The sequence below is a fragment of the Nycticebus coucang genome, chromosome 15 (genome assembly GCF_027406575.1).
Source record: "Nycticebus coucang isolate mNycCou1 chromosome 15, mNycCou1.pri, whole genome shotgun sequence".
In the NCBI taxonomy this organism is placed as follows: domain Eukaryota; kingdom Metazoa; phylum Chordata; class Mammalia; order Primates; family Lorisidae; genus Nycticebus; species Nycticebus coucang.
In genome coordinates this window covers 90,134,219-90,278,397 of record NC_069794.1, presented here as the reverse complement: position 1 = coordinate 90,278,397, position 144,179 = coordinate 90,134,219, and the positions used below count along the sequence as shown (strand labels likewise).

Sequence of the window (144,179 nt, the reverse complement as noted above, 5' to 3'; positions counted from 1 at the left end):
GTGTTGAAGAGTAGCCTTACGTGCTGCACGGTCGGCTCGGTTATTACTCTTTGATATAGGTGAGTGGTTAGATTGATGTGAACGGTAATGAACAATGCTTATAGTCTTAGGTAATTTAGAAGCTTTTAGTAGTTTGATAATAAAGTGAGAATTAAGAGGTCTTTCTTGTATGTTGGAGAGGTAAGGGGGAAGAGTGTCTAGTGTTTGAAGGTAATCGTGAGTGGGTGATGAGTCAGAGGAAGTAGGTAAGAGGGATGTAGGATTTAGTGTGGATATGTGTGAAAAGATAATGATGGGTCAGATAAGAGAGGTTTGAAGGTTAAGAATGCGGTATGGTGGGAGGGTTTGAAGATTTTTATATGTTAAAAGATCAGATAGAGGGTGGCGCCTGTGGCTCAGACGGTGGGGCGCCGGCCCCATATACCAAGGGTGGCGGGTTCAAGCCCAGCCCCCGCTGAACTGCAACCAAAAAATAGCCAGGCGTTGTGGCGGGCGCCTGTAGTCCCAGCTACTCGGGAGGCTGAGGCAAGAGAATCGCTTAAGCCCAGGAGTTGGAGGTTGCTGTGAGCCGTGTGAGGCCACGGCACTCTACTAAGGGCCATAAAGTGAGACTCTGTCTCTAAAAAAAAAAACGATCAGATAGAGAATAAGGGGATAAGACAGTAGTAAGGGAATTAAAAGTGAGTTTTTGGATTTTTGTATTAGAGTAATTGTGGCTGCCAATGTCTTGAGATAAGGGGTTTAACTTTGAACAGTGTGATTGTTTTGAGAGATAAGTGTTGGAGTAAAGGTGGGGCCTAGTTGATGGTTAAGTACATTGAGAGAAAATATATGTTTTGTTGTAATATATAGGAGGAAGTGGTGAGAAAGATTAGGAAGGTGGAGGGCTGGAGTTTTTAATAAAGCACACTGTAGAGCTTAAAAGAAGTGGAAATGGAAGTTAGGAGAGGCTTATGAGGGTTATTTCTAGTAGTATTATATAAAGGAGTAGTTAGGAGAGAAAAGTTGGGCATCCATGCTCTGAGATATTCAGTTAATCCTAAAAAGGAGAGGAGTTCTTGTTTTGTGGTGGGTAGAGGAAAGTTATGAAGAAGGCTTTTTTTTGGTCTATGGTAATAGTTTTGAAGTTTGGAGATAAAAGGATATTAAGGTACGTGATTTTCTGTTGCAATAATTGAACTTTTGAGGGAGTGATCTGATATCTCCTATTTGCAAGGAAATTAAGGAGGGAATAGGTGTTTTGCTTAGAGTCATGTAAGGTGGGATTATAGAGTAGGAGGTTATCAACATACTGAATTAAGGTTGAAGGAGAGGGATTATAGGATTGGAGGTCTCGTGCTAATGTTTGGCCAAATAAGTGGGGGCTGTTATGAAATCCCTGGGGGAGTATAGTTTAAGTAAGTTGGGAAGAAGTTCAACTTACTTTTGGAGATTTTATATAATAGGTTGGAGTTCCAGTAGACTAGATTGGGAAGTAGATAATGATGTTGAGAAGGAACAATAGAGAGGTCTTTTAGTTTAATAAGAATTGGAGGGCGGTGCCTGTGGCTCAGTCAGTAAAGCGCCAGCCCCATATACCGAGGGTGGTGGATTCAAACCCGGCCCCGGCCAAACTGCAACCAAAAAAATAGCCGGGCGTTGTGGCGGGCGCCTGTAGTCCCAGCTACTCGGGAGGCTGAGGCAAGAGAATCGCTTAAGCCCAGGAGTCGGAGGTTGCTGTGAGCTGTGTGAGGCCATGGCACTCTACCAAGGGCCATAAAGTGAGACTCTGTCTCTACAAAAAAAAAAAAAAGAATTGGAGAGTAGGAGGCAACTGAGGGGCTTTTAGTATCCTAAATTTTAGGATTTACTTGCTCTGGTGGAATAGGCTAGGGTGACGAGTCTTTTATAGCTTGGGAAAGGATGAGGCAGAGTGAGGCAGAGGGAGATGGATCAGCATTTATCAATTTAAGATCAAAAGTTAGGGTGGTATGTAATTTGGAAAGTATGTTACATTCCAGAAGGGGAACTGGAAGGTAATATTAAAAGGAATGTATAAATGAGAAATTGTCAATTACGCAGCGTAAAAAGGAGTTTGATGTAGACAAGGGGAAAAAACCTTTACTCCCGACAATAGAGGTGGGTGATAGGGAGGTAGGATCACTGAACTCTTTAAGAACTGAGATGCTAGTTTCTGTGTTTAATAGAAAGGCGATCATCCTACCTGCCACCATCAGGGTTCCTCTTGGCTCCATAGAGGTAATCTTCGTGGAGTGAGAGAAGCCAGGGTCCCTTTAGTCTTCAGAGGAGGCAACTCCCAAGTCTGCTTGTAGGTGCTGTAGGTTGGCTGGCCCCATGTCCTCTCTGAGCCAAGGGGCATTCAGCCTTCCAGTGACCCTTTTTTTGCAGAGAGGGAATGGCCATAGCAGAGGTTTGGGATTGGGCAACGTATTACCCAGTGGCCTTCTCCATTGCATTTGTAGTATGATTCAGGTGGTTGAGTCATGAAGCCGTCTTTTGCCCCTGATTACTTAGGTAGGTTAGGAATGATGGCTTTAGAGATACTGTAATGTTTTGAGCTAGTATTTGATAATTTTGGGTTTGAGAGTTTTTATTTTCCCTTTGGGAAATATCATCTCGTCCCGTGTAAACTTTAAAGGCCGTGTTTAAAATTACAATCTGGGGTGTCAAGGGTCCATGCTCCAAGCGCTTTAGCTTAAGTTTGATGTCAGGGTAACTTTGGTTAAAGGAATAAGTTATGAGCACGTTTTTCTCATCTATTGTTTCAGGATTTAAGTTAGTATATTTAATAAAAGCCTTGGCAAGGCATTGGAGGAAAGCTGAAGGATTTTTAGACTTATCTTGTATGATTTTCTGTAATTTATTATAATTGATAATCTTTTGGCAGAAGCTTTAAGTTCATAAAGAATGTAGGTAATAAAAATGTTTCTATTTTTTCTTAGTATTATTATTATAATTTTAACTTGGCTGGAAGTTAGGGACTGCAGTGTCACCTGTTAGATATATGAAAATATGCTTATTGTTAGATATATGAAATTGATTTGCTGCCTCTTCTGCCCTCTCCCACACTTGTTTGCACTCATTAGAGGTTAGGGTATTGGTTAAAATAATAAAAACATTATGCTAGGTAAGTTGATAGGATATAGTAATACATGGTTATACAGTGGTACTGTAGGATTATTATATGGAAGAGCTGAAGGGAGGAAGGAGTAAAGAAGTCCGGACGAGTTTTTTGGAGCAGTAGGAAGTGGACTGAGAGACTATATGAAGAACTGAGTGCTAGTTGGAGGGGAGGAGTTAGAAGACGAGCTCAGATTGGTTGACGGGGAAGTAGGAGGGACAGAGGGTGGAAGTAACTGTGTGGTTGAGGGAGCAGTCCAATATGACAGGCCGGAACAAAAATTACTCTTGTTTAGGAATCAGTGGCTGCTCGTCTGCATGGCGAAGGTTTATTTGCCAGGTCCAATAGGTTTGGTTTAGGGAGATAGAGTAGGAGAGCCCTTTGTTATGAGAATTTTGGAATTATCTGAACATAAATTTGGCTTGGTTTTAAGATATAAGAAGTTCTGAATGTAGAGGACCTCGCTCCATTTGCCAAGGAGCTTACAATAGTTATATAAATTTTGAATTAAAGAAAAATTAAATAGGGAGGCGCCTGTGGCTCAGTCCATAGGGCGCCAGCCCCATATACCGAGGGTGGCGGATTCAAACCCGGCCCCGGCCAAACTGCAACCAAAAAAAAAAAAAAAAATAGCGGGGCGTTGTGGCGGGCGCCTGTAGTCCCAGCTACTCGGGAGGCTGAGGCAAGAGAATCGCTTAAGCCCAGGAGTTGGAGGTTGCTGTGAGCTGTGTGAGGCCACGGCACTCTACCGAGGGCCATAAAGTGAGACTCTGTCTCTACAAAAAAAAAAAAAAGAAAAATTAAATAAAGTGGTTAAACCTGGGTAGAGAGTTTCTTAATTCTACCAGGTGGCGTAAGGAGCAGCCCAGGGGGAGTTAGGTGGGCTAGAATGGCTTGCACTCATGGCGATTCGTCACAGAAATAAAGCATGAGTAGAATCACACGAGGACCAGGACAAAGGACGAACGTCTTCATTACTTTGTTGCTGGCCGAGAACACAGTCTAGGCCGGTCATCACTGTACTCTAGAGCAGTGTCAGGCCCTTGAGGCCATGGAGTATTTGAGACCTGGTGCCAGGTATTTTTGTGTGAAGGCGTGGAAGCTCTGCGCTAAACCATGCAAGGTCAAGGGGAATAGGGGAACGCAGGCCTCGAGAAACCGTTGAATCACCAGGAATGTAAGCAACCCAGCCCACAATTAGGGAAAATTTACTCCCATAGGGGTACTTACCAAGTCTGGTTGGGGCCGGTGGTGGGTGCTGGTTAGAGCACTTTGGCGAATGGACACAAGCCGATGTGGTGAGCACCGGGAGTGTGAGAGGAGGATAGGGAGCTCCCAGGAGCTAAAATCCCATGGAAGAGGTGGAAGGTGGGAGTGTTCTCTAATTACATCCTGCTTCTGACACCAGATGAAAGCGGGGGCACTTGACTGGCAGAGATCTTATAGACCACCAAGGCTTGTACGAAAGGTCTTTATTGGTGAGGGGGGGATGTTGCAGGACAACACCAAGGAGGAGTGAGGAAAGAGAGAGAGGGGAAAAAAGAGAGCGAGGAAAAGGGGGCGGGGGAGATGGAGACCAAGACAGACAGAGAGAGAGGAGAGAGAGAGTTATAGGTTCAGTTAGGGGAAGTCTTAGAATGGTGATGGGAGGGTAGAATAGCCAATAAGGAGTTACTGCCCTGGCCGGAAGAGGCGTTAGGGGCAGGCCATAAGTTGGGAGGGGCTTTTCTGGGGCAATTACCTAACAACACCTTTAAATAACTTTTGGTAACATTACAATACAAATTCTTACCATGTCTGTGTAATTTTAGCAACTTCTTTTGTTTTTTAGTCTCAGGTCCTCCTGGGTTCTAATTTAAGACGTTTCCATGGTTACCATCAGTTTTTGTTTATTAGAGACTGCATTTGTTGTGTATTTTGATTGTGCTATGAAAATAAGGTGGCATTTACACTATCTTTTAATAGAATCATGGTGTGTACACACTCACACACATGTTGACATGTGGTTTTACAGTACAACTGCCAAGAATAACTAATCTAGGAATAACTGATATCTGATAATACAGGTTGTGTGCCTTGAATAATTTGTCTACATATAGAGACATGAATCTCTTTTAATTATTTAGTATTTATTTTATTTTTTTATTAAATCATAACTTTGTACATTAATGCTTTTATGGGTTTTAGGGTACTGCTTCAATATGCAATGTGAAATGCTTTCATTGAACTAAGTAACACATCCATCACAATCATACTTATTTTTTAATAGTTTTAAAATGTACTATTGCATCATGCACATTAGGTCCCCCCAAATACCCTCCATCCTCCCATATCTCCCCTCCCCTTCCATCTCTCTCCTCTTCCCTTCTACCTTCTGGACTATAGTAATGCTTTGCCATTCATATGAGTGTATAGGTGATTATATATTGATTTCATTGAGTAGTATTGAGTACATTGGATAATTTTTTTCCATTCTTGAGATACTTTACTAAGAAGAATGTGTTCCAGATCCATCCATGTAAACATGAAAGATGTGAAGTCTCTATCTTTTTTATGGCCGCATAGTATTCCACAGTGTACATATACCACAATTTGTTAATTCATTCATGGGTCAATGACCCATTGGGCTGTTTCTGTGTCTTGGCTTTTATGAATTGGGCTACAATAAACATTCTGGTGCAAATGTCTTTTTTGTAAAATAATTTTGATCATCTGAGTATATACCTAGTAGAGGAATTGCAGGATCGAATGGTAGGTCTACGTTTAGTTCCTTCAGTGTTCTCCAAACTTCTTTCCAAAAAGGTCGAATAGCTTGCATTTCCACCAGAAGTGTAGAAGTGTTCCCTTCTCTCCACATCCACACCAACATCTGTAGTTTTGGGACTTTATGATGTGGGTTAATCTTAACAGAGTTAGATGATATCTCAAAGTGGTTTTGATTTGCATTTCTCTGATGATTAAGGATGATGAGCATTTCTTCATGTGTTTGTAGGCCATGTATCTGTCTTCATCAGAGAAGTTTCTGTTCAAGTCTCATGCTCATATAGAAATGGGGTTATTTATTCTTTTCTAATTGATTAGTTTGAGTTCTCTGTAGATTTTGGTTATCAGACCTTTGTCAGAAACATAATCTGCAAAAATCTTCTCCCATTCTGAACATTGTCTCTTTCCTCTACTTACTGTGCTCTTGGCTGTGCAAAACCTTTTAGTTTGATCAGATCCCAGTAACGTATTTTTGGTGTTGCTTCAATTGCCTCAGGAGTCTTCCTCACAAAATATTCTCCCAGGATGATTTCTTCTCCCTGCACGCTCTTCTAGTATTTTTATAGTTTCATGTCTTAAGTTTAAATCTTTTATCCAGTGAGAATGAATTTTTGTTAATGGTGAAAGGTGTGGGTCCAGTTTCAGTCCTCTACAGGTCTCCAGCCAGGTCACCCAGCACCATTTGTCAAATAGGGAGTCTTTCCCCCACTGAATATTTTTGGTAGGCTTGTCAAAGATCAAATGGCAATAGGTAGCTGAGTTCATCTCTTGGTTCTCTATTCCATTCCATAAATCTACCACTCTGTTTTTCTGTCAGTACCGTGCTGTTTTGATCACCATAGATTTATAGTATAGCCTAAAGTCTGGTAACGTGATATCTCCTGATTTGTTCTTATTTCTGAGTAATGTATTTGCAATTAGAGTTTTGTTCTGATTCCATATAAAACAAAGTACTATTTTTTCAAGGTCTTTAAAGTATGACAATAGTCATCCCTTTAATAAGGATTGCATTAAATCTGTAGAATGCTTTGGGTAGTATGGACATTTTAACAATGTTGATTCTTCCCAGCCATGAACATGGTATGTTTTTCCATTTGTTAACATCTTCAGCTATTTCTTTTCCATTTGTTAACATCTTCAGCTATCTCTTTTCTGTTCTAGTTCTCTTTATAGAGATCCTTCACATCCTTGTTAGGTAAATTCCCAGATATTTCATCTTCTTTGGCACTACTGTAAAAGGAATATTGTCCTTGACTATATTTTCAGCTTGACTATTGTTGGCATATATAAAAGCTACTGACTTGTAAGTATTGATTTTGTGTCCTGAGACACTGCTGTATTCCTTGATCACTTCTGAGAGTTTTGAAGTTGAGTCCCTGGGATTTTCCAGATATAGGATCATATCATCAGTTAAGAGCAAGAGTTTGATCTTCTCTGATCCTATTTGGGTACCCTTGATCGCCTTCTCTTGCCTGATTGTGATGGCTAAGACTTCCATTACTATGTTGAATAGCAGTGGAGACAATGAGTATCCTTGCCTCATTCCTGAGGAAATGTTTTCAATTTTACACCATTCAGTATGATATTGGCTGTGGGTTTGCTATAGATGTCCTCTATCAGTTTAAGACATGTCCCTTCTTTCCCTGTTTTCTTTTCCTTTTACATATATATATATTTTTTTAATTGTTAAATCATAGCTGTGTACATTTGTGCAATCAAGGGGTATGATATGCTGGTTTCATATACAATCTGAAATATTCTCATCAAACTCTTCAATGTAGCCTTCATGGCATTTTCTTAGTTATTGTATGTAGACATTTGTATTCTGTCCTTAGTAAGTTTCACCTGTACCCATTCTAAGATGCACCCTAGGTGTGGCCCCACCCATTATCCTCCCTTCACCGTAACCTCCCCCCTCCCTTCCCCTCCCTTGGCTCTTTCCCCATATTCTTGTGCTATAGTTGAGTTATAGCCTTCATGTGAAAGCTATAAATTAGCTTCATAGTAGGGCTGAGTCCATTCTTGAGGTACTTTGCTAAGAAGAATATGTTCCAGCTCCATCCATGTAAACATGAAAGAGGTAAGGTCTCCATCTTTCTTTAAGGCTGCATAATATTCCATGGTATACATGTAACACAATTTCCTAGTCCATTTGTGGGTTGATGAGCACTTGGGCTTCTTCCATGACTTAACAATTATGAATTGGGCTGCAATAAACATTCTGGTACAGCTGTCTTTGTTATGTTGTGATTTTTGGTCTTCTGGGTATAAACCTAGTAAAGGAATTATAGGATCGGGCGGTGCCTGTGGCTCAGTCGGTAGGGCGCCGGCCCCATATACCGAGGGTGGCGGGTTCAAGCCCGGCCCCGGCTGAACTGCAACCAAAAAATAGCTGGGTGTTGTGGCGGGCGCCTGTGGTCCCAGCTACTCGGGAGGCTGAGGCAAGGGAATCGCTTAAGCCCAGGAGTTGGAGGTTGCTGTGAGCTGTGTGATACCACGGCACTCTACCAAGGGCCATAAAGTGAGACTCTGTCTCTACAAAAAAGAAAAAAAAAAAAAGGAATTATAGGATCGAATGGTAGGTCTAATTTTAGGTCTCTAAGTATTCTCCAAACATCCTTCCAAAAGGAACATATTAGCGTGAATTCCTACCAGCAGTGTAGAAGTGTGCCCTTTTCTCCACATCCATGCCAACATCTCTGGTTTTGGGATTTTGTTATGTGGGCTATTCTTACTGGGGTTAGGTGATATCTCAAAGTAGTTTTGATTTGCTTTTCTCTGATGATTAAGGATGATGAGCTTTTTTTCATGTGTCTATAGATCGTGCATCTGTCTTCTTTAAAGAAGTTTCCTTTCAAGTCTTTTGCCCACCCTGAGATGGGATCACTTGTTCTTTTCTTGCTAATACGTTTGAGTTCTCTGTGGATTCTGGTTATTAGACCTTTATCGGAGGTATAACCTGCAAATATTTTCTCCCATTCTGAGGGCTGTCTGCTTGCTTTACTTACTATGTTCTTGGCTGTGCAGAAGCTTTTTAGTTTGATCAGGTCCCAGTAGTATATTTTTGATACAGCTTTAATTGCCTGGGGCGTCCTCCTCATAAAATATTCACCCAGGCCAATTCCTTCAAGAGTTTTCCCTACACTTTCTTCAAGTATTTTTATAGTTTCATGTCTTAAGTTTAAATCTTTTATCTAGTGAGAGTCTATCTTAGTTAATAGTGAAAGGTGTGTGTCCACTTTCAGTCATTTACAGATCGCCAGCCAGTTCACCCAGCACCATTTGTTAAATAGGGAATCTTTTCCCCACTCAATGTTTTTAATTGGCTTGTCAAAGATCAAATAATGGTAAGTAGCTGGATCCATCTCTTGGTTCTCTATTCTCTTCCAGACATCTACTTCTCTGTTTTTGTGCCAGTACCATGCTGTTTTGATCACTTTCGATTTATAGTACAGTCTCAGGTCTGGTAACGTGATTTCTCCTGCTTTGTTTTTATTTCTGAGTAATGTTTTGGCTATTTGAGTTTTTTTCTGATTCCATATAGAACTAAGTATTATTTTTTCAAGATCTTTAAAATGTGACAATGGAGCTTTGATAGGAATTGCATTAAAATAATATATTGCTTTGGTAGTATAGACATTTTAACAATGTTGATTCTTCCCAGCCATGAGCATGGTATGTTTTTCCATTTGTTAACATCTTCAGCTATTTCTTTTCTTAAAGTTTCATAGTTCTCTTTATAGAGATATTTCACATCCTTTGTTAGATAAACTCCCAAATATTTCATCTTCTTTGGCAGTACTGTGAAAGGAATAGAGTCCTTGACTGTTTTTTTGGCTTGGCTATTGTTGGTATATATAAAGATTTATGGGTGTTGATTTGTAGCCTGAGACATTGCTGTATTCCTTGATCACTTCTAAAAGTTTTGTAGTAGAATCCCTAGTGTTTTCCAGATTTACGATCATGTCATCTGCGAAGAGTGAAAGTTTGATCTCTTCGGACCCTACGTGTATACCCTTGATAGCCTTTTCTTCCCTAATTGCAATGGCTAAAACTTCCATTACAATGTTAAAGAGCAATGGAGACAATGGGCAAACTTGCCTGGTTCCTGATCTAAGTGGAAATGATTTCAATTTAACTCCATGCAATACGATATTGGCTGTGGGTTTGCTGTAGATGGCCTCTATTAGTTTAATAAATGTCCCTTCTGAGAGAGGGAAGAAGGAAGAGGGGTGGGGCCTTGGTGTGTGCCACACCTTCCAGGGGCAAGACGTGATTGCAAGAGGGACTTTACCTAACAAATGCAATCAGTGTAACCTGGCTTATTGTACCCTCAATGAATCCCCAACAATAAAAAAAAAAAAAAGTTCTTTCTATGCCAATTTTGTTAAGTGTTCTGATCATGAAAGGATGCTGGATATTATCAAAAGCTTATTCTGCATCAATTGAGAGAATCATATGGTCTTTATTTTTTAGTTTGTTTATGTGCTGAATTATATTTATAGATTTACGTATATTGAACGAGACTTGAGAGCCTGTGATAAATCCCACTTGGTCATGGTGAACAATTTTTTTGTGTGTTCTTGGATTCTGTTTGTTAGGGTCTTATTGAGTATTTTAACATCAATATTCATTAATGATATTGGTCTATAATTCCCTTTTCTTGTTGGGTCTTTCCCTGGATTAGGGATCAAGGTGATGTTTGCTTCGTAGAATGTGCTGGGTAGTATTTCCTTTTTGTCTATATTTTGGAAGAGGTTTAGGAATATAGGTACTAGTGCTTCTTTAAAGGTTTGGTAGAATTCTGATGTAAAGCCATCTGGTCCTGGACTTTTCTTTTTAGGGAGATTTTGTATAGTTGATGTTATTTCAGAACTTGATATAGGCCTGTTCAACATTTCCACTTCATTCTGGCTAAGTCTTGGTACTTCCAGGTATTGGTCGATTTCTTTCAGATTTTTGTATTTCTGAAAGTAAAATTTCTTGTAATATTCGTTAAGGATTTTTTGAATTTCAGAGGGGTCTGTTGTTATTTCATCTTTACCATTTCTGATTGATGAAATTAGGGATTTTACTCTTTTTTTCCTGGTTAAGTTGGCCAAAGGTTTATCTATTTTATTGATCTTTTCAAAAAAACAACTTTTGGATTTATTGATCTGTTGCATAATTCTTTTGTTTTCAATTTCATTTAATTTTGCTCTGATTTTGGTTATTTCTTTTCTTCTGCTGGCTTTGGGGTTGGAATGTTCTTCCTTCTCCAGTTCCTTGAGATGTCCCATTAAGTTATTAACTTCCTCTCCTTCCGTTTGCTTGAGGAAGGCTTGCAGTGCTATAAATTTCCCTCTTAGGACTGCCTTTGCAGTATCCCAGAGGTTCTGATAATGTGTGTCTTCATTGTTGTTTTGTTCCAAAAATTTGGTGATTTCCTTCTTAATCTCGTCTATAATCCATCTATCCTTCAGTATAAGGTTAGTTAGCTTCCATGCTCTTGTATGGGTATGCAGGTTCCTGTTGTTATTGAGTTCAACTTTTATTCCATGATGGTCTGAGAAGATGCAAAGAATAATTTCTACTTTTTAAAATTTGCTGAGGTTATATTTGTGTCCCAGGATGTGGCCATCTTTGGAGTGTGTTCCGTGGGCTGATGAGAAGAATGTGTATTCAGTTTTATTGGGATGAAATGTTCTGTAGATGTCTGTTAAGTCCAGATGTTGAATGGTTGAGTTTAAATCTAAGATTTCTTTGCTTAGCTTCTTTTTGGAGGATCTATCCAGCACTGCTAAAAGGTGTTAAAATCTCCAACTACTATGGAACTGGAGGAAATCAACTTGCTTATGTCTGTTAGAGTTTCTCTTATAAATTGAGGTGCGTTCTGGTTGGGTGCATAAATATTAATAATTGAAATCTCATCATATTGAGTATTACCTTTAACAAATATGAAGTGTCCATCCTTATCCTTCCTTATTTTGGTTAGTTTAAAGCCTATTGCATCTGCGAATAGGATTGCAACGCCTGCTTTTTTCTGCTTTCCATTTGCCTGGATTATAGACGACCATCCTTTCACCTTGAGTCTATATTTGTTTTTTAATGTAAGATGAGATTCTTGTATGCAGCAGATATCTGGCTTGAGTTTTTGTATCCAGTCAGCCAACCTGTGCCTTTTTAGAGGACAATTTAAACCATTCACATTAATTGAGAGTATTGATAAGCCTTTCAAGAGACTGGTGGACATTTTTAATCCTTTTGCAACTATGGAAGTTGGAATTTGATCAAAATTTTCTGGGTGGGTTTACTTCTGTGGTGGAGGATTATGCTGGTCTTTATGGAGGATAGGTCTGAGAATATCCTGGAGAGCTGCTTTAGTTTTGGCAAATTTCTTCAACATGCTAATGTCATTAAGTATTTAATTTCTCCATCATAAATGAAACTCAGTTTAGCTGGGTACAGGATCCTGGGTTGAAAGTTATTTTGTTTTAGGAGATGAAACGTCAATGACCATCCTCTTCTAGCTTGAAAGTTTTCAGCAGAGAGATCTGCAGTTATTCTAATATTCTTCCCCTTGTAAGTAATGTTTTCTTTTGTCTGGATGTTTTCAGAATTTTCTCTTTCATATTAACTTTAGTGAAATTGATTATGATGTGTCTGTGGGATGTCTTGTTCAGGTTGAGTCATGATGGAGTTCTTTTTTTTTTTTTTTTGGCCAGGGCTGGGCTTGAACCCGCCACCTCCGGCATATGGGACCGGCGCCCTACACGTTGAGCCACAGGCGCCGCCCATGATGGAGTTCTTAAACTGTCAGCTATCTGAAATTCCAAATCTCTTGGCATGTCTGGAAAGTTCGCTTTCATAATCTCATGGAGAAGAGACTCTGTGACTTGTGAACCCACTTCATCACTTTTGGGGATCCATATAATATGAATATTGGTTTTCTCCAAATTATCCCAGAGCTCTCTGAGAGAGTGATCTGTTTTTTGCCCTCCATTTCTCTTCCTCTGTGAGAGTTTGGGAGCATTTGAAAGCTTTGTCTTCAATGTCAGAAATCCTTTCTTCTGCTTGCTCCATTCTTTTACTGAGGGATTCTACTGTGTTTCTCAGATCTTTGAGGGCTACAACTTCTTGTCTCAATGTGTCAAATTCTTTGGTCATTTGGTCTTTGAATTCGTTGAATTTTTGTGACATATTTTGGGTTTCTGCTTGGAATTCTAATTCGATCTTCTTTGCTATCCAGATTCTGAATTCGATTTCTGACATCTCAGCTATTAGTTTGTGCATGGGATCTTGTGCTGTGTCTGCCCCATTGTTCCTTGGGGGAGTTGATCTACTCTGATTATTCGTGTTGCCAGAGGTTTTCCTTTGATTTTGTCTTATGATTGTTTTTCACCGTTGCCTCTGGCCGTCCTCAGAGTTGAGGTGGTGTGTCTTGGAGATTATACCCTAGGGGATCACTCTGTTGTTGCTGGATCTTTGTAGGGAGTGACCCTGTGTAGCTCTTCTGGGGCTGCCCCAGCCAGGGAGTTCTCGTTGTGGGAGAAGCTCTAGAATGTTATACCCCGGTATCCAGCAACAGGGTGGGAGGTGGTGCACACGGTTCTTGGAGGTGCCTGGTGCCCAGTGACTTTGGCACAGAGTGTCCAAGGCTCTAGCAGTCTCTGGCCAGGAGAAGGGCTCCGTGCAGAGGCAGGGAAGGCTCTGGAGGGTACAGGGCTATCAGAGTCCCTGGCCAGACGAGCAGGCGGTGTGGAGGCGAGGAGGGTACAGGAGGGAGGACGCAGGGTTGTGTTGCTCCCAGAGTTCCTGGTCAGGGCATCCTGAGGTCCAGCAGGCGGGGTAGCGTTTCCCAGTGCAGCTCTTGCTGGGGTCCAGGCAGGTGCAGCTCTTATAGAGGTCCATGAGGGTGCCCATTGCGGGTCCCGGCACAGCTCTTCCGGAGGCCTGGGAGCATCCCAGAGCAGCTCTTACCAGGGTCCAGGAGGGTGCCGATCATGGGTCGCGGCGCAGCTCTTCCAGAGGTCCACTAGGGTGCCAATTGTGGAGTGTGCAGCAGCTCTTCCAGAGGTCTGGGAGGGTCCTGGCGCAGCTCTTACTGGGGTCCAGTAGGGTGCCCATAATGGGTCCCCGTGCAGCTCTTCTGGAGGTGGGCGGGTGCCAATCACAGGTCCCAATGCAGCTCTTCTGGAGGTCCGGGAGGGTGTCGATCACTTTCTCAGCGCAGGTCTTCCGGAGGTCTGGGAGGGTGCCTATCGCAGGTCCTGGCGCAGCTCTTTTGGAGGTGGAAAGGTGCCAATCACAGGTCCCGGTGCAGCTCTTCTGGAGGTCCGGGAGGGTGCCGATCACATTCTCAGCGCAGGTCTTCTGGAGATCTGGGAGGTGTCTATTGCGGGTCCCAGTGAGCTCTTCTAGATGTCTTAATACATCTTTTTATGTTTAACACCTGTGAACTGTTTTGCTGTTTTTGGACTTGGCACTCAGTTGAACTGCCTTGGGGAGAGCTTGAGCAGGAGTGCGGAGAACTTTGGGCTTTGTTTAGAGACCCAGACTGAGCTGCTGAGCCAGCCCTGTGGGCCGCAGGGAGCCATTGTCTCTTGTCTTTTTTTTTTTTTTTTAATTACTTTATCACCCTTAGTAGAGTGCTGTGGTGTCACAGCTCACAACAACCTCCAATTCCTAGCCTTAGGCAATTCTCTTGCCTCAGCCTTCCAAGTAGCTGGGACTATAGTTTCCTGCCACAAAACCCAGCTATTTTTTTGTTGCAGTTTCTATGCCTATTTTCTTAAGTCTTCTGATCACCAAAGGATGCTGGATATTATCAAATGCTTATACAGCATCAATTGAGAGAATCATATGGTCTTTGTTTTTTATTTTATTAATGTGATGTATTATATTTATAGATTTGCATATGTTGAACAAACCCTGTAACCCTGGAATAAAACTAATTTGATCATGGTGTATAATTTTTTTTTTGATGTGTTGTTGAATTCTATTTCCTAAGATCTTACTGAATATTTTTGCATCGCTATTCATTTATGATATTGGTCTATAATTTTCTTTCCTTGTTGGATCCTTTCTTGGCTTGGGTATCAGGGTGATATCTGCTTCACAGAATGTGTTGGGAAGTATTCCTTCTTTTTGTATGCTTTGGAAAAGGTTATATAATATAGATATTAGTTCCTCTTGAAAGGTTTGATAGAATTCGGATGTGAAGCCATCTGGTCCTGGACTTTTCTCTTTTGGGAGATTTCATATTGTTGATGCTATTTCATGATTGATAGGTCTATTCAAGATTTCTAATTCTTTCTGGTTGAGTCTAGGAAGGTGGTGTGCTTCTAGATATTGGCCCATTTCCTTCAGATTTTCATTTTTCTGAGAATAGAGATTTTTGTAGTAATCATTGAGGATTTTTTTGAATTTCTGATGTGTCTGTGGTTATTTCTCCTTTATCATTTCTGACAGATGATATTAGAGATTTTATTTTTCTATTTTTTGTTAGGTTGGCCAAAGGTTTATCAATTTTGTTCATCTTTTCAAAAAACCAACTTTTTGTTCCATTGATCTTCTGAATGATTCTTTTGTTTTCAATTTCATTTAATTCTGCTCTAATTTTTGTTATTTTTTTTCTTCTGCTGGGTTTGGGGTTGAAATGTTCTTCCTTTCCCAGTTGCTTAAGATGATCCATTAAGTTGTTGGCTTCCTCTCTTTCTGTTTTCTTTTTTTTTTTTTTTTTTGTAGAGACAGAGTCTCACTGTACCACCCTCGGGTAGAGTGCCGTGGCGTCACACGGCTCACAGCAACCTCTAACTCTTGGGCTTACGCGATTCTCCTGCCTCAGCCTCCCAAGCAGCTGGGACTACAGGCGCCCGCCACAACGCCCGGCTATTTTTTGTTGCAGTTTGGCCGCGGCTGGGTCCGAACCCGCCACCTTCGGCATATGGGGCCAGCGCCCTACTCACTGAGCCACAGGCGCCGCCCCTCTTTCTGTTTTCTTAATGAAGGCTTCCAATGTTATAAATTTTCCTCTTAGGACTGCCTTTACAGGTTTTGATACTTTGTGTCTTCATTATCATGCTGTTCCAAAAATTTGATGATTTCCTTTTTAATCTCATCTTTGACCCAGCTACATTCTGCCTAAGATTAGTTTCCAAGACTTCGTTAGAGTATGAGGTTTCCTGTTGCTGTTGAGTCCAACTTTTATTCCATGGTAGTCTGACAAGATAAAGAATAATTTCTACAATTTTAAATTTTCTGAGGTTAGACTTGTGTCCTAGGATATGATCTATTTTGGAGGATTACCCATGGGCTAATGAGAAGAATGTATATTCAGTTTTATTAGGGTGAAATATTCTGTAGTGGTCTATAAAGTCCATTTGTTCTAGGATCAGGTTTAAGTCTAATATTACTTTGTTTAGTTTCTTCTTGGAGGATCTATCCAAAATTGTCAAAGGGGTGTTAAAATCTCCAACAAGTATAGTGCAGGAAGATATTGAGTTGTTCATATCCATTAGGGTCTGCTTTATGAATTGAGGAGCATTCTGGTAGGGTACATAAATGTTAATTATTGGAATCTCTTCATGTTGGGTGTTTCCCTTGACAAATATGTAGTGACCTTCCTTACCTTTATCTTCGTTGGTTTAAAGGCAATTGTATCTGCTCCTAAAATTGCAACTACTGCTCTTTTCTGGTTTCCATTTGCCTGTATTATACAAGACCATCCCTTCACCCTGAGTCTATTTTTATCCTTTAAGGTAAGGTGAGTGTCTTGTATATAGCAGGTATCCGATCGGAGTTTATGTATCTTGTCAGCCAACCTGTGCCTCTTTAGAGGACAATTTAAACCATTCACATGGAGGTAGAGCATTGCACCGGTTGTTATGGAGGATGGGTCTGAGAATATGCTGGAGAGCTGGTTTAGTTATGGCAAATTTCTTTAACATGTCTATGTCATTAAAGTATTTGATTTCTCCACCATAAATGAAACTCAGTTTAGCTGGATACAGGATCCTGAGCTGGACGTTGTTTTTATTTCAGGAGACTGAAGGTTGATGACCATCTTCTACTTGCTTAAAATGTTTCGGCTGAGAGATGTGCAGTCAATCTGATATTTCTCCCTTTGTAGGTGATGCTTTTCTTACATCTGGCTGCTTGCAGAATTTTTTCCTTTATCTTAACTTTGGCAAAGTTCATCACAATGTGTCTAGGAGATGCTTTATTTGGATTGAATCTTGCTGGGGTTCTAAAACTGTCTACTATCTGAAGTTCTGTATCTCTTGCAATGCTAGAGAAATTCTCCTCCAAAATCTCTTGGAGTAGAGCATCTGTACCTTTAGGACCATCCTCTTCTACTTTGGGAATTCCTATAACATAAATGTTTGATCTTTTGGCGTGATCCCAGTACTGTCTCAGGGAATGATCAGTTTTTGCTGTCCATTTATCTGCCTCTTCGAGTGTTTGGGAATGTTTGAAAACTTTGTCTTCAGTTTCAGAGATCCTATCTTCTGCCTGGTCAACTCTATTTCTGAGGGAGTCTACTGTATTTTGAAGCTCCACCACTATTTTTCTTTGAGCTCTGCTATCTCTTTTCTCATTATGTCCATATCTTTGGTGACTTGGGCTTTGAATTCATTAATTTCCTGAGACAACTTTAGAAGTACTCTTTGGAATTCAATTTCTATCTTTCCTTCCATTCCATTTATCTCATTTGCAATTCATATTCTGAATTTGATTTCTGACATTGCTGCCATTTGTCTATGCCTGGTATCTTTAGTTGTATCTCCTTTGTCATTCCTGGGGGTGGGTGGGTGGGGAATTCATCTACTCTGGTTATTCATGTTTCCAAAGTTCTTCTGTTGGGTTTGCACCATGTTTATTTTCCACCATTTGGTTATTAGAACTGGTACGGTGAGATTGAACTGGGGTTCCCAGGTAGTTGAGATACCCCCTTACCAAAGCACTAGGCTTTGTAATTGTATCTTATCTCCTACAACCTTACAAAAGCCCCTTTCAGAGTTTTTTATTTCTTTTTTTTTTTTTGCCAGGGCTAGGTTTGAACCCGCCACCTCCGGCATATGGGACCGGCGCCCTACTCCTTGAGCCACAGGTGCCGCCCCCCTTTCAGAGTTTTGGCCAGAGACTCTGAGGACCTACTTGGCGAGATAGTGCAAGCTAGCTCTTTTTTGATACCAATCAACCTCTACCCTATCCTAAGAAGCCACAGTATTAGGTTTAAATCTCAACTGTGAAGAGATACAAATAGCTGTGTGACCCACCCCCCACCCTTCAGTTCTTTTCTGCTATAGAACTTCAAAGGTCAACCTCAGAATGTTCCCAAGTAGACAGCCCCATTTACGGGTTCCAATTAAATTGTCTCAGGCAATGCAAACCCTGCTCAACAGAGAGGGGTTCAAGGATCTCTAACAAGACAATTGGAGCCAGGGATACACACTCCCACTTGCCAGACTCAGTCCACACAGTTCTCTGCTCACAGGCCCAGTTGGATCCAGGGGCCACACCCTCACCCACTGGTCTCAGTTCACATACAGCTAGCCTCTGCTTGCCAGACCAGTTGGAGTCAGGAGACCATGCCCCCAACTGCCTATCTCAGTCCACTGCCAGGTAAGCCTCTGTTTGCAGGCTCTGTTAGAGTCAGGGCACCACACTCTAACTGCAGGTCCCAGTCCTCACCTAGTAAGCCTCTGCTCACCAGCCCCGCTGGAGACAGGGGACCATGCCCCAGCCCTCAGGTCTTAGTTCACACCCAGCAAACCACTGCTCAAAGGTTCTGTTGGAATCAGGGGACCATACCTTTGCTCTCAGGTCTCAGTCCACACCTAGCAAGACTGTGCTCGCAGGCCCAGCAGGGGCTGGGGACCAGCCCTGCCTGCTGAACTGAGTCCACACTGGGCAACCACTCTCCTGCTGTGGCTGCCATCAGAGCTGGGGGTTCTGCACCCCCACCTGGCAGACACAGCCCAAAATGGGGGTCAACACTACCACTGACTGGGCATAGTCATAACCAGGGGACTTGTCCTTTTCCCTCCGAGTGTCCCTTTTTTCCCATCCCCTCTTTCTTCCCTGTTAATCACAGATTCCGTCCTGATGGTTGGTGGTCCACAGTATGCCAAGATCTCTCAGGACAAGACCAAACACTCTGTGCTCTGCAGGGGGCAGAACTTCAGACCGCCATGTGAGGGGTAAGGGTGGACTGGGAGTTTGGACTTGTGGGGAAAAATATCTGTTCAATTTTATTCCTGGCAGGGTGGCATCTAGGTTCATAAGTGGGACCTCCCTGGAGAAAGAGACCTGGAGTTTAGTGGCTCTCTCCAGTGAGGTAAAATGAGAAGTCTTTTGTTCCCTGCTCCTTTGCAGATACCCTGCAGCAGGCCTCCTGCTTGGGGGAGGGGTTTCACATCCTCTAGTTGATAGGCTTTGTACCTGAAATTTGTTTTCTTGAATGCTCTTCCTTGGAGTTACAGCTTGCTGAACTTCCTTCTTGGCTCAGCTCCCCACTTTTGGCTTCATAGAGTCCAATTCCCTCTAGTTTTTTTTCTTCTGCTCAGGAGCCTCTGCCAAGGATTGCTATGAGGCAGCCATCTTCCAAGAATTCTCCCTTAATTTTTTTTTTTTTTTTTGAAACAGAGTCTCACTTTGTCACCCTTGGTAGAGTGCCGTGGTGTCACAGCTCACAGCAACCTCCAACTCTTGGGCTCAAGTGATTCTCTTGCCTCAGCTTCTCAAGTAGATGAGACTACAGGCACCCACCACAACCCCAGGCTATTTGTAGAGATGGGGTCTTGCTCTTCCTTAGGCTGGTCTCAAACTCATGAGCTCTGGCAATCTACCTCTGTGAGCCACCACGCCTGGTGAGAGAGCTGATTTTGTATAATTTTTTTATTTTCTCTTCAGGAGACAGTCTCCAATTTGTATATTCTTAGAGACAACATCTAACTCCTACAAAATACATTGGAGTGTCTGAGTAGGTTTAGTTTTTAAGGATTTTATCCAAAAAAGAGCCATAGAAAACCAAAGAGTACACTCTATCAATTCTCTTTTGCAATTATTTTTGAGAAAGTTATAGGATTGTTAAAGTTGTCATGCTGCTTTCCATGATAACATTATCTATTCAGTAAAAGTCACCAGTACAATCATCAGCTCAACTCCTGAAATGAGTCTGCTAACTTTATTTTTAACAGCCTTTTAATTGCCCACCGAGACTATCAAGAATAATATGAAGAGTTTTAACGCTCTTGTGGTAAAGTTTTGGTATGTCTGTTCATACAAAAAGGTGGATCAAAGATTCAGAATTCTTAATTTACTTCCATGTATTTTTTTCTTATTTTATAACTCAAGCTGTAGGGCATGAACTCTCCCGTAGCAAGAGCCTCTGAGATTAGAGTGCTTCCTAAACTCTTGTTATGATATTCCACAATTGTACACATTTTCTCTAAGTTCACCAAGGACCAGTTGGATTTTGCGACTAGTGTACATAAACACATGAATGTGAGGGAGCTGTACCACAAAGCAGAACAAACATCAGAGATTTAGAAATCATGTATTTACCAGAGTTAAAGTAATTTGTATAGTAACGAAAACCTACCCACGAGGTTGTACCAATGTCAGAGAACAAACATTTCATGCCTGTTTCAGAGTACTTTAAGACATTATTCTAAGCCTCACAACACCTCTTGGAGGCATGTAGGTGGCAAGTCAATACCAAGACAGAAATTCAAAATGCAGGATAAATGGAACACCGCTTAGGGAATAAAAGAGCTTCTCTCGTTGATCACGTGTTGTTGATTTTCTGCCTTGGAGGTCTATTTGTGATTTCACTTTATCATGTTTTACATATAGGATCACCATCATGGCACACTTCCCTGTAAAGAACCTCTGTGTTCCTGCTGCTTTCTGCCCACACCAGCTGTGGTGGAGATGACTGATAGCCCCCGTGAGGTGAGCGTCACATCCAAAGCCCAGCAGTGAGGTGGAGGCACGCCCTTCCTCCTCCATGCTGCTTCCTCTTGGCCTTCGTCTGGCTGCTGACACAGCTGTGGCTATGATGATGAATTGAATCAAGTGTCAAGTAGACAGCTACTTAAAAAGATTAATACATTTGAATGATTAATTGGTTTTGTTTTACTTGGTTATCATACAAAAATTGGCATGCATCTTTAGCATCTGCTGATGTCTAACATTGCTCTTGGCCAATGTCTAATGGACCATTAAAACCAGGCCATCCAGGACTGGGCGCTCATAGCCCAGTGGTTAGAGCACCAGCCCTGTGCACCCGGGGTGGCAGGTTCTAACCCAGCCAGGGCCTGCTAAACAAACAAACAAACCCCCTCGCCCCCAGCAAAACAAACAAACAAACAAATAAAACAAAAACAAAAAAACTAGTTTATCTAGGTTTGGCCTGGTACTCAGGCTTGTAATCCTAGTACTGTGGGAGGTCAAGGTGGGAGGATCCCTTGAGCTCAGGAGTTTGAGAGAGACCAGCCTGAGCAAAAAGGGAGATCTTGTCTCTGCTAAAAATAGAAAAACTATCTGGGCATTGTAATGGGTGCCTATAGTCTCAGAAACTTGGGAGCCTGAGGCAAGAGGATCTCTTGAACCCAGGAGTTTGGAGTTGCTGTGAGCTATGATGCCACTGTACTCTACCCAGGTGACAAAGTGAGACTCTGTCTCCAAAACAAAACAAAACTAGCCCATTTATCCTCATGGATAAATGTATACAGTGCACACTTTTTGGTTAATGAGCACACTTAGAACTTTGACTCAAACTGTACAAAAGCAGTTCATATAACCAAACGCAATCGTACCCCCATAACATTGATATAAAAAACAAACAAAGCACTAGTCCATCTCCTGAAGATGAAAACACCCAGGAGTAATTTTCCTTTTGTGATTTATTGAGAATTTGGACCATTCCCAGCTGAGAGGAGAGTAAGCACGGACAAACCCTTCTGACTGGTACTGGCTTTTGGTCTGTGTTTGATAGAGCCAACGTATGCTTCTGTGTGATGTGAGACCAAAGGAAAGAAAGCACCGTCTCAACTCTTAGTTGAGGGATGTTTTAGTCATGCTTTTATTTTCCTTTTTTGAGTCTTTTTTTTTTTTTGAGACAGAGTCTCACTTTGTCACCCTTAGCAGAGTGCCATGGCATCATAGTTCACAAACAACCTCCAACTCTTGGGCTCAAGCGATTCGTTTGCCTCAGCCTCCCAAGTAGCTGGGATCACAGGTGCCTGCCACAATGCCTGGCTATTTTAGAGATGGGGTCTCGCTCTGGCTCGGGCTGTTCTAGAACTGGTGAGCTCAGGCAATCCACCCACCTCAGCCTCCTAGAGTGCTAGGATTATAGGAGCGAGCCACCATACCCGGCTTTGAGCCTTTTTTTTTGAAGCATGGTCTTGCTCTGTCACCCAGGCTGGAGTGCTGTGGCACAATCATAACTCACTGTAACCTCAAATTCCTGGGTTCTTCCTGCCTCAGTCTCCTAAGTAACTGGGACTATAGGTGTCTGCCACCAACCAAGCTGTTTTCTATTTTTTTGTAGAGGCTTAGAAAAGTTTAAGATTGAGCTGGTCTTAAATTTCTGGCCTCGTGTGATCTTCCTGCCTTAACTTCTTGCTTAGATTACAGGTGTTAGCCACCAGGTATAGCCTCTTTTCTTTTTCTGGGAGCCCAAAGTCTAGCTATTTTGCCTAAGCTGGACTCAAACTCCAGGGCTCAAATGATTCTTCTGCCTTAGCCTCCAATGTTGCTGGGACTACAGGTGAACACCACCACCACCCCTGATGTAGTGATGTAGTAAGTTTTTCTAAACGTGCATTAAAAATACTTCTGATAGGCCAGGTGTGGTGGCTCACACCTGTAATCCTAGCACTCTGGGAGGCCGAGGTGGGCAGGTCATTTGTTCAAGTCCAGCCTGAGCAAAATCAAGACATTGCCTCTACTAAAAACAGAAAAATTGAGGCAAGAGGATCGCTTGAGCCCAAGCGTTGAAGGTTGCTGTGAGCTGTGATGCACTCTACCCAGGGCAACAGCTTGAGACTGTCAAAAAAAAAAAAAAAACAAAAACTTTTGGGGCAGCACCTTTGGCTCAAGGAATAGGGCACCAGCCCCATATACCAGGGGTGGCGGGTTCAAGCCTGGCCCCGGCCAAAACTGCAAAAAATAAAAATAAAAATAAATGAAAAGGTACTTTTGATGTTTTATGCTTACTTAATGGGAGAAGGGGACAATCTCTAATTCACTTTCAGGCCAAACTCAAAATAGAAAACACAAGTGTTTGTTTTGCATTAAGTTTGTTTAATCCCTCATGACAGTAAACCTTATGGCTCTGACGAATTCCGCAGTAGGTCTAGCAAAAGAGGAAGATTAAATATTGGAGTAAAGCCTGTGATTGAACTGTAAAATATATGTTCATTTGTTCTCATCTAACTCCAACTCTCTGAGGCTCCTCTGAGGAAAGACTTTTTTGATAAAAATCAATGCTAATCACTTTCTTTGGTGGGGATAGAGTTCAACGTGGCTGTAGACCTTGATGTGCCTTTATTCAGGGCAGGGACAGTTTTGGAAAGGGTTCCAGATAAATTAACCCCTCTGAAGGGCTAGCTGCTCTTATTGCATATGTTGTGACTATCAGTTTAAATAAGCAAGTGCTAACGACTTGAAATCCCCAACACAGACTGTCATACACATGCAAACATCCGCATTATTATTGTTATTTACATTCTGTCTTTAGGCGTCTTTCATTAACATAAACTGAATTGGTTTCAGACAGAGCTGATTGCTAACAGTGATTCCCAGCACCCTCCCCCTCAAAAGTCCAACTGTCAATTTTCTGGGGAAAAAATTTTTTTTAAACATCAAATAAACTTCCAGAAAAATTCTGACATTTTATGAAGGCAGAAAGTATACTGTTAAACAGAAGAAGCGTTTTGGATTTGGATAATGGTAGGTTCAAGTCTAATTATAAGCAAATAAACTTCTAAGATAAACCCTTAGGTAAATTTCTTAGTTCTTTGTACTTTTATTTCAATTTTTGTAAAATGTGAATCATGATAACTCTTACACTGTGGGGTGGTTTAGAAGATTGATTCCAGTGAACAGTAATAAAGTACATGGTCCATAGTTACTGCTGGAAAAATAGCAGGTTTTATTGACAGTGGAGCATAAGGAAACTGTATTATGTGTATATTCTGATTCTGGGTAAAAAATTATTTACAGTATAGAACTGAAAACATTTTATTCATACATATTTGCTGATTTCTAGGTTATCTCGTTCATCTACAAATATGCAAAACAGGAGGGAGAGCTCTCACACAGCCTAGTCTTGGTATGTGGAAAGAGTTTTCCAGGTTGGAATCTTGTAGAGCTCAGGCAAGCAACATAGCCATCAAATGTTCTGTTTTCATTTTATTGTTGAAACACAAAACTATTTAAAGTACACATAGCATCATATTAGACTAGTCAAGTTTTCCTCCAGCACTGTATCAGTGATCAGCTAATTAGAAATTCTGGTTTTAAAAGTTAAATTTTAGAATATAGATTATTCCAAAGTGTTTTAAAGGCTGTATTTACCACAAAACAGAAACCTGATATTCTGAAAAAATACTTCATATCCATCTATGTTGACTTTCTGGCACAGTAGGCTTTGCGTATGGTTGGGCCCAGTGAGCCAGCCAAATCTAAAGGTTGATAAGCTCTTTCCTCCTGCTTTTACACCCTAACTGACACAGTTGGTGACAGCATGTATCACATTAAAAGCAAATGTACTCTACACAGTCATTACCTCTGGTTATTGATTTTTATCAACAAATGGCAAGCAACACGGTTAGTTACTATAAAATGCTAACAGTTTCTCCTTCCTTCCTTCTATTATTACTGTTCTAGACTCTCTTAGTCAGTAGTTTGTTTGCAATCACACTTGACTACCTTTCCCTACTATAATGTTATGGAAATAGAGTGATTAGATTTGAAAAAAAATAAAAAACAAAAAACAACCGAATTGATAATTGTAAAACAGCGATTAATTTCTTCTTTTTTTTGGGGGGGGCGATTAATTTCTTACTGCTTAACGTGAACATTCATGCATATTAGCTTTCCAAGTAAATAAGTAAAATGCCTTGTCAAACTTCCTTTCTGCCAGAAATGTACTACCATCTGTGTTCTCCATGGCAGCATTTTCTTCTTCAATACATATGTCCCCCCTTTTCTGGAAGCATAAGAGCTTTAATATGACAAGAAACAGAAATAAAATAGTGAAAACACATTGTGTTTTAAACAGGAATGCAAGATTCAGATTTGTGACATTCAGAGAATTTGGAATTTCACGTGCCATCCGTTAATTTTATGGCAATTCCATGAGTCCTCAATGTTAGAAAAAAATTTAACTCTGATGTGTATGCAGTTTGGGGCTTGGGGGAGTTCATTTTCTTGTCTCAAAGACAGGTAAAGACCTAGTGTTTAAAATAGGTTTAATTGGCGGCACCTGTGGCTCAGTGAGTAGGGCGCCGGCCCCATATGCCGAGGGTGGCGGGTTCAAACAAAAAAAAAAAAAAAATAGCCGGGCATTGTGGCAGGCGCCTGTAGTCCCAGCTGCTCGGGAGGCTGAGGCAAGAGAATCGGTAAGCCCAAGAGTTAGAGGTTGCTGTGAGCCGTGTGACGCCACGGCACTCTATCCGAGGGCGGTACAGGGAGACTCTGTCTCTACAAAAAAAAAAAAAATAAAATAGGTTGAATTTCATGAAATAGTCTTTAAACTTTTGCTTGCAAAAGGCAATGTCATGGAAAACAATGCAACAGAATGCAGAATTTTTGTGTGAATGCTTAAGGAGATCTGAATTCTGGTCCCACCGCTTCACTAACTGTACAGTATTTGGGCAAATCACTTAAATTCTCAGTGTCTCTATTTACTTGCCTGTACAATGAGGGGTCTGTTTTAGACCAGTAACAATTACCTATAAATCCATCACCCATATACAGTCATGACTAACGTTTTTAGCCGATGGTAGTACTATCCAACCCTTCAAACACCATATCACTGGCATTATCAGAATGTCACTCAAACTCTTTGTCTGAGAATTTATTTTAAGTGGCTGTATGAGAGTCTACCTTACAGATTTGTCGTTATTTATTTAACCCATTCCCTATTGTTGGTCATTTAGATTATCTACAAATACGTGTTAGCATTCCTACAGCAGAGACCCACAAGTAGTTTCTCACTAATACTGCAAAGTGAAGGAAAGTTTGTGGAAGCTGACAAACATGGGCTCTTCACTGAAGAGTTGAAAATGAATCTCTGATTCATTGCCCAGTGCCTCCCTTCTGTTACAGGTTAGTAGGCATCATCTTTATTTGTGATAGATAAATAATTGTAGGTTACCTCTGTCTTTTGTACATTTGGAATAAGATCATTCCAGCCCTGAGGCCTAGTAGCCAGAGCTCACACTCCCCTGGCCTGTGGATGGTATATTTATTAAACTTTTCCACTTCATCTCAGTATTTCACTCCAAAACGGTGATGGTGACTATGATAATATTTATTTTTTTCCTACCTTAGCATTCCTACATCTATCAAATATTATTCTGTGTAATTCCTCCAAATAAATATTGTCAACATGCATCGCTGGTTATTCATGAGTGGCATTCTTAATTCTGATATCCAGTATCAGATCAATTTACCATTTTTGACTTCAAGCGATTTACCATCAAAACAATGGACTCTAAGATGTACCTGGCATGTATGCAGTAGGCACTCTGTATTGTATATATTTGTGTAATGAATGACAAAACCCAAAGGGAGTGATCCCTTAAAAAAAATGATTACTGGCTTGGTGCCTGTGGCACAAGCAGCTAAGGTGCCAGCCACATCGCCTGAGCTGGTGGGTTCAAATCCAGCCTGGCTGGCCAAACAATAATGATGGCTGCAACCAAAAAATAGCTGGGCTTTGTGGCAGGAGCCTGTGGTCTCAGCTACTTGGGAGGTGGAGGCAGGAGACTTGCTTGGGCCCAGGAGTTGTAGGTTGCTGTGAGCTGTGATGCCAGTGCACTCTACCCAGGGGGACAGCTTGAGGCTCTGTCTCAAAAAAAAAAAAAAAGATTACTTCTAAGGCCAGGCACGGTCCTGTAATCCTAGCACTCTGGTCCGGGAGGCTGAGATGGGTGGATTGCCTGAGCTTACGGGTTCTAGACCAGCCTGAGCCAGAGTGAGACCCCGTCTGTAAAAATAGCCGGGTGTTGTGGGGGGTGCCTATAGTCCCAGCTACTGGGGAGGCTGAGGCAAGAGAATCGCTTAAGCCCAAGAGTTTGAGGTTGCTGTGAGCTGTGACACCATGGCAGTCTACCCAGGGGGACAGAATTAGACTCTATCTCAAAAAAAAAAAAAAAAAAAAGATTACTTCTGACCTTACTATAGGTACTAGTTAATATGCCAGCTTTCAGAACTTCAGAACCCTGGTTTAAAGGCTCGAGGCTGTGTTTTTTCACATTGTTACTTTCTATAGGCAAACTGAAAGAAGGCTATTTCAGGCTGATAGTGGGACCCTCTAATAATTCAGATAAAAAAATTGGAAATGGATAATTGTTGGGAAAAAGAACGTGAAGTATGAAGTGAAATGTCACGATTAAAAAATAAGCATCCAGGGCGATGCCTGTGGCTCAGTTGGTAAGGCGCCGGCCCCATATACCGAGGGTGGCGGGTTCAAGCCCGGCCCCGGCTGAACTGCAACCAAAAAATAGCCGGGCGTTGTGGCAAGTGCCTGTAGTCCCAGCTACTCGGGAGGCTGAGGCAAGAGAATCGCTTAAGCCCAGGAGTTGGAGGTTGCTGTGAGCCGTGTGAGGCCACGGCACTCTACCAAGGGCGGTACAGTGAGACTCTGTCTCTACAAAAAAATAAAAATAAATAAAATAAAAAATAAGCATCCAAGTTTTTCACGTATTTGTTAAATTGAACTTATCTGTTTTGACAAACAAGAATTTAAACTAGAGATCCACTGAGTGCTGGTGATGGGTAAATGTGTAAGTTTCTGCCTGGGAATTCATCAAAAGGAACCATCCCTCAGTCTTCCTGTTAAGGATGAGGCAATAGTTACTCTGAAAACTGCGCAGAGAAGAACGTCACGTTGGTCTGTGAGATGGGCTTTGTAAGGATAAATCTCCTCTTTCATTTTTTTTTTTTTTTATCTCCTCTTTCATTTTAATTGTCCCTACCTGACATAAAACATTTTTCTTCCCTGTTTTTGTTCTTCCCAGTTCGGCCACATGTAGCAACTAGTAAGTGATAATCATTAGAAAAAAGGCTTCAAAGCAAGCAGCAACCGCAAAACACACTGAGGAGAAAATAACTTTTTCCTCTTAAGCAGAACCAGTGCTGACCTAAATATTTTGGCACCCTTCAGAGAGAGAAAACCTTTACATTTTTCATACAAAAAAAGCAAAACCACTTCTTTTGCAATCTTTTTTCTTTCATTATCTTACTATCACTATCATCTTTTTGTGTTTGCTTTCTTAATCTTTTAAACCATAGCCTCATTCAGTTCAGGGGAGTTCATCTAACCAAAATTATTAAGATCTGTAGGTTGACTGTAAGAAAATACCCCACAAATTTACAGTGGTTATCACTATATTGGGATTACAGGATATTTATACTTTTCTGTGTATCGATTGAGGTTATTGATGGGAAAGCAAGAAATTGGAGCTCTAGCCTTAGCATGACCACTCTTAGTGACCTTGGACAAATCAGTATCCCCCTCTGCACCTTTGCTTTTCTACGTTAAAGGAGAATACCAAGGGGATCTGCAAGTTTAGTTTCAACTATAACATTCTGTGGGTCTACCTGAAAAGACAGTTTGGCTTGATACAATCCTGATGGGGGGTAATCTGGCTGTCTTTCAAAATTACAAATCCATATACTTCCTGACCCAGTGACTTCCATTTCTGGAAATTCTTCCTATAGACAGATATACTTGTATAGACATAAAGTGACAGTTACACATGCTTATTCTTTACAGAATAGTCTGTTATTTATTTATTTATTTTTGTAGAGACAGTCTCACTTTATTGCCCTCATTAGAATACTGCGGCGTCACAGATCACAGTAACCTCCAACTCCTGGGCTTAGGCGATTCTCTAGCCTCAGTGTCCCAAGTAGCTGGGACTATAGGTGCCCACCACAACAGCCAGCTATTTTTTTTGTTGCATTTTGGCAGAGGCTGGGTTTGAACCCGCCACCCTTGGTATATGGGGCAGGTGCCCTATTCACTGAGCCACAGGCTCCACCCAGAATAGTCTGTCATGGCTAAAAGCTGGAAAAAATCCAAATATTCACCAATACTTTATTAGTAGACTGATATTTATTTTAGAGAGAGTCTGAAGCTGTTGCTCTGGGTAGAGTGCCATGGCATCATCATACCTCACGGCAACCTCCAACTCTTGGGTTCAAGTGATCCTCTTGTTTCGGTTTTTCTATTTATGGTAGAGATGAGGTCTCGCTCTTGCTTAGGCTGGTCTGGAACTCCTGAACTCAAGCAATCCACCTGTCTTGGCCTCCCAGAGTGCTAGGATTACAGGCCTGAGCCACTGCACTGGGCCTTCAGTAGACTGATATTTAGACACAACAGTAGGGTAGTTAGCTATAAAACCCTTCTAATATGAATTTTTAATTTTGGGGCCTATATGTCGGGGACTTTAGTGGTACAGGTTCTAGGTGGCTGCTTCTAGTCAAAAGTTTTTTTAAAAGGGTAAACAAAAGCAAAATACGACATCTAAATAAACAATTACACAGAACAGCTTCAAAGATTTCAAGGATTTGGGAGGTCTGTAGGAAAACTCCCTTTACCAAATAAATACTCTTCTCTGAGGCCCTGAAAAACCGGAATAGAGGCAAGGCCAAATTTGCAGCTGGCTTCCTTTACCAAGAATGATCCATTAGGGCACCGCCTATTTTTAGGGTGCGGCTGTTAGAATGGGGGCTGCTTAGGCAGAGTGTAATTGGAAAGGTCGAGGGTAGCAACACTTGTGCATTGGGCCCTTGCTTTGAGCTCACTGTCTGGATTACTGAGGTCCCCTAGTGGCTGGCAGAGGAGGCCCAAACTTTCCAAATTTCCAAATACTGAGGTAAATGCGAAGAGACCACCAGAGGAAGAGGGTGGGAACCAACTTTGTCCCCAATCCATCTGGCTCACCAGCCCCATCCCACCCATCCCTAATATCAGTAGGAAGTTGCTGTCATAAATGGATTATGAAGAGATAGGGGCCTGGACTAGAGAGATGACAGTAAGAATGTAAAGGAAAAAATAACTCTAAATCTTTTTAACTTTTGTCAAAGAGGCCTAATTTTCTCCAGATGCCACTTTTTCAATTGAGGAATTATATGCAAAAAAGAATGGGGATTATTTTAGAACTGGGGACTATCCTTTTGACAAGATACTTATAACCCTCCTGCGCATATTCTATCCTAAGTGATCCCATCTCTCTAAAAAAACGAAATGCCTTCCATATTCTTCCTAAAAAAAAGCAAAACAAGACTTGAAAACTGTATCTTCTGCTCCCTGAGACACAAGGGCTATTGTCTTCCTACCTTTGGCCCCACTGATCCCAGACAGAACCACAGGACGTCCTTAACCTGCACCGAGATCAGGAAAGGTTGGGGTGGGGGTGGGCAGTAAATAGCCAAAGGAACTTGGGGGTGGAGCAAGGCTGCACACCAAGGTTTTGGTCCTGTGTTCTCTTTTTATTCAAAATCTCATCACTTCCATTCTAAATAAAAAAGAAATAACAAGCAAATAGTTAAATTTAATTAGGAGTAATAAAGAGATAAGGTTGTCGTTAAATGCTCTCCTCTGACCCCTTCGCCCTGGACTCAGCGGACAGGGTATTAGATTCCCGCTTGGAGCAAGAGGTTCTCACAGTAGGGCAAGAGGTTTAGAAAGCCTTTGGATCTGCGTGTGCAGTGAAATAGAAGTATCTTCCTCATTTCTAGCCTCATAGGCCAAGAACGTAGTGAATCCGGCCATTGGCTGCCGGGCTGGGAGGCTGGCCCACGGGTATGTCAAAAAGCAGGGGCTCATCTCCGGGTGCAGAAAGGTGGGTGTCGGGCGGCTGTGAGGGCTCTCTCGGCGCGTACTTGACTGCGGGGCCGCAGCCCTGGGGTTGGGGCTTGGGCCGCCCGTGCGGGGACTGGAAGACTTGACAGATCGCAGCGAAAAAACCATTAAAAACAAACCCCACCGATTCCACACTTTGCTCTTCGGCAAAGATATCGCGGGTGGATCCGGGAGGGGGCGATTGAGTAGAATTCCACGAGGCCGCCTACGCCCGCCACTCGGAGCACGGAGCGCGAAGCCGCCCCCGGCCCTCGGCTTCGGGCTCTGAGCCCGGGTCTGGGCAGAGCGAGCGCTTCGTTCCGCTTGGGCTTCCCGAGTACTCCGCTTCGCTCCTCCGTAGTAAACAAAGTGTCGCCACCGCCTCCACGCTGGTTTGCCTCCTAGCAATCAAAACACTGAGAGGGGGAGAGACTCACAGAAACACTCGAGAATTTCCAGAAAATAATAACAGAGATTAAAAAAAAAAAAGTGTGTGAAAGAGAAAAACACCCTTCTACCCCCCACCAACACACAGCCGCCTCCCGGTGGAAAACCGGGCCCGCCCAGGCCGGCGCCCACTGGCTGCTGGGGCGGCGTTGCCGCGCGCCCATTGGCTGTGCGGGCCGTTCGTCAGGGGCGGGCCGGCGCGCGCGCCGCCGCGGGCGGGGGCAGCGGCAGATCCCGTAAGTCGGGCGGCAGCGTAGTCTACAGCCGCCGGTGGCGCCGCCACATTCAACAGGCAGCAGCTCAGCGGGCACGCCGCGGGGGAGAGCCAGCGGCCCGCGGCGTCTGTCCTACCGTCCTTTAGTTCGTGGCTCTGTCAGCAGGAGTGCGGCACCACCTCTGCCAGGACCAGGCGGCTCTGGCCAGTCGTCCACTACGTGCAGCGGACCCGGAGAAGCCTCGATGTGGATGCACCCACGAAGTTAAGTTCTGGGCTCGCGCTTCCACTCCGCCACTCCGCCGCGCCTTCCTTCTAGTTTCAGTCCGCTCGCCGCGCCGACCTCGCTCCCCCAAATCTCGGACGGGCTCTTCGCGCCCCCTCCCCCTCCGCCCCCAGTGCTGCGCTCTCCTCCTTTTTGGCTCTCCCGCGGCTGGGGGAGGGGCGGGGGTCACCATGGCTGAAGCGCCCCAGGTGGTGGAGATCGACCCGGACTTCGAGCCGCTGCCCCGGCCGCGCTCATGTACCTGGCCGCTGCCCAGGCCGGAGTTCAGCCAGTCCAACTCGGCCACCTCCAGCCCGGCGCCGTCGGGCGGCGCGGCTGCGAACCCTGAAGCTGCGGCGGGCATGCCCTCGGCCTCGGCAGCTGCTGTCAGCGCCGACTTCATGAGCAACCTGAGCCTTCTGGAGGAGAGTGAGGACTTCCCGCAGGCGGCCGGCTCCGTGGCGGTGGCGGTGGCGGCCGTAGTTGCTGCCACCGGGGGGCTGTGCGGGGACTTCCAGGGCCCGGAGGCGGGCTGCTTGCATTCAGCGCCGCCGCAGCCCCCGCCGCCCGGGCCTCTGCCACAGCATCCGCCAGTGCCCCCCGCCGCTGCTGCCGCGGGGCCGCTCGCGGGGCAGCCGCGCAAGAGCAGCTCGTCTCGCCGCAACGCGTGGGGCAACCTGTCCTACGCCGACCTCATCACCAAGGCCATCGAGAGCTCGGCGGAAAAGCGCCTCACGTTGTCGCAGATCTACGAGTGGATGGTCAAGAGCGTGCCCTACTTCAAGGATAAGGGCGACAGCAACAGCTCGGCCGGCTGGAAGGTGAGCGGCCTTGGGGGCCCCCAGACCTTGGGGCGCAGTGGGGCAGGTGAGGGGGCGGCTGTGCAGGTTTGTCCGGCCTGAAAGTGCAGGAAACGAGGGCAGCGCCTGCGGGGAAGAGGGCGAGAAGGGGCGGCTGCAGTGGTGGGCTTGGCCGAGACGGGTCCGGGACGGCAGTGCATATGTGCGCCGGTGCAACTGAGAGTTCGACTGGGACGGGGAAAGAGGCTCGTTTGGGAACTAAGGAGTGAAAAAATATGCCAAGAAGTGGACGTCAGAGCGAGCCGAAAAGTTTGCCATTGAAAGGAGAAGGGAGTTCACTCGGAGCTGCTCCCCCGCGGCCCGTGCGGACTCTCAGGGCTGTACCTTTACCTCCGGGACCTCCGCGGGGAGAGGCAGCTTCTCTGCCCCCGCAGCGCGTGTTCCCCTGGCCTTGCGCCACGGAACTGTTTCAGCCGTGCGGGCGTGGGAGGGAAGGCTGGGGGCCTCGAAGCCCCACTGCCCTGAGACCAGGCTGCAGGTGGAGGGGGTTAGGCAGCGCGCGGCCGGCCAGGGACTGTGCACCATTTCTGGAGGGCAGTGCACATTTTGCTTTGTTTTGATTTTATTCAGAGTGTCCTCGGGTGCGCGGAGCTGGGCGTCCTGAACCAGAGGTAGCGCCTCCGACACGTGCGAAGGGGCGGCCACCGCCAGCGGAGCGCCGGCACCCGGCAGCGCTGGGAGAGCTAAAGTTCAAGTGTGACCCTCGGCGGGGGCGGGAGCTGGAGCTGGTGGCGAGGGAGGGGCCGCGGGCGCAGGAAGCGAGCGTCTTTAAAGGGCCAGAGTGTCCGGGCCGCGCGCGGCGGGGCCAGCACTTCCACTCAGGGAAGTGTCCCCAAACTTGGTCTTGTTCGGGGTGCGAGGCTTTCAATTAGAGACCCAGAAGCTGCCCTAGGTGATCAGGGGCTGGGGGATGTAAAAGTGCTTTCTCTTAGCTCGGTACTTAAGTGTTGTCGAGCACAGAGTACAGATACGGGGTAAGGCTGGGGGCTTTGTGACTGGTGTTTTGGGGCGTCGAAGTGGAGGTGTGCGTCAAGGGAACGGTCGGGGACTTCCTGCTTGGATGGAGAATTGTAGAAGAGACTGCCCTTCCTGAACGAGGCAAGGGAGAGATTCAGGGTGAGGACAGGCACTTCCCGACCTCAGAGAAGGGCCCGGGGCTCTCCGGAGATCGGGCTCTGGGAAAGCTCAGGAGGGCAGGGTCCAGCCTGCGGCCTCCCAAGCTGTTTCTTACTACGCACGGGTGTAGGGATTGCTGTAAAGGCTGTCAGGTTGAGCCAAACACCTTTCCCACCTCTCAACTCCTCATCCTGAGTGTGCAGCATAATAAAGATTGGTTTTTGCTGCGCATTTGTTGTACCAAGTTTATTTTGCATACACTGTCCTTGCCATTGTCAATGAGTGTCAAAACGGCCAAGTTTCTCACTTAGAGAAGTTCCTGGAGAAGGAGCTAGGATTAATTTTCCAAAGTGTATTTTATAGTAAAGGTATCACTTATAACCTCATTAGTCGGCATTACGTGCTATTTTACCAAGGATTTCAAAAAGGCAAGTGCCCCCTTAAGGCATAGATAAGCTGGCATATATCTTTTTAAGCCAGAAAATCGGGATAGTCTGCCAAATCTTACTTTAAGTAACGTTTGAATTTAAGTACTTGACTGATTTGCTCATCTGTCAATCCTACTTCAGTTATCATAAAGCATTTACTAGGAGAAAAAAAATCTTTTTTTTTGGTATTCAAAGTACAGTGTGTACTTATACCGTTCTTTTATGTCCTTGGAAGTGGATACAACATACTTCAACTTGTTGGAGTGCCTTTCTTTAAAGAGAGAAAGGGATATTTTTAGTTTTGCCTCTCAAATGTCAGGGAATTATTCTTAAACTAGGAATATTACTTAAAGATTTTTTTTTAAATAGTCAAATCACCTTCCCAACCATTTTAGTAGTAGTTTTTAAAAATGCAGGTACACTATAGTTAAAAAAATTTTTTTTTTTTTTTTTTTTGCTTACCAGAGGTCAGAGCTATTGAGTGTTAAGTAAAGATTATCTGGAACTGGAGGCCCAGTGGCAGTTCCTGTTGGGAACATAGTTGGGCTTTGGAAGGAGCAGGCTGCCTTTCTCAAATGAGTAAATGTTTCAGGTGTAATGAGAGACAGTTGGTGCAAGTCAGATTACAGCAAGTGCATTTTCAGTTTGAGTAAAAGGGTATTTTAAGAAGGAAAGAAACAACCTGAACTGTTTCAAGTCATAACTAGTCTTCTGGTTATATTTTTCATAAAAATAAGTTACTTGTTAAAACCAAGTTTCACTCTCAGATCTGAAAGTCTTTCCTGTTGTAAAGATTCATAAGAGAAATTTTACTATGACTTTTAACTTTAAAAATTCTAATTCTTAAATGCAAATCAAAACTTAACTGTTTTAGTACTAAGGAAACATTGCTTTGGAACAAAATATTTCCTGTGATTTACTACTGGGAATTAGACTGAATATTTAAATATACAATTTCTTGTGCTTTACTTCCTGGGGCCTGCTTGAAAATTTGAAAGTGATTTGCATAGGACAAACTAGTTGGAAAGCTGTTAGAGAGTTCAAAAACACTTCAGTGTCCTTCTTTAGGCCTTTAAGCACTGGGTATGTTTGAGAGATGGCCATCTCCTAATCTGTTTTACACTTGTTTTAATCTTGGCTAGAACTGTCAGAAGGTCACATATAAAGTGGAACCTAAGACTTTTGGAAAATCCAGGATCTTTTGAACCTAGTGCAGTATTTATAAATAGTGAAACTTCGTTTCCATGACCTATTTTCTCACATAGAAAGCATTCTAACCTTGGGAAGTAGTATTGTGAGTTCTGATTTTTTTTTTTTTTTAAATGGAAGTTTTGAATTGACTATTGTGTTTTGTGTTGATGTTATTTGGAACATTTTATTTAGTTTAAAAGAATGATTTTAACTTTTGACACCTAACACTTACCAAAGACATTTTCAGATTGTTTTATGAGATACCTCAAATACTCTTAATTTGAAGTGAAGATTCTTTAATTTGGCCTGTGAACTGATAATGGATTTTCTTATATGTTAAAATTCATATTTTTCAGTTTGGGCTCTTAATTTGTAGGTGAGTAATTTAACTCGCCACAGAGATCCCATTACCAAGATGGCTGCTTTCTTCCTGCACAAAAATATTTGACTTAAAGAATCCTGGTGAATCTGAGTAGAGAACCTGAGGCCTCTTTCTACTTCTGGTTTGTCACTGAAATTACCTTAAAATCATTTTTATAAAAAGTTGGGTAAAAATGTGGATACTATTTATGTACGTGGGGAAGCAAGAATGAGGAAAGAGAATTAAAAATGGGTGAGATTACGCAGCTAAATGATATTTTATTTGTTAAAGTCTGAAAGTTACTTGAACAAGTCTGGCTAAACATTTTGTTAAGAAATTCCAAAATAGGTGGTAAGTCAGAATACCTTTTTTGAGACTCATAAGAACTTCATTTTTGCTTTTTGCCTATGGTTTTGTGGCACATCTTTGGTTTGGGAGATGGTGGAAAGGGTAGCTTTTAATAAAAAAATTTTAGAGATAGGGTTTTCCCCTTGTCACTCAGGATGGAGTGTAGTAGTGGCAAGATCAATCACTGCTCACTGCAGCCTCAAACACCTAGCTCAGGCAATTCTCCTGCCTCAGCCTCTTGGGTAGCTAGCACTTAGGCCTATGCCACTAATTAAAAAAAAAATTTATTTTTGGAGAGGTGGGGCCATTTGACACCTAAAAAGAAGGCATTTTAATCTAATGTAAACTTTTGAAAAGTTAAAGTTCTTTGAGACCCCTGAATTGCCAAAAAGGTGTCATCTTGACAGCAGGTAATAATAGCAACAGGATTTCATGCTCTGCACAGGGTCCTATAAATGGGTTTGAGGGGAAAAAATACTCAGTGGTATGTTAGAATCTGTGTAGACTTGGCCTGGCATGGTGGCTTATGCCTGTAATCCTAGCCCTCTGGGAGGCTCAGGCGGGTGGATTGCCTGACCTCAGGAGTTTGAGACCAGCCTGAGCCAAAGCAAGACCTCGTCTTTAAAAATAGTTGGATGTTGTGGAGGGCGCCTGTAGTGGGAGGCTGAGGGAAGAGGATCACTTGAGCCCAAGAGTTGGAGGTTGCTATGAGCTGTGATGCTATGGCACTCTATTGAGGGTGACAAAATGAGACTGTGTCTCAAAAGAATCTCTGTAGATTATAAACATTTTGCCTGTCTTTGTGCTTTTAACTCCTTTGTCCAAGCTCCTAAAGTGCAGTTTTGTACTAGACGTTGTAAGAGAGCAGCTATCTGTATTTGTCTGGAATTTCTGGGTGTGTGTGCATGCATGCGTGCACCTGAACTGTTCCCGTTTTTCTGAAACACTGCTCTTGCAAACTACCTAGTACCCTGGCATAATGGGAATTGACTGTGTGCTATAGCTTTGGGGCTCCTGGGATTCTCTTGGAAAGTGTAAACTCCATAGTCATTGGGGAAAGCAACTGTTCAGTTCTGTGGAAGACAGAATGAGTTTGTTCTTGCTTCCCAGCAATTCCAAATTTGCCTTGGCCTTTTTTTTTTTTTGAGACAGAGCCTCAAGCTGTCTCATCATAGCTCATCATAGCATCATAGCTCACAGCAACCTCCAAATCCTGGGCCCAAGCAATTCTCTTGCCTCAGCCTCCCAAGTAGCTGGGACTACAGGCGCCTGCCACAACGCCTGGCTATTTTTTTTTTTTTTTTGCAATTGTCATTGTTGTTTGGCAGGCCCCAGGCTGGATTCGAACCCGCCAGCTCAGGTGTATGTGGCTGGTGCCTTAGCTGCTTGAGCCACAGAGGACCAGATAAACTTGAAAAAATGTTTATTTTGGTATCTAAGGGATGAAGGCTTTTATTTCAGTGGATATATATACATATATTCTCAAGTGTGGGAAAATTTTTTCTCTTTACTGATTGCTGATAAAGACTAACAAAAATCAAGTCAGTGGCTCAGAAATTCTTGGTAGAGATTACTACTTGTTATTTTGTGTCTTTCTTTTTTTTTTTATTTTTAATTTCAGCTTGCTTGTTCATTCTTCTTCGTTTGAAGTTTTTTTTTTTTCTTTTTCTATTCTTCCTTTGGCGATTCTCTTTCCCTTTGCCTCCCCAGTAGCTGGGATTACAGACGCCTGCCACAGTGTCTGGCTTATTTTTGATGTTAGTAGAGACGGGATTTCACTCTGGCTCATTCCTGCTCATACTGGTCTCGAACCTCTGAGCTCAGGCAGTCCACCACCTCGGCCTTCCACAGTGCTGGAACTATAGGTGTGAGCCACCACGCCCAGCCATTATTTGTGTATTTCTAAGGAACATATGAAACATGAAAGAAAGTACATTTTTTTATATCTGTTTTCTTATGGGTCATCCTTTTACATTATTTTATTTTATTTTATTTTTGAGACAGAGTTTCACCTTGTTGCCCTCGGTAGAGTGCCTTGGTGTCACAGCTCACAGCCATCTCAAACTCTGGGGCTTAAGCGATTCTCTTTGCCTCAGCCTCCCAAGTAGCTGGGACTACAGGCGCCCACCATAACGCCTGGCTATTTTTTTTTTTTTTTGCAATTGTCATTGTTGTTTAGCTGGCCCAGGCAGGGTTCGAACCCGCCAGCCTCAGTGCATGTGGCTGGCACTGTAACCACTGTGCTATGGGCACCAAGCCAGGTTCATCCTTTTAAAACACTTTTTCTCCCTGTGGCTTTTTAGTTTGTCCCACTCAGTTTGCCTCCACTTTACAACTTAGGGGTTAAGCCCTGCAGATACTGAGTCTTGAGTTGACTTGGCAAGGTGTTTGTGCCATCTTTCTTTTTTATTTCATCCACCCTCTTAACAGCTTTTATAAAAGTAAAAGGAAGAAAAAGTAAATTTACAGTAGTTTTGGTATTAAGCCTCATATCGTTGGAAAGCTAAATTTGCAACCCTTTTTCAGCATATCGGATAGTGAATTTTTTTTTTTTTTTTTTTTCTGTAGAGACAGAGTCTCACTTTATGGCCCTCGGTAGAGTGCCGTGGCCTCACACAGCTCACAGCAACCTCCAACTCCTGGGCTTAAGCAATTCTCTTGCCTCAGCCTCCCGAGTAGCTGGGACTACAGGCGCCCGCCACAACGCCCGGCTATTTTTTGGTTGCAGTTTGGCCGGGGCTGGGTTTGAACCCACCACCCTCGGTATATGGGGCCGGCGCCTTACCGACGGATAGTGAATTTTTACCATAACACGTTACTTAAATAAGGGCCTAAATTCAATATGTGTCCTTTATTTCATGCCATAATATTTCATTATTAATATTCATTACAGGAAAAAAAATTCATGCAAGAGCTGTGAGTTTGATTAGATTTGGAGTCCTTGTTTCCTGGTTTTGCTCTGATTACTGAAGCTTCACTCTGATGGTCAGCTAAGGCTGGGGTGGGGTAGAGTTGGGGGGCATGTTTCTTAAGTCTTCCTGTTTTCAACTTTGCTTTGAGAAATCCTCTCTTATCTTGGAGTCTTGTTCCACTCTACTATCCTGGTCCTTCCCCCAGCTGGCTTTTCCAGTTGGTTCATGCATTGTTTTTCTTCCTTCTGTCTTCAGTCCTAAGTATACCTCAGGACTTTTTTCTTGGTGTTTTTCTAGATAAGTTTTCTTTTCTTTTTTTTTTTTTGTAGAGACAGAGTCTCACTTTATGGCCCTCGGTAGAGTGCCATGGCATCACACAGCTCACAGCAACCTCCAACTCCTGGGCTTAAGAGATTCTCTTGCCTCAGCCTCTCAAGTAGCTGGGACTACAGGCGCCCGCCACAATGCCCAGCTATTTTTTGGTTGCAGTTCAGCCAGGGCCGGGTTTGAACCTGCCACCCTCGGTATATGGGGCCGGCGCCTTACCGACTGAGCCACAGGCGCCGCCCTCTAGATAAGTTTTCTAATTGCCCTGTCTTTTCAGATACTTAAAGGCTGTAAATGTCCCCCTTTTACCTCAAGTTCAACATGTCTAACCAAACACACTATATTTCCCTCCCCTGTCAGGATTAGCTTCTTGTCTTTAGGTCTCTAGTTGGGTTAATGGTCTAGTGAGCCCTTTCCCTACTTTTCAGCCCTGATGTCTTCTTCAGCCATGTCCTAGCACGGTGTTTGGCAACTCAAGTTTGTTAACACTTCTTTCTCAGGTCTCTTGAGACTTTCAGCTCCCAGCCCTTAACCATTACCTTAGCTTAGCTTTTCATGACTTTAGGCCTGGCCTAGACCATCCCATCCCAAGGACTTGGATCATCTTGTGTCTGTGCTGGAAATTCTGCAAATCTTGCTTCGTCTGCAAGACTCAAGCCAGTTCATTTGCTACCAATCTTGGTTCCTACCCAGAGGAATTTTTGCCTTCTCTGAGCAAACACCTGGTAATCTCGTAATTTATGCTGCTGTATATTATAATTTAACTTAATGTTTACAGGTGTCAGAGCCTCAGTTATATCATAAATATATTGGTAGAAGGTGGCGCCTGTAGCTCAAGCGACTAAGGCACCAGCCACATACACTAGAGATGGCGGGTTTGAATACAGCCTGGACCTGCCAAACAATGACAACTACAACCAAAAAATAGCCAGGCGTTGTGGCGGGCGCCTGTAGTCCCAGCTACTTGGGAGGCTGAGGCAAGAGAATCACTTAAGCCCAGGAGTTGGAGGTTGCTGTGAGCTGCGATGCCACGGCACTCTACCCAGGGTGATAGCTTGAGGCTTTGTCTCAAAAAAAAAAAAATATATATATATATATATATACATATGTATATATATATATATATGTTAGTAGGGAAAAAACTCTTCCTTGAACATGACTCTTTTATATTCATCTTCCTTTGTGTTAAGAGTATAACAATCTGCATCGTGAGAATAATTTAAGTAGTCTAACAGTGATTATTGTATTTTCAGTAGTTTATTGGAGTATTTTTTTTCCGTTTATTTGTGAAATGATTGCTCTGTGTGAGATGTGTATTAGATAGATGCTTTTTAATAGTAGAAATAACTTAAAACTGAGGATGCAGTGGGGAGACCAGAAGTGACACATGAATACAACATATGGTAGGAGGGGTTTAGCGAAGTTATTGGCCACTGAGCTGAGCCTTGAAGGGGAGATTCTCTTAAGATTCTCTATGGAAGTTTTCAAATGGTCAGCAAAATTGAATTCTACTTCAAACATTTATATGTTTATCACCTAGTTACTGCTACTACCATTTCATTACACTTGCTTTATCTAAATGCACATTCCATGCCTGTAATCCTAGTTCGGTGGGAGGTTCCCTTGCGCTTAGGAGTTTGAGACCAGCCTGAGCAAGAGTGAGACCTCCTCTCTATTTTTTTTTTTTTTTTGGCCGGGGCTGGGTTTGAACCCACCACCTCTGGCATATGGGACCGGCGCCCTACTCCTTGAGCCACAGGCGCCGCCCGAGACCTCCTCTCTATTAAAAATGGAAAGATTAACCAGATGTTATGGCAGGCAACTTTAGTCCCAGCTATTTGGGAGGCCAGAAGTTTGAGGTTGCTGTAAGTTAGGCTGACATCAAGGCACTCTAGCCTGGTGCAAATGCACATCTGTCTTCCTACCTATCAATCTTTTTTTTTTTTTTTTTTTGAGACAAAGTCTCACCTTGTCACCCTCCATAGAGTGCTGTGACTTCATAGCTCACAGCAACTTCAAAGTCTTGGGCTCAAGTGATTCTCTTGCCTCAGCCTCCCAAGTAGTTGGGACTACAGGAGTTCACCACTGTGCCCAGCTAATTTTAGAGATAGGGTCTTGCTTTGGCTCAGTCTGGTCTTGAACTCCTGAGCTCAAACGATCTACCTACGTCAGCCTCCCTGAGTGTTGTTTTTTTTTTGAGACAGTCTCAGTATGTCCTTGGTAGAGTGCTGTGGCGTCACAGAAACCTCCAGCACCTGGGCTCAGGTGATCCTCTTCTCTCAGCCTCCTGAGTAACTGGGAATATAGGTGCCCACCACAATTCTGGGCTAGTTTTTAGAGACAGGGTCTCTCACTTGCTCAGGTGAGCAATCGAACTCCTGACCTCCAGCAATCCACCCATCTCTCAGCGTCCCAGAGTGCTAGGATTACCCATGAGCCACTGTGCTGCCCCCTCCCCAGACATAGTCTTACTTGGCCCCAGACTAGAGTACCCTGGCATCAGTCTAGCTCACAACAACCTCACACTCCTTTCGTAGCCTCCCAAGTAGCTGAGGCTATAGGTGTCTGCCATGACGCCTGGCTAATTTTTCTTTTCTTTTTCCTTATTTTTTTTTTTTTTTGAAACAGGGTCTCACTTTGTTGCCCTCAGTAGAGTGTCATGGTGTAAATATATTAGTAGGGAAAAAACTCTTCCTTGAAACATGGATCTTTTACATTTCATCTTCCTTTGTGTTAAGAGTATATTTCTTAATCTTCTCATCTTCCTTTGTTGTCCTCAGTAGAGTGCCACGGAGCTCATAGCAACCTCAAACTCCTAGGCTCAAGCGATTCTCTTGCCTCAGTCTCCCACGTAGCTGGGACTACAGCACCTGCCACAGTGCCCATCTATTTTTAGAGATGGGGTCTTGCTGTTGCTCAGACTGGTCTCAAACCGTGAGCTCAGGCAATCCACCTGCTTCGGTTTTCCCGAGTGCTGGGATTATAGGCATGAGCCACCGTGCTGGCCTAAAGGGAAATATTTTATTTATTTATCTTTGAGACAGAGTCTTACTTTTTTGCCCCCAGGTAGAGTGTTGTCATGTCATAGCTCACAGCAATCTCAGACTCCTGGGTTCAAGCGATTCTCTTGCCTCAGCCTCCTCAGTAGCTGGGACTATAGGCACCTGCCACAACACCCAGCTATTTTTAGAGGTGAGGTCTCACTCTAGCTCAGGCTGGTTTAGAACTTGTGATCTCAGGCGATCCGCCTGCCTTGGCCTCTCAGAGTGCTGGGATTACAGGCGTGAGTCACTGAGCCGGGCCCACTAATTTTTCTATTTTTAGTAGAGTTGGGTTTTCCCTCTTTTTCAGGCTGGTCTTGAACTTCTGCGCTCAAGTGATCTTCCAGCCTTGGCCTCCCAGAGTATGAGCCACGGCGCCCGGCCAGTCCATTTTATTTTCTAAATTTAATTTTGGGATGATGGACTGGCATTCATAAAGCCAAGAAGGTAGGGGAAGCATCAGTTTCTGCAAGTGATAGATGTATGAAATTCAGTTTGCAATGTATAGGTAGGAGGATCTCTATTGTCAGATTAAACTTGGCCTTTAGTTATACTGTATTATGAACATTTGATTTCAAAACTGACACAGAGTTTGGTAAAATGTGGAACAGATTACATAATTGAGTTAATGTGAATAGTTGGCATTTATAAAATATTTAGCTCTTTGCTTGATTTGTTTTCTAAAATTAACTTTCATGCCCAGCATCTTGGTAGAATGATTCAAGGAAAGAAAGATTACTATTAAACATAATTTTTTTTTTGTTTTTTTGAGACAGAGTTTCAATCTGTCATTCTGAGCGCCATGGTGTGGCATCATAGCTCACAGCAACCTCATACTCCTGGGCTGAAGCGATCCTCTTGCCTCAACCTCCCAAGTAGCTGGGACTACAGGTGCCCACCACAATACTCGGCTATTTTGGCTATTTCTTTAGAGATGAGGTCTTGTTCTTGCTCAGCCTGGTCTTGAACTCTTGAGCTCAAGCAGTTCACCCTCCTCAGCCTCCTAGAGACCTGAGATTACAGGCATTGAGCCACTTCTGCTGACCTCAGGGTACACCAGGAGCTCACACTTGCATGTTTGTTAATGAGGTCAGGTGAATCTAGTCAAAACCCAACTAGAAAACAGCCTGGAATTGGCCAGTTGGATTTTTTAAAACCACAATTAATGTTTGTAGAGTCAGTGAAGTTCAAAATTACAACTAATGTTTCTTCTTTTCATTTGTAAGTAGAGACATTATGTAAAACATCTTTATCCTTCAAATCATCTTAGCTCTAATTTTGGAGGGAAAACGTATAGGGTCTCACCTCCCTCTGGGAGGAGAGGTGGAAGTCACTTTGTAGATCTGTGGGGAGAGAGATCTTTTCTTCCGGGATAGCCCATCCCCACTGATGCTATGTGAGGTGAGTCCTTTAATTCTCGAGGACCCCTGCCTTCTCAGAGGAGAGTACTATCTCAAAAGCATTGTGGCCCATTGGTCTGCACTGCAGCACCCTGATGTGGGAAGTGCAGTGTCTCCACCAAGCCCACTTCTCTTGAACAGCCTTGGCCTACCACACTCGGAAATTTTGAGGCTACTACCTTTTTCATTGTGTCTTGGTTCCAGCATCTCTTTGTATTATCTTTAAGATCAAAATGAAAATCTCTTTCTACCTTGATTTATTCCCCCCCTTCATGATACTTGTCTCAATTAAAGTGTTCTTTAATTGTGTACCCCATGACTGTTTCCATTTGTTCTCTTTTGTTTGGTTAAAGACATTTCTTGGGTAAATAGGTTTTCGCAATTGCTGTTCCTCACAAATCTGGAAAATGGGTCATAGTTTTGGTAATCTCTACTTTTATTGTGTTAGAGATTCGATAAGCAGCTGGGTTGAGAAAACATGTTTTTCTGTTTATAACCCTGGTTCCTCCACCTTGAAGTTTACAATACTGCCGTGGCTTTGCTGCCATTGCGGCTCCTTGCTTTTGGTTTACTCAGTTAAAAATTTGAAAGTAGCTAAATTAACCTGCCATCAGGGAGACAATCTCAGTGGTTGCATTTTGTAACTGCAGTAGAAAAGCCAAGGAACACTATTAACACGGTCTTATTTGGGTCTTTGGCAAAAGGGAAGCCTGATGAAGGAAGGAGGTAGAGGGAAGATAAAAATCTCTTCATTGCTCTGGTGTCTGACGCCTTAGCAGAGGCCTAGAGGGGGACTGGGCTTGGCTTCCTCCCCATTTCTCCCCTCTCCTTTTATATCACTTTTCCTTTTTAAATCTAGAAAATTAGTGCTTTTCCTCACCAGTACTGTGCCCTAGAGGCCTTAGGCAGGTGGCTGAGAAAGACCCTTCTGGTCGTTGGACTGAGGAGTTCCGCACACAGAGTTGAAGGTTTCATCCTTGCCGGGTGGCGAGGGTGATAGTGAAAAGGGACCCTGCCTTCTGTGTCTGAAAAGACATGCATTGAAACTTCAAATCCAACTTGGAGAAAGACATGATGATGGAATCACCTACTTCCCAGGTTTGTAAATATTGTGTCCTCCCAAGCTTAGAAACAAGTTAACCACATAAATATTTGAAAATGGTCTATACAAGTAAATGTCAAATATTTGAGACAGTTTGGTTGCTTGGAAGCAAGGTCAAAGGAAATGGTTTGCATATGGTTTAGCTAGAGGCTCTTATTTTGGTAGATCCTTGAGGTAGTGATAGTCAGAATGTGGATTTCATTCTATTTTGACATGAACAAGTTTTTCAGTTATTCTCATATAATCTTATGCATAGGGTTGTATTTAACATTAATATAGATATGTTCAGTCACCATAATTTTGTCTCAGAGATGATGTACCTTCATCAGATGTGAGGCTTAACTTGCGGAATCATCCCTTTGGCATACCAGTGAGGGTCCATTGTCAGGTTTCAGCCCTTAGTGCTGTGATTGGACTCCTGGAGAAACAGGGCTACCTTAAGGCAAGAATTACTGACCCTTTTGTCAGAGGAACTCCCTCTCTGCAGGGCTGGTGGAAGGGGTGGGTGGAGAAGGGAGCTTGCAGAACCAGTAAATATCTACAGGGGTTGTTTGTGTACTTGGTACCAAGCTGGTGGCATTGGAAACCTTTTCTCTGGTTGGGTAGGTATGCAGACCATCATGAAATTTACATGAGGTGAATGGGAGAGCTTCCTGTGGACCATTCCACCCACAGAGTTCCATGATCTGTGTGACTGAATTGGTCTCTCTCCTTCAACCTTTTAGAATTTAATTTTCACTTTAGTGGCCCGTTAGGATATGATACATAGAATTTGAAAGATTCCTATAGTTTTAATGTCTTCTGTTACCTGCGTGCTTGGAGTAGTTTCTTGAACTTGTGAATTAGAATGAATTACAAATTATGCCTAGGTTTATATTTGCCATGTGCATTTGTAGTAACATGAAGGTTTTCTGATTATAACACTAATTTTTTTTTTTTTTTTTTTAGAGACAGAGTCTCTCACTTTGTCGCCTTTGGTAAAGTGCATGGCATCACAGCTCACAGCAACCTCCACCCCTTGGATTTAGGCGAGTCTCCTGGCTCAGCCTCCCGAGTAGCTGGGACTATAGGCGCCCGCCACAACACTCGGCTATTTTTTGTTGCAGTTTGGCCGGGGCCGGGTTTGAACCCGCCACCCTCGGTATATGGGGCCAGCGCCCTACTCCCTGAGCCACAGGCACCGCCCTATAACACTAATTTTAAATACTTAGTATTTTGCTTTACATTTTAAAGGAGATCATAAATGATTTTTATTGCATTTTTTCTCTTGAAATATTTGGTATAACTAAAAAACTGATGCTAAGGAAATTTATCAGGGTTAAAAATTTATTGTAATTAAGGGTGTTTGATGTTATCCTCTTTCTTAGTTTTGTAATTGACACTTTCCTGCAGTGACCACTCTGTTCTGTACTAATCCTCCTATAGTGTTATGTCCCAGTAATCCTGGATGTTTCTTTCATGTGCTTTATATTTCTTGCATTGCTGTTTTGACATCTTAACGTGTTATACAGAGAATATACTTGCAAAATATAGCCCAGCCAGTGTGGTAGGGAGTCTGTAGTCCCGCTACTTGAGAGTCCAAGGTGGGAGGATCATTTTAGCCCCTTGATTCCACGCCAGCCTGGCAACATAGATAGTGTTTTTTTGTTTTTTTTTTCCTTTAAAAGCACAATCCAGGTTATTTTATTTTATGTTTTTATTTTTAGTAGAGCTAGAGTCTCATTTTATCCCCCTCAGTAGAGTGCTCTATGGTGTTACACAGCTCACAACAACCTCCAACTCCGGGGCTAAGGCGATTTTCTTGCCTCAGCCTCTCAAGTAGCTGAGACTATAGGCACAGTCACAATGCCTGGCTATTGTTTTTTTTGTTGTTGTTGCAGTTTGGCCAGGGCTGGGCTTGAACCCATCATCCTCAGTATATGGGGCCAGTGCCCCACCCTACTGAGCCACAGGCGCCGACCTCACAATCCAGATTATTAAAATAAATTTAAAAAGTGTGATATCCCAAGCTTCAAAGATTATCCTTGAGTATTTAGGTAGTCCCTTGGAATTGGCCCTATCCTCGTACTTAAGGAGGGGTCCCCTAGACACTGTCACTGTTCTGTCTGGGGCTGTCCTTCTTCATGATCGTTTTAGCCTGAAATTCTCCCTTGGTGCCTAACTAGAAAAAAATATTCTGAAGTAATCCATTCAGCTTAGCGGCATTTTAGCCTTTTTATTTATTTTATTATTATTATTTTTTGCAGTTTTTGGCCGGGGCTGGGTTTGAACCCACCACCTCCAGCATATGGGGCTGGCACCCTACTCCTTTGAGCCACAGGCGCCGCCCCCATTTTAGGCTTTTTAATAAGTAGTTTAAGTTTGTGCCATTGCCTTCTTTGATGTGATTGGTTTATTTTGAACTTAAGGTAGAGGGTGTGGGAGATGTGGTATAAAATGGAGAGAATATTACATTGATATAGATGTAGCCCATATTTACGTTGAATTCCTCCCCAACACACAAACTATTGGGAGATGTATGTTTAAAGTCCATCAACTTCTGTATTTGTAACCATTTGATTGCATGCCTCTTACACATTTCTGAGAAAAAAATCGCCGTGCCATGTTATTCCACCGAACTATGTAAATGATCCTAGGTCATATGAATGTTGAACATATTCATAGGAGGACTCTAATGTCCTTTGTGATGAGAGTAATGGAGACATTTTAATTAAAGACAAGCTGTTGATGGTTATGGTTCTTAGACTAACCGTGATTTCTGCCTGTATATATATATGAAAGAGGCAAGAAGGGGAAAAGGAAAACACTTTCAACCTCAGAAGTCATCTATTATGATTGACAACTTGGGGGCCTCCAATTAAGCCTCATTTATACTCCCCAACCCTAGTTCTGTTTCAAAGAACTCATTTTAAAGAGTACTTGGAAGAAAAAGTAACTAAGTCATACGGATAAAACTAGAACTTAAAACACTTTAGGTTATAAGGTAATGCATGGGAGGAATTCTTTCTGATCCTTAACTGTGTAAATATTCCCCTGGGATTTGAAATGAAGACGCCCTCCCCTCCCCCTTAGTCATGTGGCCTGTTAAGCTTGTTTCTGTGTGGCTTGCTGGGACTCATTAAAAAGAATGACTTTTGTTAAACTTTCAAGTTTGTGATGGGCCTTTTGCAGGAAAGCTCACTTCCGGGGAGGGGGTGTGTCCCTGCTCCCTGAGGTTGCTATCTTGTTACTCTGGCCTGAAACAAGTTAGCAGCCACCTTCTTACAGACCTGGATAGGTCACGTCACATCCTGGGCCCCCTGATCAGACTCTTAGACCTAGAACCCTGTTTATCATGGAAATTAATTTGAATGTTACTAGGACAGCATACTCATGTAGGTTTAGAAAACTTAATTTTTAATTTTAATGCCCCTACATCTTTCATAAGGCTAGAGCTTTTGGACTTAACAGTACTCATTTTGGCTATAAAAATATTAATAGTATTTTGTTCTGGTCGAACATAGGGCACGACCTTTGACATCCTACTTGGATATGCCTGGGAATTCGACATCCTTCAATTTAGATGGAATGCCCTTGTTTTGTTTCCTGTGGTGTAGGGAAATACACATTTTGGCTTTTCAGCAGAGGAAGACAGGAAAAAAGTAAAATTGGAATGCACAAAGAAGGTGTTAATGACTTTATTTCTGCAGGGTGTAAGGTGAATAGGTATGCTTTTTTTTTTTTTTTTTTTTTTTGTAGGGCCACTTTATGGCCCTCGGTAGAGTGCCGTGGCCTCACACAGCTCACGGCAACCTCCAACTCCTGGGCTTAAGCGATTCTCTTGCCTCAGCTTCCCGAGTAGCTGGGACTACAGGCACCCGCCACAACGCCCGGCTATTTTTTGGTTGCAGTTCAGCCGGGGCTGGGTTTGAACCCGCCGCCCTCGGTATATGGGGCCGGCGCCTTACCCACTGAGCCACAGGCGCCGCCCTAGGCATGCTTTTTGTAGAAGTCTGAGTTTAGGAAAGTATTAGTGCACATTATGAAGAAAATGCTCTAATCATTATTAGTTTTTGCTCTCTTTGATCTGGATTTACTTCGTGACTAACTAGTTTGACATTTTAGGGTTTTTGAACTGTTTTGCATTGACTTTTTGTAATGTCTTCCCCAGTATTATTTGTACTAAGGATCCCCTGTTGAGAAGAGCTGTGGAAGGAACCTCAGGTGACTGTTTCTCCCTGAGGGAGGAGAGTGTTTTGCTGCTACCAACTACAAGTTTACAGTCTGTTTCCTGAATATAATCGGATCTGCCCTCGATGATTCCTTCTGTACAGGAGGACAAAACGGCTTTCTTCTGTCCTTCTAGGTGTTTTTCTTTTGGTGGGCGTGCTGGGCTGTTTAAATTTACATAGGTTAGATTAACAGGAGAAAGAAAATTTAATTATGCACATACAGGAGTCACACAGAATTATGAGACTCGAAGAAGGGTCAGATGATTGAAGATGGTGTAACATCTTCTGCTCCAAGTGATGGGATTATGCAGATGAAGGGAAAAAGACAACAACTTGTACCACTCTCATTTTGGACCAGACTCTGCAGGCAGAGATCTGGGAGCCTTGATGTGGTAAGAAATCTTAATTGCAACCCACGTTTTGCCAGTGGTGTCTCAGCCAGTGAAGGAGGCCCCGCACTGAGCCTCAGAAGCTGCAGAGGAGTGAAGAATGGCTTCCATCCACCCTCCTAAATTCTTTGGCTAGTCTATGGATTAAATTGACACAAGGCAGAATTTTAACCAAAGGAAAAAAATCGTTTAATACCTGTATGCGCAAGGGACTCCCACAAAATGTGTGATGAGTCAGATGATTAAAGCTTATAGCATCCCGAGCTACAGAAAAGAACAGGGATTTGGGGCTTGGAGGGTGCAGGAGGTCTTCACACAAGTTGTGGGAGGGTGAAGGAGGAAGGAATTGTGTGGTAAAGTTTGTCTTGTAGATAAAGAAAGTTTCAGGTAATAGCCTGGGTGTCTAGTAGCTCACGCCTGTAATCTTAGCACTTGGGGGGTGGGGAGGCCAAGGGAGGTGGTTTCCTTGAGCCCAGGAGTTTGAGAGCAGCCTTAGCAGGAGCAAGACCTGGTCTGTACTAAAAATAGAAAACAAATAGCAGGGTGTTGTAGCAAGCTGCTGTAGTCTCAAGCTGCTGGGGAGGCTGAGGCAGGAGGGTTGCTTGAATCCAGGAGTTCTGAGGTTGCTGTGAGCTGTGATGCCACGGCACTCTACCCAGGGGAACAGAGTGAGACTCTGTCTCAAAAAAAATGACAAAAATAAAAAAACTCAGGTAATAAACATTTTAAGCAGCCCTTTTCCCCCTTATCCATACTTTACTAATGTACATTTCTTGCATAAATGTGATTTTCTTTTACAAAAGGATATCTTTTCAGAGCTCTACTCCTGTGTCTGCACTTCCTTAAAATAACCAGCTGGTATATTTTGGGGTGACATAGTCAACATAGTCTGTTCATATTTTAGGGTGATGTGTCCTGAGCCCCAACATCACCTTTCAATCAAATATCCAAATTTTTGATTCAAGTGGAAAGAAATTTTTGAAGATATAACATTTCTCTTTTAAAAGTGCTGTAATTGCTTTGAGCAAAAAGCTGTGATCCCCCCATTACCCTGAATAACCCATTAATAATAACAAAAAGCTTGCTTTATGCTCTTTAATTTTTTTGTTTTATTTCCTGTCTGAGGCTGGCCTAGTTGAAAGGTGGATTGGTGTAATGCTGGACGAGTTGAAAGTGTTGGTTGTAGAGTCTGGTCATTTTTCACACATTCTCTCAGTGAAGAGCGCTTTTGAAAGTGCAAATCTGAATGGCTCATCTTAAGAGAATAGTTCTGTTTGGTCACCTCCTTACTCCCCTTTTCCGCTGCTTCATCTCCCTTTTGTTTTCCTTCTCTTTTGCAGCCTTTTCACTTAAAATACTTGATTCCAATACATTTCTGTAATCTTTATTAATGTGAATTAGGCAAAAAGTTTCTTTACAGGTCATTACTGAAATCATAGGTTGTCACCCCTCTCTGGCAGGCCCAGTGGGTGGATTGCCTGAACTCAGGAGTTCAATACCAGCCTGAGCAAGAGCGAGACTCCATCTCTACAAATAGCCAGGGGTGGTGGCGGGTGCCTGTGAGCTCAGCTACTTGAGAGGCTGAGGCAAGAGAATGCTTGAGCCCAAAAGCTTGAGGTTGTTGTGAGAGCTGTGACACGCTACCGAGGGTGACATAGTGAGACTCTGTCTCAAAAAAAAGGTTACTCCTGGTTTCAGGTGTGACTTCCACATTCACTATAGTAATCCCATTGTATTTATTACTGCCTTTGGAAATGGCCACTAAGTTATTAATAGAGCTCATTCCATTTAGAAGTATTCAAAGGAGAAGATGGAATTTGATGACAAGCTGTGTGTGTAGGAGTCCCTAGTGTTGGCATTCCTGTTTGTTTTTGAGCTTTGTTTGGCTAAAGGGCTTTCATGTTTATTGAACTATAATAGAAGGTCTGAAGTTATGGAGTTACTTAGTTTGAATAAGATTTTAAAACTACCACTGGATGCAGGAGCCTTTGCTTTGCCACTTGGAGATTTGAAGAATCTGCTACCTCTCACATTACTAAAAAGCTCATTTGTGTATTGAGCCTATGATTTAACCTAAAACATCCCCCTTTTCCAACTCCTTATTCTGGACTTGGGAACTCCAGGTATGTGAAATAAGCTTAGTGGATTGTTCCTTCAGACGAGTGAAGCCCGTCACCGTATGTCTTCTTCCTCTTTACTAGTCCTGACTCTCAGGAAGCTCCTCAGAAGACTTAGATTTTTGTACTTCTTTTCTCTTTTTCTTTTTCTTTTTCTGAGACAGAGTCTCACTCTGTCCACCCTTGGTTGAGTGCTATGGCATCGTTGCTCACAGCAACCTCAAACTCCTGGGTTCCAGTGATCTTCTGTTCTCAGCCTCTCAGGGACTATAGGTACCTGCCACAGCTTCTGGGTTAGAGTCCTGTACTTGGGTACCATTTGTTCAAATGCAGAATCCCGAACTGAGTCTTCTCTTTTGGATAGGGAATGATTAAAAAAGTACACAGCGGGGTTGGTGGTGCCCTAGTCTAGGGACACTCTTCTGGTAGGGTAACCTGAGGAAGCTTGCGCTGGCTTTCGGATCCTGTGCACGCTGTTACGTAGAACAGAGGTGCAGGTTCACAGTGTGCAGAGGCCTGTGTTTATTCTCACCGGTGTTGGGAGGATGGTGGCGATGTTCTTCACCTGGTGTGCACAGGCGACAAGCCACGTTGAACAAGGCCTGTAGGGAGAAATCCGCAGGGGAATGAGCTAAACGGAAGCTATCCTGTTTGCCGTATTTTAGACTTTTAAGCTAAAAATCTATAAGTATGTGTTTGTCTTACCATCTTTTTGTTAACCTCAGTTTGTTCTGGGGGACCTTTGAAATGGGCAGAGGAAGGGAAGGAAGCAGTGTTCCAGCATCTGACAGACTGGATGTGTGGATGTGAGTGTCCACTGAGTCTCCACACACCAAGGCCACCCCTTTTGTGATATGTAGTTAAATTAACCCATACTTGACTTTTGGGAAGAGAGAACTGCAAACTTGTGCAGAAATACCAAGGTGTGAGTTAAGTAATCCTAACCGTTTCAGTGCGATTCTGGTTATGTTTGGTCATCAACTGTTCTCATTGACCTGAAAATGCTTTTGTGCTTTTCAGCAGTGAATCTATTTTTTTTTTTTTTTTTTTTTCTGGTATTGAATCTTAAACTCTTGTCTCCTGCAGTAGGCTGGTTTAGCAAATTCTTCAATCTTTCTGCTTCATCTGCGCTAAATGCTAAAATTAGTAACTGAGACGCTGGTGGTGGTGGCTGCCTTTACATTTGGAAGTTCTTGATTTTAATTTCTGGCTTAGAGGGACTGAGACCATGAGCTGGAGAAATTTCTTAATGTCAAGGTGGTTTGGTTTTTGTGCTTGGATGAATACGAGAGAGACAGCTATCCCTGTGTTTTGAGCGAATGATTCCATACATAGACGTATGTTGTGAGATAAGACCCAGTCAAACAGCCAGGCTTTGTGTAATTAGGATCTGCAGTGCCAAGGACTCTAAGCTCCTGTAAAATTACTTTAGAAGTGCCTGAGCCACCACTGTGTGACCAGTCTCAGAGACTCGCATGGTCTTGCATCATGCAGTTTTCTGGCTGCACTTGGATTTGGCATTTACCCTGTCTACCCTATCTCTGGCTTCTGATCGGTTGTTTCATTCCCCTATCCATTTTCCCCTGGTAACATTTTCCTTTCCATTAGAGCCAACAAAAGTCCTCTTTCCTAGTTATGTTGGTCCACGTGGAAGCTTTGCCTGCTTGGCTCTGCTTGGGAGGGGGCGAGGCGGCAGAGGAAGCATCTAGTCTTTCCTTGATCACAGATTTCCCCACCTGTAATTTTGGACAGTGATAATTAGCCAGCTAGTTACCATGCTTATACAATCCACTGGTAACATTGGGGTGTACTTCCTCCCAGGTATTATAGAGTCAGATACGTCACACACAACTAGAATCAGTTTACGGACAATTTTCTTTTTCTTTTTTTTTGGAGACAGAGTCTGACTCTGTCATCCTGGGTAGAGTGCTGTGGTGTATAGCTGACAGCAACCTCAAACTCCTAAATAATCTTCTTGCCTTAGCCTCTCAAGTAGCTGGGAGTACAAGTGCTCACCACAACACCTGGCTAGTTTTTCTATTTTTAGTAGAGACGGGGTCTCGCTTTTGCTCAGGCTGGTCTCAAACTCCTGAGCTCAAGCAATCACCCGTCTCGGCCCCCCAGAGTGCTGGGATTACTGGTGTGAGCCACCAGGTCTGCCTTTACGTACGGTTTTCTCTTCTGTTTTTTCTTGTTGCCCTGTTGTATCAGAAGTTCTTCCAAAACACAAAAATAGCACAGGTCTCTCAGTGCTCTTATCAAACTTGCCACAATTACTAGAAAAGTTAGGATAGATAGATGAAGGTTTTGGTTCTGTCTTTAGTTCTGATCTGTGTTTTTGATCTAAACATACTCTACATAATCCTGAAGCCCATAAATAGAAACCAGAAGCCTCAAACTCTCAGGTCCTCTGAATTTTAAGTCCAGAGTTTTGGGGAAGGCTACTGCATGAGATACGGCATAATCACACAGCTCCTTGCTCTGAGCACCTCAGCTTGTCCTCTGAGTACTTCCCAGCAGTATCATTAAACCACTGTACAGATGAAGCTAGTTAAATCAGTGCTATGACGTATCTAAATACTAGTTATCTAGTTGTGAATCTAAAATAGAACTGAAGACTCCTAATATTTACTACAAAATTATATATCTGGGTTAGGCACATGCGGCCATTATAAAAAACAAATGCCAGAGGGAATGCTGATAGTTCTGAAGTGACCCCAGTATCAGTTTTCGAACCACCCCGCTGACCTAAGGCATCCTCCCAGGGCAAGCTAGAAAATATGTCTAATCAGCACCTTTTGTCCAAAGATCTCCCAACATGCAGTCCTCCTTCCTTGGCCTCCCAAAGTGCTGGGATTATAGGCGTGAGCCACCACACCCAGCTAGTTATGTTTTTCTTTCTTTTTTTGAGAGTCTCACTTTGTTGCCCTCAATAGAGTGCCTTGGCATTACAGCTCACAACAACCTTAAACTCTTAGGCTCAAGCAATTCTCTTGTCTTAGCCTCCCAAGTAGCTGGGACTACAGGTGCCTGCCACAACGCCCAGCTATTTTTTTTTTTTTTCTGCAGTTTTTGGCCAGGGCTGGATTCGAACCCGCCACTTGTGGCATATGGGGCCAGCGCCCTACTCCTTTGGGCCACAGACGCCACCCCCACCCAGCTGTTTTTTAGAGACAGAGTCTTGCACTTGCTCAGGCTGGTCTTGAACCTGTAAACCCAGCCAGTCCACCTGCCTCGGCCTCCCCTGTTCTGGGATTACAGGCCATGAGCTACTGTGCCCGGCCTTAGATTGGGTTTTGGTTGCATTTGTTACATATCCTAGTAATTAGAAGGAATATGACAAAAAAAACCCACAACCCTATAGAATTGAACCTATTTTTCAAAGTAGTGAAGTTATACATGTTGTGGCTATAAAAAATAGCTAATAGTTATTGTGTACTTAATCATCCCAGGCTCTGCAATAAATGCTTTTTTTTTTTTTTCCCCAAAGCCGGGGCTGGGTTTGAACCCACCACCTCTGTCATATGGGATCGGCCCCCTATCCCTTTGAGCTACAGGTGCCACCCGAATAAATGCTTTTTATGTATTATTTTATTGCATAAACATAAAGAAGATATTATTATATGCCCAACATGTAGAATGAGGTAGCTTAGATACCAAGTGATTTGTCAACATCACAATAAGTGATGGAACCAAGATGCCAGAGGGTTTTTTAATCCAGGACTCTTGACTCCTGCCTACTTCATTTTGCTTTCTTGAAGAGAATGATTGTCTCTGGAATCTTAGAGAAAAAACAATGACTTGAATTTGAAATTGGAAATACTAAGGTAAAATAAAATCAATTGACAATCAATTAACAGAATCCAAAGAGTATACATCCTGATAATTCTAGATTGAAGTCTTACTGGGTTGTCTAGCTGGTTAACTAGACTCTCAAAGATGTCATGAGCCTTTAGATTAGTGAACTTTCTTGTCTCCAAGAAGAAAAATTGGGGTGCATTTGTGGTGATAATTGATAAATGAATAGTTGAGAGGAGTTGACCAAGTGACATGGTTGTGGCTCAGACGTGGCAAAGAAGTGCTGCCCCCTGATTTCCTTACCAAGAAGTGCTGCCCCCGGATTTCCTTACCAGATAGACTGTAGACATGTAGTTAGCTCCACTACCAGTTGTCACCCTTACAGTACTTTCTGTACCAGGGTGTGGACATACCCCTTTGACGCTGCATTGTTGGCAAATAGAAATAACATACGCTGACCCATTTGGACAGAAAACTGTTTTGGGGGTGAGCTTAAGCTTCAGGAAGGCTACTGAGCTCTCATTTAATGGACAAAGATAAAATGAATGAATTTTGTTTTTGAGGCCGAGTCTCGCCAGCCTAAGCTAGAGTGCAACCTCAAACTCCAGGGTTCAAGTGATCCTCTGCCTCATGCTCCCCAGTAGCTGGGACTACAGGTGCCTGCTACTATGCCTGGCTAATTTTTCTTTTTTCTATTTTTATTAGAGATGGTGTCTCGCTCTTGCCCAGGCTAGTCTCAAGCAATTCTCCTACCTCAGCCTCCCAGAATATTAGCAAAATGAAATTCTTTTTTTTTTTTGTAGAGACAGAGTCTCACTGTACCGCCCTTGGTAGAGTGCCGTGGCGTTACACGGCTCACAGCAACCTCTAACTCTTGGGCTTACGCGATTCTCTTGCCTCAGCCTCCCGAGTAGCTGGGACTACAGGCGCCCGCCACAACGCCCTGCTATTTTTATGTTGCAGTTTGGCCGGGGCTGGGTTTGAACCCGCCACCCTCAGCATATGGGGCCGGCGCCCTACTCACTGAGCCACAGGCGCCGCCACAAAATGAAATTCTTAAGCTGTCATCCACATTTGACTAAGTGCTGGTCATTGTTTGGGACAGTCTACATTGGATGGGCAGAAAACTAGGCCACAAGAGTCTTGCTTCAAACCACCCTCCTGGAGTTGTAGCCTCTGAGACTCAGGGCTTGGGGACCCTAATGCTGCCCTCCTTACTAGAACTGGCTTGTGTGACACCTTGAGTCCCTTATTGGGAAAGTCTTTTTTTTTTTTTTTTCCTTCTTTTTCTGTTCTGGACATTGCATGGAGGGAGAGTATAGTGTGGTTCAGAGACAAGTGTAATCTGGCCTTCAGAGTTAGACACTGTGTGGCTTAGGACCCACTTACAAATAATATTCTTCCTCCCTCTGTTTCCTGTATTTTTTTTTTTCTTTCTTTTGTTTTTTTTTTTTTTTTTTAGAGACAGAGTCTCACTTTATCACCTTCGGTAGAGTGCCGGGGTGTCACAGCTCATAGCAACCTCCAACTCTGGGCTTAGGTAATTCTCTTGCCTTAGCCTCCCCGAGTAGCTGGACAGGCACCTGCCACAACAGCTGGCTATTTTTTTGTTGCAGTTTGGCCAGGGCGAGTTTGAACCCACCACCCTCGGTACATAGGACTGGCGCTCCAAAATCACACCGGACTATAGAAATTTTTTGGTTTATTTCCTTTTAGAAACATAGCTTGTGTGAAATTGTGGTCCATTAGCTTTTGTTTGCACAAATGGTTCCTCGTAGATGGGCAGGATTTGTGCCATTTTAGTGTAGGATTTTCTAGAGGGCTATAACTATTTGACTGAAATAGTAGAATTTCTATTAAGTAAAAGGGCTCCTTGGGGCAGAGGTCATATAGTATTCAAAACCTTGAGTATTGTCACTGAATCCATTCAAGCTTGTTGAACTTAAACAGGAGAAGTTAACATCTAAGTGTAGGTTTTCTCATCTGTAAAACGAGAATAGTACGTCCTGGGGTTGTAAGGGTTAAGAGATTGGGGTCATATCATATAAGACAAAGGGTACTGTTTCCCTTGTCCTCCCTCATTGTGTTTTCAGAGATTTTTTTTCAGATAGAAAGGAGAAAAAAAGAGATTCTAAGTATTTCTTCATTTCTTCCTGTACTGAAGACGGGCTACTGGTTCTCAACTGTGTTTTTTTTTTTTGTTCGTTTGTTTTATTTGTTTTTTGCTCGTTTGTTTTATTTGTTTTTTGCCTCCTCCTTGCCCTGCAGTTCTGGAAACATTTCTTTCTTTCTCTCTCTTTCTTTCTTTCGTATCACTCTTTCACCCTGGCTAGAGTGCCATGGCCTCAGCCTAGCTCGTAGCACCCACAAACTCCTGGGCTCCAGCAATCCTCCTGCTTCAGCCTCCCGAGTAGCTAGGATTACAAGCTCCTGCCGCAATGTCTGGCTAATGTTTCTGTTTTTAGTAGAGTCAGGGTCTCCTTCTTCCTCAGGCTGGTCTCAAACTCCTGAGCTCAAGGGATCCTCCCACCTTGGCCGCCCAGAGTGCTAGGATTATAGGCCTGAGCCACCTTGTCTGGCCTCATTTTTTCTTGGTCCCTGGAACCAAGAATGTAATTTCTCCCACTTAATGGGCATGAACCAGACATTGAAAAAACTAAAAATTAAAGCTTATTTGTTTATTTTTGAGACAGAGTCTCACTTTGACGTCCTTGGGTAGAGTGCTGTGGCATCATAGCTCACAGCAACCACAAATTTTTGGGCTTAAGCAATTCTCTTGCCTCAGCCTCTCAAGTAGCGGGGACTACAGGTGCCCACTATAATGTCCAGCTATTTTTAGAGACAGGGTCTCGCTCTTGCTCAGAGCTAGTCTCAAAATCCTGAGCTCAAGCAATCCACCTGCCTCAGCTTCCCAGAGTGTTAGGATTACAGGCGTGAGCTACCACACCTGGCCAAAATTAAAGCTTTTCAATGAAGAACAAAAATTATTTTCTTTCATATTATTTATCTTCCTTACGTCACTGTAATATTCCTCTATAAGTTACCTGATGATAATGATAATGATGGCAGAAGTTCTTATCTGGCTTGACATGTTTTTCTAATGCAACCTTTTAAATTACCAGGTCTTTAAATGAAATTATCTGGTTCACTGCAGTCATTGTACTAAACTGACCCTAAACCAATCCTTGCTGTTCCTAAATTTAGAAAGAGAAAGAACTCTCCACAGTATTCCAGTCTTCCCTGTCCCTGAACTCTGCAGGCACAAAAACGCATTTTAAGAATTTTTTGAAATACAAGAAGTTTCAAGTGGGCAGACACATCATTGTTAACTAAATAGTGAGCTGTAGATGGTAACATATTTAGTGCAATTTCAAAGTGATCCTAAGTGTGATGCTTCCAAGATTTTATTCTTCATCTGTGATTAATCTGCAGTGTTGGTTATCTGAGGAACGGGTTACTCCCATAAAGTTACTAAGGAAGAGTACTAGAGTGGTCAGGAGCTTGGGTTCTGCCAGGCACACTGCCTGGCTGGAATCCTGCCTTCAGTACTTACCAACTTTGTCACTTGGGACAGTGACCCCACTGTGGTGCAGTTTTCTTATCCGAAAAATGTGAATAGTAAGTCTTATAGGTTGTGGGAATTGAGTAAAATATGAAATGTGTTTTAGAGCAGGGTTTGGCAGGTCGGGAGTGTTTAATAAATGGTAGGTATTATTATCATTACTTTAACATAGTACAGAGTATATATAGAAAATAGGAGGCTGGCTCGGCACCTGTAGCTCAAGCAGCTAAGGTGCCGGCCACATACATCAGAGCTGGTGGGTTTGAATCCAGCCCGGGCCTGCCAAACAGCAGTGACAACTACAACTCCTCCACCCCCCAAAAAATAGCCGAGCGTTGTGGCGGATGCCTATAGTCCCAACTACTTGGGAGGCTGAGGCAAGAGAATTGCTTAAGCCCAGGAGTTGGAGATTGCTGTGAGCAGTGATGTTATAGCACTCTACCTAAGGCGACAGCTTGAGGCTCTTGTCTCAAAAAAAAAAAAGAAAGAGAAGAAAATAGGAGGCTGACATTTTTTGAGGTGGTTAAAATTTGATAGATAGGAAGATGTAAGGTCAAAGCCGAAATCTTAGGAGGAACAGCGGTTCTTAACCTGTGGGTCGCGACCCACAGGAACTGAATTAAAGGGCTGCGGTATTAGGAAGGTTGAGAACCATGGTGTTGGAAGCTTTTACACACTAGGATCTACAGCAGCTGTGTACTACCTCTGTGTACTACCTCTGGGTCACCTGTGTTGTGCTGGGGCTCATTCTGATTTTGAGTACAGTCCTCCAGGTGAAGATGCTAACCGTCATGCCTCAGTTTCCTTACTTCTAAGGTGGGGTAATGATGATGAGGGTTGTTTTGAGGAACTATACATGGGTAAATGTTTGTAATCATTTATTCAGCTTGTATTTGGACCAATTATTGTGTTAGGCTTATTGTAGATGTTATTTCATTCTAATAGCAACTTTGTTTTCTTTTCTTTTTTGGAGGCAGTGTCACTTTATTGCCCTTGGTAGAGTGCTGTGACGTCACAGCTCACAGCAACCTCAAACTTTTGGGTTTAAGCCATTCTCTTGCCTCAGCCTCTCAAGTAGCTGGGACTACAGGCTCCTGCCCATCGCCCGGCTATTTTTTTTGTTGCAGTTGTCAATGTTGTTTATCAGGCCCGGGCTGGGCTCAAACCCACCAGCCCCAGTGCATGTGGCTGGTGCTGTAACTACTGAGCTACGGGCGACTAGCCTACAGCAACTTTTCAAGGTAAATACCCTCATCACCATTTTACAGGTCAGGAAATGGAGACCCAGAGAGGTTCAGGAACTTGCCCAAGGTTGTGGAGCTTGTTATGGCAAAGGTTTAATGGACTAATGGATGTCACTACTTTTTCTACAGACGTGTGTCACAGGCATGTATCGGGTCCTCAGGGAGGAGCCAGCTCACCCCATGACTGGGACCCTGTCAGGCCCTCAGGCCTGGGCAGGGTACAGGATTGAGCCTGGTCAGTGTGTGTGCAAGAGCCCTTCTTGCACAAGGGACCAGCCCTTACCAATTGTCGAGGACTGTGAAGAGAGGGGAGAAATTTAGTTTGGGGGATTGCCCTGACGTGACATCCTCTAAATTTTTCATCTGTAGAATCATGGTAAGATACTTTTATTGTCATCTCAGCGAGGTATTTGTTTCAGTACTGTTTGACAAGCAGATTATGAAGCTGAGTAAAAGCAAAACTGACTAGTTTTTTAAAAAACTGCCTCAACAATATAAATAATGTCTCCTGGTCCTCATGGATTGGCAGTATTAACTGTAAATTAAGTCTTTACAAGTTGCCTTTCTTGGGTTGAAAGGGTTCTTTATTAGAAACACTTGAATTCTTTTCTAAACACTAAAAGAAACTTAAAATGTAGTAGTTCTGTAAAGCTGCAGATAGTTAGTAGCCGGCAGGAAAACTTTGTAATCCTAAATTCATTCCTCCTGCCTTTTCTTCCTAGGAGGAACTGAAGAAATAGCGATTGGAAACCAGTATTTTTCTTTTTTTTTTTGGAAACCAGTATTTTTCTAAACTATTTTTTTTGGTTAATGGGAAATTATGCTTTTCTTAAAAAAAGAAAGGTTCTTCTGTAAGCAATTCTGATGTCTGACGTAACACTGCCTCTCAGTCAGTATTGAACAGTTCCAGCTGCTCTCCCAGATAGACGTTTTATATATTTAACTGCTTATTAATCATTAACAATACAGGTTAGGTTTAAAGGTTGATTTTAGTGAATGATGCTAATTGATGTTGAATTTGTAGAGGTTTTTTGTTTTTGTTGAGAAATTGAGACCAAAGCTTTTTTAAAAAAATAATACACTTAGAGCAACTTATAAATCACATATATTCTCCAGCTTCTTAGGTTTGTGTTCAGTTTATTGAATGTGGCACTGTCAATTTGTTAATGTCTAAGTGACATGTGTTATTTTCCATACAGCCTGGTGATCATGCACATTATTAATTCTTGTATGTAGACACGAAACAGTTAAATTGTTGAGTTCTCTGTTGCAGATTTACCCTAACACAAAGCAAGGCTTTGTGGTGTTATGGGGAAAGATCTAAAGGGACTTTGTCATGGGCAGTTTTATTAGAAAAGTGAAACTTATTTAAATTTCACTGAAAAAAATCACAGAGCTATGGATTATCAAGCCTTGGTACCCTGAAAAATCACAGAGCTATGGACTATCAAGCCTTGGTACCCTGTCACATGCCTATGGGCTTACAAGTTGATGTTCAAGAGCTATCGTCAAGTAATAGATTGTAAAATAGCTTGTTAAGAGAGCAGGCATGAAACTTCGCTTAATTAGGTTTCCAAACCTGATTGTGTTTTACATAGGTGTGAGCCACTGTGCTTGGCCTGTAACTTTATTTTTATGACCCTGAAGGCTTGGCAGTGAAGAATGCATTTCTGTTGATGTGTGCCTCTGCTAAGGAAAGTTGTGGTTCCTATAATTGATAATAAGGAGCCTTGTAAATTCCTTTGCCATTTAGAAACTTACAGTGGCTAGGTATCTTTTAGATACGGAATGGGAGTAACTTTTAAAGTAACTTTATTGAGATATAATTCACAGCTCCATTTCCTCACCCAGATCTCAAAGATCATCACTAATCCCACTGAGGAAAGACAACTACATGTGTATTTTAAAAAGTAACTTTATTGAGATATAATTCACATACCATACCGTTCATCCATTTAAAGAGTACAGTTCAGTGGGTTTTAGTGTATTCACAGAGTTAGTGCAGCCATCACCACATTTGACTTTTGAACATTTTTATTATTTCCAAAGAAACTCGTACGCATTACCAGTCACTCCTCAGCCCTCATCCCCCATCCTCCCTCCCAGCCTCGGCAGCTATTGGTTTACTGTTGGTGTTTATGGATTTGCCTATTCTAGTCATTTTATATAAATGGCATCATACAGTATGTGATCTTTTCTGATTGGCTTCACTCATTCAGCATTTCCAAGGTTCGTCTGTGTGGTAGAATGTGTTAGTACTCCACTCCCATTTATTGCCAAATAATGTTCCATCGTGTGGAAAAGCTTACATTTAATTTATCCATTTATCGGGTGATAGACATTTGAGTTGTCCCCACTTTTTGAATTACTGCTATTATGAATAATGTGACTGTGATTATTCGTGTACAGTTTTTACGTGTATATATATTTTCATTTTTCTTGGCTTAGGTATGTACCTAGGAGTGAAATTGCTGGGTCATGTGTTACTATATGTCTTTAACCTTTCGAGGAACTGCCAAACTGGTTTTGAAAATGGCAGCACCATTTTTCATTTCTACCATGCAGGGTATGAGGATTCTAATTTCTCCACGTCATTGACAACACTTTTTATTTTAGCTCTCCTAGTGGATATAAAGGGATACCTTATCATGGTTTTGTGTTCCATTTTTCTGATGGCTGATGGTGTTAATTATATTTTTATGTGCTTTTCAGCTGTTTGTACATCTTCTTTGGAGAAATATCTGTTTAGATCCTTTGACCATTTTTAAATTGTGTTGTATGTTCTTTTATTACTGAATTTTAAAATTCTTTATGTATTCTAGGTTCAAGTCCCTTATTATATATACAATTTGCAAATAATCCCTCCTTCCTATTCTGTGGGTTGTCTTTACATATTTTTGGTGGTATTGGTGTCCCATCCCCCCCCCCCCCCGGCTTTGTTTAAAGTTTGTGGTGAAACACAAATAACATAAACTGGAGCTGTGGCTTGGGCCTGTTATTCCAATGAACTACTCAGGAGGCCGAGGTGGGAGGACTGGGTGAAGCTAGGATTTGTAGAACAGCCTGGGCAAGGTAGTGCGACCCCACCTCTTACAAAATGTACATAATACAGAATATAATATCAAAACTTTTCTTTCTTTCTTTCTTTATTTTTTTTTTTTGGTGGTTTTTGGCCGGGGCTGGGTTTGAAGCCACCGTCTCCAGCATATGGGGCCGGTGCCCTAGTCCTTTGAGCCATACGCACTGCCCGAAACTTTTATTTATTTCTTATTCTTATTTTTTAACCATTTAAAATTTACTGTTGCATGACATTAGGTACTTTCACATTGTTGTGCAGCCCGTCACCCCCATCCATCTGCACAACTCTCTTCATCTTGTAGAACTAGAACTCTGTGCCCATTAAATAACAACTCTCTCTTCCCTCTCTCAGTCCCTGGCAACCACTGTTCTCCTCCCTGTCTCTGTGAATCTGACTACTTTAGGTGTTCTCTGTGAGTGGAATTACACAGAGTTGTCCGTTTGCGAGTGGCTCATTCCCCTTAATAAAGTGTCCTCCAGGCTAATTCATGTTGTAACATTTTTTATTCTGTTCTACACACATTTCACATTTTGTTTGTCCCTTCGCCCCTAGATGGACACTTGGGTTGCTTCCACCTTTTGGTTCCTGTGAATAATACTGCTATGAACGTGGGTGTGCAAACGGTGGTGTTGTCCTTTGAAGCACCAAAGTTTAATTTTAAGAAGTTCAATTTATTTTTTCTTTTGTTGATTGTGCCTCTGGTGTCATGTGTAAGAAGTCATTTCCTAATCCAAGATCACAAAGATTTATGCTTATGTTTTCTTTTAAGAGTTTAATAGTACTAGTTCTTACATTTAGGTCTTTGATCTTTTGGGGCTAATTCTGGTATGTGTCGTCGTGAGACCACAGTCAAAATACACGGAATGGTGGCTCTAAACTTATGCCCTAGTTGTTAGGTCTGCTTTGGTTAGGCTGAAAAGTTGGAGCATAAAAACTTGGCAGGGATCCCTTATTCACAGCACTGCTCCCCCCACCCCACCGCCCCACCCCCGAGACCAGCCTCTTTTGGCCCAGCATGATTGAGAACTCTGGGGCAAAGACTTTGGCAACAGTGACTTTATATCCATTTTTCTTCTTTCACCATAATGGCTTCATTCTTTTTCTCCCTTACCTACCGCACAACATAAATTCCCACCCCCTACCCACAACAAGTTTCTTTGGGATGTGGAAGTCACACCTGTGTGAGGAGGGGTTGTCCCTTTAGTCCAGCTGTGGACCCCATTTTGGCGTTGTACCTCAAGGCAATTTCCCTCCCACTTAAGAAGTTAAAAAAGATTTAAACAAAGAAAATGACAGAGTGGTGTTGTCAAAGTGTGTGGCCTTCACAATACTTCAAGGGAAAAAAATAGCTCTTTTGCTGTTTGCCAGACCATTGACAAGCCTTTCTCTGGTCATTCCATTGTTGACAAATAATTTTTGCTCTTCAGCAGGACCAAAAACCAAAACAAACAGCTCCAGACAATTTGGAAGGGTTCCCCCTGGCTTGCCTGTGTATAAACTACACCCAGATTTTCTGTATAATCAGAGATTCTCAGGGTTTCGGTTCCCTTAGCTGTTTAAATTAGCAGGACTTGAATTCCTAGAAGAAAATGCCTAGCATTGTGGCAAGACCGGGTTCCTTGTTTAGCTACTTAAATTTCTTTTTTCTTTCTTTCTTTTTTTTTTTTTTACTTAAATTTTAAATCTCTTTCCCTTATTTTTTGGATGTAGAAGGGTAGACGATAACTATGAATTTTAAGCGGTGGGTATTATTTTGTTACTTAAAAATAGGATATGTTATGTAATTAAAGGTTCTTATCACACAGGGTCTATAGGGGTGCTCCCTTGTGGGGAACAGAAGGAAAGCGTGAGCTCCGCTACAGCGCCTTCCTGCCCACCAGTTCCCATCTGCATTCTAGGTCTTCTGGTTTCAGAATGATTTATGCTTGTTCCACTGGCACATATTTAATCACCCTGAACCTGCTCATTTGTAACTTCCTCTTAGAGAACCCTAGTGCCCCACAGGGAACCTTTGGAAGTGTGTGATCTCCTCCCAGGTTCAAGCCAAGGCTCACAACCAAGACTGCGAAGGGAGCCACAGCTGGGTGGCCCCATGTCCTCATGCAGGTTGAATATTCCTCCTCTAAAAATCTGCAATTAGAAATGCTCCAAAATCCAAAACTTTCTGAATGCCAACATCACAATTAAAGGAAATGCTCCTGAGAGAATTTTGGATTCTCAAATTAGGGATGCTTTATCTGTAAGAACCATGGAAATATTCCATATCCGCCCTACCCCCCAAAATAATCTGAAATGTGAAACACTTGTGGTTCCAAGCATTTCTGATTATGAGATAGTCTGTGGAGATAGTCTGTGCTTCATATTAGGCCATTAAATATTAAATGTCAGATTTTTGATTCAAAGGTTTAGTTTATTATATCTCAAACATGAAGCAGTACAATTAATCAAAGTATGTGCTTAAACTGTTGACATAGTTTTGCCATCTTAACAGTATCGTGTGTATGCCAGCAGCAGAGAAGCCTGGAGAGCAAGTGGTGATGAAATTGTGAAAGATACTCTCCACAGCTTGTTGAGAATTGAATATTTTTTCTCGTGAGAAGTGTTCCAAAGCCTGGAAGAAGTGGTCGCCAGTTGGTGCAAGGAATGGTGAATATGGTGGATGACAGTTTCCAAGTCCAGTTTTTGTAGCTGGAGCAGAGTTTGTGCAACAGAGTTGTCTTACAAGACGATTAGCTGGTCTCTCTTGACCAATTTTGGCTGCTTATTCATGGTTTTGTGAAGCTATACTGGACAGTACTAACACTGGACCACCAAGCAGACACCATTAACTTTTTTTATGAATATTTGGTTTTGGGCTGAATTTTGGCACTTCATCTTTACCCGAGCATTGTGCCAAATGCTTGTTGCAATTGAAGCCATTTTTTCATCACATGTAGCAATGGGTTATAGAAATGGTTCACCTTTATTTTAGGATAGCAAAGAGAGGTGAGCCTTGAGACCATGTCTCTTCTGGCTTCACGCAGAAGCCACCTATCCAGCTTCTTTTTACCTTTGTGGATTTGTTTCAAATGGGCCAATATTGTTGGAGTAGTTGAAATAGATTTGCTTCCACTACAGCTTGTTCTTAAAAAATTCTATTTATTTATTTATTTATTTATTTATTCCACTATAGCTTTTAGCTCATCATTTTCTACCTTGGTCTCAGGTCATCCACATGGCTCATGTTATTATTATTATTATTTTTTTACATACTCTGTCGCCCCCGAGTAGAATGCCATGGCACCAGCAAGCTCAAACTCTTGGGCTCAAGTGATCCTCTTGCCTCAGCCTCCCATAGGCACCTGCCACAATGCCTGGCCAGTTTTTCTGTTTTTAGTAGAGATGGGCTCTTACTCTTGTTCTTGTGCAGGCTGGTCTGGAACTCCTGAGCTCAAGGGATCTTCTCAGAGTACTAGGATTATAGGCTTCAGCCACCAAGCCTGGCCCATATGGCTCATTTCCAAGATTAAAATCACCAGAAAAGAACTTCTCAAACCATACACGTTCTATGCGTTCATTAGCCACAGCCTTCCCAAACACTTTGTTGGTATTGCCAGCACTTTAATTGGTTCTACAGTGGAACTTACATTCAGAAATAGTACAGAGTTTTGACTTATTCAGGGTTTCACAAAAATGGTTCTAAAAAAAACTTAGATAATTAAAACCAATTATGTATGTTTGAAAAAATGAGGATGTACCAGTAATAATTAAAAAAAAATTAAGTGTCAAAGTGAAAATGTTAGGTATGTCAAATATTATTAAACTTAGTACTTAAGGAAATTGGACATTTCATTCTTAACATATTTCTACACACGGTGACGTTTTTGGCAGTTCAGAACCCATTGTTTAACTGTACATTTGCTGTGTGGACTTCCCATGTGGCCTAGTCACTGTAGTTCCATGCGTTGTTGAATTTGAATTTGCTAAACTTTTATGATGAACAAGGCTTTGACCTAAAGGTGAGGCATAAGCAGGTTCTGCTCTTGGGGAGTTTGTGCAAGCATATCTTATCCAGAAGATACACTTGTGAATAAACACGGTAGACCTCCAGTGGTCTCACAGAGTGTCTGTGGTAACGTAGGTACTGTGTGAAGTTAGGGGAGTGGGATGTGGGTCTGTTTTGGGAAGATACCTGGGGGACAGCTGAGGGGCTTTAGATGTGTGGAAGCAGTGACTCTTGGTGGTATTTTGTATTATTTCAAAGAACTTTCCGCATCTTCTTAGATAGGTGGCTATCTTTCCTTTTTCACTCATGGAGAAACTGGGCTTCTGAATATGTGATGTGGGACAACTGAGATTTGGGCCTAGATTGCGAGGGTCCAAATTCCACATTACCTTTTCCAGGACGTGCTGGTAGCATGAACAAGAAAGCAGAAGGGGGTCTGGTGCAGTGGCACACGCCTTAAGCCCAGCACTTTTGGAGGCCAAGGCAGACCAGAAATTTGAGACCAGCCTGCGCAACATAGGGAGACCTTGGTTATACAAAATAAAATTAGCCAGGCATGGTGGAGCACACCCATCGTCCCAGATAATTGGGAAGATCCTTTGAGCCCAAGGAGTTCGGAGGTGCACAGTGAGCCATGATGTTCCACTCCACACAGCCTGGGCAACAGAGTGAGGCCCCATTTCATTAAAAAACAAAAAACAACCAACCAAAAAAAAAAAACACCCAAGGGCAAGCTCAGATAGTGCAGTGAGCTCTTCAGGTTCAAGGGACAACTTGGAAGAAACTAGACCAACTATTTTACAGTGTCTGAGGGTTTTGAGCAGGAACACGAACAGCTTAGAGTGAGGTGGGAAGGGGCGTGGAAGCCACAGCCGGGAGAACTGTCGGGTGTGGATGGAATTGGAGAAGCAGCAGAGGTGACGGCAGTGTTCTAGATAAAAATGGGAAAGGGCTGTTTCATGTACAGGAGTCACCTGTGTACGTTTTTCTGACCGACACCACGATACCCCTGGTAGTAACTATTTAGAAAAGAGGTGGGAAGTTTTGGGATTTTTGGACCCTGTGGCAAGACTGAAGTTCATTGCCTTTAGGGCAGTTGATAGCTGAGCACAGGTGGATAGCTTGGACAGAGGAAAATTTGTTCTCTAGCTTTAAGGACTCCAGGCTGATGACCTTGAAGTTCTTGGGCCAGTGTCTGTGCAAGCAAAACCAGACAGCTTCTCCTAATGGAGAGAGCATTCAGAAACCTTCCCTTTCAGGCAGGTTTTGAAGGGGCGAGGTATTGATGGAATTTCGTTATGTAGCCTAGCTGTCATTTCTGTGGGTGCATGACAGTTTACTGTGTGCAAAGAGTTACCCCTGGATCTTCTTTAAAAGGAAATTTAGGTATATTTAGTGATGTGATTCTGTTGATAATCCTTGAGATGCAAAAAATGCATTTATACTTTCTCCCATACAAGTAGTAACCAGACCCTATGAGATTGGCCATTTATACTTTCTTTGATTAGAAAACAGCAGAGTGTGAGGTAGGAGCTCTCTTACCGATAGGACAGCTTTAGGGAGGTATCAGGTCTTAGCAGTTTCATAAACCATTTACAGGCAGTCCCCGGGTATGAACAAGATTGGTTCTGTAGGTTTTTTCTTAAGTTGAATCTGTATGTAAGTTGGAACACGGACATTTACTGTTAGCTGTTCACAAGTGTGGGTCATATATCAGTTGGATTTTGTGACTTGGGGTTTACTGTGATCGGCCCACTCATAAATATGAGTTGTATGTAGGTTGGATGTTTGTAACTCTGGGACTTCCTATATCACTTATATCACTTATCTTAAACCAGTGCTCTTGCTTGGTTCCTTTGTCAGGAGACTTGCGAATACTGCGTCCTTAATAAAAATTTTTATGATGTTTTGAGAAGTGGGATTAGCTAAAAATACCAGAATATCTACTGGCTAGGATTTGTTTTTCTAGTATTCTTTTTGCAATTTTTGGCAGGGGCTGGGTTTGAACCCGCCACCTCCCATATATGGGGCCGGCACCCCACTCCTTTGAGCCACAGGCGCCACCCGTGTTTTTCTAGTATTCTCTCTCAAGAGAATATGTCATATAGCAGGCATTTTCTAAAATAGTCTTAGGTCTGCTTCTGAGTAGATGCCTAGTAATGGGATTGTGGGATCAAATGGGAAGTCTAATTTGAGTTCTTTGAGGATTCTCTATACTTCTTTCCAAGGAGGCTGTATTAGTTTGCAGTCCCACTAACAGTGTAAAAGTGTTCCCTTCTCTCCACATCTACGCCTGTGGGACTTTGTGATGTGGCCTATTCTCACTAGGGTTAGGTGATTTTGATTTGCATTTGTGTGATGATTGGCTGTGATGAGCATTATTTCAGGTGTTGGCCATTTGTCTGTCTTTGGAGAAAGTCCTGTTCAGGTATCTTGTTTAGTGATAAATGGGATTGTTTGCTCTTTTTTTGTTGATTAGTTTGAGTTCTCTGTAGATTCTGGTTGTCAACCCTTTGTCGGATTCATAACATGCAGATATCTTTTCCCATTCTGAAGGTTGTCTGTTTGCTTTAAAAATAGTCTCAGGTTTAAAATAGAAGTAGTAAAGATGAAAAAGCCTTTCCACCCATGTGCCTGGTCAGGCACCATGTTTGTTATTTAAATTCCTGTCTTAGTTTCAGCCACTATAAAATACAGTGGAACCTCTGTAAGTTGACCACCCAAAGGACTGTAACAAATTGGTCAACATACAGAGGTAGAGGTGGTCAGCATAAGGATTGTGCTTACTGTGCTTACTGTCCTGATACATACATTTGGTAGCTGTCTGGTCTGTGAAAATTAGGTCATTGTAGGGAATGGTCAATTCTGGAAGTTCTACTGTGCTTAGAATTTGCTGCATTTGCCTAACAGTAGTATTTTATTAGCATTGGAAACTGCAAGTGGTATAAATTGTTGATGCCATATTTGTTTCATGTAGGTGGAGACCCTGTGAGTTACAGCTTTTGAATAACATGTTTATTACTTAATGATTACTACATTTGTGTATGTCACATTCGTTTTAGGTCCGTATAATAAATAGTCAGTACGCCATATTCATGGTAGTCATGGTAATGCTTTTATTTCCTCCTTTTTCAGTTTGAATTCAGATTAACGTATATATTGATGTGTGTTCCTCTTAATCCAGTGTGGCAATTCCATTGCATTAAAGTTTTAAGGATTTTTAGGGTGGTGCCTGTGGCTCAGTGAGTAGGGTGCCGGCCCCATATAGCCAGGGTGGAGGGTTCGAACCTGGCCCTGGCCAAACTGCCAAAGAAGGGCAAAAAAAAAGCTTTAAGGATTTTTGTTTACTGATAATCCACTTAATCTGTCACAATAAAAAGTACTTCTATGATTCCTGTCGACTTAAATTTGCCCAGTCAAAACTTTTATTACTAGACTTTTGTTATTTTCATTAAACTAGCTTGCTAGTTTTATGAGTGGTTGTCAAAGAGTTTTAGATTACAAGTTGTAATGCCAAAATTGATATTGTTAAATTTTCTACCTGATGGATCATCAGAAATATTCTTTGTTATGCATATAAAAAACCATGTGCATAAATCTCAGGGAGACAGCTATTTTCACCACTGAAACAACTCTACTGAAAGTTATAATGGTTCCAAGAAAAGATAACTGGGTTATGGCAGTGGGTAACTTCATACACTTTTAAAATTTTTTCTTTTTCATTTTCTTTTCCTTTCCTTTCCTTTCTTTCTTTCCGTCCTTTTTTTTTTTTTTTTTTTTTGAGACAGAATCTTACTTTGTCACCCTTGCTAGAGTGCTGTGGCTTCATAGCTCACAGCAGCCTTCAACTCTTGGGCTCAAGCAGTTCTCTTGTCTCAACCTCCTGAGTAGCTGGAAATACAGGTGCCCACCACAATTTTTAGAGACAGGGTCTTGCCCTTGCTTAGGCTGGTCTCGAACCTGTGAGCTCAGGTAGTCTACCCGCCTTGGCTTCCTACTGGGACACTTTTAAAATTTCTAAAGAATAATTTCAATAGACTTGATTAAACTTTAATAAGTATGAATTTTCTTTTTCTTTTTTTTTTTTTTTTTGGCCGGGGCTGGGTTTTGAACCCGCCACCTCTGGCATATGGGACCGGCACCCTACTCCTTGAGCCACAGGCACCGCCCATAAGTATGAATTTTCTATGCATTGTTCTCCACCTGCCAAGTTGCTTGGCTAGCTACTGTTTAATTTATGATGAGATGGGTACTTTGGACCTGAATTTTTGCAGTACTGTATCAATCAGAACTAGAAGGTTGTAAGTGATAACATCGGGTAGGGCAATACCTGGCAAATGGTATTTGGATGTTATTGTTCTTCAGCACAATTTTTAGATGTTATGTAGCAAAGCATCGCTCCAGGTTCTGGTAACTTTGTGAAGCTCCTGTACATTATCTTTGTATATTCTTAGGAATTTACCGAGTGGCATATTTTTTCAGCAGTAATAGTTGTTAACAGCTTTAATCATGATCTTGGCTTGTTTTTCTGCTGCTGGTCGCATCAGGGTACAGTAGGGTGACAGTGAGCAGGGCATGGGCTTTTAAACTTTAGAACAGGCTACACATCCTCTTTAAGCTCCTCCTCAGGGGGTCACCCAGGCTTTATCTGTCTTCAGAGACAGGCGACTTCTTTAATTGTGGTTCCCAGAAGTGGACCTCATTCTCTTTATGGAATGCACCCTCCCTTAGCAGAGTCCTTCTTAAATTGAGCTAACAAAGAGCTCAGCTCTAGGTATGGTGTGGTCCATTATGAGCACAATGAGAGACTTTATTATTCTGTGATCTGGAAACAGTACAATAGTTCCTGCTGTCTAAGACCATGGCATCTTTTTCTTTTGCTTTCTTTCTTTTTTTTTGAGATTGAGTCTCACTATGTTGTCCTCAGTAGAGTGCCTTGGTGTCACAACTCACAGCGACCTCAAACTCTTGGGCTTAAGCCATTCTCTTGCCTCAGCCTCCCAAGTAGCTGGGACTACAGGCCCCTTCCACAATGCCTGGCTATTTTTTTGTTGTAGTCGTCATTGTTGTTTAGCCGGCCTGGGCTGGGTTTGAACCCACCAGCCCTGGTGTATATGGCCGGTGCCCAAACCACTGACCTACAGGCGCTGAGTCTATGACACCTTTTAAAAAATTTCTGTCACTTTCATGGTTTCTGCAAAACTTAAAGTCAGCAAACATTTCTCTTATCTTCAAACACATTTCCCTCAGTTTCCCATATTTTATTAACTGTAGAACTTCCAATTTTATGTTGACTTTTTTTTTAAACCCATCATTCAAACTTGTCAGTGTAATTTAGTTTTCTTGTTGATTTTATTGCTTTTCTCATTTTATTTTTTATTGTTGGCAAATTTGCTAGCCTGTCTTCTGGGTTATCTTGTGATATGTTACACAGGAATAAAATACAGAGCAAAAAGTTTATTTTCAAAATAGTCACCAGTAGTAATAACTAATGCCTCACATGGTCAAAAAAAGGTTTTGTGGTCTACCGATGGATTCATCTGAGAATTTGGCTATATAAGTGTGTGACCACAGCAGACTTTAAGTCATAAAGTGACTGGCATAGGTTTGATCCTTTGGAATATGCTGAAGCAGGTAATACTTTGGGGAAGCTTCTGTCTTGAGAAGTTATTTCTTAGTGAGCAAAAGACTTTCCTATGCTCTACACTAATAATTTTTGGAGAATGGGCAAAATAGAAGAAAACTTGTAAAATAATTTTTGAGGGACTGGAACTTATCAGTTATAATAATAAGAGATAGTTTACTTTAGAGAAATCATGTTTTGCCAGGCCCAGTGCGGTGGACTTCACACGTGTTTTTTCCTTTCATCATCAAATCCCGGAGCAACTCTCTATTATTATTAACCCTATTTTATAGTTGTAGAAACAGACTCAGGCAAGAGTGGAATGGTGTGGAGTTGGCAGAGGCGTGGCGACTTTTCTTCAGATATCTTTGACTTGGGAAAGACAGATTTGCCTGTGCCGGTGAAGAAACTGCTTGAGAGAACCAGCACTTCAGAGCTGCCGTCTCAATGTGGTTTGGAGACCCAGTTCATTGCAAGTGGTGGTGGTGGTGAAATAAACACCCCTTCTGTAAGTCTGGCTCTTCTCACAATTGTGAAATTTGAGATTTTTATTTTAGGATGAAGGATAAGTGTTTAATCATATATGGGATAATATTATTACATAAGTGAGAATGCCAAGCTCATTAATTAGGAGAAATTATATAAATCTTATGTAATACTATATGTAAGTATTATGCAATGCTGAAGAATGATGTCAGTCTAACAAATAGCTTTTGAGTATACCCCAAACGAGCAGACGAGAGCCAGTCTCACAAAGTGCTTTATGGAGCCCTGTTTTTGCACTACTTTTTGCTGTTCCAATTCCATGAAAATAAAAACTGAGCTTAAGTTGTAGATAGCTAATGAGATGCTGCCTTTTATAAGTACTTACTGTATGCCGTATTGTAACAGCGTGTCTAACTTTAATTCTTACTCTATCCATATCATGTAAGATAATGCCGTCACTCTCCTTCAAGGAAACATCATGGCTTAGATCTTTTAGCTAGGTCACATATTTAATGAAAGGTACAACCTGTGATCAAATTCAGGTTAGTTTCCAAGGGTCTTGGTTTGAACTGTTGTACTTTTTTTTTTTTTTGAGACAGAGTCTTACTGTGTCACCCTTGGTAGAGTGCTGTGGCATCACAGCTCACAGCAACTTCAAACTCTTGGGCTCAAACGGTCCTCAGCCTCCTAAGGAGCTGGGACCACAATGCCTGGCTATTTTTTGTTGTTATTGCAGTTGTCATTGTTGCTTAGCTGGCCCGGGCTGGGTTTGAACCCACCAACCTTGATGCATGTGGCTGGCGACGTAACCACTGTGCTATGGGTGCCAAGCCTGTGGTACTATTCTTTTTTTTTTTGGAGACAGAGTCTCACTCTCTTGTCCTCAGTAGAGTGCTATGGCATCACAGCTCACAGCAACCTCCAACTCTGGGGCTTAAGCAATTCTCTTGCCTCAGTCTCCTGAGTAGCTGGGACTATAGGCGCCCACCACAGCGCCCGGCTTTTTTTAGGGATGGGGTAGTGCTCTTATTCAGGCTGGTCTTTTTTTTTTTTTTTTTTTTTGCAGTTTTTGGCCGGGGCCGGGTTTGAACCTGCCACCTCCGGTATGTGGGGGCCGGCGCCCTACTCCTTGAGCCACAGGTGCCACCCCTCAGGCTGGTCTTGAACCTGTGAACTCAGGCAATCCACCTGCCTCAGCTTCCCAGAGTGCTAGGATTACAGGCGTTGGCCACTGCATCTTGATTTTAATGTTTTCTTCCCTTCAGATCCCTTTGCACCCAGCCTCACTGATGGAAAGACAGCTTCATCTCCCTCCTGTGTTCGGCCCCTATGGTGGCTTCTGATAGTTACCTCCACAACAAATGAAGTTGCTTGTCTCAGCCCTTCTGTGCAAGCCTTTCTGCTGCCCTGCCTGAGTTTGCTGACTGCCTTCTTATCCTTCCCCAGGAGCATCATGCTGTGTCTGTCGGAAGTTCTTTTCCTCCTCCTCTTCCTTGGATCTGTGCTGTCTCATCCTTGAGACTCATTTCCTACACTGAACTTTGAGGTGCTTGTTCTGGTTCCTGTCTTTCTATCAATTTTTCCATCTCCCTCTTTTATACTTTAAACATGACCACCCTCTTTTCAGAGCTTTCTGACTTAATTTTTTGTTGTGTGCTAGAGTATCAGCCTTCATTCCAAATAACTAAAGTCCTTTCAAATTCAGGAAGAAGACATTTTCCCTTTCCCTCCCGACCCCATATCCACTTTATCAGCACACGCTGTCCTCTTTCCCTGATCCCTTCACTTCTCATTCCTTCTGTGGCTGTGCCTGGTCCAGGCCACTATAATCTCCTGGTTGGTTGTTGTGTCTCCGAGCTGGTTTTCCTGCTTCTGTCCCTGCTTCTTTGCAGCCTGTATGGAGCCTCTGCCCCAGCCTTCCCCTGGCCACCCAGCTCCCTCAACATAAGAAAGCGCTGAGGATCCCCAGTGGCCTGCAAGGCTCTCCACGGCCCAGTCCCCTGTTGCTTCTCTGGTCACTCTGGCCTCCTTTCAGGCCAGGCATCCTCCAGCCTCAGGGCTTTGGCACCATCCTTTGCCTCTGTTAGGAGCACTGTTCCCCAGATGTCTGTGTGGCCCGTTTCCCTGGCCTCTCCTTGCTAACTCAGATGGCACTGAAAGGTCTTCCACTCACTGCAGCACCAAAAGGTTTATATCTAGTGTCATTCTCAGTAATAAAACATCCTACACCAGTGGTTCTCAACCTTCCTAATGCCGTAGCCCTTTAATACAGTTCCTGTGGGTCGTGATCCACAGGTTGAGAACTGCTGTCCTACACAAAGACGCGCCCCCTCTCTTTTCGAGGCTCCTTGACCTCTGTTGATAATCACGGACTCCCTGCATCCTCCATCAGCACCGTCCACCCTCTGTGTTGTTTTTCTTTTTTTTGGCCGGGGCTGGGTTTGAACCCACCACCTCCGGCATATGGGACCGGCGCCCTACTCCTTGAGCCACAGGCGCCGCCCTGTGTTGTTTTTCGTAGCACTCATTGTCCTGTCCCTTCAGTGCATTCCACCTGTCCATCTCCCCTGCTGCAGGGCGGAGGCTCCACAGGACAGCATCTTCTCTTTGTCATGCCTTTGAACTTGACATACAGCAGGTGCTCAGCAGCCCCCTGTTTCGTGATGCTCTTTCATCTATCTCTGCATTCACTGTGTGCTTTCCTACCTTATTGGGGGAGGCTGGGGTGGTCACTGGGAACACTGGCTCTTTTACTTACCACCTACGTCATAATGTCTTCTGGGACTTTGCAAACACCTCCTCCTCCTGTGCACTGGCTGGCCTCCCAGCTCCTTAAATGTGGTTTTCAAGCTTAAGGGGATGAGCTTCCCAGAAGAAGCTGTATAATGAAGTGTGTAACATTACATACCCAGTGTGAATCCAGCAGGCCCTGGGTGAGGACCTGATAGGGTCTCTGTGCTCTGGTTCTATGAAGTAGCATTCTGCTTTCATGGTTCTCATTCAGCCTTGACTTTCTGGTTCATGTTTGTCCGAATAGTCTAAATGTTTTCGGAATACCTGAGGTGGTTGGAAAGCTGGCCAGCATTTCCTTGCAGGGCCCAGAATCTAGGTCTTCCACTCACTGCAGCACCAAGAAGTTTCTATCTAGCGTCATTCTCAGGAACACCACATCCTACATGAAGACGTGCCCCTCTCTGTTTGAGGCTCTTCATACTCTGGCGACCTTCAGCCTGTAGGTTCTTCTCTCTGGGTAGCATGTTCTGATGCCTTAAGTATGGGACCATCAGGTCACAGAATCATGTTTTGAAATGGGAGAGATTCTTTCCTTGCGGTGTTCCTGCCTTTCTAACGGGGACTTAACTCTGGTTAGCAGATATCCTGGTGGATAAATGTATCTAGCCTTAAAATTTCCAGCCATTGGCGGAGACAGGCACAGTAGGGACCCGGCATCCAGTGACCAGCTTGGCTTCTAGGCGCATCTTGGCATGGCCGGCTGGACTTGCACATCATCTCTGAGACCGAGTTTGTTCAGTGGGACTTTTCCAAGTTTCATCTCATTGTTCAGTTTTGTCCTTATTCCTGAAACAGTGTGACCACAGAAATCAGGAACTAGAACTGCTGGAAAATACCTTTGGAAACCACTTTCTTGCACGGTAGAGAAAAGGTAACTGCCAGTAATAGTTCAAATGCTGAGTTGGATGCTGGTTGTTTTTACTCTGTCTGTTGAAGCTGTTCACAGGCTCTTAGGAAAGCAAGCCGTTTGAGGTTACTTGCCATGAGGGCCTACTTTTAATCCCGTGAGCACAGTCCTGGGCGTCCTGGTCACTGAGTTCTGACGGAAAGCTACACTCAAAAAGGCAGAGCTGCCAGGTGGATGGATGGCCCTGGTGTGGCCCACACTTGTGTTTGTCCAAGTGACCCGAATGTGCTTCCTCTTGGAGGACCTGTTTTAAGTGTCCTTGCTAACGCCCTGTAATCATCTGCTAACCCTAAGCAAGTGAAGAGTCAGGAAATTCAAATTTGGTAGTGCCTGTGACTTGGCCACAGTCCACACACACATCAAGGTCTTAAAGGTAGTTCTGCCGTCCACAGTAACACTCAAATTGCACATGGGAGCCCAGTTGCTGTTGCTGTGGGAACTGTGACTTTGAAGTTCCAGACTTTAATGTGACTAACGTCACAGACTTAAATCTCTCTGTGTGCAGCAACTTTTTCTTTTTTAAACACCAAACTGAAAATAAAATTGATAAAGATTGGGTATGGTTTGGAGAATAGACCATAAAGGGAGGAGGCCACTTGCAAACCACACAGACCCATGTCACACACTCCTGGACCCAAGGAGGGTAGCAGTGACAGACCAGCGATCTTTCCACTGTACCTCATGGACCCTGCCCTCCAGCACACACACCACCCCAAACAAGAGGACCAGTTTGACTTTGCTGTGTTTTGTTGACCAAGTGATAATGTGATGGAGAAATAGGGTTGATAGGCTTTAGATATTCTTTTTTACCCACATTTAAAGATTCAAAGACTTAGGATCCATCTTACAGCCTTCTTAAAATTGTGGCTGATAAACGTAGAGTTCTTCCTGATAAAAGGGGTATTGGGACAGGGAAAGCAAAGTTTGTGGGTCGTTCTTCTAAATGTTACCTTGAAAATTCTACATCAGTTGATTCAGTAGTGCCGTAAATTTGGCCCAGTACAATAGTTAATAACAACACAGACCAGTTACGACAATGTACTGTAGTAAAAGTTATGTGGTTTTTCACTCCCTTTCAGAACATCTGATTGTATTGAACCTGGTGCACCTTCACACCATGGAAAGTGAAAACACGGATAAGGAGGGGACTACTGTGCCTGCAATGGAATAGATGTCACACAAACGGGAGATTCTCTGCTTGGGGTGTTAAAATTTCTTGGCCATGGGTACTGCAGATTTCTTTTTAAAAGAAATCTCCCTTGGTGTGTTTGTGTGTGCATACATGTATGTGTATGTGCGCACACATGTATGTAAAATTTGCTGCGGCCCCCCCCCACCTCTTCTATTTTCTTTCTTAAAGTTGAAAACATGAGATGTCATCCTGATAATTTCATGGAGACCCTGTAACCCCCCATCTCTCTTCTTACTCACTGTGATGTGCTGTGTGCCTGCTGTGCTCTGTCCCACTGGAACTCCATAGGCCCCCCTGGGAGAGGTGGGAAGCCCAGAGTTCCTCAGAGAGATCCAGGGTCTCCCAGGTGTGAGGTAAAGCTTGTGCTGTTGGCCTTTGTCGGCTGTCCCGTGTTCAGGGGTAAGGAGGGAATGGGCAGGTAAGTTTGTGTTTCGAGGAGGTGGGATGAATTTGTGGTTTAGCTCTCAGGCTATGATCATTTTCTGAAATACGCGTGCTGTGTACCTAGTAGACTAGTTTCTGTTGTTGTTTTTTTTTTTTTTTTAAGTAATATACCGAACCCACTATAGTACATGTAGCACTCTAGCACAGTTTTGGGAAACAATTAAGATTGCATTCTGACCCAGCGTCCTAAATGATTGCCAGAACCCGTGAGGTCACGTAGAACATGTTTAAAGAAAAGGACAGCACAAAACTTAACTATTCTGGGAATATAGGCTCACTGACACTATTTTATCCACTCAGACATGAGTTTTACAGTCTCTATACAGTAGTGATGCATAGAGAATAAGCATTTGTTTTTGATGAAGATACAACTTTTCCTCTAACATTTTAATTGAGGTTGCAAAAAATTAAGACTTTAAGGTTCTAGAATTTTGGTATGTGTTTATATGTAAATACGTGTCATTTTATAAAACCTGCTAACCTTTTTAAAAAGGTGGCAAATGACTTTAGCTGTCTTTTAACAGTGTTATCATCTAGTAGACCATTTAAATAAGTGGTGCTTTGTGTTGATGAAGTGAATGCATTTAATTGGTTATCTTGGCAAACCAGGGTATTTGTTGGTAATAGGCCTTAATTTTGGGTGTTTATATTACTTTTCCTTCTACATGTTTGTGAGCTATTGTTTCTATAGTCTATGTTGAAAGTGTGCTTTTTTTTTTTAAAGTGTATTGTAATATAGAGCCTTGTTAATTAAAAAATGGTAAGGCAGAACAACTTAGTTATTTTTATATTTTTCCTGTAAAAACAGCCTCAGTTAAGTGAGCCACAGTGAGCCCTGATGTATTTCCTCCATCAGGATGGAAAATAAGCCATTTCTTATTTCAGCTCTGACTCACCGTGAGCCTGCTGACACTGGGATGCTTTAAAATTGTAATCATAAGGAACAGGTTAGGGCAGAAACTTGGGTGCTGGGCCTAGGATTGCCTGCTTATTACAGTGTTTTACAACTTGGATGCTTCAGGTTTTCTGGCACAATGTCCTAAACCTCCTAACTAAACACCCCCTTGTTGTACAATTATTGCTTGCTGGTTTTAGATGGTGCCAAATAGACAGATGCCTCATCGTGATTACTGTATTTTAATTTCACTGGTATAGACATTTACACATACGTACAGGTCGTTATCTCTTCTCTCTTCCACCAGCACGGTGTGTGCGGGCACCCATCTTCCTCCCTGCAGAGAGAACTCTAGATATCATTAGCTAATACAGAGCACTGAAGAGTGAGGGCCTGGTGTCCTCAAAGTTGTGAGGTTCCTTATATAAAATTACATGAGATTGCAAAGAAAACCAGTTGCATTGCTTACAATTGTGAAAATTGTCTTGTGATGATAAATGTGCTTCTTTTTTTGGCATCAGGAAGACTGTTTTTCCATGGACTGGGGTCAAGGGAGATATTAGATTCGCATAAGGAGCATGCAACCCAGACCCTTGCACACAGTTTACAGTAGGGTCTGTGCTCCTAGGAGAACCCAGTGGTGCCACTGATCTGACAAGGAGCAGTGGGAATGGCTGTAAATGCAGACGAAGCTTCCCTGGCTCACTCTTTGTCTCGCCTGCTACTCAGCTCCTGCTGTGTGGTTCTGTTCCTAATAGGGGTACTGGTTCATGTCCCAGGGGTTGGGGACTACAGTATGAGATAACAAGATTTAGTGGCGGGTGACTGTGATTTTTGAAGTAGTGATGAGTAAGCAGTATTTTCAGTTTTTACAGCAGCTGTACTGGGAAGATACCAGATTTCTTTTTCTTTCTTTTCTTTTTTTTTTTTGGTGGAGGACGCAGGCATGATACCAGATTTCTACTGGTGTCAGAGTCACAGGTCCTGCCAATACTATGATGTGTTCTCTGCATTCATAATTCAGAGAAATGCTAAGTTTTAATGAGTGTTTCATAAAAATAGAAATGTTTTTTCTCTCTAGGCTCATTAATCCTTTAGTTCTATCCAAGGGCTCTGAGTTAAAAACCTGCAGGTTTGAGGGATCCCCCTTCTTGCCTCCCTAAAGAATTTCTCCATAGACATCAGTTGGTATATGCAAATCAAGTCATCTTTCAAGATCGTGCCATCCTGTGGTCTTGGTTCAAAAGTAGGGAGGAATGTTTAACTCTATTTTCCTGGTCATTTTAGTCTAAAATGAAAAAAATTTGCCTTTTTTTTTTTTTTTTTTTTAGTCTCACTTTGTCACCCTGGTAGAGTGCTGTGGTGGCATAGCTCACAGCAACCTCAAACTCCAGGGCTCCTGAGTAGCTGACAACTCCTGGCTTTTTTTCTTTTTAGGAGAGACTGGGGTCTCGCTGTTGTTTAGGCTGGTCTCAAACTTGTGAGCTCAAGCAATCTATCTACCTTGGCCTCCCAGAGTGTTGGAATTATAGTCATGGGCTACTGCGCCTGGCCCAAAATTAGCCTTCATTTTCCTAGGGAAATCATCAACTCCTTTAACATCAAGAGATTAGATACCCCCAAACCTGCATTTTCCGTGGTGAGGCATAAAGGACTTAAATTGATGTATATTTGTGCATAGTTCTGCACACACTCCAGGCTTTTTAATATTGTATATACTGGATAGATATACTGTATATAAAAATAATGCGGAAATTACATCCTTTCCAAAGAAAGTACATCCTCCTTTTATAAGACAGAAGGATAAAGAAGGGAAACAAATTAACCTTGGCATTGCAAGCAGAAGGAAAAATAAGCAGGTAAGTTCCCAGTTTGATATTCTGCCCTCCAGATGACTTTACCGTATACCATGTTTTGCCATCTGAGCAAATGATAACAATAATTAATTAAATTTGTGTAGTTTTAACATTGAGCTGCATGCTAGGATAAGAAAATGCCAAATTGGGCGGTGCCTGTGGCTCAAAGGAGTAGGGCGCTGGCCCCATATGCCAGAGGTGGCGGGTTCAAACCCAGCGCTAGCCAAAACTTAAAAAAAAAAAAGTCATTTTCTAGAAAATGCCAAATTAAAGGACATTTATATTGGGTGTCATTGTTTATTGTTATCCTGATTTGAAGGTTCTTTGAAAACTGCGAAAGTCTCGGTGTATTTTAACATTTATTTCAGTTGTGGGTTTTACAACAGCCTTTTAAAAATCTTTAGTACCTGCAGTGAAAGATAGGTTGTACTCCTGTCCCACTTAGCTGTAGAATCTATCATATGAGCTGAAAATTATCTTCAATAAGTTAACTGTGATCGTGACAAATCTTACTGCTTTGAAGGGAAAGGGGGCATTTTTTGAGGTGATTCTGAAAGGACGACTTTTCCCCCCACCCTCTTACATAACACCAACCTTAAGAATCAGTGAAACGCTTGGAAATGACATTTTAATTTGGAAACATTTTCTTTTCTGAAGAATTCAAATAAAAGATGGTCAAGAGAAATGAGTAAAATGGAATTAGAACAGAATGTGGTGATTATTGCTGCTTTGTTTAATAGGGAGTTGGTACTCTCAAGGGTTACAACAATGACGGATAACCAGAAACATAGATTTTACTAGGATTACTGGGGTGAGCCACCCCACCCAGCCTCCAGGACCAATAATTTTATCTTAACACAGATGTTAAAAATGTTAGCAGCCTGGGGGGAACATGTGGTTATGAGATTATACGGTGTTACCGTATTGCCTTTGGTTTTTGTCACTTCCTCTGTCCCAAGGAACACCAGCTTAATTTTTTGTATGGATATGGACTGAGCTTAGCACATTCTGAGAGATGTATTACTTACTATCTCAAGTAAGGCAGTGATTTTCAACTGGTGTGTCAGGAGAGGATCTTAGGTGTGCTGCACAAACATTTAAAAGATCATCAATATAAATTATTTTCAAAAGACGTTAAAAGCACAGTAAGTATATTCTTTCTTTTCTTACTGTTTTTTTTTGATTAACATAATTTAAGTGTGCCATGGCAGTTTAACTAGAGATAGGTTCAATTCACCATGAGATAAAAAAGGTTGGAAAACACTGCAGTAAGGGATAAGGAAGAGGGAAAGTGCATTAAACCAAGACTGAAGAGATAGGATTTCTAAATCTGCACTTCTGTTGGGGGACCCCAGGCAATTTATGTAGCCTTTCCGTGTGGGGCCACTTGTTCTCTAAAATGAAGATGTCTGGCTAGTTTGTCACTTTAGTTCCTTCTACCACTAGAACTGAACTCTGTAAAGGCAGGTTTTAGTTATTGGCACCTCCAGTTGCCATGTGTTGGAGGGGTGTAGAACTTGACGAAGGGTCAAAGGTAACAACAATGACTGCCATAGTCAAGCAGGGTCCAATAGTGGGCAAGAGTAAAAATCGCGGTGTGGTAGAGGTGTGTTACCTACAGGTGTGTTAGCAGCCTACTGTGTGTACACACTAAAGGGTGCAGAGGAGTGGCTATCGATGCTGTGTTTGGGCCTGCAGAATCCCCCACTAAGCTCTAAGCTCCAAGCTCCCTGAGAGGCTTATTTATTTGTCATTCATTCATCCCTTTATTCAGTTACTCATAGTGCCTGGCGCTGTGCCTGGCTTCTTGTAGAGCACACGAGAGCAAATGAAGGAAGAAGCCCCAAATGGTAAATTAATGCAAGAATGGCTTTGTAGCCTAAAAGTATAATGATGGTTTTCTGGTGCTTATATTTAGTGACTAAGATGGATGGCTCTCTGCTTCTGGGGATTTGGGATGTTACTAATGTAGATATTTGACATTTGCTGTGTTTCTAGCATTTTGCTAGACCCTCAGGGATAGGGCAGAGACAGATTGCGCCTGTCATGTGATTGCCACTCTGGTGTTGTGTGAAGACAGATGTGTAAAGAGAGTTGTGGTCCCATGTTTTGCTTTTTTTGTACCAGGGTCTGAATAAGGCATGGGGGGCCATCCAAAGAGCATAGGAGACTTTGCTGAAAGAAACTTGGATCTGGTCTCCATAGAAGAGTGGGAAGAAGTTGACCAGATCTAGGGGTTTGTGGAGAGCCTTCTGCGGAGTGTGAAACGGTGTGTTAGATATTGAGGGCCCAAGGACAGAGTCTGAAGGCAGAGGCAGGGTGAGACTAGGCAGCAGAGGAAGGCCGAGTTAGATCTGAGAGTCTCACATGGACTGTTTATGGAAAAGAAGTCCCCAAAGGATTTAAATTAAGCAGGGTCATGGATGTGCTCAGATAGGAATGGTATTGAGGAAGTTGGGTGGGCAGGGATATGGGATCCTCAGGCTGGACTGTGTCGGCCCTGAAGGGGTGGGCAGTGGATGAGCAGGGATGTCCAGCTGGTAAGCAGTGGCCAGCTTCGACATCATCCACTCTCACAGCCTTTCTCTGTGCCTTTCGGCACCCACCTCTCCTGTCCGTGGGACAGAAAACTCCTTTTCATGAGTGACAGAAGCCAGTGTACTGATTCTGAAATGTTGCTAGTAATCAGATAGTCTGTTTTAGTTCAGATAGTTGTAGGTTACAAGAGAAGTGTGGGATAGTCTTAGGGTTGAAGAAGGATTTAACCTCAGCCTGGAAAATTGTCAACTTGGTACATTTGAAACAATCTTGGTCACCAAAGTAATGAATGTTATTTTGATCTTGAGTTTTTACATTTGTTTTATTTTACTAGGGTAACATCTAGGAAAATTGTTTTTTTTTTTTTTTTTTTTTTAGAGACAGTTTCACTCCATCACCCTCTGTGGAGTGCTATGCCATCACAGCTCACAGCAACCTCCAGCTCCTGGGCTTAAGCAATTCTCTTGCCTCAGCCTCCCAGTAGCTGGGACTACAGGCGCCCGCCACAATGCCCAGCTATCTTTTGTTGCAGTTTGGCCAGGGCCAGGTTTGAACCCGCCACCCTCCATATATGGGACCAGCGCCCCACTCACTGAGCCGCAGGTGCCACGTAGGAAAATTGTTTTTATATAGTATTTTGGTTAAGTAGAACATGGCTCTCAGAAAATTCCACTGCCTGTGTCACAATATGTATTTTTTATTATCCCAGGCTGGTATTTTTATCATTGCCCAGTTGGTCCGTGTGCATCTTTTATATTATTAGGCTGATAACAAGCTTTCAGCTCATATTAAAGGCACCTCTTAGTTGCTCGTGTCAGCAGCATTCTTGGTGTGATTGGGGGTCATCTTCTGCGTGCTCGTTGGTTGTTCGTCCAGCCCTGTGTCTCCATCGATACTGTTCCTTCTCCTTGCTCAGTCGTCTGGGCTTATCTAGCTACTAATAATACGTAAGTGTTGTCAGCAAATGACTAGAAAGAGGTGGAAATGGGAACGATGGCGGGAGGCAGTGGAGAGGCTGGAAAGGTCCCCACTGGGTTGGAAGCACCGGAAGTGTGGTCCGTGCTCATGTGAACACTGGGCTCAAAATAGGTGGAATTTCAAGAGTCTGAGGCTATATTTGGGTCAGACCGAAGAGAGATCAAGGGTGGTGGGAGAGCCCTGAACAAAGGGCAGGAATTAAGAAGTGGAGTGTGGTTGGATTTGAGTTCTTAGAGTAGGGAGCTACTGAGTAGGGAATTTTGATGCGTGTATTGCTGACAGTACTAACGTGTTAAACTTTTAAGTACCAACTAGGAAACACTGGACCGCTCAGAATTGCAACAGAAAATTGTCCTCAAAATATCCTGGAGACACCCATTCATTCCTTGATCAGGAAATAAAATGATAGGGTCAAGCAGTGAATTTCTTTTAATTTTTTTCTTTTCTTTCTTTCCCCCTCCCTTCCTCCCTCCCTCCTTCCCTCCCTTCCTTCCTTCCTTTTTTTTTCCTCATAGAGTCTCACTTTGTCACCGAGGTTACAGTGCCAGGATGTCAGCCCAGCTCACAGCGACCTCAAACTCCTGGGCTTAAGCAGTCTTCCTGCCTCAGCCTCCTGAGTAGCTGGGACTACAGGGGCCTGCCACAACAGCCAGCTAGTTTTTTCTACTTTTTAGAAATGGGTTCTCACTCTTTTTCAGGCTGGTTTTGAGCTGGAGTTATGCTGGCCTCTCAGAGCGCTAGGATTATAGGCGTGAGCCACCACTCTCAGCCCAAGCAGTGAATTTCAAGAGTTTTATTTTCTAATTTAAATATAATCATTTTGGAATATTGCTAATATTTACTAATTTTGTCTGCCTAAAAGGGAATTTAACGTAACTGAGCATACTTTTTTGGAGAGTGTGTATTCCTTTACGATTATAAACTCTGTAAATTTCAAATCTTTTAAAATGTAAAGTCAGGTTTTTTTTTTTTTTTTTTTTGAGACAGAGTCATGCTGGTGTGTCATAGCTCACAGCAACCTCAAACTCTTGGGCTCAGGTGCTTTTGCCTCAGCCTCCTATGTATCTGGGACTGCAGGTGCCCGCCTGAATACCCAGCGTTTTTTAGAGATGGGGTCTCTCTTGCTTAGGCTGGGCTGAGCAATATACCTGCTGTGGCCTCCCAGAGTGTTAGGATTACAGGCGTGTGTGAGCCACCTTGGCTGGCTAGGGTTTTTTTTTCTTTGAACTACCCCATTTTATTTGTTTTGATTTTTAGTAAATGAAGAAATATATAGCAGTCTTAAAATTCTGGAACAAAAGCTTCAGGTTTGTATGGCATTCAACAAATATGATTGTGCTTAGCAAAAATCTGCTTTCCTGATTTTAAGAACCAGATGGAAGACTTTGTGTCTGTAAGGATCACAGTGAAAACCTACCCTTTTCCCTTTGGTTGGTTCGCTGAAAGATCAACTCACAATTATAGTAGATAAATAAGAGAAAGGTTTATTTCCAAATACCATGTGCCTGGGGGGAATCATGAGAATGATTACCCGAAGTCTCAGTGATGGTCAGAGACTTTTAAAGATGTCTTTTAGAAGGGAGGGGGCAGAGTGTGGAAAGTACATGTGCAGCAAGTGGTTGCTGGGGGGATGTGTGGATGGGTGGAAACAGATTGATTTATAGACTAACTTGAGAGACAGGTCTAGTGCTTCAAATGACCTTAGGGCCAGGTCTATTCGTCTGCAGTAAGGAAGTTAGCAGCCCCCACCTGATTCTAAATCAGGTTACTCAGGATTTATGTAGACAGGGGAAAGGCTTCTTCCAATGCTTTCTGATCATGACTTGACTTTAATACAAAATATTCTTTTTTTCCCCTTTGACACAGAGTGTCACTTTCCTCCTCAGTATAGTGTCTAGGTGTCATAGCTCAGAGCAAACTCAAACTCTTAGGCTTATGTGATTCTCTCGCCTCAGCCTCCCAAGTAGCTGAGACTACAGGCACCTGCCACAACGCCCGGCTATTTTTTTTAAGAGACAGGATCTCCCTCTTGCTCAGACTGGTCTCCAACTCATGAGCTCAGGCACTCCAACTGCCTCAGCCTCCAAGTGCTGGGATTACAAGTGTGAGCCACCGTGCCCTACCTCAAAATATTCTTTATACCAAGGAATCATATTTTGGGCTGAAATTTCCTTAGCTCCTTCATGTCCAATAGGGCACAATTGGATTTTAGAAAGACGTTAACATGTAGTTGTTTTGCTGTCTGTAATGTTAAATACACCTTTGGTTTATGTCTGGGAGAGAAAAAATTAACCTAGTGGCATGTGGTTTGTTCTTATACGTAAGACTCTTTTTAGGAATGATAGTAATATTTACAAATAGGTGTGGAAATCAAGTTATTTGATTTAGAGTCCTGCTGTCTGTTAGGATGTTTTTAAAAGAAGAAAGCTTCTAGCCCAGAAAGGGCCGTGGTGATAAGGCAGCATTGCCTCCCAGGTATGGCAGCACAGATGAGGTATGTCTGTCTGCCTTTTCACTGATGCTGGTGCCTCGTCCTTACTGCATCCGAATCCGAATCAATTCTAACGTAAATGTAAAAAGCAAATGGGAAGATAAACATGCTGAGACTGGCCCATGTATTCCAGAGGCAAGAAGCATTAAAAATTATTTGGGGCCAGGCAGAGTGGCTCACGCCTGTATTCCTAGCACTCTGGGAGGCCGAGCAGGTGGATTGCTTGAGCTTGAGACCAGCCTGAGCAAAAAGCGAGACCCTGTCTCGACTAAACGTAGAAAACCTGAGTTAAGAGACTTGCTTGAGCCCATGAGTTGGAGGTGGCTGTGAGCTATGATGCCACGGCACTCTACCCAGGGTGATAGCTTGAGATTCTGTCTCAAAAAAGGGAAGCAAGAAAAATAATTATTTAGCATCAAGCTAATTATGAGATAGCAAGAGTGCACTCCGTCGTGTATAACATGAGTACACACACATCAGATAACATCAGATTTTCCTAAAGATGGACTTGTAGAAGCAAGTATCAGTCAGCTCTTATACATTTATGTTTTTTCTGACCATTACATTTTATTTATTTATTTATTTTTTAGAGACAGAGTTTCACTTTGTCACTCTTGGAAGAGTGCTGTGGTGTCACACCTCACAGCAACCTCCAACTCCTGGGCTTAGGTGATTTTCTTGCCTGAGCCTCCCCAGTAGCTGGGACTACAAGCGCCCGCCACAACGCCTGGCTATTTTTTGTTGCAGTTTGGCCAGGGCCGGGTTCAAGCCTGCCGCCCTCAGTATATGGGGCCGGTGCCCTACCCACTGAGCCACAGGCGCCACCCACATTTATTTTTAATTTTTTATTTGTTTTGAGACAGCGTCTTACTCTGTCCCCAGGCTAGAGTGCCATAACATCATAGCTCCCAGCAACCTCCAAAGTCTTTGGCTCAAGTGATCCTCTTGCCTCAGCTTCCCATGTAGCTGGGACTACAGGTGCCCCTCATAGCCCCACCCCCAGCTAGTTTTTCAGTTTTTAGTAGAAACAGGGCTTTGCTGTTGTTCAGGTGATCTACATGCCCCAGCCTCAGCTCTTACACATTTAAACTGTTAATATTAGTGCTACTGGGTGGCAAGTCTTTATTTTTTTTGGTAGAAGTTGCAAAATTCAGGCCAAATCTGCCACATTGAAAATAAATCACATGTTTAAAAAGCCATTCTGAGGGCCTGACGCATTGGCTAACGCCGGTAATCTTGGCACTCTGGGAAGCTGAGGACGGTGGATTGCCTGAGCTCACAGGTTCGAGACCATCCTGAACCAGAGCGAAACCCCATCTCTCTAAAAAAAGAACACAAAACAACAGGGTGTTGTGGTGAGCACCTGTAGTCTCAGCTATTTGGGAGGCTGAGGCAAGATAATTGCTTGAGCCCAAGAGCTGGAAGTTGCTGTGAGTTAGGACGCCATGGCACTCTACCGAGGGTGGCAAAATGAGACTCTGTCTCAAAAAAAAAAAAAAATGCTGTCCTATTGTCTTCCTGGTCTTTGCCCCTGTTTGGCACATATATTTAGGGTGCACCTATCTTTCCTTTCCTCCCCAGTCATGGAGGATTTTTTTTTTTTTTCCTTTTTATTTTCCTATTAAGTTTTTTTTTTTTTAATTCATTGTGTTTCGGATTCATTGAGTGTACAAAGAATTAGCTTATACTTATTTCATTTGTCATAGTCCCTTTTACACGTGTGTCCTGCCCCCAAGAGGTGCACCATACACCGTGACCCCATCCCCATCCCGCCTCTCCCTGCTCCCCTACCCCACCCCTTGTATTAATTCTGGGTTTTTTTTTTTTTTTTTGAAACTCAATTGTGCTTTTTCAGACATGTTTGTGCAGTGGTGCTTGTTTTTCTAATTAATGAAGGTTAACTATTAAATGAACCAATAAAATATGAACAAGAAAATAATTATGTTAGGAAAAACTAAGTTGGACCCTTTGAAAGACTTACAAGGTGTGATCAGAAGAGCTAAAGGCAAACCATGAAGAATTCTGTAGTCAGATTGCCACGCAAGGGTTCACGTTCTATGTATTCCTCCTTCACTTTAAAAAAAAAACCCAAATTTTAAGTGGTAAGTGATACTACGCTGTGAATTTGTAAGGACTGGAAGCCTAGCCAGAGGGCCTTGATTCAAAGGTTTTGCCTTATCTCAAGCCCATTTACCTGCATATTTATTTGTAAGGCAAGTGTTTAAGGCGTACATGTACATATTTTTAAATCCTTAAAATCTTATCGCACCTTGTTTTTGATTTCTCGGCCAACTGGGGTTTGATCTGGTTTGGGCTGGATTGGGATTAGGTAACAAACATCTTTCTTCCTAAGGGTTAGTGGCGGGACTCTTAACATACTCTTTTTGGGATACATCTTGTTTCTCTTCATTACCTTACAATGAAGTAATACCTTTATCTTAAGCATGTGATGAGAGAAGCCTAAAATGCAAATAAAAGACATAGCCTCTGTAGAAAGTTGAAAGAGATTTTAAGGGCTGTTTGCTGATGCCCCAAATGAAATCAGAGGACAGATCTGCTGGTATGAAAGTGGCACAGCCGAGGAGTGACTGTGAGGCTGGGGGGTATGTGGGGTTCACATCCATCCCTCACTCATCCTACACAAAGTTGCCCCTGGATTGGGACTTTGAACTCTACTAAGTTTGTGCTAGTGCAACTACAGACTTTATCACATAGGTGAGCTTAGTAGTGTGTTACTGTTTTTGTTTTGTTTTGTGTTTGGGGCCTCTTTACACATGTCAACTAAGAAGAATTTGCTGTTGCCCTGCTCCTAAATCTCAGGCACAAATGGTGGGAAGGCCTTAAATGATTGGCAATTAGTGGTGAATCCTACTTGCTAGACAGAATGCATTGTGTTGGAATGAAATTAAAACAGTTTTTTAAATGTAAATGATCTTATGCAGGAAAACATAAGCATTAAAAAACCGGGATTAGCAGTTGAAGATAAATCTCTCCCAGTTCATTGTGAAATTATCTTTTACATGGTTTGTAAGAATTTCTTTTCTGTTTCAGGTAGAACAAGTACATTGATCATGCATCTCCCCCCACCTTCTGCATTCAATCCCCAGGAGATCTGTATTAACGAGTTTTATGCTTTGATCGTAAAAATTGCCTTGTTCTCCCAAGTGAGACTGGGGAGAAAGAGAAAAGACTTTAAAATTTTTCTTTGAAAGCTTTTATTTGTCTCATATACCTATTCCTTTTGAAAATCGCTCTGTGTGTGGCAGGCTTAGTTTTTTGCAATGGGCTCATTTAAGTGCCAGAAAATGCTCATATTCACTGTTCCTTGGCTGCTCGAGTGTCAGTGTTTTTTGCTCAGATTCACCTGCAAGAAAGTGAGGCAGGAGAAGCATGACCTATATATAATTAAGGCATAGGCCAGTTATCTGTAGTTAGTAACAAAAAAAAGTGAAATTAATTTATTTCCATCGTGATGCAACTGAAAATATAGAGAAAGCCAGAATGCTTTTCTGTCTGCTTTAGTGATAGAACTAAGTTCACGTGACTTTTCTGAGTGTGATTTATAACCAGTGCCTTTTGATTCTGAAAGCTGTATATTATACAATCTCATTATTAAAGGTAACATAGGTTCTTCTCTACAGAGCTGTAATTATTTTTAAAGCTCTAATATTTGAAAATGTAGATATTCTGTTTTTATATTTATTTAGTTACTCCATGGTCTCAACTGAGGATCTTTAGTGATAATTCCATTCCAATGTGTTTATCAAATGAAGATTGTTAGTGATAAAACAGTGCTTGTACAAAGGTGCTTCGTTATTGCTCTTTATATATATATATATATATTTTTTTTTTGTAGAGACAGAGTCTCACTGTACCGCCCTCGGGTAGAGTGCCGTGGCGTCACACGGCTCACAGCAACCTCTTAACTCTTGGGCTTACGCGATTCTCTTGCCTCAGCCTCCTGAGCAGCTGGGACTACAGGCGCCCGCCACAACGCCCGGCTATTTTTTGGTTGCAGTTTGGCCGGGGCTGGGTTTGAACTCGCCACCCTCGGCATATGGGGCCGGCGCCCTACTCACTGAGCCACAGGCGCCGCCCATCTCTTTATATATTTTTTAAAAATTGTAAAGCAAGAACATCTTTTACAAACATGACCAAAAAGATGCCAAGCTGACCAAAAAAAAAAAATCATTTAGCCCACTGAGAATTTTAATGTGAATTCAAAAAATAATCTGTTGAAGAATCAATATTTAGTATTGATTTATGCAGGTTTGCTAAGGGGCTTCAGAACAGATTGGTGTTTAGATTTGTATGTATAATTTAAAAGTATGTTTACAAATTTGAAAAATAGGGTAAGGTTGGCCATATTAATTGAAACTACTTTCAGTGTTTTAGCTACACTTCCATTTTCTTTTCTATGAATTATCTTTTAAAAATAACCAGTTAGGATCGGCACCTGTTGCTCAGTGGTTAGGGTGCTGGCCACATACCCTGGGGCTGGCAGATTGGAACCCAGCCTGGGCCTGCTAAACAACAACTGCAACAAAACAAAAATAGCTGGGTGTTGTGGCGGGTGCCTGTAGTCACAGCTACTTGGGATGCTGAGGTAAGAGAATTGCTTAAGCCCAAGAATTTCAGGTTGCTGTGAGCTGTGACGCTATGGCACTCTACCCAGGGCGACATAGACTCTGTCTCCAAAAAAAAAAAAAATCACTGGTTAATGCTATATATAAGACTTGCTATCTTGCTTTTGATAAAGTTCAGTCAGTGCATAACATAAAATGTCATTGACAGCATAACTGGAAAGTGAGTTGACCAAATAGAAATTACCTTTAAGTTAAAACCTAATCTTCTTCTTTATATTATCTATTGTTACCATTTAGAGAATAGACACATGTTTCTTCTTCGGAATCCTCACTTAATCTCCTCCAAAGACCTGGCTTTGATGAGCATATTATTTGTCATCAGGTAGAAGCCACTATAGTCTGGTGAATTTGTATTCTGTGAATAAAGAGCATGGAAGACAGAGGGTATTGAGTTATGTGTGGCTGTTGGATAATTTTACATGCAGACTGGATGTGTCACAGGCTTATATTATTCCCAAACACACTGTTACCCTGCAAACACTGATCTCAGGTTTTCTGGTTTTTGCGTTTCTTTTAGGCTTTTATTTGTAGTAGATCTTTTGGGAAAGGGCCACTGTTAATTGGCTGTAGATCATCTGAGATTTATGATGATTCAGAAGTCTAAATAAAATCTGTTAGAGCCAGTTTGAACAGAAATCTGAGTGTCTTATTTGGTGGTTTGTCTTCAAACCCTCATTGGGAATAATGCAAACTGAGTTAGAATCTTGACTATCTAAAGCTCCTTCAAAGTAAATTAGACAGTTGGGAAGCTCCTTAACTCTTTCAGTGTCCTAGGCTACTATTTAGTGTACCCAAACACTAATTTACTAAGTTTAACCTACCCAGACAGTAATTTGCAAAGTAATACCTTGAAGATGCTGGAAAGAGTTAATGAAGTTTCTGAAATACCGTGTATATTCTGGGAGAACTTGAGTCGGTATTAGCAATAGTTGGACTTGAGAAAAAGAGTCTTTAAATTGCATGCCTAGTAGAAAGGAATTGTTGCCGAATTTGAGCTCTGATCTTTCAGTTTTTGTCATCCTCCTTTCTTACTCCCATCATGTTGCAGACTCCTTTTTCAGGCTTCCTTTGAGGTTTCTGGGTAGTGCCTTCTTTTCTGTCTTTAGCCCATTGCTTTGACAGACACCTGGTTTCTGGAGGCTCACTTAGCTCTAGTGGTCTTATTCTTTACCCCCCCCCCGAAGTCCACATCTCCATCTTTTCTCCTGAGATTGGATCTAATTTGTCAACTCAGTGGAGACCAAGAGGCTAGCTTATTGTTATTTTAAACTTGTCTCCAGGCGGGGTGTGGTGGCTCATGGTTATAATCCTAGCACTCTGGGAGGCCGAGGCAAGTAGATTGCTTGAGCTCACAAGTTTGAACCAGCATGAGCTAGAGGGAGACCCCGTCTCTACTAAAAATAGAAAAACTGAGGCAAAAGGATTGGTTGAGTCCAAGAGTTGGAGGTTGTTGTGAGCTATGATGCCGTGGTACTCTACCCAGGGCAACAGCTGGAGACTGTCTCAAAAAAAAAAAAAAAAAAAGAAAGAAAGAAAAGAAAAAAACTTGTCTCCTCTGCAACTGATTTGTCCTTCTGAGTTCATAAAGTTTTGAATAGCATTTAGCGCCACTCTTTCTGTAAGAATGTCTTTCAGTGCTGGAGCTGTGGGAAGACTCCCTCACAGTAGTTAGGGCTTCTTGGAATTTGGTGCCTACCATCACACCCCCTTCCGCACCTGGACCACTGCACTGGTCTTTTCATCAACTTGCTGCCTCCACTTTCCTCCTGCACTCTACTCCAGGCAAGATGATCATCTCTTTAATTATATCATTCAACTCCTGAAACATCCTCAGACACTATCTGCTCCCTTGAAGATAAAATCTCCTTTCCTTGGCATTGAAGGTTACTCCCCATCTGAGAGACCCATCTTCCTTTTTCATCCAGCTCCTCTATCAGCCCTTCCCATGCCTGGGGACATCCTTCTACCTCCTCACTATTTTATTTATTCTCTGTTTCCAGTCGGGCATCCCGTTTTTTCCTGTCTACACTGGTCCTTCTATAACCACTCAATGAAAAGAAGCCAGGTTCGAAAAGGTACACTCTGTACAATTCCATTTGTATGGATTTCCGTAAATAAGCAAAGCTAATATATGTTTCCGTAAATAAGCAAAGCTAATATATGTGTGAGATGTCAGAATAGTGGTTTCCCTAGAGCACTGGTCCTCAACCTTCCTAATGCCGCGGCCCTTTAATACAGTTCCTGTGGGTTGCGACCCATGAGAACTGCTGCTCTAGAGGGAAGGGGCCTGAGAGACTCCTGCTGGGAGGGGGTGGGGGAAATGATCTTGGTGGTAGTTACCTGGGATACACAAATGTTAAAGTTCATCCAGCAGTACACAGCCTATTTGAGCAGTTGGCTGTGTGTAAGTTAAACTTTCTATAACAACTAAAATACTGACCACCTAACCAGGGTGTGGTGAGGCTTAAATAGTATCATGTAGTATATAAAATTCTGGGTGACAGTGACTGGCCTGGAGAGATGGAAAAATCCCATGTCTTTTTATATAGATGGAAGTAGTCTTCCTCACTCTGAATTGTATAGCAGATGTCTTCCCTGACAAGACAAACTTTGTAAACAATTTGGCTTGGAGACTATTTTGTGTGTATTGTGATTTTTACTTTTATTGCCATGTTTCTGCTCGGTTGGTATCTTTGATTTAACGTGGATATTTGATTTTGGAGAGTTTTTTGGTTTTGTTTATTTATAGTGTAAATGTTTGATTATTAATAGGACTAATGGCAGTGTGACATGTTGTAGAAAGCTTGTAGTAGGTTAAAGGTTTTTTTCATACCCCACCCCCCAACACTGCATCTGAAAGAGCTTTATCTTTAAATTATTTTACACACAAACTTAAGATTTATTTTCCTCTACCTGCCAGGGAAGCATATTACAGCTTAGTGCAAGGGAGAATTTAAAATGGGCTTACGTGATTTTTAAGTTACTAAACTATCTCGCAAGATGGCGCTTAGCAAACTTTAATGTGTGTGTGAATCCCATGGAGATCTCGCAGGTTCTGGGTCAGTGGTTCTGGGCCGAGGCCTGAGGTTCTACTGGCCCTGGAACCACAGCAGAGTGCTGCTTCCAGGTGGAGACACGTGACGATATGAAGGGCAAAACAAGAACACAGCTCCTAAAAGCCACTCCACAAGTTTGATGGCTGTGACCTTGTGACCACGTTTATGTAAACATTCCTAAAAGAATCCATTCAAGAAAGTATCAACTCTGCTGTAAGTTTTGGTGGCATGTGATTTTTTTCATGCTAATGAGGAAGACTGGTTGATTCCATTAGTTTGTTGCTATTTCCTCTTGCAAATACCAACACCATGTGCGTAGAAACAATCATGAATTCAGCCAGAAATTAGGGAAAAAATTCAGAAATAACTCTTATTTGTGTGAATGCTACTTAATAAAAAAGCCCCAAAACTAAACTAAAAAAAAAAAATACGATCCTGCCCATTTGTCACTGTGCTCCCTGCACAGTACTTGACAGAATCGTCACCAATGTGCCCAGAGCATTGAAGAAGCGATTTCACTGGCTTCCTGTCCTCCACTGAACTGCGAGCTTCAGCTTCCACTCTCCTTGTCTCCTTCTGCTTGCCATGATTTTGACCCAGTCTTGATTTTACAACATCAGTCTTTAGCCCTTGTCAGCCTATGATTTGAAACTGAGAAGAATCCAAGTTACAAATTGAAAAGGATGTGCTGGCCCTTGGCAGCTGGGGAAGTTAGGCACTCGGAGGACTGACTGGACTGGCCCCTCAGCTGCCTGCCGTCATGACAGGTGCTGGCTCCTGGGCACATTCCTTTCTGTTTGGGGGCTGAAGTACCGGACACACACGTTATAAAATGACTTAATGAAGATTTTCTAGCATACCTCTATTCCCTTTGAAAAGGCCCTTGCAGCTGGAGAAAGGGTGTGTGGCCAGTGAGAGAGAAGAGCCTTCCCACTGGTAAACAGGGTCCCTCAGATGCTCCCGGGATACAAGGAAGACTTTAAAATGGGCTTCAATGGCCAAGGCCAAACTCCAAGGCTAGCTGTTGGCTTCTGCTCTGAATTGACAGAAGAGACTTATGCAAGCTCAAGGGAAGGTTCGTTATAGGGCAGGGTCTGTCATCAAGGGGAAAATACAGGGTTTTGGCTCCAGCCTTGACTCTGCATTGCCATTTACATTTTGACACCGGAGACCTTGTTTAAGCTGTGATTAAGAGCCTCCAGATGGTGGGCTGTCACTTACAGGTTCTGATCACATACAGAGATGCAGCTCAGACTGATAAAAGTGAGCCCCAGGAGTCTCTCTATCAGAAATATGTGTAGTTAAATGACATAGGTATTTCTGATAACAAAGATGTATTCATGTTTCCACCACCCTCACTAGGGAGATCACTGCCTTAGAGGATGAGAGAACAGGTTCCAAGGCCAGAGACCATGCTCATCTCTTACATCAAGCTCCTTAAGCCTTTCTTTGTCTATCTGGTGATAATGATAGTAGTCCTAAATGTGTTCCAAGGTTCTTGTGGGGGTTGATTGAGGATACCTAAGAAAAGGCTGTCAGGGGTATCCAACCTATGGCCTGCAGGCTGCATGCTGATTATTTGAGGACTGTCTTGCATATCTGTGGTGTCAGATATCCACAAAAATTATGCACAGATCTTTTTGCTCATCAGCGTTTGTGTTTGTGCATTTAATGCATGGCTCAAGACAGCTCTTCTTCCACTGTACGGCAGGAAAGAAAAAAGGTTGGACATCCCTACATAGATATTAATGTAGTCACATGCAACTGTTTGTAAACTAGAGTCTTCCAGGTTTTGCTTTCAGTAAACAGCCTTCCCTGTGTGATCAATACTAAATTGGCAGAAATTAGGGCAGTCCGTTTCTTAACACCATGCTTCCAGAGACGAGTTGCTTTTGGCTCACAAAAGACACATTGTTCTTGATGCTGGGAGATACTGGTGTGTGGGTTTAGGCGCTCTTCCTCCTCTTAGGGGACTGTGCTGTCTTTTGACAGAATGAGGATGGGAGGAGGTGGTGGGAAGTTGGGGGAGGACTGCTGATGAGATGGCATTGGGGACAGTGGAGAGAACGGTTATGCGTGTGATTCGCAGTCATTCCTGTGTACCACAGTGCTTAGAAGAGGACTTAGAAATGTCTGAAAAATAGGTGTTGGTGTCTTGGAAGGTTAGCTCGTGGAGAATGGAGTGTGCACAGTGACATGAATGTTTAGTACAGAACAAACTGGGATTGGTTGGCTCAGATGGAGAAGGGTGGCCTGAAGAGTGATCAATGATCAGATCACCACTGTCCCCAAACTGGGCTGGGCACCAAGCTGCTGGGCATTCCAAGTACAGGGAGAACTCACTGGAATCTCACTGGGTGCCTGTTGTCTTTATTTTATGGTTGGGGAAGTAAAAAGCCCAAGTCCTATCACTAATACTTAAAAGGGATTTGAGACCTCAGACTCTAAAGCCATACATACCTCTTCCTAAAGCTAGTTTTAAAAGTTTTATTCCTCAAATACGGAATAGCCGACAAAGGCTGTGTATGTAAGGTAGTCTTCGGAAAGCCTATATTTTCACTAAGGCACATGAGATTGCAGAAATGATGTTCCCGTGTCACTGATAATAATGATGTGACGACTTGAGAGCAACCCTGCTCCGTGGTCAACAACCCTGGGTTTCTCCTGGGCTGTCAGAAATAAAAAAGGCTCAAGACTCTTTAAAAAAACAACCCATTGGTGGCGGCTCCTGTAGCTCAGTTGGTAGGGCCCAGGCCACATACACTGGGGCTGGCAGGTCTGAACCTGGCCCAGGCCTGCCAAAACAACAATGACAACTGCAACCAGAAAATAGCTGGGTGTTGTGGCGGGTGCCTATATTTCCAGCTACTTGGGAGGCTGAGGCAAGAGAATCGCTTAAGCCCAAGAGTTTGAGGTTGCTGTGAGCTGTGATGCCACGGCACTCTACTCAGGGCAACAACTTGAGACTCTGTCTCAAAAAAACAAAACAAAACAAAACAAAAAACCCAAAAAACAAAAACGCATTGGAGAGCATATAGGTTTTAATTTCCTTTTCGTGTAAGGCAAGATTAACTTTCATTCACATGAGTACTTATTGGTCCAGTTGGCCACTCAAAAGGAAGACTTGAATCATGCTCCGTAACTTAGCCTTTACTGTGCCTACGTTGATAGACACTTACCCTGAATCCCCTTTTTCCCAGCTTGGAGCACATTCTCTTGTATTAAATAACCATGATGCTGTACTGAGTGCTTTCATATTTATTGGACTTGGGTGCCTCCTTACCCCCTGCTCCCAGAAATTATGTTGATACTTCTACAGGGCCTGATGGTAACCAGAAGGAAGAAGACTCACACGTCCTTGTAGCCAGCCATCTAAGTTGTGAAATAAACATACCTTGAACTGTGGCTTTTATACCCACTATATTGTATGGCCTGTTGTAACACCAAGAAATGATAAGTGTTTGAGGTGATAATATATGCTAATTACTGAGTTGATCATTACACATTGTATCAGCATATCACTCTGCATTCGATAAATATGTACAATTTTGTGTCAATTAAAAAAAAAGTGTAGTGTGAACCATTGGCATCAGCATTCCCAGGGAATCTCAGGCCCAACCCCAGACAGACTGAATCAGAACCTGCTTTTTGACAAGATCCTGGGTGATGGTTGTACATGTTCTTCAAGTATGAAAAGCTCTGGTTTTAGACTCCGCCCTTCTCCAAGTTACTGATGAAGCTTATTGAATGGAGGGCTTTTTTCTTATTTATAAACCCCGTTTGCAGCTGTTTTAGAGCTAGGCCCTAGAGAACAGCTTTCTCACTTTCTCAAGCATAGCTCTTCAGCATCATGGTTTTTTTTTTTTTTTTTTGCCATTTCTGGCAAAGTCTTTCTTTCTTTTTTTCTTTCTGAGACAGAGTCTTTACTTTGTCTCCCTCAGTAGAGTGCCGTGGCATCACAGCTCACGGCAACTCTAACTCCTGGGCTTAGGCAATTCTCTTGCCTCAGCCTCCCAGTAGCTGGGACTACAGGCTCCCACCACAACACCCGGCTATTTTTTGTTGCAGTTTGGCTGGGGCTGGGTTTGAACCTGCCACCCTCTGTGTATGGGGCCAGCACCCTACTCATTGAGCCACAGGCGCCACCCAAGTCTTTCTTACTTACTAAACCTCATCACTTCATCTCAGTGTTCCCTGCTTATATTGCATCATACTCCAATTGTAAGGTCCTAGCAGACATTCCTTTTGGGGGCGAGAAGTGGGGAGTTCATCTTGGCCTCATGAAAGTGTAAAAATCAAAACCAAACATACAACATGTCTCATAGGTACTGTTTTTTCTTTTTCTTTTTTTTTTTTTTTATTCATTTATTTTTGAAACAGAGTCTCACTCTTTTGTTCTGGATAGAGTGCCACGGCCTCATAATAGCTCACAGCAACCTCAAGCTCTTGGGCTCAAGAGAGCCTCTGTCTCAGGCTTCTTGGGTGCCTGTCATGATGCCTGGCTAGTTTTTTCTATTTTTAGTAGAGATGGTGTCTCGCTCTCGCTCAGGCTGGTCTTGAACTCCTGAGCTCAAGGGATCCATTAGCCTCAGGCTCCCAGAGTGCTGGGATCACAGGTGTGAGCTCCTGTACTTGGCCTTGTAGATCCTGTGGAAGATAGCCCATTTCTGTTATCCAGCCTGGCCTTATAGATTCTGTGGAAGATAGCCCATTTCTGTTATCCAGCCTGGCCTTATAGATCCTGTGGAAGATAGCCCATTTCTGTTATCCAGATGATGAGCCCCCTGCCAGTGTTCATCCTCTGCTGTTTCTTGGCGAGGAGTGAGAGGTGAAGACATAGAAGGCTGCTCTCAGGGTGGCAGGTTGAACTTTGCCATTTATTGTCCGTGTGTTCCACTCTCTCAGCAGCTGGATTTAGGCAACCTGGGCCTGATTCCCGTCACTTCCTGGTCTTGGCACTTTGGGCAAATCACTGTCTCCCTGGGCCTCAGTTTTCTCACTTCCACCCTCTCCAGCAGCTCTTCAGGGACTCAGGGACCCCTGGCCCCTTTCTTCTCTTCCTCCTCCCCCTGACTATACTGCGTTCTGCCCCCATAGAGCCCCTGAACTCCAAGAGCGTAGAAGTGACCAGTGTGGGTCTTTTTGTTTACTGCCCATTAACTATTCAAGGAGAGATAATCTGTGTTCATGGAAGCAGAGATGAAATTGTGAGTTTATTCGAAATTATATTAATTGAATTTATATGTAATTGTCTTGGAGGTACTATAAACAGAAGATGTCCCTTTATGAAATATTACCATCCCCTCATTTTTAGGGGCTGAGGTTCACTAATTCCTTTTCAAATTAGGGAGAAATTAGGGAGAGAAATTAGGGAATCTTGGGTCATTTTAGTATTAAATCTAGTATTAAAATTGTGGGTGGTTGTCAAGTCAGCCCTGTCTAAGGGACCTCATTTGGCAGTTCTCTAATGGTGAAAAGGTGGCTCAAAAAATGTCAAACTAAATGTAAATTATCTTAGAGCCAAAAGTTGAATTTCATTTGAAAGCCAATGAAAAAAATCTTAATTAAGGAGTGAAGAAGGATGTCAGAGAAGGATCCAAAACCCTAAATTTTTATTATATTATATTGGAGTGGATTTTACTGTAAGCCAGAGAATTCTTCTTTTTTTTTTTTTTTTGGTGACAGAGTCTCACTATGTCACCCTGGGTAGAGTGCTGTGGCATCACAGCTCACAGCAACCTCAAAACTCTTGGGCTTAAGCAATTCTCTTGCCTCAGCTGGGACTACAGGCAGCCGCCACAATAGCCCGCCTGACTAGTTTTTGGTGTAGTTGTCATTGTTGTTTGGCAGGCCTGGGCTGGATGCGAACCTGCCAGCTCAGGTGTATGTGCCTGATTACCCAGGCACCGAGCCCAGAGAATTCTTTATATAATTAATTGCCATTTGAAAAAATAACAACAAAAACCTAGATTTTCCTTTTTCTTTACCTGTGGTATAAATATTACCAGTTCACAGACTGAGATATCCATTAGTTTGTAACTTACTCATTACATGGTTCAAATTTGCACTTGAAATAATTTCGAAGCACACCATACAGTGATAAGAACTTTGTGCAGTTTTTTATTGCCTAAATAGAGAATAGTAACATTTTGGAATGGTTGTAAGTTGGTACTTGAGACTCTAGAAGTGAATAACTTAATTAACCCAGGATTCAGTACCTTTCTCCCTTGAGTGTCAGATTTTAAATAGTCTCATTCAAAATGCTTCCTTCTACCCTTGAGTCATAGTTGACATTTTAACAGTGTTAAGTTTTATAAACATCATTATCTTATGTAGGCAGTGAAATTGCTTATTGGTTCAGTAATATCATAAACCATGTGCCTTTTTAATTGTGTTCAATAATGTGAGGCTCAGGAATGCCTCATACACTTCCTTTAATATTTCATGGCAAGACGATAGGGGCCTACCATCAGCAGTAATTTTAAGGGATTGGATACTTTTCAGTTATTAAAAGTCAAGTTTCCTGATGTGGTAAGTTCTGCAGAAAGGAAAGGGAAGTATAAGACCAAAAGTTTTGACTTTTCAGAGTTTACGTTCATGGCAGGGGTCACACACAGGTATGTTCTTCCAAGGGGCAGGAGAGGAGAAACGGAGATACCAGAAAACCTTCTGGGGGAATGTGATCGGGGTACGCCTCTGGGTTTAGTCTTCTTTTTTGCTTTCATTACTTTTTAGAAAGTGAAAAGTTGTGCCCTGGATCTTTGAAATACAGACCGTCTCTTGCTGTTTCAAATTTTGGGTAAGTCCACTCTGGGAGGTTGAGGCAGGAGGGTAAGTGGAGCTCAGGAGTTCGAGATCAGCCTGAGCGAAAATGAGACATTCCCCCCAACTCTTCCCCCTGAGCTAGGCTGAGGCCATGGTACTCTCGCCCCACGTGAAAGAAGGAGATAAATAAATAAACAGACAAACAAAGGCAGGGTACAGATTCCCAAATCCCAAATCAGTTTATCTGGAATTTAGTAATCCGAGAGCTGGAGATTGGAAGAGGGGGTGGGAGGAGCATGAGATGGAAATTATGTATCTGGTTTACCCAGTTTGGAAGAGTGATACTTGGATAAGTATGAAGAGGCGGGTGTCATAGGTAGTGAGAATTCAGCAAGCCTAATTATTTAATCTACTTGCAAAGGACTAACTTTACCAAGCTATAGAAACCAAAAATTTCTAATAGTCTTTGCTATAGTTTAAGTTATGTGCTATACCTGGGAAATGTACAATTTGCAGCTAATAAGAGAATTTGTGAGTGTTGTGTTAGAAGTTTAGACTAGCTGGGCAAGGTGGCTCATATCTGTAATCCTAACACTCTGGGAGACCAAAGTGGGTCAAGCCTGAGCTCAGAAGTTCAAGACCAGCCTGAGCAAGAGTGAGAGACCCTGTCTCTAGTAAAAATAGAAAAACTAGCCAGGCATTGTGGCAAGTGCCTTGTAGTTTCAGCTACTTGGAAAGCTGAGGCAAAAAGATTGCTTGAGCCCAGGAGTTTGAGGTTGCTGTGAGCTATGATGCCATATGACTCTATTCAGGATGACAGAGTGAGACTGTGTCTCAAAAAAAGAAAAAATTTAAGAGTAATGTCAACCTATGGCATCATTTAGTGCACAGAAAATTTAGTTTCTTCAATAGAAGACTTGGTTATAAATAAAAAAGTGATTGGGAAGATGATGCAGCCACACCCTGACTTTGAATTAAGGTAAAATAAAATTGGGTTAAGTATGAAATATCCAGTTCCCTGAAGTACTAAATTTGACATTTGATATCTGCCATTTCACTTTGACTTTTTTTTTTTTTTTTTTAACTGTGAAGGTACATCCTCATTCTTTCAAACACATGTTTTGGTTTGTGATTATCTTTCAAAAAATTTTTTAGAGCAATTTTTAGGAAACCATGGCTAAGTACAATATGCATGCTTGTTTTGAATATGAGTTCCATCATGGAACCAGTGTAGCTCTGCAGACAATTTGGAATACCAGTGAAGCATTTGGGAAGGATGTGGCTAATGAATGCACGCACGGCATGTTGATGTTTTGAGGAGTTCTGTTCTGGTGATTTTAATCTTGATAATGAGCCCTGTGGGTGACCTGAGACCAAGGTAGATAATGATGAGCTGAAACCTGTACGGCAGTGGTTCTCAACCTTCCTAATGCCACAGTCCTTTAATACAGTTCCTGTGGGTCGCGACCCAGGTTGAGAACTGCTGCTATAATGGAAGCAAATCCATTTCAACCTATGCATGAATTAGCAGCAAGGATTGATGTGACTATTCCAATAACACCAGACCATTGGAAACAAATTGACAAGGTAAAGAAACTGGACAAATGGGTTCTGCATGAATTAAATGTGCTGTCACCACATGAAAGCGAACCATTTCTACATTGTATTGTTATCTGTGATGAAAAATGGATTTTTTCGACAATCACAAGGGTTTGACACAATGCTTGAATCAAGATGAAAGTGCCGAAACACAGTGTAAAACTGCGTAGTCATTGAAAAGAGCTAATCCTGTCTGTTTGGTGTTGGAGTAGTCATAGTACCCTACCACAACTTAATGAAACTTGATTAGTCAGTTACAGCATACGTCCATCACCACTGAAACGATGAGGGTGCCTGTGATTAAGCAGCCAAGATTGGTCACTAGAGATAGGCCAGTCCTCTTGCAAGACAAATCTGTTGCACAAAGATTGCTGCTCCAGCTTCAGAAGCTAGACTTGGAAACTCTGTCATGCACCGTATTCACCAGGCCTTGCTCCCACTTTTCAGGCTTTGGACCCCTTCCTGCAAGGAAAAATACTCAGTTTTCAACATGTTGTGGAATGTACCTTTTGCAGTTTTATCACCTGCCATTTGCTTTCCAGTTTACTTTGTTGCTGGAGTACACAAGCTGCCGTACAGATGGCAAAATCGTGCCAGCATTTTAGGCACATACTTTAACTGTCCTGCTTATTTGAGATACAAAAAACTAAACTTTTATTCAAAATTGTACATTTCAGATGTAACACCTATCTACGTTAGATATAGTAAGAAAGTGGAATTTCACAAACGTACTGAATGAAAAATACCTTTATTGGGCCGAGCGCGGCTTAGTTGAAAGGTGGATTAGTCTAACGGTGGACGAGTTGAAAGTGTCGCTTGTAGAGTCTGGTCATTTGTCATAGACTCTCTTAGTGAAGAGTGTTTTTGAAGGTGCAAATCTAAATGGCTCATCTTAAGAGAAGGCTTCTGTTTGGTCACCTCCTACTCCCCCTTTCTGTGTCTCCATCTCCCTTTGGTTTTCCTTCGGTTTTGCAGCCTTTTCACTTAAAATACTTGATTCCAATACATTTCTGTAATCTTATTAACGTGAATTACGTGAAAAGTTTCTTTACAGGTCATTACTGAAATCATAGGCCTGAGCTCAGGAGTTCAAGACCTGAGCAAGAGCGAGACCTCGTCTCTACAAATAGCCGGGGGTTGTGGCAGGCGCCTGTAGTCTCAGCTACTTGAGGAGGCTGAGGCAAGAGAATTGCTTGAGCCCGAGAGTTGGAGGTTGCTGTGAGCTATGATGCCATGGCACTGCACCCAGGGTGACAAAGTGAGACTCTGTTTCTAAATAAATAAATGAAAACATTAAAAAAAAAAAAGAAAAGAAAAACAAAGGAAATCCTTTACTATTATTTGTTTTCATTCTGAGATGTGTACCCAGGGAAAAGTTGGATGTTTTTGTAGAAAAATAATGTTTCTTATGGAACATTAGATCAAAAGTTGACAAATGTAGTATGAAAAATATTTGAGTATCCTATGTTCATTATCACAATAGCAGTCATGTCGAGAATATAGAGACTTTTTTCATTGTATCTCCTTTTTATTCTCCATACCTACCAGGACTATTCCTGGGGTCTGCAGACCTGCTTGAATTGTAAACTCTACCATGATATACTATAATATTTAATTATCAAACTTAAAGCAGCAGAGTTCGATAATTAAATATTATAGTATGTCATGGTGACAGATGCTTTGGAGGAAAGTTAAGCAAGGAAAAGAGGGATTCCGGAGTGGCTTCATTAGAATGACATTTAAACATACACCTACAAAGGTGAGGTCTTCTTTGCAATCTTTTTTTTTTTTTGAGACACAGTCTTACTTCGTCGCTCTTGGTGGAGTGCTATGGTGCCATAGTTCACGGCAACCTCAAACTCTTGGGCTTAAGAAATTCTCTGGCCTCAGCCTCCCAAGTAGCTGGGACTATAGGTGCCCACCACAACACCCAGATATTTTTAGAGGAGGGGTCTTGCTCTGGCTCAGGCTGGTTTTGAACCTGTGAGCTCAGGCAATCCAGTCCGCCTTGGCCTTCCAAGTGGTGGGATTACAGGCATGAGCCACCATGCTCGGCCCTTGAATCTTTTAAATTTTGTATCACATACATATATTTCCTTATCAGAAAGAACTATTAAGGAAAAGAACATATGCCTTAAGCTCTTTTCACTCTGCTGTGTTATTCTGTCCCATAAAGTGGGGCCATAATAAAGTCTTTAAGCTCAAAGATGGGAAAGTTTGCTGAATATGGAGTTAGAAAGCTTTGCATAAAAGGAAGGCTTGTTTTCAGTTGCTTAAATTTTTATACTGAAGGCTTTGATTGAATGAGATATATTCTGTCTATTGCTGAATAACAAAGTATTCCAAAACATAGCAATTTACAGTAACACGGAACCCCAGGCCCAATTTAGCTGGGTACCTGGATGGGAGGAGATTACCCAGGACCTGAGTAGGGGAGGCAGCAATTGTGGAACATTCTAGATATCTGCCATGTGAGATCTCTAAGTAACCCTTTGTCTTGTAAAACATGCATGTTCAGACTGGTCTTAGACCATGGAGACAGACAGAATCACAGTAGAACTCCGTAAGTGACCACCTCCTGAAGTTGACCTAATTCACTAGACGTGCACCAGAGGCACTGCTTAAGGAGGCTTCGCTCCTTATGTTGACCAATTTTGTACAGTCCCTTGTGTGGGCCACTTACAGAGGTCCTACTGTACCTCTCTTCCTGGCCTCTGAGGAAGAAGAAGAAACGATTCCCTGACCTTTCCATTCAGTTCTTCAATCAAATACTACACCTATTGCAGGGAAACAGGGATTATAAAATAACAAAACAGTAGTGAAATTACACAGCATCAGGACTTTGTGGTCTTAGGCCTTCTCAGTTCATTGTGTCACAGGGCGTTTCCTCTGCCAGCCTCCACTGTGCTGTCCATGCAGCCCTCTTGGGCGCTCTGCCTACCCCTGTGATTCCCGAGCTGGGCCTCTGGCTGCATTGCATTACCTTCTTAGGCATCACTTCCCCGCTTGGAGGCCTGTGGGCTGTCCGTGTTGGTACCCACTGTGGCTGCCCTCCTGCTGCTGGTAGTTCGGTGGTTCCTTCCCCGTGTGACCCCATCTTTTGCTCCTGAGCTCCTGTCTGCCTGAAGCTAGTCCTAGTGCCTGTGTCTGGAAGGGAGAAGCCACTGAGCCAGGAATCGTCATTACCTCCCTCCTTCAGCAGCAAGCTGTAACTTGCCCTCTGCCAAAGAGTTGACCCTCTTAGGTTTCTCGCTGTGCTTTTTGACAGAAGGGACCTCTGTGTTTCTCGGTGGATATGCAGATCAGAGTGATGGGCCTCCCTCTCCACTTGAGACTGTTGGCCCTGTCACCCGTATGTGTCTTCCACCCTGCTCCAGGGTCCGCTGCCCAGAGGTCTTCTAGAACCTGAGCACTAAGCACCTAGTCCTCTTGGCACCAGAACGAATGAGAGGAAGAGACACTAAGTAGAAGGTGATTTCGATGGCTCATTATAAAGCGGAATGTGAAATGAAAGCTGTGATCTGGCCCTGACTTCACTACAATCAATGTATCAGAACTGCACTTGCACCCCATACAAATAAAGAATAAATGGGGGAAAAATTGTCAACAATTGTGTGAAAATTCTGAACAATTCAAAAATTTTTAAAGTCTTAAAACTACTGTAGTGCCTGGTGAAATATTTTGTCCAACCCCCTAGCATTTTAATTTAATTTTCTTTTTCTTTTCTTTTTTTATTGAGACAGAGTCTCACCATGGTGCCCTCGGTAGAGTGCTGAGGCATCACAGCTCACAGCAACCTCAAACTCTTGGGCTTAAGCAATTCTCTTGCCTCAGCCTCCCAACTAGCTGGAACTACAGGCACCCACCACAACGCCCGGCTATTTTTTTGCTATAGTTGTTTAGTTGGCCCGGGCCAGGTTCGAACCCGCGAGCCGTGGTGTATGTGGCTGGTGCCATAACCACTGTGCTACGGGCACCAAGCCCATTTTAATTTCCTTAAGAAAGAAAATTAGTCCAGTGTGGTATGATACTGACTGAGATTGGAATGGCTTTTCTTCACATTTCCACATCCACACCCTGTTTCCATTGACATCAAAGCTGAGCCTACTGAAGAGATTCAAGCTTTTGAGACAGTGGGAATAACCCAGGCTGTGGAGATGGAAAAGTAAACTTTCTCTGTGGAACTTTCTGGATTTGTTCTGTTTTTGCTTCATCTTTGTATATCAGCAGTTCTGATTTTGAGGTACCATATTTTAAGTCTTGGGTTAACTAGGTGGATGGTTAGTATCTGTCCTGCAGAGTATTCTTTGGTCCCTCTCTTTCCTTAAATTTGATTGGATTCCTGAAAAAGGCTCCTATTGTTTTACACTCACAGAGGAGTTGCAGGGTCTGTGGAGGTCCTCAGATTAACAGAGGAGACCCTGCAGAGCAGAGTGAAGGCTGTGTGGTAGCCACCAGGCTGGGAGTCCTGCAGACCTGGTAGAGCAGAGTGAAGGCTGTGTCGTGGCCACCAGGCTAGGAGTCCTGCAGACCAGGTAGAGCAGAGTGAAGGCTGTGTGGTAGCCACCAGGCTGGGAGTCCTGCAGACCTGGTAGAGCAGAGTGAAGGCTGTGTCGTGGCCACCAGGCTGTGTCGCGGCCACCAGGCTGTGAGTCCTGAAGACCCTGCAGAGCAGAGTGAAGGCTGTGTCGTGGCCACCAGGCTAGGAGTCCTGCAGACCAGGTAGAGCAGAGTGAAGGCTGTGTCGTGGCCACCAGGCTAGGAGTCCTGCAGACCAGGTAGAGCAGAGTGAAGGCTGTGTCGTGGCCACCAGGCTAGGAGTCCTGCAGACCAGGTAGAGCCGAGTGAAGGCTGTGTCGTGGCCACCAGGCTAGGAGTCCTGCAGACCAGGTAGAGCAGAGTGAAGGCTGTGTGTGGCCACCCGGCTGTGAGTCCTGCAGACCTGGTAGAGCAGGGCTTCCTGGCTGCTGGCTCAGGGCCCTCTTCTTGTAGCTATGTCACAGTCAAAGCAAACTGAAGGCATTCTCTGGCTCTGTTTTACGTCCTTAGCAGATGAATGTGTCTCTCAATTTTTTTCTTTCTTTCTTTCTTTTTGAGACAAGAGTCTCACTCTGTTGCCCAGGCTGGAGTGCTGTGGCATCTGTTGCTCGCAGCAACCTCAGACTTCTGGGCTCAAGCCATACTCCTGCCTCAGCTTCCTGAGTAGCTGGCTTACAGGTGCCTGCTATATTACCCAGGTATTTTTTTCGATTTTTCGTAGAGACAGGGTGTTGTTCCTGCTCAGGCTGGTCTCCAACTCCTGAGCTCAAGGGATTCTTCTACCTTGGCCTCCAAGAGTTCTAGGATTACAGGCATGAGCCACCATGCCTAGCCTACTTCTCTCAATCTTGAGAGATAATGCCCCACTTCTTTTTTCTTTTTCTTCCTTTCCTTTCCTTTTTTTTTTTTTTTTTTTTTTAAGACAGGGTCTTGCTTTGTTACTCTACCCAGGGTTAGGGTTGCAGTGGCATCGTCATAGCTCACCATAGCCTCAAACTCCTGGGCTTAATGCAATCCTCCTGCCTCAGCCTCCTGAGTAGCTAGGATTGCCCAGCTAATTCTGTTTTTCTGTAAAGATAGGTTTTCATTCTTTACAGAAAAAGGTATCACAGAAATGATAACCTTTTTTTTTTTTTTTTGAGACAGAATCTCACTCTGTCACCCTTGGCAAAGTGCTGTGGCATCACAGCAACCTCCAGCTCCTGGGCTCAGGACATTCTCTTGCCTCAGCCTCCTGAGTAGCTGGGACTACAGGGGCCCGCCACAACGCCCAGCTATTTTTTTTTGTTGTTGTTGTTGCAGTTTGGTCCAGTTTGTTCAAACCTGGCACCCTCGGTATATGGGGCTGGCGTCCTACTCCCTGAGCCACAGGCACTGCCCAGAAATGATACCTTTTTAATATGTGTGTTACCTTTTAAGACTTGCTGTAGGGGTTTTATAATGATAGCATACTAGAGGAGTTGGGTAGAGGCCACAGCACTTGGTGGGGGAGATGGGGGAGAGAGGCTGCTACAGGACAACCTTTCAGACTTCTGTTCAATCTTGTTTCTTGACTGCCAGGTATAACAAAAGAGTATGTGTAGCAGTGCTCCCATCTTCAAGTGGTTGTTTCTAAGCACCATGTAAACATCTGCTGTATGTGATCTTGTCCTCACGCTCTAGTGACCAGCCCCAGAGGCCTGGCAGCTCTTCTGTCTCGACTGCCATTCTGGAGCAGCTGAGCCCCCACACTGGAAGAACAGGCTCCTGAGAACCCTGAACACTGTGACCACGAAGAAGCACATTTCCTCGTAGCCTCCAGAGTTACTGTCATAGCTTTGAATTTTGTTCTGAAACTGAGTAAACTTAAAGGATTCTGTTAAGCTGTTCTGATTTATTTAGGAGGCAGCCGCATTCATTATTTGACTTATGTTAGTGGTTAATTAACAAAACTAGAACATGTTCCTTTTTACAAATTGAGTGTTGGAGAGTAACAAAGACCAAACATTTTACAACACAGATCCTTGAGTTTGACTCTGAAATATTCCATTCTATTTTGTAGCAATGTCCAATTTTGGTGATACTTAAACACTGTTTCTATTATTAGCAAATTTTGAATTTTAAGTAGATCAAAATGGAAAGTTGGTTCTAAAAATTAATACAGATTATACTTAGGTGAGCTTTTTCTTTTAAATTATAATTTCATCTCATTGCTAACAAGGAAGGCCTTTATCTAGGAGAAAATATAAATTTATTCCAGTATCTTTTTTCACATTGGCAAGAATTGGATTGAGGTGTTAGATAAGAATTTTTGAGGTTTCTTTTAATGTAGAATATTCTTGCAGCCATTTTTTGATGGTCTGCCTTGACTATTAGGACATGTGGTGTCAGCAGCGCTTTTAAACCTCTTGTGTTGTGGACACTGTTCCTGGTGACTTTCTTGGCAGACCTACTTATTCTGAACTCCTTTAGAGTGGAGCTGGTTGAGGTTTGCTCTGGTCAGGCTGGGGACTTCTGCCAGTGAGAGCTGGGGAGATTAGATGACGATAGGGAAATAATCAGATTGCTTACCGGCCCCTTTAAGCAGGCTCTTCATAGGCTAAGTTTTTATTCTGAAGTTGAAAAAATATTTTTTCCTGGACTTTGGCATTCTGTGAGAATTTGCTTGCTAGTGCTGATTGTGGAGAGATTAACACCCTCATTTTTGCGAGGTTTTTAGCCCACTTTGAGAGAGTAAAGCTAGGTCGGGAATTTTGTTCCATTGGTGACATTACGTGCCTTATCCAGATTCAGGTGAATTGAGGCTTGGTAGTGATGGTGGAGAGGTCTCTTCTGCCGATAAACTCAACTTTCCTGAGTGTGCGGTCCAGGAAATTATAACTAGAGCCTGTCTGCGGGGCACCCTGATCATTCAGAGGCAAATGGCAAATGAGCACTTCTATAGCCACCACCACCCCAGAGTCTTTACAGTATAATGGCCATTTATTTAAATGTAGGATTGTGTTTACCCGAACCCCTAACCTTTTGTTAATTGAATCTAATCCTTCATTTCCCAGGCTTCCTCCTGCTCCATAGGAGATGTGAGGATATGGTTCAAATGCTGCTTTCTGCACTTTGCTTTATGTAATTAGAATATAATTCTTAAAGCACCATTCTAGCCTGAAAAAGTTAGTACATTGATTCCCTTACACATTTTACCCTAGGGAGTTAACCAGGGTGGTGCAGAGGCAGAAACCCATTTCTACCACCCACCTCTGGCCCATTTTAAAAGGTGAGGAAAGGATGCTACCAATACAAGAGACAGTACTTTAGTTGGATGGGTTTCATAATTAACATACCCTTTGTGAGGATTCCTGTTTCCTTTGCCTTTCCCAACCATTTGGAGAAACGCACACTCCTGTCGCACCTCCTGTTGTTAGATGCTGTGGGCAGACAGGACACAGGGCAAGGATTCCTTCCTTGAAGGTGGAGATCTTCTCCAAGCCGTTGATTCAGGGGGATTCTGGTTTTTGTCTGGTGAGCTGTCCTCTAGGGACTGCCTCTGGGGCCGTCCAAGTAGTCATTATAGTTAACACCAGCTTCCCTATCCATTCTTGATTACTATTTCTTTTAGCAAAAATAACTTTGACTCCTCAACCGAAGGTACCCAGCCTTGGAGAGAAGATGAAAGGGAACATTTAAAACTGATCATGTAAATAACTGTTTTGCTGTTCTGGGCTTTGTAGCATTTTTGTGTTCTTTCCCTGTCAGTGCCTGCTTTTCTCTGTGGTCCCCTTTGTCTTCTTTGCCACTTTGTTCTGAACCCTTCCCAGGCAAAGGAGGTCAGGCAGGTACGTGCCTTTGGGAAGAAGGTGGTGGAAAAATATGAAATAATGAGCCCTCCGATTGTGGATTCCGCAGCTTAGCACTGGCACAGTAGGTGGAGTTATTCTTGGAGCCCCAGTTTGAAGATTGCTGCGCAGAGACCCATCTGTGCCACTGGTTGCCAACATTTCTGGTACAAATATTGTCATTTGCTCTTGAGGCAATCTGCTATTTCAGTCCTAGATGTAGTTTTGTAATGTTCTGGGCAAAATAGCTGAGAAAAAATATCTTAAGTGGTGGTATATCTTCAGTTTAAAAACACTTTAGCAGTGTTTCCAGTAGAGGATTGTTCAGCGTGTCTCCTCGCTGTAAACATGATCTAAATTCATTTTTCCTCTTCCCTGAGACATGGTTCCCTTGTGCTGACTCTGCACATCAATAACTTCTGCACCCAGTGAAAGATGGAGGGAGAGCCTTGTCTAGGTTAAAAGGCTTGAGTAATAGTATTTATTTGAAATTGAAACCTGTGGGGGTTAACATGCCATGTTCCTTCTGTTGATAAGAAAATGAATCACTTAGTTGCAACAATCGTCTGATTTCTTTTCTGAATGTATTTGTCTTTGTTCCTTCTTTAGGAGATGTTTGTTTCTGGTTCCTATCTTAAACATGTTATTGTTGTTAAATTTTAAGCCTTTTTAATTTTGAGAAGGCAAAAAGTGGAAGCCTAATGAACACATGTATATGTGAAAATAAAAAAAAGGAAAAGAAAATGAATCACTTACTCGGAAGTGCAGGGCCCGTAAAAATTGTCCAAGACAGTTCTGGGCAGTTTCCCATCCGGTCTCCTTCCTGCGCATCTTCTGTGCGAGTTGCCGAGCAGCTTCGGAGAGGGGCCTCTATTGCCTGTCCAGGGTAGGTGCTTGCTGAGGGTTTGGGGTCTTTCCAAAAACCCTAGGGATGGAGCTCTACCACCATTTTACTGGCCCTTCGTTATTGAGTATCTTTTAGATATAAAGCATGTCCTATAGGAAGTAGCATGATCCCTTCTATTTCTGTGGCGTTCTCATTTTCCATCCTGCTGCATAGTGAGAAGTCCATTTTACAGTATGACCAGCACACAGGTGCGCACACCAGTCTTACAAAGTAGTACTGTACTTAGCCATTTATGTGAGATGTGCTTGCTCTGTTTTGTTAATTAAGAAAAAATGCTGGCCATAATCATCTAAATCGACTTCACTACTTTATGGCTTGCGATCCAGAGTTTAGCCTGTGGGCTTACCCAGATTCTTTCAGGACCTTCACATGGTGGCAGTAGCCTTGAAGTTCAGGGACAGAGGTAGATGCATCTACGTATAAAGACAGGGTAGAAACGAGGAGGCAGTTCACGGGTCACAGGTCACCCGGACACCGAAAGATCTGGCTGTGCAGGTAGTTAAGTAGCCCACCCCTCTCTGGATTGGTCTTAGATGTGGAACTAGTTAAAATCATATACTAAATTAAGGAGGCCTGATGTGATTGACTAGCCAGACACATCAAAGACATCATTTTTCTTCAGCCCTGATGTGATTGACTAGTCCTCATTCAGATTTTTCATTCGGCCCTTGGCGATGGGCAGCTGCCTGGTTCACTTTCCTGGGTGAGGTTTCAAGATCAGCCTGAGTCAGTATCATCTGACTCAGCTGTCTCCAGAAGCTTTGATTCCCCTGAAAATGCATTCCACTTTTCATTTCTTCAGCTCAAATAATGAGTTCTGCTTCCACCCTAAAGTCAGATGGGTTGTCAGAAATATAAAGTGTTGATATCAGTATTTGATAGAAATTATTCACCCTTTCTCTGCAAATCCAGAGCAGTTGAAGCTGGTGGGCTGCCGGCTGGGGGAGGACTGTCCCCAGACCTCCTGCTGAGTTCCTGACTTGCATGTTGGCGTATGGAGCAGTAATCTTATCAAATCTCTATTGTCAAGTTGGCTCTGTGTGTGTTCAAAGGAAATACTCTACATGAAAAGGGGAAAGCGGGGGAGGAAAATTCCAGGAAATTGAAAGGTGAAGTTGAAATTCCTCAGTCACTTAGCGCAGCTTGTTTTTCCATCTGAAAAACAATAACTTAAAAATTGATACCAGAACTAACTGGCTTTTATCCACAACCTTATATTTTTTAGACAGCCTTTCTTAAATATCTAATGAATTACCTTTTGTTATTTGGTGTTAATGTCTGAAAGTCCTATCATAGTGTTTCTCAAACTTGCCTGTCATGTGAGATGTTTGTTAAGAATATCCTAGGTTTGCCCTTATGAATCCAGGTCCATATGGAGCAATGTAGTTGACTTGTTCTCTTGGAATGTTAGAGCTGAGAAGAATCCTGAACACGAAACTATTTCAGGTGTTCCCAAACCTAGTGGACAGCAGTATCGTGACTGTTTTAATACAGATTTCTGGGCCCTACTCCCTACCAATTCACTTCTAATAGCAGAAACTGCCCAGAAAGTTCTGACCCTTAGCCTGGAGTTGTAATCGCTCACTTAATTTAACTTCCTGCAGGAAAGGAAAATTGACTACATGTGCTTAGTTATTGGGCTAGTTCTAAGAGCAGAACAAGAAATCCTCTTAGGATATCTATTGATTCATCCCAATAACGTTTACATCTCAGGTACTCATTAGGTAAATGGAGGCAGGGCCCATGTCCAGAGGTGTGTGGGTGCTTGTTCAGCCTCTCACAGAGGATGAGTTTGGGAGATGGCATTGGAATTACTTGGGCTTTTTTCTCGGGCCATAGACAGTGCTACCACAGCTGTCAGATAGACCTGTGCCTGGACGGGGGCATCCAAAAGTTGAGGGAGCCAGCTTGAGTTCTTTCCTTGTTGGTTGCTGGCCACTTGTCCTTCACTTACAACTTTTTGAAATACAGGCATATCTCATTTTATTGCACTCTGTTTTGTGTTGTGTTGCAGCTGTCACATTTCTTATAAATTGAAGTTTGCAGCCCAGCAGGTCTATTGGCAGAATTTTCCCACCAGTATGTGCTTACTGTTCCACAATATATCAAAACTTCACCATTATTATATCTGTTACGGTGATCTGTGTGTGATAAGTGATTGTTGATGTTACTCTTGAAATTGTTTTGGTGTTCTTTGAATTGTGCCATAGAAGATGGAGAACTTCACTGGTCAATAATTATATTTACTGATTGCTCCAACAATTGGCCATTCCCATCTGTCTCTCTCTTCTCCCTCAAAAGCTAGAAATGTCAGCTTAATGAGAAAGGGCATGTCAAGAGCTGAGATAGGCCAAAAGGTGCACCTCTTGCACCAGTTAGCCAAGTTGTAAATGCAAAGGAAACGTTTTTTGAAGGAATTAAAAGTGTTACTCTGGTGAGCACATGAATGATAAGAAAGCAAAAAAGCCTTACTGCTGATACTTGATAGAAGATCAAACCAGCTTTGACAACGCCTAATCCAGAGCAAGCCCCTAACTCTTCAGTTTTGTGAAGACAAAGAGAAGTGAGGAAGCTGCAGAAGAAAAGTTTAAAGGTAGTAGAGGTTGGCTCATGAGGTATAGGGTGAAGCAGCATGTGCTGATGGTGAAGCTGCAGCAGGTTATCTACCCTGTTTCCCCGAAAATAAGACAGTGTCTTATTTTAAAGTGTGCTCCCAAAGACGCACTAGGTCTTATTTTCAGGGGACGTCTTATCTTTCCTGTAAGTAGGTCTTATTTTTGGAGGATGTCTTATTTTCGGGGAAACAGGGTAGAAGATGTAGCTAAGATAACTGATAAAGGTGGCTGCACTGAACAATAGATTTTCACTGTAGACAAAAATAGCTCTCTATCTAAAGATGCCATGTAGGGGATTTTGATAGCAAGAGATGAGAAACCAATGCCTTGCTTCAAAGGACAAGCTGACTGTCTTGTTAGGGAGTCTACAGCAGCTGGTGACCTAAGTTGAAGCCAGTGTTCATTACCATTCTGGAAATCCTGGGGTCCTTAAAGATTATGCTAAATCTGTTCTGCCTCTGTTTTCTAAATGGAAAAACAAAGCCTGGATGACAGCACATTTGTTTATAGACAACATATAGTTTGCTAACTATTTTAAGTCCACTGTTGAGACTTACTGCTCAGGAAGAAAAGATTGCTTTTAAAATATTACTGCTCATCGACCATGTCCCTGGTCGCCTAGCCACTGTAAAGGAGATGTACAAGAACATGAGTGATGTTGTTTTCATACTTGCTGACAGGATATCCATTCTGCAGCCCAAGGATCAAGGAGTAATTTTGACTTTCAAGTCTTATTTTTTTTTTTTTTAAGTCTTATTTAAGAAATACATTTTGTAAGGCTATAGCTGCCACAGGTAGTGATTCCTCTGGTAGATCTGGACAAAGTAAATGGAAAAGCTTCTGGAAAGGATCCACCATTCTTGATGCCATTAAGAACATTTACGATTCATGGGGCGGAGCTCAAAATACTAACATTAAGGGCAGTTTGGAAGAAGATGATTCCAGCCCTCCTGGATGACTTTGAAGTTTTTAAGACTTCAGTGGAGGGAGTCACTCGATGCAGTGGAAATACCAAGAGAACTAGAATTAGAAGTCGAACCTGAAGATGGGACCGAATTGCTGCAATCTCGTGATCGAACTTAAACAACCGAAGACTTGCTTCTTAGGGATGAGCAAAGAAAGCAGTTTCTTGAGATAGAACTTATTCTTGGTGAAGATGCTGTAAACTTTGTTGAAATGAGAACAGAGGATTTAGAGCAGTGGTTCTCAACCTTCCTAATGCCCCGCGGCCCTTTAATACAGTTCCTGTGGGTCGCGACCCACAGGTTGAGAACCACTGATTTAGAGTATTCCATAAACTCAGTTGGTAAAGCAGCAGCAGTGTTTGAGAGAACTGACTCAAATTTTGAAAGAAAATCTGTAGGTAATATGCCATCAAACAGCATTGTATACTACAGAGAAAACTTTCATGGAAGAGCCATTCAGGGTAGCCAAGTTCATTATTGTCTTGTTTTAGGAAATTAGCCTTTGGTAGCCACCACCTTGGTCAGTCAGCAGCCATCAACCCAGAGGCAAGACCTTCTGCATGTGGGAAGATTCTAACTCCCTGATGTCTCACAGTTGTTGGCATTTGTTACCAATGAAGTCTTTTTAAATTAAGGTATGTGTATTGTTTTCTAGGCCTAATGCTATTATGCACTTTCATAGACTACAGTGTGGTGTAATCATAACTTTATACACCCTAGGAAACAAAAGAGTTCATGTGACTTGGTTTTACTGAAATGACTTGCTTTATTGCAGTGGTCTAGAAAGTGAGCCTGCAGTATCTCTGAGGTATGTCTGCATTCTAAACATCCAGAAAGGCACGGAGGCCGGTATAATTAGTACTCATGTTCCACCTCCCAGTTTTAACAGATCCCACCCATTTGGCCATAAATAGCCCTCCCACCTCCTCAGAGGTAGCCACTAATTCCAGAGTTGGTGTGCTTGGAGGGCGTCTTTCATAGCAGATACGGTCCAAAAACTCTGTGTATGTTTTCTTTTTAAAAAGCTTTATGTGGGGGCAGCACCTGTGGCTCAAGGAGTAGGGCGCTGGTCCCATATGCCGGAGGTGGCGGGTTCAAACCCAGCCCCGGCCAAAAAAAAAAAAACCACAAAAAAAAAAAAAAAAAAAAAAAAAATAAAAAGCTTTATGTAAACGTTATTTAATGTAAAATATCATTTCTGTAACTTGGTTTTCTTTTAAAAGTCAGCGTTATGTTTTTGATATGTATTCATCGTTGTTACGTGACTTGATGTGGCCCCCATACTTAAGAGTAAAATCAGGAAGTTGAAGCCAGACAGCTTGAAAACCTTCTTAATGGAAAAAATGCAAGAAGTAGTGGGTGGGATAGAGTTTCTATTGAATTTGTATATAGAACATTGTCATTTATGGGAAACTAGTTGATGTGAATTCAGCGTTTTTTTTTTTCAAATAGCCTAATATCAGCTTAATGAGAATTAATTGCATGCTGTATGAAAAGTTAATTGTTTTAATTTACTGCGGGTGTAGTTACTGCAGTTTAGTCCAAACAGGTGAAAGTTAAGATTTGTAGCATTAAACAGGAAGCAGATGAGGGCTAATTAAAGTTCTGTTGATGATAAAAGGATGACTGATCAAGTAGCAGCTGGTTTCCCAATTTAAACACAATTTGTGCTATTGTATGGGGACAGCCCTGCGAGCTCTTAGGAGTGGCTTTCAGAGGTGAGGGCACGTGCTTCGGCAACAGGCGTGAAAGTTGTTGCACTGCTGTTTGTGTTCACTTTTTTTGGCTTTCAAGAAGTGTCTCTTTGGGGGTTTATCTAAGAAAAAGGGAGACGGGACCACGACACCTGGCCATCTTCCAGCTACTCTTGACACCTGTTATGCCCCAGGAAAGCCCCCAAAAGCCCTTGATTCTCAAAGAAAGTGCCCACACATTTGATTTAATATTGTGTTTGTTCTTATTTATCCCAACCCCCTCTTCTGGTGGGCTTTAAAGTGTTGTTTCCCTGACCATAATCTAAGAAGGTCCGTCTCCCCTCACCGAAGTGCGAGGTGCATGTCTGCATCATAAATGAGAGCCTTGGAGACCCATCTGGTTCTGAAGCATCTTGAAGCTTCTGGCTTAGATGTCCGGGACTTCTGAACTCACTTTGCTTGGCTGTGCCCCCGATGACTTTCACCTTCATGTGACAGCGTCTTGTTGCTACTGCTAATAGTGGTTGCATAAACATCAAGAGCAAGTGCTCTGTGTTTTGCCTAAAGAACATGACAGCACTTTGAATGTGTGGGGAGGTGACGTGAGGTCAGATGAGATGTGCCCTGCCTGGAGTCAGGGGCCAGACATTTGCTTGAGATTTTATATCCATAATATCTAATACTTTATAAGGGCTTTGTAGGATTATCTTATTTTAATCCTTACAAAAATTCTTTGTGATGGCAGCTTTTATCCCCATTTTGCAGATAAAAAGTTGGAAACCTGGAGAGGTAAAAGTGACTCAGTCACGGTCACGAAGGTGCTAAGTGATCAGACTGGGTCTAGGCTCCAGGTTTGTCTGACAGCAAGCACTGTACTCTGCCAGTTTTGTGTAAAAAAGACCTTGTGTAATCTAATCTTAGGAGATAGTTTGCAAAGTGCAACTTTTTATTTGGCTTTGCCAATAAATATATATACACATATTCTTATTTCTGTGTGTGTATATACATATCTATATATTGGTATTTTGCTTATAGTCTTTGTTTTTTTTTTTTTTATTAAATCATAGCTGTGTACATTGATATAATCATGGGGCATCATTCACTAGCTTCACAGACCGTTTACCAAGTTTCACATATACCCTTGTAAGATGCACCGCTGGTGTAATCCCACCAATCCCCTTCCCTCTCCCCACCTCCCCCCTCCCTCCCCTCCCTTTCCCCTTCCCCCTATTCTTAGGTTGTAACTGGGTTATAGCTTTCATGTGAAAACCCTAAATTAGTTTCATAGTAGGGCTGAGTACATTGGGTACTTATAGTCTTGCTAGAAAGTCTTTTATTTTTTTTGAACGAATGCATGAAATAGGAAAAAGCATAGGTTTTGCCCCCCCATGTAGCTTTATTCTGATTTTTAAAATATGCATGCTCTTTAACAACAACAGAAAAGGCAATATGCAAAGGTAAACTAGAAAATGAAACTCCCTGTCATGTTCAGAGACAACATCATTACATTCACCAAGATTGCCTTGTAAAAGAAATAATTGAGCAAACAGAGCCCATATGTTACCAGTTGGTAAGAAAGCACCTTTTTTGGAGTTACCAATAGTGTGCAGTAGAGGTTTCAGGGGTGTTGTGATCGCAGTGTACTGTCAGGGATGGTGTTTTTGCCCAGTCGGATCCCACACAAGTTCCACTGCCTATTACACTGATGGGGGAAGCCTGTGTGCAGATTCCTCATCCTCCAAGCTCTGCTCTGGTGCCCTGGATGCTGTGACTGTGCTCATATTGTGGTTTTTACAACGTGAGGTGGGGTGTCACAGTCCAAACTAGACAGTTGTTCCTAGCCTGGGAGAAATCTCAAGATGGTTATTTTTCCCCCTCTTTTGTCCTCCCTGAAACCTTTGCTCTGTCTTCTTTTCCCTTTCTCTTATTCCCAGTTCTACTTTGCTCGCCTTCCTCCTACAGAAGCATTTAAGGCAGTAGAGAAGCTTTGGTCCACTCTTCTCCCCTCGTAACTCGGCCGTATATATTTTTGAAGATGCTGATACTCGCGTGGGAGGTTTGAGAGACAAGTCTGCTGCTTCCCCCTGAGTAACCTGATTTGAGTTGGACAGTCTGTGTTTCCTTCATCCTGCACAGAGTTAAGAGGTGCGGTTCAGTTAAGTCCCACAGAACAGCCAGGCCTCTGAGATACCTTCAGGGCAGGTACGTTTTTTGGCAGGAAGCGTGGGCAGAGCTCCTCCTTCTGCCCTGGGCATAATCATAAAACCTCACAAATGCTTTTGGAAGCTGTTTTATTCACTTCACCTCCTGCATGGACAGGTGTTATTTTCCCACTATAAAGACAAGAAAGCTGAGACATACAGGACCTAATATTTGTCAAGTTGTACACGTGAGGAGAGAGCCAGACTCAGGTCTTTCTCTTAAGCACCTTGCCGTTAGATCAGTATTTTTCATAGTGTAGTCAAAGAAATCCAGGGGAGGGGTGTGTGTATGCATGTGTACGCATATTATATTCACCCGCAAAACGAAGTAAGTTACTGGAAATTGTGGCCTTTTTTGTTTTGCTTTGTTTTATGTATTTAACATGAAGCTAGTGTAATAAAGGCTCTAAAAACCCTGCAGTTAGGAAGCCAGTTCAATTCTGCGTGTCTCAAGGTATTGCTTTGATAAATTCTTTCCCCCCTAAGAGGAACCCCTATTTAGGCTGAAGTTTGCTGCTTTTTGCTAGAATTACTTGGGAGGTGCTACAGGAGATCTCAGTGGCTAGAGGAAAATCTGCTACTTGGGAAACCTGCAGGGGAGAGTTCAGGGGTGTTGTTCTAAGGGCAGTGGCTGGAGATGCTTTGGGAATAAAGACTGTTGAGGAGGTAGGGTGGGAAAGGAGGCTGGCTGCAGGAAAACCATGCCATTATGTCCCTGTCAGCACTGTGCCTCTGGTATTTCGTATTCAGTAGGATTTTAACCAGGATGCACTAAAGTTCTCAATCTGCAGTATCAGCACTCTAAGACCGTTTGTCAGCTTGTTTGGGTAAGGACCCATGACTGTAGCCTGAGGGACAGCTGCAGCGTTTGGCAGCTCAAGGATGGACTTAAGGAATTTGGATCCAGAATAGCATGTTCTGGTACGGTGTTTGCCGAGGCACATGCCCTGAGTGAGGCCATCTGCCTCAACTTCCCCTCACTGCCTTTTCTTTAATCACCTTTGCTTGTGGTCTTTGCTTTTATTAGATTGACAGTTGATGTGAGCAGAGGATGGTGGTACAGGTGCCGGGGCAGATACGTCACCCATCTCCTTTATTAGCTCTCCTACATGCAATTAGTGGTAGAATTTCTTTCTTTTTTTTTTTTTTTTGAGACAGAGTCTCACTGTGTCACCTTGGGTACAGTGCTGTGGTATCATAGCTCACAGCCACTTCAAACTCCTGGGCTCAAGCGATCCTCTTGTCTCAGCCTCCCGAGTTGCTGGGAGTACAGGCACCTGCCACCACACCCAGCCAGCAGAAATGATAGATAGTTTTGCTTCGACATCTCAAACCAGGGAAGCCGTGCAACTTCTTAGAACTGGTCATGGGTATCACTCTGGACCTTTTCTCTTTTCTTTGTAATCAAAAGTTCACTTGCAGTATTCTAAATTAATGAAGGTAGTTAGTTTTCTTGTTTGGTTTGGTGGGGAAAATAAAATGATCTTAATAGAGACAATGGCTAGAAGAAGTACTATGAAATAGGTGGAGAACGTTAGCCCCCGGAGTGGCATTTCTCTCAGCAAGTGTTTTGCAGCTGTCCTCCATAAAGTTATTGGACACAGCATTGGACGCTATGACCTTCATTTAATAAAACATTCAGCGCGGCGCCTGTGGCTCAGTATGTAGGGCGCCGGTCCCATATACCGAGGGTGGCGGGTTCAAACCCGGCCCTGCCAAACTGCAACAAAAAAATAGCTGAGCGTTGTGGCGGACACCTGTAATCCCAGCTACTTGGGAGGCTGAGGCAAGAGAATCTCCTAAGCCCAGGAGTTGGAGGTTGCTGTGAGCTGTGTGACGCCATGGCACTCTACCGAGGGCCATAAAGTGAAACTCTGTCTCTACAAAAAAAAAATAAAATAAAATAAAACATTCAAAATATTTTAATTGCCTGCTGGTACTAGATCACTTTGTGGCTTTTAGACACAGTTATAAGTTTGTATGACACTAACTCGGTTCGCAACAGGAAAGAAGCAGGTAGAGGCCAGGGCATCTGGCTGGTGGAACAAGAGAAGTGAGTAGGATCTGCAGAGGGTAAGGTTTACATCAGAATCATGGGCTGTGTAATCCAATTCTGATGGGAGTGGCCACCAACCCATTAAAAATTAAGAAAGAGGATTTAGATCTCTCACTTTGTAGTGTGTGGGGGCTCAGGGGAGTTTGGTTACTTCCACAATGATGGGCAGCAAGAGGATTAATTATGGGAGAGTCAGGTACCATCTCAATTTATCCTGACACCCCTGCGATCATTTAGGGTCTTGGCCTTGGATCTCTTACGCACCTAGCACATGTTGACTAACTCCTGCGTGATTTGCTGTAGCTGTACCCATGTTTATATTGAATAACCCATGTTACATTGTAGGGCATTATTTCCTTTGATTTTTCTTTTAGCTGTTCAAAACAACCTGAAAGATGTTATGGTCAAGCCTAGACAATGACTCCAAGAAACAAAAATAAACCTTGGAAATGTAGGAGCTGAATGTGTATGCCAAATGTGGTGAATGATGGATAAAATGCCGACTTAATGAAGGAGGAATTCAACCTTTGTTTTGAAAACAAACGGTCCCTCCCCCTCCCCATGCCTCAGCATCCTGCCTTCCTCTAGCTGTGAAAAAATCAGAACTGCTCCTGTAAGTTTTGAAACAACCAAATATTCTTTAAGTCCGGAGAAGGAAGCCCATAGCTAATTGAAGAGGGAGAGGGACAGCACTGAAGGTGACACTTGTTTCCAGAGGCCCTCAGCTCCACACAAGCTGCAGCAGCCTCCTGTTAGGCGGGAAGGGAACCCAGGATGCACGTTATACCCAAAGACAGCGGCTCCCGGAGACACTTTTCTTACCGAGAGAAATGTACACTTGATCTTAGCCAAAAGGCCGAGAAGCGATCCCGAGAGAAATTTATATGCACATAAAAATACAGACACCTACACGTACTTAAATTTTTGACTAATTAGAAATCACTCTCCTTGTCCCTCACCGTCCTGTGGGGAGGTCGGTTTGGCGCCTTCCTTTAGGTTCCATGTTGTAACTTCTTTCTCTTGCCTTCTGGTCTTGCTCTAGCCATCCTGTGTTGCATGGGGGATAAAATACATGCTCCTGGCTTCTGCTTTAAGCCCCTGTGGTCTCTGTGTCTAAATTCAAACACAGACACACTGGCCTCTTCTCTTTCTCAGATGAGGTTTGTGTAGTGTTTTTGTTTGTTTGTTTGTTTTTCTTTTTGTAGTTTTTGGCCAGGGCTGGGTTTGAACCCGCCGCCTCCTGCATATGGGGCCGGCCCCCTACTCCTTGGAGCCACAGGTGCCGCCCTGTAGTGTTTTTAAAAAAATTTTCCTCACAAACACTAATAGCTAATATTTGGGGGGGTACTTTGTATATACAGAACATTTAATATTCAACACTACTCAGCAATTTAGTAAGTAGCTAGTAAGTATTTCCTTCTTAGAACAAGGGAACCATGGCCTACTGGTTGCAAATCCCTTGTCTAAGACCACTCAGGCAGTAACCGGGTCTGAATCCAGGCCTCTCTGGTTCTGTAGCACACATTCTTCATCACGATATACTCCCCCCCCCACCACCACCTTTGATTCATGTTCTGCCCTTACGTCAACAATTCCCTCCCCGTTACATCCAGCAAACCAAGCCCTGTCTTTTCTTTATCTCCCCATTCCAGGTCTTTGCTTTGTGAATGTGAATGGAAATAAATTAATTTCTGAGATTGTCAGTGGATTGAAATAGTTTACACTGGACTCACATCAATGATCAGTTTCTTGATTAATTTTAGATGGATTTTTTTGGTGATAAAAATGAAGTTAAAGGTTTATCTTGGGTTTTTATTCCTCATAAAAACACGCAACTCAGTGTTCTGTGAGATCCGACCTCCGTGCTGTTCCCCCAACTCCGTGTCCTGTGAGATCCGACCTCCGTGCTGTTCCCCCAACTCCGTGTCCTGTGAGATCCGACCTCCGTGCTGTTCCCCAACTCCGTGTCCTGTGAGATCCGACCTCCTTGCTGTTCCCCAACTCCGTGTCCTGTGAGATCCGACCTCCTTGCTGTTCCCCAACTCCGTGTCCTGTGAGATCCGACCTCCTTGCTGTTCCCCAACTCCGTGTCCTGTGAGATCCGACCTCCTTGCTGTTCCCCAACTCCGTGTCCTGTGATCCGACCTCCTTGCTGTTCCCCAACTCCGTGTCCTGTGAGATCCGACCTCCTTGCTGTTCCCCAACTCCGTGTCCTGTGAGATCCGACCTCCTTGCTGTTCCCCAACTCCGTGTCCTGTGATCCGACCTCCTTGCTGTTCCCCAACTCCGTGTCCTGTGAGATCCGACCTCCTTGCTGTTCCCCAACTCCGTGTCCTGTGAGATCCGACCTCCTTGCTGTTCCCCCAACTCCGTGTCCTGTGAGATCCGACCTCCTTGCTGTTCCCCCAACTCCGTGTCCTGTGAGATCCGACCTCCTTGCTGTTCCCCAACTCCGTGTCCTGTGAGATCCGACCTCCTTGCTGTTCCCCAACTCCGTGTCCTGTGAGATCCGACCTCCTTGCTGTTCCCCAACTCCGTGTCCTGTGAGATCCGACCTCCTTGCTGTTCCCCAACTCCGTGTCCTGTGATCCGACCTCCTTGCTGTTCCCCCAACTCCGTGTCCTGTGAGATCCGACCTCCTTGCTGTTCCCCCAACTCCGTGTCCTGTGAGATCTGACCTCCTTGCTGTTCCCCAACTCCGTGTCCTGTGATCCGACCTCCTTGCTGTTCCCCCAGCTCCGTGTCCTGTGAGATCCGACCTCCTTGCTGTTCCCCAACTCCGTGTCCTGTGATCCGACCTCCTTGCTGTTCCCCCAACTCCGTGTCCTGTGAGATCCGACCTCCTTGCTGTTCCCCCAACTCCGTGTCCTGTGAGATCCGACCTCCTTGCTGTTCCCCAACTCCGTGTCCTGTGAGATCCGACCTCCTTGCTGTTCCCCAACTCCGTGTCCTGTGAGATCTGTGAGATCCGACCTCCTTGCTGTTCCCCCAACTCCGTGTCCTGTGAGATCCGACCTCCTTGCTGTTCCCCCAACTCCGTGTCCTGTGAGATCCGACCTCCTTGCTGTTCCCCCAACTCTGTGTCCTGTGATCCGACCTCCTTGCTGTTCCCCAACTCAGTGTCCTGTGAGATCCGACCTCCTTGCTGTTCCCCAACTCAGTGTCCTGTGAGATCCGACCTCCTTGCTGTTCCCCAACTCCGTGTCCTGTGAGATCCGACCTCCTTGCTGTTCCCCCAACTCCGTGTCCTGTGAGATCCGACCTCCTTGCTGTTCCCCAACTCCGTGTCCTGTGAGATCCGACCTCCTTGCTGTTCCCCCAACTCCGTGTCCTGTGAGATCCGACCTCCTTGCTGTTCCCCAACTCCGTGTCCTGTGAGATCCGACCTCCTTGCTGTTCCCCCAACTCCGTGTCCTGTGAGATCCGACCTCCTTGCTGTTCCCCAACTCCGTGTCCTGTGAGATCCGACCTCCTTGCTGTTCCCCCAACTCCGTGTCCTGTGATCCGACCTCCTTGCTGTTCCCCCAACTCAGTGTCCTGTGAGATCCGACCTCCTTGCTGTTCCCCAACTCCGTGTCCTGTGAGATCCGACCTCCTTGCTGTTCCCCCAACTCTGTGTCCTGTGATCCGACCTCCTTGCTGTTCCCCAACTCAGTGTCCTGTGAGATCCGACCTCCTTGCTGTTCCCCAACTCCGTGTCCTGTGAGATCCGACCTCCTTGCTGTTCCCCCAACTCTGTGTCCTGTGATCCGACCTCCTTGCTGTTCCCCAACTCAGTGTCCTGTGAGATCCGACCTCCTTGCTGTTCCCCAACTCCGTGTCCTGTGATCCGACCTCCTTGCTGTTCCCCAACTCCGTGTCCTGTGAGATCCGACCTCCTTGCTGTTCCCCAACTCCGTGTCCTGTGAGATCCGACCTCCTTGCTGTTCCCCACTCCAGCAGCAGAGCTCTGGCTCTGGTGTCGGCAGAACTGGACATGCTCCGTTCCAGTCCCAAGTCTCTGAATGGGCCTTCTGGAACAGTCAGGTGTTACATAACTAAACAACTACATAATCTAACCTAGAAAACTCTCTTAAGGAAAATGCATTTTGTTCTAAAGTTGCCTGGTACTCCTAGCTTAATTTATAGCTACTCGCATGACTAAAAATATTGGTGTCTATCTTCATGACTTATTGAATAGAAATGTACTGTAGACTTTAAAAATGATTAAAATATAAAACTCATTTTGGGGATGGTTTGTTTCACTGAAGAATGATTGTTTTAAGCGTGTTTCAACCAGTATCAGGTCTAAATCGTTTATTGCAATTTAATTGGATTTTTAGAATTTGACTAAATTTCTTCTCTCAGTAATAAAAATAAAGAAAATAAATCGAAATACTGAAGAGACATGTTGGTTCAGGAGAAAGTAGTCTTTGAGAACAGCTGAAGTTCATCATGAGGTGATCTGCTGGACTGATCTCACTGCCTACCTCTCACTTGTTTTTACTGTAACAGTAGAGCCATTGAAACCTTGCACTTTGTTCTAGAATGTCATGGATTTCTAGAAGAATTTTCTAATGCTTGAAATTGTCAACATTCTTTACATTTATAAAATGTATGTGTTTTTCAAACATGTTCTTGTTTTATTTTTTTGAGACAGAGTCTCAAGCTATCGCCCTGGGTAGAGTGTCCTGGTGTCATAGCTCACAGCGACCTCCAACTCTTGGGCTCAACTGATCCTCTTGCCTCGGTTTTTCTATTTTTAGTAGAAAAGGGGTCTTGTTCCAGCTCATGCTGGTTGGAACATGTAAGCTCAAGCAAGCCACCCACCTCTGCCTCCAGAGTGCTAGAATTATACTAGCCACTGAGCCTGGCCCCAAACATGTTCTTACTTAATCTTCATGATGCACCTTTGGGTTATGTGGTACCGAGGGACCAGGGGAATCATACAACTCAGATTCACATGTGGAGTTCATAACCTACATGTGAATGACAGAGACATACAAACCCTCCCTTCTAAACGATAGTGGCAAATAAATTTAAGAAAGATAGAGGCTCAGCACCCGTTGCTCAGTGGTTAGAGCGCTGACCACATACACTGGAGCTGGTGGGTTCGAACCTGGCCCAGGGCCTGCTAAAACAACAATGACAACCATAACAAAAAAAAAAAAAAATAGCCAGGTGCTGTGGCAGGTGCTTGTAGTCCCAGCTACTTGGGAGGCTGAGGGAAGAGAATCGCTTAAGCCTGAGAGTTTGAGGTTGCTGTGAGCTGTGATGCCACGGCATTGTACTGAGGGCGACATAGACTTTGTCTCAAAAAAAAAAAAAAAAAGAGAAGTGGAGAAAAGGCATCCTCTGTGTGTGTGTGTGTGTGTGTGTGTTAGTGGAAAACTGTAGTCATAGTTCAGAGTATCCTTGAGTATAGTAGTTTGGAAGTGAAAAAAAAAAAAAGTTGGTACTTGTGTAAGATTGCAGACACAGTGATTACTCTTCACTTCCCTTTTGGAGGAAATTCATAGTAATAACATTGAACACAATGGGGACTAAGATTCCAAAGAGGAGTGGAAGGTATACCATAGCTAATTATTGGCTCATGGGAGGAGTTTTAATTTTTCCATTGATTTTGAATTATCCAAAGAATTGGTTCGTTTGATCATCCATTCATTTATTCTTCCTACTTTCCCTCTAAGTATTTAAGGCAGAACAAACAGAACTCTTTGTTTTTTTAACCCCAAACAGTATCGTTGTGTGGAGCCAGTGCATTTTAAAAGAGCAACACTTCCCTCAAAATGATATTTGTAACTTCCAGAGGCTGCTGTGAGATTTTTGTGGAAGTTTATAAATATAGTCTTATACTCTTGAATCATTACCGTGGTATTATGCATGTTTCGAAAAAAGATACAAGTTCAAACTGCAGCATTAGAGTAAAATACAAAGGGAAATTTAATACAAGGAGAACTCCAGGTGTAAGGTTTGCTTTTCATCCAAGGGGGGGCCCAGCTGGTGGTTCTGTGTTGCTTTCCGTCCTTCCTGATGTCCACAGAGGGATGCCCCCAGGTCTGCTGAATGTGGTCCCAGGGCAGATTCAATTTGGAGACTTTATAATCCCCTTAGCCCAGGAATAATCTTAGGGAAGCAGTTCCCCCTGGACTGGCCTGCCTAGACCAGAGGCCAGATTTCAGCTTCGAGTCCTATGGGCGTTGATGACACAAATGTGCTGCTTTCTGGCAGAGTGCCAGTGACTGCACAGGGGCAGGAGGCTACTTCTCAGGCCACTTTTCTGTTCAGTGGATGGATACCAGGTTTTTTCATAGGGATATGGAAATGGTACAGCAAGGGTGCTTTTCTTAGGCTGGAAACTTGGTCTTACAAATAAGCCAAGTGTCACTCCTGTCAGCTCTGTGCTGGGAGGCATAGCCTTAGGCTGGAAGCATTGCGGAGGGCCTCTCGGGGTCATGGCCAACGTGGGCTTTTCGATAAAGTAACGGAAGCGGAGTTTCTGAAACATTTATGTGCAATTCTTTTGGAGACCCTGAACACCCCTGAGCAGCTGGTGGTGCTGAGGGAGCAACAGCCTGGGAGGGTGTCTGTGTGTCTCTATTTAGTGTCGTTCGAGAGGAAGACAGGCAGAGTAAGGCTATTCCGCGGCAGACCCACTGTGTCTGAGCAGAATTGTGGTCTCCTTCCTGATGTGGGTTCCTGACGTCCGTGGGAAACTTAGGAAGAGACCTGACTTGGGCTCAGTATCACGTTGGTAGGTGAAATTTTACTTTAGGGCAAGTAATTCTGGGTCCACGTTGTTTTGCTAGTCCTAGGTCAGCCAGTCATTTTTGTAGCTGCTTGGGGTCCCAGCTACTCCGGAGGCTGAGGCAGGAGAATCGCCTAAGCCCAGGAGTTGGAGGTTGCTGTGAGCCGTGTGATGTCACGGCACTCTACTGAGGGCAATAAAGTGAAACTCTGTCTCTATAAAAAAAAAAAAAAAAGGTTGGGGGGGTGTGACCTGCAGACGGTGTATCTACTCAGCAGTCCTGAGTCATTGTCGCATTGGGCTTCTTAGCCAGAATCATGAGCAAGTTAGCCTCAATACTCTTTATAAACCCTACAGGAAAAGCCTACATTGCAAATAATGTGTAATACAGGGTGTTTTACTTTACAGCAATTGGGTGCTCTTTTCATAATCCAGGATATCGTAACTGGGTCCCGAAATAAGGGGGGAAACCCCATATAAACCTAGCCTTCGTACTTTAATTCTATTTACTAAGATTTAGCGGTTCTTGGTAAGTAGACTGTATGTCCATTAGATTCTTCCCTAACTTTTCCATACAGTGAACATTTAGGAGAAAAGCAATTCTAGACAGTCCATCGTATTGATAGAATATTGTTCTAGGGATTTTAATCTGTGAGAGTTTTAGTGTTTTTGCCTCTGAATTTATATTCATAATTTTTCACTTTCACAATTGTTGACTTTGTAACAATTGGACCGTCTACCTTGAATATTCTTTACCTGACATGAACAGGATTAATGGGCTCATTATTGTAACTGACAGGTCCTTTACCGGTTTAGAGAACTTTAAAATCGATGCAAGTTTTGATGCAGTTATGCTTCATTTTGTGCCTAATTTAAGTTCTTCGTCAGTGGTCCTAATATGTTCCTTGTTTTCAGTTTTTGTTTTGTTTTGCCTGATTATTCTGGTAGCCAAATAGATAAGTTAATTGCATTGTAATGCTGTGTGTTTTATTGAACCATTGCAGGTTAGAAAAATTACATGGCCTATAAAATAGACCCAGATTTTCATTAGGAAACAGCAGTCACATTAGCAATGAATGAGTTTTCCTCTTAATATATTCTCCCATGGTGCAGCCCTGTGTGTCTGAGGCAACCGTCAGGCAAGAACAGAAAAAGAGTTTGTATTCTGAGAAGTTAATTAAATTGAAGTTTCAGAAAGGTTTCTTTAGGTCACGAGCAGGTAGGGTAGGGGAGTTGTGGCTCTCCCTCCTGGACTTGGCAGTACCTGGTCTCTGGGCTTGGCTGGGGAGGAGGTGGGGAGTGGGTTAAAGGGTCACCAGGGATGCCTGCGTGCTGCACGAATACTAATTGATCCCAGGGGACACACGCTTCACTTGGAAGTCCTTGGTAGCCCACAGTTACCCCCCCCCTTTTTTTTTTTTTTAAGGGCATTTAAAAGAATTTTAGCTAAATGAAATTTAGTGTGTGAATATTCCCCACTGGGACCTGATTAGCTGGGGTTGATGACAATCATTTGAGAGTTGAGCTGTTGCTTGTGTGGTGGAGTTAGGCTCAAGCATATGACGGGGGAAGATAGTTTCTGTTTTCCAGGCTTCCTTGAAATAGGTCCACAAACAGGTATACATTAGCACCTTATGCAAAGGTTATAGAAGGAAGGAAGATGATTCAGATAAATAAATCTGGAGCAGAAGGGAAGATGCTTGCATCTAAGGGACCACTTGTTTCACCCTCACCTGGATCGTTGACGGGTTTGTCTTCGTGGGGGTACTCCGTTTCTGGTAGTGCACGGATGGTACAGGAGACTTCCATTTTCATTTGGTGAAAATTAAGGGCTCTGCCATTACTTTCGCAAAACTGTAGCTTCCTTCAATTCAGGGCTTTCCTGTGGGACACAGCTAAATGGGTGTGTGTGTGTTGGGGGCGGGGTGTTCTGTGCTTCTTTAATACTATCTTCTGAGAAGAAAGGCTTGGTGTAGTTTAATACAGTTAAGTACGTTTTCTGTTCTAACCCTGGAGGTTTTTCCTTAAGTCTCATGGTAGGAGGTTATTGGCTGAAACATTACTCTAAAGTATTCAGACTTTCAGCTACTCAAGATCAGGCAAAACGCAATTCTCCGCTGCAGAGCTTCCCGCTCCGGCCTTGCGGGCTGTTGGGGGCTCCGCCTGCCTTCCTGGTTTCTCGGGTGCCACGGTCCCACTTGCTGGTGTCTCAGCATTCCTTCTGCAGTGTGTTCTTGAACCTCTCACCTCTTGGAGGTCCTTCTAGTGTTCTAGTGTTGTTGGGTTACTGATGTTGCAGAGAGGTGAGAAAGAGCAGGCTCATGGCGACATACAGTCCACGCTCAGCCACTGCTGCGTCCCCTCAGTGTTAGCAAGTGCATGGGTGCCCGCATGCTCTGACACAGGTCACCAAAAACCTGACAGAATATACTAGTTAAAGGCTCAAATTTTTAAATCTAATAGCCTTTAAAGGACATAAAATGTAAATAAAGAATTGCAGCTCGGTTGTGCAGGCAGGGAGAAAGCCTGAAGAACACAGTGTCTATTAAAACGGTGGGCTGGGGATGGACGACTTCGAATCAAGCTGTACCCATTCCTTCTGCCTCCCACATTCCTGCTTATAGTTCCTTTTACTTCCGATAGCAAAATGGCCGGTGTTCGTTGCCTCCACCTGTGGCAGGTGACACACTAAGCACTCTGCCTGTTTCTTATACCATTCAGTCTCTCACAGCCCTCTGATGCTCATGCCTGGCTGGCAGATGGAGAAACCGCGGCTAGTGGGACTGGCCTAGCAGTAATTCTACCTCCAGAGCCGTCTCCTCAGGTCCTGCCTCCCTAGGCTCCTCCCAGATCCTTGCGGCTTCTTGGGTCACCTTTGAGTTGGTGCATTTGTCTTTTGGGTATAGCTTTACATGGGGCATAATCTCCACGTTACGTTCTTTGATTTGGAGGCTGCTTTATTTTCCTTCCGTTCGAATGATTTACATCAGAGGTAAAGTTGCATAGAGCTTAAAAGCATATGTATAGTGGTTTGAGACTCTGTAGCCAAGGATTGGGTCTGGTCAGGGCAGGGGGTGGAACAGTGCATTTTCTTGGTACAGGGTTTTACATTTATTCTAGGATTAAAGCCCCATGTAGTTCCACTTTTTGTAAATGGACACCTGTCAGCTACATCTGCATTTTAAATCTCTCTGAATTCTGTTTTCCCTAACATAAAGCAAAGGTTTTAAACCAGATGACCTTTGCAATCCTTTATGGTTACAGGAGGCTCTGGGTCTCTGTCCACAGCCCTGGAGTGGGCGTGGAGTGCTGAGCCCTCAGTGCCCCGGGCGGGGCAGGTGGTGTGGAGAGTTTGGGATGTTGACCTCTGGGAAGTAAAATCAGCTCATGGAAAGACCCCAGTGTCATTGCACACACAGATGAGCTATTCTTAGCCAACCTTGTGTTACGACACCTCTTCAAGTTGATTTACGTGTTGTCTCTTGATAACATGTGCCTATTGACATCTCTTGTACAAAGAACAGCTGGCAAAAGGTCACGTTTTCCTTGTGTTTGTGGGCAAAACACATTATTTTTAAAAGTTGTTGTTTTAGTAGCAACTCTGTTGGGAGCTCTGTGTTGAATAAAGATTTTTCTAGTTTCTCATTAGTTTGTTTTCACTTGTGGATGTGCAGGAAAAGGTGGTGTGAGAGAGGGGGAGGAGGGGATAAGGCCACATGGGAGTCTGCACAGATGGCACCCGTGTTGAGAAAGTTCACAAAATCTAGGTACGACGTGCTTTGGAAAATCTAGTTTATCTAGCATTTTGAAGGAATTTCTAGAATTCGTGGAACGAGTTCCTTTAGTCCTGTGTTCCAAGTTTCTTAGCGTGAAGGTCTTCGTTGGGCGTGGTGGCTTTGGCTCAATACCCGCACTCATGGCAGTGGGGGTTCTCTGGGGACGTTTCTGTTTTCCCTCCTCCCGGCTTCTTTCCACAGGCTTTCCCTGGTGGTGCTCTCATCTGAAGGTCATACCTCAGCTGCTGTGGTTTTCTGCTGCAAAGAGGAACCCACTGGAATAAGAGCAAATCATAGCATGTAGATTATCATAACACCCTTAAGGTAGAAAACAAAAATCTTCCTTCCTTCCTCCCTCCCTCCCTCCGCCCCTCCCCTCCCTTCCCACTATGTCGTCCTCAAGAGGGCCATGGCGTCATCAGCTCACAGCAACCTCAAACTCTTGGGCTCAAGTGATTCTCTTGTCTCAGCCTCCCAAGTAGCTGGGACTACAGGTGCCCACCACAATGCTTGACTGTTTTTTTGTTGCAGTTGTCGTTGTTTTTAGCTGGCCCGGGCTGGGTTTGAACCCACCAGCCTCGGTGCATGTGGCCAGCGCCATAACCACTTGCTACAGGTGCTGAGCCAGAAAATGAATTTTGTAAACTAGTAAACAGAATTGTCTCTGCTCCTTCAAGGTATACACGTGTGACCTCAGTCTGAAGTGTCTTTTGATTGTTCTTAACAGTGCACAGGCCACGGGGAGGGGTAGGAGGGATTTCCAGCCAGCCGTATTGCAGCTAGAGTCACACAGCTTTGCTTTGAGTTCTAACTGGACACGTTGTTTTCTAAGTCTCAGTTTCCCCATTTCTAAAATGATGCCATAATGTTTATTTTAGAGGGCTGTTTCAAGGATGGAATGAGATGTATTGACAACAATGAACTATAAAACATACATAGTACAAAGGCCAGGGTTTCATGAGCAGCACATATTCTGCTTAAGTTGCCGGTTTTGTATTGTATTTGGTTAAACACAAAAACCAAGGTAATCTCAGAAGTAGCAAGCAAAAGGAAAAGTGGACGCCACAGTGATGCAAAGACCCTGCTCACAGCTGGTGGCACAGGCTAAGGGCTAGATGCACCTGAGCTGGCAGCCCACTTCGGAAGGCGGGATTGGGGTGAGTGGCAGGAAGGAGGCCGGGCCTGGCTCTCAGGCAGGGAGCTGTAGGCAGAGGACAGGACCAGGAGTAGAATTTTCTAGACTGGACTTAAGGCTTGTTCTGCTTTCTCAGGCATCTTTCTTGGGGCCTCTAGGGTCCTGGGAATATGCTGTAATAGACCAATGGTTTCTAAAAAAAAATTTTTTTTTTTTTTGGTAGAGACAGTCTCACTTTACCACCTTCAGTAGAGTGCCATGATGTCACAGGACTCACAGCAACCTCTAGCTCTTGGGCGTCAGCGATTCTCCTGCCTCAGCCTCCCGAAGCTGGGACTACAGGCGCCCGCCACAACGCCCGGCTATTTTTTGGTTGCAGTTCAGCCGGGGCTGGGCTTGAACCCGCCACCCTCGGTGTATGGGGCCGGCGCCTTACCAACTGAGCCACAGGCGCCACCTCTAAATTTTTTTTTTTTTTAAATCACTATCTACCCTTTTTGATATAGCATGTATTCATTTATACAAGTTAAATTATTATGTACATTATATAACATTCACAAATTTGAATTTTCAAAGAATGAGGTACAAAATTTAAAGTAAATGGAAGTCGTAAAGATTTCCTCCTACACTTCAATGGCTGTCTGAAGATTGCTTTAGACAGTGGGACTCTGAGCATCCAGGGGAGGGAACCTGTCAGATGGCCCTCCCCGTTCCCCCAGGGGTCTCTCAGCTCCATCCTCAGTGCCTGACTTCTTCCAGCCACAAAGTAGAGCAGGAAAGTGGTAGAACAGGGGTGCTCTGTGGCCAAGGAATGCCAGTCTATGGCCTGCTGAAGTAGCCCTGCTCTGACCCACCACTGCTTCTCCACGCTGGCCATGCCAGAGCCCTGATACTCCTCACCCCAGCACACGTGTGATGCCACACACACAGCTCAGCTGCAGGATTCCGTTGACACTGGCCAGCAGGTGACAGACCAGTCTTAGTATTTGACTTTTGTTCTGAGGCAAAATCTAGTGTGTAGAGAAAATTCTGTAAGTCCCCCAAGCTGGTCATTTTTACATGTAAATCTTCATGTTTGTGGGAACAGTGCAAGGTGTAATTATGTAGAAATGAGATTAATATTTACGACGTAGAAAAGTCTATAAAACACAGGCGTGCTGTTTCATAGATGCAGTTAGCGTGGTAGGTTCTGCAGCTAATGATTGAGGTAACCATTTTACACGTGTTACCTCATTTAATCTGCACAACAGTCCCATAAGGGTAGGAAGTGTTAATTGTTCAGCAGATACTTCCCCAGGTACCTCCTGGTGATGGTGCTGTGAGGATTTGTGACAAGGTCTCTGTGTTCACTGCACTCAGGGGAGCAGCTTGCAGTGTGGTGGGGAGCTAGGCACAGCTCAAGGGACCTGACACAGCAGAATCATTAACTGTAGCCAGTAAATTAGGGCCCCCCGTTAAAGCTCTAGTGGATGAGATTATTAAGAAATGCTTCTGGAGAGGACAGTTGGCTCTAAGACAGAGGCAATGGGGGGTGGTGATGACATTTGACAGTCCTGTGTGGGTCGTTTCTGTCCTATTGAGGGTCCCTTTATGTGGACCTCTTCTCCCCAGATAGATCAGAAATTTTGGAGGGCAGCCTCTGTCAATTCCTCCTTGTGTCTTTGCACAGACTAGTTTCCAATAAATGTTAGTGGGTGTAAATTGGTATATGAACCGATGGGTAAAAGGTGTAGCATGCAAGGCATCATATCTTTCCTGTAATGTCATCGGATGTCAGTCAACAAACGTTTGTTGAATGAATCTTACATGTAGACCATTGCTTAGTGGCTGTGAGATTAGAAATTAAAAACAATTAGCTCCCTTGCTCTGTAAGGAGCTCTGAATCTGGTCTGGAGAGCGCATGGAATGCCTACGAACAGCCAGCGGAGCAGGCTGAACAAGCAAGCACACTGTGTAGGGGTACCCCGGCCCCCCAAGTCTGAGCTCACTGGGTCAGTCTCCACAAGAACACGCTGCCGTGTTTGTGGTGGCCAGGCAGATGGCAGAGGGGATGTGCACAGAGGCTTTTGAGTTTGTTTGCAGAGCTTGCTCCACAGCAGCAGGAGGCCTGGACTGTGGAGAAATACAGCTAGTGGAGAGAAGATCGTCTTTTTCTCTGATGTCATCATTCAGAAATGCAGGAATTGGCTAAGTGACAGTGCAGGAGCCTTGTCCTCACACCCTGAGAGTTCAAGAACGGATCTCAGAGCCCTGCCAGTGGTGTGCCGCTCTGCTGCAGGGCCCCACTGGGGAGCTGCTGGGCCGTCCGGCCTCTGCGGCGTCCAGCAGAGGAGTGCAGACACAACATCATTAACAGTAACACAGATTTTTACAAGATTTACCTCTTCAAACCCCACCCCTTAGAGATCATAGCTTCTTTAATGTCCTACTGGCTATGTGAAAAACAGGAATTTATGTAACAAGCCCTGCACAGAAAACCTTTTCCTGTTCGGAAATTTTTTTTTTAATTGTTGGCAAAATTAGGAGACAGCTCTGTTACTCAAAGAGTGACCTGAAATGTCCTCTTAGAAAAATATGTAATATGCTGTTTTGATAAGCAAATGATTACTGTGGCTTTTCTTAGGTCCAAGTAGTGAATGAGTGTTATGTTGCACCCAAGTTAGTGAATGCTTCTTGAACTTTTTAAAGATTTCATTATTGCCGGTGCGGTGGCTCATGCCTGAAATCTTAACACTCGGGGAGGCCTAGGTGGGTGGATTGCTTGAGCTCAGGAGTTTGAGATCAGTGTGAGCAAGGCTGAGACCCTATCTCTACTAAAGATAGAAAAAATTAGCAGGGCATCGTGGTGGGTGCCTACAGTCTCAGGTACTTGGGAGACTGAGACAAAGGGATCACGCTCTACCCAGGATGACAAAGTGAGACTCTGTCTCAAAAAATTAAACAAACAAAAGAATAGATTTCATTATTATGTCTTCTGCAGTCTTGTAAGGAATGTTCCCCAACTGTATTTGCCAGCGACCTGATAGAGTCATCATGGGTGTTGTAGAACTGCACCGCTCCCTCCCCAGACTGTGCAGACATCCAGGAAACTACTATCTGGGAAGATCTTTCTTCCCCCTTTTCTCTTCCCCTTTTAACATTAACTAAATGTGACAGGGGCAGGAGTCAGGCTTCCTCCAGAGATTTATTTCATCAGTGCTTATCTGTGTGTCTATTGTGTTCAAGGAACAAAACTGTCATGATGGAATATTGTGCACATGCCTGGACTTGCAGCGTGTAGAGAACGTTGCAGGGTCAGAGTGCTGGGCTGTGTCTTCAGGGGCAGGCCTGGTGCTTGCAGGGAGGGGTGGGGAGCTTGGCATTGGGGTTGGTGGCACAGCAGACGAGGCCCAGCTCGGTTGAGCATGTTAGGGCCTTCCTGTGGGATTTTGGGAATCTTAATGAATGAAAAGGCGGTGGGGGGATGTGAGCCTCAAGGTCTTTTAGGGATTTTTGTTTGGAGTCAAAGCCTTTAAGCCCTTCCTTACAGCTTGTGTTGAGCTGGAGGTAGATCACAGATGGGGTGGGACAGAGGGTGAGCCTTGGGACCAGAACACGGTCACTGCCACGCAGTCACACACCTGCCCAGTGTCCAGCAGAACACTTGCTGTGTGCCTTGGGCAGAATGTAGTAGAAAGGGTCGAAGGACGTTTTCAAATGTGGATTTCTCAGTCCCTGACTATTGGGCCTCACTCTTTTATGTCTCCTTTAGAGAATGGGACCTCCCCCCACCACCTCACCCCCTCACCCCCATTTTGGTTTCTCCCTCCTTTTTATGAGGAGAGACTTGAGCTCTGGACAGTGTTAGAGCCAGGCTATATCCTGCTGTGCAGAGGTTCTGCTCCAGGCAGGGGTTGGCACTCAGGGCTGTGTATCCCATGTCAATGGCATGAGGATGTGGGCACTGTGTCTGTGTCCCTGGGTGACCACAAATCCAGCCAGAGCCTTTTTGTGGTGGAGGAGAGGGGGATGCAGGGTGCTCAGTCGGTGGAGCCTTCACCCAGCTGGCAGAGGAGTCCAGGGAAGTGGGACCATGGCTGGGGGCTGCCCCAGGGACTAGGACACCCAGAATCCCACTCCTGGACTTGGGGCTGGGCACCTGAGGAGTAGGCTTCTGAATGAACAAAGTAGTTTAGTAAGTATGTGTCCTGTACTGTGCTGGGATGAAGGACTGCCCAGCAGGGCCCTGCTCTGAAGAGCTTGTGTGTTTCTTCCGTCCCTTCCCACTCCCAAGCTGCCTTTTTGGGCAGAGCATAATCCTCTGATGCGATACCCAGAGCTTTTTGGTGCATATTCTTCATACTCCTGGCTGTCAGTGGTGGGGTGTAGGGAGGTAGTACTTGAATTTAAGTTTGGGGGGCCAGCTTTCTCAGATAGAAAACCAATGACTTGTTTTCCTTATTCACTTATGTTTGCTTACTGGGCTTTAAAGTTGTCAGTGAAACCTAGGTCTTAACTAATTTGGGGGCTTTTAATTCTTGACTGGGAATAAATATATCCTGCTTCATCTTTTTCTTTTCTATAATCATATGGGCCCTGTAGAAGAAAACGTCTCACTTTATACAAATGGCATGTTCAATCTGCAGCAATTGGGCATTAGTTTCAGGGACAGTAGAACGGAAAGGGTTTTTGACATCACTTTGGTATGAGAACTGTCTGCATGGAGTAGCTAAGCAAAATCTCAGTGATTTTTAAAACCAGTTATTGCGATTTCCCTGTAAAATACTACTGCTATATAAAATAACGTGTTTATATATAGTAATGCTTATTTAATTTTGTCCCCTTATTACGTTAAGACACAGCTACTCTTTTTAAGAAACCATTTTATCTTGTGTTGTTTGAGATCTTTTATAATGGGTTCGGAGTCATTAAGACTGTCCAGATTTCAGTCTGCACTGTAAACTCCTGAAATTTTGTGTCTTTCTTGTAATACATGTAGAGTAGTAAGTTTTCCAAGTGGAGAAGTATTGTACTTCTAACATGATGTTTTGCTTTACAGAATTCCATTCGTCATAATCTGTCTCTACACAGCAAGTTCATTCGCGTGCAGAATGAAGGAACTGGAAAAAGTTCTTGGTGGATGCTCAATCCAGAGGGCGGCAAGAGTGGGAAATCCCCCAGGAGGAGAGCTGCATCTATGGACAACAACAGCAAATTTGCCAAGAGCCGAAGTCGGGCTGCCAAGAAAAAAGCATCCCTCCAGTCTGGCCAGGAGGGTGGCGGGGACAGCCCTGGATCTCAGTTTTCCAAGTGGCCGGCAAGCCCTGGTTCTCACAGCAACGATGACTTTGATAACTGGAGTACGTTTCGCCCTCGAACTAGCTCAAATGCTAGTACCATTAGCGGGCGACTTTCCCCCATCATGACTGAACAGGATGATCTTGGAGATGGGGACGTGCATTCTATGGTGTACCCACCCTCTGCCTCAAAGATGGCCTCTACTCTGCCCAGTCTGTCTGAGATAAGCAATCCGGAGAACATGGAAAACCTTTTGGATAATCTCAACCTTCTCTCATCACCAACATCGTTAACTGTTTCCACCCAGTCTTCACCTGGCACTATAATGCAGCAGACACCGTGCTACTCATTTGCACCGCCAAACACCAGTCTGAATTCACCCAGCCCTAACTACCAAAAATATACATATGGCCAATCCAGCATGAGCCCTTTGCCCCAGATGCCTATGCAAACACTTCAGGACAACAAATCCAGTTACGGAGGTATAAGTCAGTATAACTGTGCACCAGGGCTGTTAAAAGAGTTGCTTACTTCTGACTCTCCTCCCCACAATGACATTATGGCATCAGTTGATGCTGGGGTAGCCCAAACCAGCAGCCGGGTTCTGGGCCAGAATGTGATGATGGGCCCCAGTTCGGTCATGTCAACCTACGGCAGTCAGGCATCTCATAACAAAATGTTGACTTCCAGCTCCCATACCCATCCTGGACATGCTCAGCAAACATCTGCGGTTAATGGGCGTGCTCTGCCCCATGCAGTGAACACCATGCCTCACACCTCTGGTATGAACCGTCTGACCCCAGTGAAGACATCTTTACAAGTGCCTCTGCCCCACCCCATGCAGATGAATGCCCTGGGGGGCTATTCCTCCGTGAGCAGCTGCAATGGCTATGGCAGGATGGGCATTCTCCATCAGGAGAAGCTCCCGAGTGACTTGGACGGCATGTTCATTGAGCGCTTGGACTGTGACATGGAATCCATCATCCGTAATGACCTCATGGATGGAGACACGTTGGATTTTAACTTTGACAATGTGTTGCCCAACCAAAGCTTCCCACACAGCGTCAAGACGACAACACATAGCTGGGTGTCAGGCTAAGAGTTAGTGAGCAGGTAAGTTCACCCCAAATCAAAAAACCTTTTGAAAAATAGAGCTTAAAAGAGAGGAGCACAGTAAGTTGCCAGGAATCTTCCATGGTTAGGACTTTGATGTCAGCTGACTGCCCCTTTCAGAGATGCACCTTTTATCACTCATTCTCTGTGCTTTTTGCAGCTTATCAATTTTTCTTTTGAGCTTAAACATAGGAAGTTTCCTTTAACTGCTTTAAAGATTTCTTTTTGACAGTTAGATGGCTGCACCTTTTTAGTAGCTCTTCAATAAATGAATATATTTGATACAAATCAAATGCTGAAGGGTTTTTTGTCAAGTGGAATTGTCCCCCGTAAACAATTTTAGAGCTCTCTGAGAAAGCTCTAGCTTTTTGCCCCTAGTATGTCTGTCACTGAATGTAAGTTGAATTGATTTTAATTTAGCTGTGTTTTCATTGTGTGTATGTGTTGTATGTGTTTTTTTTTTTTTTTCCTTCCCAGGCTCCACTTAAAAGTCCTTCAGATTGTCTGCCGACAGGAACTGAGAGAAGCAGTCCAAAGATGTCCTTAAGATGTCCTTCATCGACCCCTTTAGTTTTCTTGATTTAAAAACAACAACAAAACAACAACAAAAAACCTTCCTCTTTTTCCTTTCGTCAGACTTGGCAGCAAAGACGTTTTTCCTGAACAGGATGTTTGCCCGAGGTTTGCAGGTTATGTGCTGCTGTAGATAAGGACTGTGCCATTGGAAATTTCATTACAATGAAGTGCCAAACTCACTACACCATATAAATGCAGAAAAGACTTTCGGATCCTGGTGTGCTTTTGAGTTTTGTATATATAAGCAGTAGATACAGAACTGTATGTGTGTGTGTTTTTGTTTTCTTTCTTTTTTTTTTTAATATCCATTTGGTCCAAGACAGTTTATACTCCTCTTTGTAATACTGTGATGGTCTCATGTCTTGATAACTTAAACTTTTGTTTGTACTACCTGTGTTCTGCTGAGCTGACGGATCACAAGGAACTGAGATCTCTGTTCTGCACCGAACAGCTCTGGGCCTGTTCACATTGCCACAGAATTCACATGAGAACCAAGTAGCCTATTATCAATCTGCTGAATTAATGGACTTGTCAAACTTTTGGAAGAAACAAAAAAGAAATTAAATGCCAGCCTTGTACAGGTCTTTTCTATATATTTTTTTTTTGTTCATTTTGTTATTTGCAAATTTGTACAAACATTTAAATGCTTCTAATTTCCAGATAAATGATTTTTGATGTTATTGTTGGGACTTGAGATCATTTTTGGAATAGATACTGAACTGTAATGTTTTTTTCCTAAAAACTAGAGTCTACTTTGTTACATAGTCTGCTTGTAAATTTGTGGAATCACAGGTATTTGGGGCAACATTCATAATTTTCATTTTGTATTTCTAACTGGATTAGTACTAATTTTATACATGCTTAACTGGTTTGTACACTTTGGGATGCTACTTGGTGATGTTTCTGATTAATCTTAAATCATTGTAATGAGTACTTGGATATTCAACATTTTGGGCCCTATTTGGCCAGATGTATAGTTATGGACACTTTGTGTTTTCGTATTTAGGAGAACTTAATATGTTTTCATGTGTGTATTTTAAAGAAATTTCATCTGCTTCTGCCAACTGTGCACATCACACAGCGTCAGGCCTTCTGATGGGTGCCTGTGTGCTGCGTCGCTGCGGTTACTCCCGGGAGGCCTCATAATGTTTGTAGTCAGAAAGGAAGCGATGCTTAAGCATCATTCTAGATGCTTCTTTGTCAGACTGTGGTTCTTCATCCACCTCTGTTGTTTGAGTTTAGTTTCAGCAAAACTTTCCCCTCACAATTATGTGCCCTTACTTGGTCCGGGGGAGGCTGTGCCCTGAGGAATGCTGTCAGCCCCCTTCATCCCTGTGCCTGCAGGTTACTCAGTACACTGGGGAAGTTTGAAGTTGAAGGAGGGAATTGAAAAATGGGACTTGAGCGATGTGTAGAATGCTTTGTGTTTATAAGTACAGATGGCTCCCGCATGGAATAAAGCTTGTTTAAAAATTGGGGCAATTAATTTGAAAACCAGCAAGCCAGCTGTAAGTTGTGCATTTGAATTGATTTTGAAAGACTTGGCTTAAGTTAAGAATTTGAAAATTTCTTCAGCCTTTTAGAAACCTAAAATAAAATTCCAATCATATTTTAATAATTTCCAATTACCTGTAACTGACAGACCAAGTTAATTAGCTTTGGGTCCTACTCAGTCTGTCGGTATTTTTAAGTCATGTGGAAAGCCCAAAGTCATCACAGTAAAGGGAACAGGTACACACCAGTGTTCCTCTTGCCTTCTTGAGCAGGGTCTGATTTCTGTGTACACAGCCCAAATCATACTTGTTTTGTCTTGTGTGCTAATTGCATTTCCATTGGCTTGGTTTTCCCTGTGAGTGTTCCTGACAGACTTCCTATAGGAGGCCAGCACTATTATAAGCTTCCAAGTGTGACTATAAAAATAAAAAATTTGTTGTACAGCCTCAGTGCCCATAGCATAGTGGTTACGGCGCCAGATACATACACCGAGGGTGGCGGGTTCGAACCTGGCCCCGGCCAACTAAACAACAACAAAATAGCTGGGCGTTGTGGCGAGTACCTATAGTCCCAGCTATTTGGCATGCTGAGGCAAGAGAATTGCTTAAGCCCAAGAGTTTGAGGTTGCTGTGAGCTGTGATGCCACAGCACTCTACTGAGGGCAACATAGTGAGACTCTCAAAAAAAAAAAAAAAAATTGTTGTACAGCCAGTGCCCACTATCTTCATTGTCAGGCACTTCGAGATATGGCTGGGTTTTGAGACTTTAATCCCTGGAAGCAGCACCTCCTGTGTGTGGAATGGAACTTTTCGTGCCAGAGTACTCATGTTCTTGGTTCCGTTCCTGTGGACTTCTCTTTTGTATGGTTACCGCACTGTTACACAAGAGCTTCAGAGCCCCACATGCGTTCATTAAAGAAGCAGCTGCGGCTGAAATCACCATTAAAATCTCGACACTTCATAGAGTGGTGTGTTTTCCTCCTGAGTCTCTGTAAACCCCCTCCCCCACAATTTTTCTTTGTTTTGAAATCTTAACATGAATCCTGCCTCTCCTGGTACACTGAAGTCCAAAGAAAGGCATCTTGTCTGTCTGGAAAGCAAACATTATTTGGCCTCTGGTAGTTCTTTTCTGTAAGAATACTGACTTTCTGGAGTAGAGTATATCAGTTACTGTACATGATTGCTTTGTGAAATGTGCAAATGATTATCACCTATGCAGCCTTGTTTGATTTATTCCCTTTGGTTTGTACTGTTATTAAAAGCATATTGTATTATAGAGCTATTCAGATATTTTAAATATAAAGATGTATTGTTTCCGTAATACAGATGTATGGAATCTATCTAGGTAATAGATGCATTACTTGGAAAGTTCTGCTTGACAAACTGACAAAGTCTAAATTAACGTGCACATGTCGTATCTTGGTGTAAGCAGTGAATTAATGGAGTATCTCAAGAAGATAAAGACACTTAGAATGGAAACAGTTCTCCAAAGATACACAATTTGGACTGTTTTAACTGCTGGATATATACTGCCAGTAAACACCTCTTCGGCCCCGAACTTCATATTCTTACATCCACCCCTTAGGAGTTCTTTCTTTATACCTGATTTTAAATCGGAAGTTTAAATGAGTGGTTTTAGTTTGGGAGTAATCTTCCAGCAAAAAATGCAGT

At 43.2% G+C, this 144,179-nt stretch overlaps 1 protein-coding gene across 1 annotated transcript; it reads left to right on the top strand.

Annotated features, from left to right (window-relative positions):
* The first annotated feature begins 31,664 nt into the window (after window positions 1-31,664).
* FOXO1 (forkhead box O1) lies at window positions 31,665-142,545 on the top strand. Its single transcript, XM_053563219.1, has 3 exons — window positions 31,665-32,706; window positions 139,088-140,439; window positions 140,917-142,545. The coding sequence occupies exons 1-2, from the start codon at window positions 32,077-32,079 to the stop codon at window positions 140,423-140,425; spliced, it is 1,968 nt and encodes a 655-aa protein (XP_053419194.1). The 5' UTR covers window positions 31,665-32,076; the 3' UTR covers window positions 140,426-140,439; window positions 140,917-142,545.
* The last annotated feature ends 1,634 nt before the right edge of the window (window positions 142,546-144,179 follow it).

Bases quoted from the DNA above. Each gene is read 5' to 3' on its own strand.
- FOXO1 (XM_053563219.1), top strand. From the start codon at position 32,077: ATGGCTGAAGCGCCCCAGGTGGTGGAGATCGACCCGGACTTCGAGCCG. The intron at 32,707-139,087 runs GTGAGCGGCCTT...TTTGCTTTACAG, and splicing joins ACAGCTCGGCCGGCTGGAAG to AATTCCATTCGTCATAATCT.